At 44.6% G+C, this 122,393-nt stretch overlaps 1 protein-coding gene and 1 non-coding gene across 2 annotated transcripts; both read right to left on the bottom strand.

Moving 5' to 3' along the window:
• Positions 1 to 4,635: 4,635 nt before the first annotated feature.
• On the bottom strand, positions 4,636 to 103,755 carry col7a1 (collagen, type VII, alpha 1). Its single transcript, XM_042339701.1, has 112 exons — positions 103,722 to 103,755; positions 103,319 to 103,435; positions 102,844 to 102,996; positions 101,449 to 101,580; positions 101,024 to 101,167; positions 100,061 to 100,183; positions 99,091 to 99,234; positions 98,123 to 98,260; positions 96,703 to 96,846; positions 95,970 to 96,086; positions 95,269 to 95,412; positions 94,369 to 94,503; positions 93,171 to 93,317; positions 91,730 to 91,861; positions 90,942 to 91,088; positions 90,146 to 90,265; positions 89,153 to 89,302; positions 88,234 to 88,373; positions 87,244 to 87,367; positions 86,361 to 86,504; positions 85,412 to 85,581; positions 84,875 to 84,913; positions 83,722 to 83,766; positions 82,889 to 83,011; positions 82,171 to 82,224; positions 80,732 to 80,767; positions 80,307 to 80,360; positions 79,133 to 79,201; positions 78,408 to 78,521; positions 77,745 to 77,771; positions 76,910 to 76,963; positions 76,124 to 76,195; positions 75,975 to 76,034; positions 75,233 to 75,268; positions 74,773 to 74,817; positions 74,389 to 74,424; positions 73,220 to 73,264; positions 72,221 to 72,256; positions 71,137 to 71,172; positions 69,852 to 69,884; positions 69,573 to 69,644; positions 69,207 to 69,266; positions 68,476 to 68,511; positions 68,311 to 68,391; positions 66,981 to 67,016; positions 66,842 to 66,886; positions 65,129 to 65,200; positions 64,972 to 65,016; positions 64,228 to 64,263; positions 63,404 to 63,445; positions 63,110 to 63,190; positions 62,509 to 62,544; positions 62,011 to 62,046; positions 60,365 to 60,445; positions 59,801 to 59,836; positions 59,635 to 59,706; positions 58,338 to 58,382; positions 57,366 to 57,401; positions 56,269 to 56,304; positions 55,093 to 55,197; positions 54,645 to 54,713; positions 52,930 to 52,965; positions 52,677 to 52,712; positions 51,979 to 52,026; positions 50,701 to 50,829; positions 49,380 to 49,589; positions 49,173 to 49,208; positions 47,802 to 47,846; positions 47,560 to 47,631; positions 46,249 to 46,293; positions 45,666 to 45,737; positions 43,891 to 43,935; positions 40,359 to 40,394; positions 39,175 to 39,201; positions 38,318 to 38,362; positions 37,834 to 37,866; positions 37,059 to 37,121; positions 35,617 to 35,652; positions 35,414 to 35,494; positions 33,837 to 33,905; positions 33,065 to 33,100; positions 32,170 to 32,229; positions 31,783 to 31,827; positions 30,700 to 30,735; positions 30,298 to 30,333; positions 29,528 to 29,587; positions 28,424 to 28,549; positions 27,184 to 27,255; positions 26,936 to 26,971; positions 26,769 to 26,828; positions 25,944 to 25,988; positions 25,813 to 25,848; positions 25,145 to 25,180; positions 24,609 to 24,665; positions 24,321 to 24,392; positions 23,483 to 23,554; positions 23,218 to 23,253; positions 22,462 to 22,542; positions 21,940 to 21,993; positions 21,494 to 21,547; positions 20,855 to 20,917; positions 20,339 to 20,401; positions 19,868 to 19,984; positions 18,902 to 18,979; positions 18,385 to 18,438; positions 17,313 to 17,361; positions 15,290 to 15,298; positions 10,228 to 10,320; positions 9,055 to 9,183; positions 7,911 to 7,973; positions 7,130 to 7,299; positions 4,636 to 6,238 (listed from the first exon to the last, which is right to left on the bottom strand). The coding sequence occupies exons 1-112, from the start codon at positions 103,753 to 103,755 to the stop codon at positions 6,200 to 6,202; spliced, it is 8,172 nt and encodes a 2,723-aa protein (XP_042195635.1). The 3' UTR covers positions 4,636 to 6,199.
• On the bottom strand, positions 44,533 to 44,604 carry trnat-ugu. Its single transcript has one exon. It is a non-coding gene; the product is annotated as a tRNA-Thr (tRNA).
• Positions 103,756 to 122,393: the final 18,638 nt, after the last annotated feature.

Genomic DNA, 122,393 nt, shown 5'->3' with positions numbered 1-122,393 from the left:
AAACCCGTCTTCCTCAGATACCTAATCCAGTTCTCTCTTAAAAGCTGTTATCGAATCGGACTTCACTGCCCTTTCAGGCAGAACATTCCAAATTCGAACAACTCGCTGAGTTTCCTATTGAAAGCTGGTATGAATCCTGTTTTGACAACATTTGTGGGGCTGATGGTTGAATAATAAGAACAATCCTTGCATTTGATTTAACGGCTTATCATGTCTTTGAGACGTCTCAAAGCGCTTCACAGAATATACCGTGCAGTAAATTGACTGTATATTGACTGTATATAACAACAGCCAATTTGCACAACACAACATCCCACAAACAGCCATTAAGTGAATGACCGATATTATCTGAGGGACTGTCAGCCAGGAGAAACTCTTCTCTTTTCGAATAGAAAAGACGTCCACTTGAAAAGGCACAAACAGGGCCTGAGTTAAACATCTCACCTCTGAAAATGCAGTGCTCCCCACAGCACTGCTCAAGACCATCAGCCACGGGGCTCCATTCAATGAAGGAATGGGGCTCCATTCATGTGGTCTCCCTCCCAGCTCTCTGCCTTTCCTCCCCCCTACACCACCCCTCCCCCATGCTCTAGCTCCGACACCTGACTGTTCAGAGCTTTGGGACGTCCTCCTGACGTGAAAGGCGCTCTATAAATGTAATTTTGTTGTTGTTTTTGTTGATGTGCTGATGGAACCCCATTAGAAACAGGCAACAAGAAAATTGCTGGAGTTAACAACTATGCCTGGACCCCGTGGTGTTTAGAAAACTTGTGAGAAAATTTACAGCAAGGCAACATAGGAGCCTTGGCTGAAACCCAACAGTGGAGCAGATGGCAGTTCAGGAATCTCAATGTAAAACAAGAACAGTCCAGGTTGACACTCCAATAAAATCTAGGGGGGAGCTTTCCATCGTGGAAGGCACCATCCTGGAGATGAGATGCTAAACCGAGACTCCATCAGAGTCTGTTCAAGGTGGATGTCAAGGATAAGAAGGGAATCTCTCCCGGTGTTCTGGTCAGATACAATTGGTCATTCACTTCATGGCTGTTTGTGGGACATTGCCATGCACAAATTGGCTGCCACGTTTGCCTACAAAGTAGAGTCACTGCACTTTACAGTAAATCCTCTGCTTTGAGGCATGCTCCCAATATGAAAGGTGCTACATCAAATGTAATATTATTTTACAAGATCCTGGCCAACATTCTTCCTTCGTCCAAATACTCCAAAAAAAGATGAATGGTCATTAATCTGGTTGTTGGCAGCAATGCATTAGCTGCTGAGTTTACCCACATAACAGTCCACCATAATTCAGCTCAAGTCATTATGTGATACACTTTGTGATGGTACAGGCTGAGGTGCTTCAAAGAAAATGGAACCCATTTATTTCAGAGTTTGATTCGCGGTGAAATTGGGAGCAGAATCACCTGAAATGGAATGTATTTAACTTCCATTTGATCACTTCTACTTATCACTGTAAGCATCACAAATCCAGACCATTCAGAATAAATATAATCCAGCTATCTGGCTCTGATTCCCGTGGAAGCAGAGTCGCTGCCAGTAGAAATATGGAGCAATGGCGGACAGATGATTGGCACAATTTCACGGAGCCCAATACAAAAACAACAACTTGCATTGCCCCTCACGCAGGATAGCACTCCAGAGTGCCTGGCAGTGGCGGGGCATGATGCTGAGCCAGGAGAAAGGGTTAGTTGTCCTAAGGCAGAGTAAAAGAGCAAAGTCTTCGGGTTGCACCTGAAGATGGGGATGGTGGGGGTAAAGTGGAGGGATCGAGTCCCAGAGTTTTGGGGGTAGTGGCGAAAAGTATTCAAAATACATTTGCACTGCATCTCTCTTCACTTTGTGGTAGACTCTTTGGTTAGGCTTCTTATGATCAAAAATGTAGAAGTGGTTCTTGCTAGTTAATGTTACACTGGTTCCATTTTTGGACACCCATCATTAAACATGCCCAGAATGCCAATTGCCCAACCAGTATTCCAGGGTTCATTCATCAGTATGGTTATGCTTGAAATTCACCATTTGGAAGTGATTAAAATGTCAGAGGATTGAAGATGTGATTAGAAAGTTTTCAATTAATAGAGTGCTCATTGCAGTGTTCAAACAGCCATGAAGTGAATGACTGATTTGACTTGGAGGATTATTTTACCATCGGGCAATTCACTTCCATTCCATATATGCAACCCTTTTGCGGTTTAACTCTTCACAAGATGATTTGCAGCCTTCTCTGGAAAGCAGCTTATTTAGTTCATTAAAACAGTGCAATTGTAATGAATGGGGGATCAAACACGGTGGCATTGGCTTAATAACTGACCAGCTTCCCTACAGAGTTCTTCAACACATTTTGGAAATTAAATTTTGTCCATGTTACCTTGAATGGTTTAGGCTGTTCATTCAGTCAGGACTCAGAGGGGCAGACCAGTCAGTGGGAGCAGGGATTCAGTTGTAGGTGATATTGAAGCATTAGATAAGTTTTTAGTGGGATTTCTGGATAGGTAGAGAGGAGATGAGATGAAGAGGAGTAAGAGGGAGGGAATTCCAGAGGCTAGGTTATGGAACAAGTCAAAGAATGAATAATAATATTTCTGTGAAGGAAGAAAGGACAGACGTACACCTTTCTTCTGAAGGTATGCAGTCTTTATTGATCATGGTTGTGATTGGCTTATTTATACAACTAGCTGTACCCGTTGCAGCTACGCTTGAAACCAAAGGATCCAATATGGAATGTAGATTGACACACAGACAGACACCAGAGAGACATTTCATCTTTATCTATACTCGGCTGGGAGGGCTCCTGTGGGAGGACTCCTTTCGCGAGGACTCATTGGGAGGATTCAGCGATTTAAAACTATAATTTTCTTGTTGTTGCCATGACTTAGCTTTGTCTGTGTTCTTCATTTTGTTCCTGTCGCTTGGCTACGCGCGTGATCTGTGACGCACGATGCCACAGCGCCACGGTCAGCCGGCGCAGGTACCAGGTGTAACTGCAGTGTGCGCGTACATACGTAGGTGCTCTGTGACACATGATGTCACAGCGCCACTTTAACTCTGCAGCGAAAAACACAAAACTGAAAATAACTCATGAACAATAAGAGATACCAGAAAACAAATATGCCCATGTCACTCTCAGATGCAATACCTTTCCGATGGAGTGTAAACCATATCTCTAAGTCAATCAGTTAATATCCTTCTTGAAGTGTAGACAGACATTGTTGTTTTATTAGTATACAAAAACATAGAAGATGAGCAGAGAGCAGTCAGGGCAGGAATGTAGAAACTGGAAGCCAGCAATACTAATGAAAAACATCTGTTTTTACCCTTAGACACGAGGACAAGGCGTCTCTTACTGGGGAGAAGCTCTCAATCCTAATTCAACAATTCACTACCCAAATCAGCCCTTCATTTTTCTTGGCTACAATATTTTATTGGAATTAAGGAAAGTCATGTTTCAACTTCCAAAATGGACACTGGGAGCTGGAAGAAAGAAGAAAAGGTAAACGAAAGCTTTCAAAAGTAGAGATGATAATATTTTGGTAAACTGTTGAGTATATAGTTTAGGACAGGACATGTGCATGCAACTGACAGGATGTTGGAAGGCAAACTGGATGGACCTTGATCTTCGTTCGTCTAGCAATTTTTATGTTTTTAGCATTTCAGAGCATCCAGTGTTTGGCAAACCGTTGAATTCAGCCTCAACTTTTCTGTCATTCTTGAATAAATGTTATGGCCTCAAAATTCAACAACAACAAAGTTACATTTGTATAGCGCCTTTCACTTCGGGAGGACGTCCCAAGGCGCTGGATCCGGGCTGCGTTTAAGAATTTATCAAATCCTGGACACTCTGAAATGTTAAGAAAACACAGCAAATCTAGACCCGCATTAAATTTCTATCGGCTAGGTCAAGGCAGCTGCTTTGCAAAACTTTCCAGTTTTACCTCAACCCTTAACTTTTACAATCCAGTCAGAATCTCAAATTAGTCGAATTTATCCAGTTCATTTTTCCTCCGATTTTATTTTATTCTTCTCCCGAAGCCACTGACCTTTGCTGGGGTAAGGTTTATAGGTGTCAGGTACCTTGTGTTATCCTACCCAAGTGGTCGTTAGTCATTTGACAACCCTAACAGTGAATCTATCAGGGTAGGTCGCATTTCTTATTAAGTTATTGCAGAATGTAAGGGGAGAACTGAGACCATCGTGTGGGAGACTGTCAAGGCTGAAAAGAATAAGAGAGGATGAGGTAAATCACAAGTACTCGCTAGTGTTCAAAAATACCTGCCGATTGCAGGAAAAAGGGAAGAGTGAACATGAGAAGCAATTCTGGAGTGACTTTCTTGGTCTTAAGGGAAGAATGAATTTAGAGTAGAACAGGGTTAGACTTGTTCAAATTAAATAGTTACACAGAGGCATAAACCATCCTGGAAACACTGCACCAAATCCTGTAGTCTCATGATAAACACGCTTTAAGACATGCAAAGTAAGGTTGTTTGCACTTTGCAAAGAAATTATCATTTTGAGCCACCCTCCTTTTAAGTTAATTATTCAAAGGGTTCCTCTACAGGGTGTTCACAAAGTCCTGTTACCCCTTTTCTTTCTTACAATGAATTTTTATTTTCTGTTGAAGATGAGTCAAGTGTAACAATGTCTGATCCCAGTAATTTCCTCCTCACTCCATCCATCTTTCGGAAGATGTAGCACCGAACATGGCCACAGATCATTATCTGCCATGAAAATGATCGCGCTCACACACACACACACCGATCCACTGGACAGTTAAGCACTTGCACTGAATACAATTAAGTACTTCTAAACACAATTATCATAATTCTTCCATATTTCAGTTGTTGGTCAATGCACTATGTAAAAAACACACGGGTAACAGGACTTTGTGAACACCCTGTACATTGTTTTAATATACATTTTCAATAACTAATGCAGACAGTCAATTCTTTGACAATGCCCGGATGCTGGATGTGAGGGTGGGGCGTGGAAGAGGGATTAAAATAGACGTCCCGAGGGTTTGGAGAACGTTGACTCCAACGTTGACTCCAACGTTCTCCTTAACCAGCACTTTCCTTCATATTCTGCAAGCGTTCTCATGCACAATAAATAACTTTGGCAACTTTGCATCATTCACTATGTGAAATGATTAGCAAAACTACATTCAGAAAATAGCACCACCTAATATCCCTGATAACAGCAACAGAGTGGTAAAGGTTATTGCATGTAATAAATTGACTAGAATATTACACAATATTCTCCCACCCACCGCCAAGCTTTTCTTTTCTTCTATGTCTCCCTGGTGGATACTTTTGAATCGCGCTACAGAAGAACACTATTGTAGGGTCCCTCCCCCCTTTATAAGGTTCTCTGTGCACCATATGGTTGGCTTTGGCAAGTAGACACTGGGGGATCACCACCAATGTCACTTCCTGTGGCAATCTGAATGGTGGGTGGGGAGGTGGGGAGAGAGAGGGAGAGAAGGAGATTGGAGATTGCACCCAAACCTGACCCACACCTCATCCAACACTCACAAACATGCACTTTCCATCAGGGACCAGATCAACCAACCAATGATTTCATCCCCCACTCCTGCCTTCCCCTCCATAGTACCATCTGCTGAGTCCACCAACATCAGGGATTAAGTTTAGGACCTTCTTGATCTGTATGATTTAGCTGCGGGCAACCTCCCAAGCTCTCTATAGCACCGATCTGTCAGGCAGTGTGTAAATAACAGGCACACATAAATACAGATAGATTCAAGGCAACATACAAACTTTTAACATACTTAAAATATACACAAGCATTTGAAACCCTGGACATTTCCTCGTGACCCCCTGATTAGACTAGCAGGAACATCAGTGTGAGTGGGGTGGAGGGTGGGATCAAATTATTATTCTGACTGCCAGCTGTCAATAATTCCTCATCTGAAATAGGCGGAGGAGAATGTGAAAGCTGACAATATGTTACAAACAGCGCCGATACTTATTTTAATAAAAGTTTTGTCTTAATAGAAATATCGGGTTAAAAATAGCACCATATTTATAGCACCGTACTATCATGCAGTGCTCAGAAAATAATTATATGAAAGAAACTTTTCTCTTTCTATCTCTCCCCTCGCCCTGTCCTTCAAATTAAAATTTACATCTTTCTCTCTCTCTCTCTCTCTCTCTCTCTCTCTCTCTCGTTATCCTTTCTTTTCAGCTTCCTCCTTCCTGGGTCCGTTCTGTCGAGACAAAAAATGAGGAGAAAAGGGGTTTCATTCAACTCTTTAATATAATAATCCTTGCAGTTGATATAGAACCTTAACCCGTTGATGAGAAGTCTCAAAGCGCTTTACAGTATATACTGTAAAGTGAATTGACTGTATATTTTGTGGGCAAAACGCGACAGCCAATTGTGCACAGCAGTGTCTCACAAACAGTTGTGGATTGAATGACCAAATTATTATTATTTATTTGGAGCCATTATTACTTCCACATTAAAATCTTTTTAATCTTGTTCAGGCTTTGCCAATAAATAATGTAAATTATTCCACATTCCTTGTTTTTCTGGTCAACCAGATATCTAACATACATAGAAATCCATTGCATAATAATAAAAATAAGAAGGTGGAACACCATGCTTGATCGTCTCCAAATCAGACTACTGGAAGTTCCAAGTCTGTACAGAAATGTTCCTGTCTCTGGAGTGCAATGTACACTCTCTCTCTGAAGGGACTTTAGGTCCAGGCGTTCATCTACAAAACACACAGTAACTCCACTCTACAGTAAATCCTGTGAGGAGCTTTGAGACGGCCTCTTGTCGGGCACAGAACCAAATGCAAAGATTATTTATTATTATTAATATAAGCGAGCTCCAGCCTATCGGCCATTTACCCCAAAATCAAACAAACACAAAGAAGTCATACAGCGAATAATGCTTCGCTATTTTGTTGATCAGTTACAGTCATTGCTAACTCACTACTCATCAGAGACCGAACTTAGGACCTTGTTGATCTATATGATTTAGCTACAGGCTCCGAGAGACATGCCACCCATGTGTCCAGTCTATACTTGCCCAACCCAGATAATGTTCACACCCACCAGCTCAGTATAACAAGAGACCTGCTCATTACCTCTGGTGGACTTGCAAGCCTGTTCACAGTCTTCCTTGGCTGGGAATTGGTTTGCGTTCCCATTGCAGCCACTGTAGATGAAGGGACGGCATTCACGGGCTTTCTGTGGTAGTACCAACGCAGAGTAAACTTGGAGCAATTGCCTTCGTCCAGGGGCAAAATGCAGGGATCTGGTTTAAACAATAGAAAGAAATGGTTAGAAAAGAATGAATACCAAATCAACTCTGTCGGTAGAGTGAGGGAGATAAGGATCCAATCGGACATAGTCAGGCATCCTGACAATAGAGTAGATGTCCCTCTGCCTGCCAAAGTATTTGAGAAATGTGATCTCCGGAAGATGCTTAAAAGGAAGAACATCAGGGAAGAGCGGAACAGAGAGCAAGTAACCTCTAATCCATAAGGGATGATCCCTTAATCTTTTTCGCCAAGGCATTTCGTGGTGGGCTATTGAACCATCCAAACCAGGAAGGACCCTAGATACAATACTGACACAGATCATCTCAGTCAGAGTGAGGATGTTGTAATTGGTCTTGTGTCCCTAGACTATGGGAAAAGGCAGGAAAGAGAGGGAAATCAGCCAGTATTCCCATTTTCATTACTATCCAGTAAGGACTCTGGGAAGCACGTTTGTGTGAGAGTTAGGTGCGAAGATGACTAGTTTGGCTGTGATGTTTCCCACAAGAGAAAAAATCTCTTGAGAACACGTCACAGCCTCCAGAGGAACAGAAGACAACTACAAATTGAAGAAGTTCCGTTAGACAGTGTAGGTACAAGCCCCTACCTTGTTGAGAAGCTTCTCTTTTGTATCCAGCCAGTTGTGAATTTGGTCTATGAGCTTTCTCACCTGTTAACAAGAAGGACGTTATTTAAGAGATTCCCTAACACCAATATAAAATCACAGCAGGTCTGCTGCACGAGAGGAAGCCTTTCAGTCTATTTTAACTTGCACTTGTAAAGCACCTTCCATGTAGGAAAATGCCTCAAAACAATTTTAAAAGCAACAGCGTGGACATCAAGCAAAGTGGGAAGATGGAGTCAGGTATTAGAGGTGACCAAAAACACAGTCAAAGGGGTTAGTTTCAAGACAGGCGGAGGGCGTTCCGTGGCTGAAAGCTCCAGTGTGCTGATGCTCACTCCCCCACTGGAGCACTCTACTCTAACCCCATTCCCCTGCTCTTTTCCCCTGGGGTTTTTTTGGTACTTGCTCCCCACTGGAGCTCTCCACTCTAACCTCTTACATATTATTTTTCTTCAAGTCTACATGGGACGAAGTTGGAAACACTGACGATTCCACATGTTGCTTTGAATGTAACTTTCTCCTTGTAGTAACTCTAACCTGCTGCACATCCCTCACCCCTCCTCCCCACCATCAGCAGCCAAGCTTTCAGTCACTAGAACTGCCTCTGTCTTGAAACCAATCTCTGACTGTGCCTTTGATCATCTCTAGTACCCTACCCCTTCTTCCCACTTTGCTCCATGTCCACACTATTCCTTGTAAAGGATATTGAGGCATTTTCCTTCATGAAAGGTACAAGTTGTTGTTACTGTCACTAAATTCCCTCGGGGCCTATAAACACAGTCACTAAACGTTACTGTAAATCCCGTGAAACACTTTGAGAAGTCCTCCCGATATGAAAGACACTAAATTAAATGCAGGTGTTATTAAATCTATTATTATTATTATGCATTGCTTGTCCTGTTATGGCGCTGGCTAAGATTAGTGCCAGTCAACAACAACAACAACAATTTGCATTTATATAGCGCCCTTCACATGGGGTAGGGTCGCGGAGCTCAGTCAGAGAATCTTGCAGTGTCAGGCAATAAGCGGGATGTGGGGCTCGAACTCATCACCCTTCTGATCCAGGAAGAGCTTCCAATGGAGCCAGACTGACCCACAAGGAGGGAGCCCAGCTGTAATTGCTCACCATCACGCAGTAATTCAGGGCTCTGGTATTCCATCTCATATTGCTCCATCGACTCGTCATAATTCTCCACTGTGTAAAAGTGCTCGTAGTCTGGATCGTTTGCGTTCACCACCAACCTCAGCTCTCTCCCTTCAGAAACACAAAAGACTTTATTCGCTCCGCAAAGAATTGATTGCACAAGGTTATTGTCCATTACAAAACTGTTCGCAGCAATAGGGCTTTGCAATGTAGCCACCCAGAGACCGGAAATGAGGAGAAAGGGCAGCGTGTTTGAGCCTCATCAGCCATCAAACTGACCCCGGCCATCAGCAGCCTGTCTCTGGAGTGGAGGCTTGTCCAATCTGACTCCAAGGTAGGTCTTCTCGGTTACAGAGTCAACAAAGCCACAGCTGTGCATTCCTCGCTGGTGCCAGAGGTAGGAGTAAACCAAGAGACAGGTGTAAACCAGAGGCAGGAGCAAACCAAGAGGCAGGAGCAAACCAAAGACAAAATGGTAATATAAAATGGTGTCAGACAACAATCCAGATACTGATGCAATATCACGAGCCCCAAAAGTGCCATATAAGGAGCCATTATCTGAAACTACCAGATATTGACCCAGAAAATTGCCAGAACTCGGGTTTACTATACATCCCCATCTCATCCTCACCATCAGTGGCTGAATTTTCTAATTCTACACCCCTAACCTCTGGAACTCCCTCCGTCTCATCCCTTGCTATCTGTCTCCAACTCTTGCCTTAAACCTACCCTTTTGACCTGACTGTGGTCACCTCCCCCTACCTCTTTAATCCGCCTATGCTCATCTCCCCTTTCCCCGCTCAGCTTCGGTCCTCACCATCCGAGACATTATATTATGTGAAGGGCGCTCTATCAGTGCAAGATGTTGGTGTACATAATGATACAAAGTTGCCAAATAATGAGCCAATGTCTGAAACCATGATATAATGAGCCAGTTCCTGCAATTGGTAGGTCACTTGTGAATCAAACAATATGCTTAAGCATTGCATAGCCAGTCGGGTACCACCATATTAAAGATGTGCTAAATTGCGGAAGAATCATTTGTTGGTTAAAAAAAAGTGTGCACTGTACGTCTTTCTAATAAAAATCCCTTCTAAAAAAAAAATCAATGTTACTTTGGAAGGTGAAACATGTCGGACAAGAGAAAAGACCTACCATCGGTACCTGCTTTATCACCATAGTCCTCCTCATGTGAGATCTTTAAGACAGGTACTTGACGGGAAAAAGATGGTATGTTTGACGCGAAGCCTAGATGGAAGTAGACAAGCCCACAGACAATACAACAATAATTAACACACAGTGTTCAACCACAGAGACGTATTTGATGGAAAATAAGATTCAGCCTCAGTGTGCGTCAATTTCAAATGAGCTCGGAGAGAAAGATGAATGCAAAATGGAGGCTTTGTCAGTTAGTCTGATGGTAATATTTGAGTTTCCAATCTATGTTCTTGCAAGATAACTATATTGGTTTGGGTGAAGAAGGCCCTTCAGCCCATCTGATCTCATCCTTCCCGAACATCCACCCTAATGTCCCACTATCACAGTATCAAAATGTTTTTTAAATGAGCCCATTGTCCTAGTCTCAACCACCCTTCCTGACAACCTGTTTCAGCCATTAATTACCCTCTAAGTAAAGAAATACTTTCTTGTGTGTGTCTTGAAATTGCGCTTCACAACTCTAAACCTGTGTCTTCCTGTTCTTATTTTATTGTACCCTAATGTATTGTTCTGGATTTACTCTCTCATTCCCATTTAACATTTTACACACCTCTGTAAAGATCATCTTTTGAAACTGAAGAGCCTTAGCTTGTCTAGTCGTTGCTTGTAGCTCATTCTAACCCTGGGGATCATCCAGCACTGTAGTTCCCACAACTTTCAAATAAAACAAGATTGTGAGGATCTCACATTAAAAAGCAAGTGAAGAGTTTCACTCAAACCCTCATGACCCAGCTGCAGACCATTTGACTACAAAGAATGAGGTATTGGAGTCAAGTTCCTCAGATTGCCCCACCCTCCCTGTGGGATCCTGTACTCATCCCTACATTAGGTCCAGTTTCATTCTCTGACTCTCTGGAACTCCATTTCCTCATCTACGCTCTCCCCACCTTTAAACCTCGCTTAAAAACCTCTTTTCAACCATGTCAGATCTTCCCCCACGTTCCTCATCATCCCCCCAGCCCCCACCCATACGCAGCTCAGTCAGCAGTGTGAGACGCCTTGAGACAGCTTGCTGATGTGAATGACTCTTTATAATTGGAAATTGATGTTTACCAGAGAAATATCTTTAACTAAAGTACTTATGGTCCATCAAATATTGTCAATAAGAGACAAAACAAACAGTATATTAGGAGTTTCAAGACACCCTGTAATATCTGGAGCACAAATCACTTTCTTCAGAGTCAGTTATTAAGTGTGACTGGCTTCACGTGCCTTTAGATCAGAATTTGTGACAGGAGTTGGGATTTCACAGATCCCGTTTGTAAACATTCACGGTTTAGTTTGGCAAAATAAACATTTTAAACCTTTTTACCTGATAGTTTGACTTTTGGATTCTGTGAGCACCAGGGCTTGTTTGTTTGATTATAGAGACAAAGCACAGACCACAAGCTGAACTCGTGATTGTGATAGATGTTTGAATGGGTTAGAAGATGGGATCATCCCTTTGTCTTTATTCTTCTCTGTTCTTCCTCCCAACGTCTCTTAATACTCTTAACAGTTGCTGGTGTACTGGTGCCAATTCAACAGCCAACAGAAAGCGCTGCCCATCTGTGAGTATGGATAATGAGCCCTGACAGGTTACTCAAACAAGGGGGAGTATCAGAGCTGAGCCAGATCCAGTCTTCATCGACCGTGCCTTCGGTCACCCTCCTACCCCCACCCTCCCTGCGCTCCACCCCTCCTGACCCTCAGCTCGAGTGCACATCCTTGACTGTCCAGCACTTTGGGACGTCCTCCCGACGTTATACAAATGTAATGTGTTGTTATCTAACATCTGCACATTCACACTTTCCAGCAGAGGTCTGCAGCCAGACAATATGGACAATCCTGACAAGTCGTATGACCTCCATCACTACCCAATTGCAGCACAGGCCAAGGAAATGTTTTTCTTGATCTGTATTTATTAATTCTACACTCACAATATGTGGGCATCCGCTGATTGATTAGGATGTTGGCCTCTGATGGCTTCTAGGCACTGTATAATGACAATGGGTCACTTTCCACTCTAAGGTATCCACAGTCTATTCAACGTCGAACTCCTCTCCACGTTTTATATACACTTTACAGTATATTCCGTGAAGCGCTTTGAGACATCTTGAAGACGTGATAAGGCTCTATATCAAATGTAAAGATTATTATTCTATCAAATTTCTACATTTTATTGGTATCTCCTCCATTAATCTCACTTGGTTTAAGTTCTCCAATTGTGGAGACATTGGCATTAGCTAAGATTTGGGCTGTAACCTGATATCAGGAGGTGAATGGGAGGGAACAGGTCAATTGACCCCTGATTCTGAGTAAACCTCTTCAATTAAAGACTACGGGATCATGAGCTGTAAAACCCATTGGGTAAAACCAGATTGCCAGCACTCTCGGCCAGAATACAATAATTAGCTGTTTACACAATAAATTACTATTTTGTTTAACTCTGTGATTTATACACCAGATATTCAGGTCATCCCACATCATCTGAAAATTCACAGTCAAATCAGATTTTGAGTAAACACAAGCACAGGGGAGAGGGGGGTCAACAAAGGGGTTAAACAAACACAATGAGCAAAAGGGTTAACTTCATGCCAGACGCCTTGTGAAAAAAATGTTCGAGAGGGTGCAGTCAATCTCTCAGCTGGAGGGTTTGAGGCTGAACAGATAAATGGTGGCAATAAAGAGACATGCTTCCGATTCTGAATTTCCCCCTAGGGGCTTGGAATCTAAACATGGAACCACTTCCATTAATCTCCAGCAAGAATGGTTAGATTAGACTAAACGAGCTGTCACAGCTAACATTTGCCTCTGGATATTATTTTTAGTGTCACATGTTACCCAGGATCAGCACCACTAGAAATAATTTGTGTTAGGGAACCACTATTTCTTTGTGCGTGTGCGTGTTTTTAAGAAGTAGAATTGGGGGGAGGGGGGGTGAAATTATGTCAATTGTATTGGAGAGGGGCGAGGGTTTTACAAGCAATAAAGAGAATTTTCACCACCCTTATGTACATTCTTGATGTACTTAGTATGGGAAAAAAATGTTGTAGTATTTGAGATGATAGAGAAACAGTGGATTTGATTGTTAGAGAGAATGAACGGACTCTGTTATTTCACTGTGCATTTGAATTAATACAGTTCACACAAGTGAAGCCTGAAACATTCATTAACTCACAAAATTATAGCATAACTCTCTGCTTTGAGTTATTACACATCATATATTATTGGGTGCAATACAAGACTAGCTGGCCTTAGATATCACTGACAGTGGAGGACAGAACAGGAAAACTAAATATTCCAAATGAATCAGTTTTGAGGGTATTTCGCGTCTATTACCCTCACTTTGATCTCCTCAGTGCATAATCACACAAATTACATAGAGTGATAGGATATGGGATATAGGGAGGGAGGGCATCAGTAGTTATGACATCTTTGAGCTCTGAAGATGATCTTCCTGCACTCCAATGGTGAACAGAGGGTCCTACAACTAAAGCCTTTCCGTTAGTTCCCACCCAATCTATTCTGCACACAGTGATGTACGATTTCATTGTACATGCAAATCCAAAGTTGATCAAACGCAAAGCCATACAAACATTTCCAGGGTTACAACACTCATTATTGAAATCAGAAACAAAACACATTCATAAAGTTAGTTCAAAAAGAAGTTAAAAAGATTACATTGCCACTAACACATAAACCACAAACAAATAGGACACAGAAACCCCTTTGTTCATAAAGGGCCCACCCACACAGTTATACAGGCAATAAATGTCTACTGATTCACGGCTAGTCACCCAACATCCAATGGAGGCTGTGTTTTTTTTATATAATAGCAAACTTTGTATTTTAGTTGGTAATTGATGGACACAGTGGAAAGTGAAGCCATCATCGTCCCCCATTTCCCCTAGAATCAGCTCCTTCTTTATACAGACAGGACCCTTACACATCTTGGCATCTCTTTAAGGCTAGCATTATTCCTAAAACTTAAAACATATTGTCTTTGTGAACCAAAATCTTTGCCAACACATGACAAGCTAATGGACAAATGAACCCGGAGAGGTATCCATTCAAAGGGAGTGTTTTACATTCAAAACCAAGTCAAAGGCCTAGTAACACAAGGCACTTTTCGATATCTTAAACATATCACCAGTTCAATCTGTAAAATAAAAATGTTACATTTCCAAGAAAAAAAATTGGAGTGAGCAGAAAAGAAGGGTAGAGAAACTGATTGCTATGTACAATGCACACTGTAAACCCTGAAACACGAGTGTACGTCATACGTCACCATTGCATCCAAATGAATGCACGTTGTGAGCCACTTTAAGTGACCACCACTGTACTGGGCAAACAATTGGTCTTGTCCTGCTCTTAAATGGTAGCTCAGCTCCTCCGATTGGCACATGGTAAGCAAGGCACAAACACAAGCACTGCAGTGTTAGAGACAAGAGAGTCAATGTGCTCATCTCTGGTGCTTCAATCACACCAACAGACATTCCCTCTCTCCCCACACCCCCCCGCCACACTTTGTACGATTTCAACTGTGCAGCGCCTTGGGACGTCCTCCTGACGTGAAAGGCGCTCTATAAATGGAATCTTGTTGTTGTTGTTGTTTGCTCGGTCTCCGACCCCCACCGTCCCTGTGAAGTGCACTGAGACATTGACCTGCGTAATGGGCTTGATGTAAATGCAAGTGATTGCAAGCCCAAACATCTGTATTGGGCTATAAAGCTACGGGTTTCAGACGCCACCAGGGACACCCAAATTCTCAAACAAAAAGGATTCCTTTCCTCTTTACTCCCTCTTTTGAACGTTTTCGTCTCTGGGTGCGAGCTTGACAAGTGTTTGGTTTGGCAGCACAAGTTTCAGAGCATCCCATTGTGGGAGTCCCACGAATCCTTTAAAACGTCACCCTCGTCACTGGGGACAGGACCCCAACAAACCAGTCACCTTTATAATGTGGACACAAATTAAATACAAACAGCAATAAGGAAATTAATATTTTGGTATAACTCACCTCCGCAAGCTAGAAGGGTGAGGAGGGAAGGAAAGAGAAATATATTAGTTAGCAGTTAAAACGGTGTTCATTGAGGACTTTCTAGGTCCATGCCTCTGTCACCTCTCGGCTGGACTACTCTAACACCTTCCTCGCCGGTCTCCCATCCACTACCATCCATAAAATCCAAAACTCTGCTGCCCTCATTCTCACCCGCACAAAACTCCCCTCCCCAATCACCCCAGTCCTGGCCAGACTACAGTGGCTGCCTATCCCAGAGAGGATCGATTTCAAGATCCTCACCCTTGTATTCAAGTCCCTGCACTCCTCTGTACCCCCCGACCTCTCTGATCTCCTCTCTCCTCAAATCAGTACCCGTTGCCTTCGTTCCTCCGGGTCTGGCCTCCTCCTCGTCCCCCAATTCCTCCACTCCACCCTCGGTGGCCGTGCCTTCAGCCACTATACCCCGAGGTTCTGGAACTGCCTTCCTCACTCCCTTCGCCTCGCTCCCTCCCTTCCCATTTTCAGATCTCTGCTTTTTGACCGCTCCTTTGGTCACCTTCCCCCCCCACCCCGGCTCGGACCCGGGATCCATTACTGTAAAGCGCTCTGAGATGCCGTCCGGCGTGGAGGGCACTATATAAATCCAAGTTGTTGTTGTTGTAGTAAACGGCTGGGTTACTGCACACAACACGGAATGGGGGGTGGTTTGAAGTTTTGTACAGTCGGGTTGTTCAAAATCAAGAAGCCAGGTGCTTCTCTCCCTCCACCAACATCTGGAATCCTCTCCATTTCTTTATCACACATATATCAATCATCTGCTCAGAAACGTGAGCCACGGGAACTCATAGAACAAAATGTTCCTCTCATTTTTCACTCATTCCATCTGCACATCCTTGGCACCCTGATCTCTCCGTGTAATGAAAGACCTGTTCTGAGAGGGAGCTGCTGGTTTGAAATGAAACCCACATCTTTTTTGATATTTTTATTCCACGAAAATAAAACGTTGTTTGTGCCAGTTTTTTTTGTTGTGGTATGTGGGGGTACCGAGGGGAGGGAGGGTAGAGAGATCTGATCTGGCCCATTAGTAACGACACAAATGGAACTGAAATTCCAGTTGTTTGAAAGCTTGGCCTTATAAGCGTGTACAGTTGTTCATCTGAGCCCAACTTCTGTGGGGTCTGGCCTCAGTCAGGGCAGTCTCCACTCCAGGGACCTAAAATTCCACCTGGTCTTAGCCCTTCAGACCATTTCTGTCTTGAAATTGTGGAAAATTCTCGATTTGGGTTTTAATTCGCACCTCAGTTTTCTGCAGCTCTTAAAAAAAGAAAATAGCTTTCAAATGCTGACCAATCTAAGGATGTTTCTGCACATCTTAAATTTGAAGACAAAATGACATTATACTACTCCAAGACCAGATGGAATTTCGGGCTTCAGATCTGCCTTAACATTCAAAAAATATGGCAAAAGCGCGGAGCATTGGGATTAAAAGGTTTTCCGCGATCTAGTGAACTGGTAGAACAGGCACGGTGGGCTGAATGACTTCAACTGGGTAACCAAATTGTTGTGTTTGGCAAAGAATAAAATATTTTTTTTACTAAATTTCCCTTCAAAGCTTCATAGGAGAGTACTTTGCTCTGTTGTTGTGTGTGTGTGTGAGCATGCACTGTATTCGTAGTGTGTGTGGGCATAGATTCATACAAATTTACAGCACAGAAAAAGCCCATTCAGCCCATTGAGTCTGAGCATTATGTGTCTAAGCATGTACTGTATTTGTGTGTACTGTATTTGTGTGTGTGAACGTGTACTCCATGTCTATGTTTGTATGTGCGAGTAAACAGGAGCATGTTAACCCCAATAGTCCAATATAAAAACAGGAGTCCCTAATTCCTCACTCTAGTGTCTACGTTAATTTATAGCTGATACATCTGTAATAAAAAGAGATTTGACGAGTCAGAATAACCACCAATTTGGATTTGGACCATTTCCAGTGTCCTCGCGAGTGCACCTAGCGTTTTAAGTGAAAAGTCGGATGAATACTCACCACAATGCTCACTCATCTCCTGCTGCACAAAGGTACGTATCTGATCCTCCTGTTGAGAGGAAGAGGACCACATTAATAAGCCCTGTGCCAGACAGTCACGGACAGACTGGTGCAGAGAGAGATATTCAGGTGGATTTGTTGTCAATGCGCTGATTAAAAAAAAAAGACATAAAATAAAACTCGGATTGAATTTGACTCGAACTGGAAAAATCCTAAACCATTGTAGAGATCAAGCTTGAAGTTAACTCAGTACAAAATGATCCATTTCTTAGTCGTGTGACTCATTTTCAAATGCTCTTTTCTTTAAAAAAAGTGTCTGTTTCACCAGAGTTGTAAGCAAGTCATTCATTTGCTTTTAAACAATACAATGACTTTCAAATAAATATCTAATGCAAAGGATTATTCTTTATTATAATCTCTAAATCCAACATCACACATGTATGTAGTTGAGGATTGAGCTGCTTGGTGTAGAACCCCCGATTCCAGATTTTTTTTTCAATTAAAAATCAGGAGCTGAAAGCCTGGGAGATAAAGTATAGCTGTTCCTGGTATCTTTTCTTTTAGATGCTCTACTTCGGGCTCTTGAAAGAAGATGCCTCAGAGAGTGTAATTCTACTTCAATCCCTCCATCTTGCCCCTTCCTTCCCCATCTTGAGGTCGCGCCAGAAGACCTTCCTCTTCGTCTGTGCTTACGGTCACCTCCCCATTCCCCCTGGCTCACCGTCGTGCGCCGCCACTGTATAAATGCAAGTTGTTGTTGTTGGACTTTATAGAGGTTCATAAAATTTTAAACGGGATTGAAAAAGTAACTTAAGAACAATACTTGGATGCACCAAGGCAGTAGATCAAGAGGCCATGGATTTGAAGTTGCAAGGGGCAATTTCAGGTCAAACACCGACAAGTCCTTCTTTATCCAGAAGGTAAGTAACAACTGGGACAAGTTGCCATTTAGTTTGTCAGTGAGGGCTGAATGGATTCATTGGGATTTGAACCTCGAATCTCTGGTGGAAAGTCTAATGCTTAACCCATATTTACTCAAATGTTACACTATGTCTTTGTGGTTATAACTTACCGTCATCCCCGGAACTCCTCGATCGCCCTTTATACCATCTTTCCCCACCTCACCCTTAAACACAGTGAGCACAATAAATAGTTACACACACCACCAGCAGTGAACAAAAACAATGTCTGTGAAAGAGTGAGACAGACTCCTTATAATGCTGTGTTTTGTGCCCTTAAAGTTAAGATCGTTGGGTCATGTCTATGATGAAAGGCTCCAAGTCAATCTTCCGAGTCATTGCTAACATCACTTCCTGTGCTAGAAATCTCCTTTTACATATATCACAAATTAGATCCCACATCTGTGGTGCATTGTTCTTTGAAAAGTTCTTTGAAACGTCTCAACGACATTATAAGGCATTATATCAAATGCAAGGATTATTATTATTATCTGATGCTGAAACATCAGGAAAACGCTGACAGTAAAGCTCTATGCTGAATATGTAACATGACGGTAATGTTCAGTGGTCCCCGTCACAGGTTTCCATCCATTTATAATTGGGATAATACATCTCTGTTATGATACTTACTGGATCTCCCCGCTCTCCTTGGATACCAGAGGTGCCCCTGGGCCCTGGCAAACCCTCTCCTGGTGGGCCTCTCTCTCCCTAGAGTTGAAAGAAAGTATTGCAGTCAGATACACTTCGCATTCACTCTTCTCCCTTCTGCAGGGAATCGTGTATCTACATGGGTAAGGAATTTGGCCATTCTCATTATCTGGAATCTGTTTAGGGACAATTTAGAAAACCCCTAGCTAGCTCAGGGCACCTTCACAGGATAGCAAACTGCAAAGCAGTGGTTTGTAAAGTGTTCTATTTCCCCATCTCTGCCAGGCTCCACCAGTTCCCAGCACCAGTGCATCCAGGTCAAGATGGGAGGAGTAGGATTTACGTGTCAGGTGTGAGCCTGGCTCAGTTGGTACCCCTCTCACTGCTGAATCAGAAGGTTGAAAGTTCATGTCCCACGTCAGGACTCTGAGCTTACTGTATTTATGCCGACACTCCAGTGAGGAGTGCTGCATTGTTGCAAGTGCCATCCTTTGGATGAGACGTTAAACCATGTTCCCATTTGCTTGTTTATGTGGACCTTAAAGATCCTGTGGTACTTCTAGAGTGCAGCCATACACCATGCAGCTTGCTAATGCAAATGCCAGCAAGCTTCCAATTGTTTGTCCAGCTCGGACAACTGTACCCATTAGTGCTTTGTCTTGCAGGTTTAAAAGGAGGCAAATGGGAGGAATCCCAGTCTGCAAAGCACTTCAACAGAGATTGGAAGATTGCAAACCCAGTGAAGTACTTAACCTGCGATCTGCTCCTTCAATCGATGTACATATCCTCAATTACCCAGTACATGCGAGATAGGCTCTTATTAGCTTTTGTACATCTCACACAGTTGTCTGTTTCCAATAAGACAGGATCAGGAAATGAAATGGGGACAGGACGCAGACCGAAGAACGGTCGCAAGATCTCGCACGTAAAAAAAAGATGGCCGTTTACCTTTTGACCCTGAAGTCCTTCAGGTCCATTTGGACCAATTGGGCCGACGGGACCGGGGGGGCCCAAGTTACCGTCCGCTCCTCTGATGCCTGGGACTCCAATGATGCCGGGAACTCCCTGCAAACAGAACGATGGCGTCAGCCTTGCTCAGTCTTTGGGTTAGAGACAATTATTTGCCGAGATTATGTTAGTGCACAATTAGAATGCATATCAAAGCAGTGTTTAAAGAACACTCAATCGTTGGGGTTAATTTCATTACAGGTGAATCAGCAATTATATAAAAAGTGGATAAGAGGGTCTAATATCTTTACAAATGGTTTCTAAGGGCCAAGAAGCGTATGTGGGTGTGATCAGTTTCATGCGTGTGAATCACGGTGATTAATGTGATTAATTCACTTCACAGCAAATCCTGTGAAGCTTTGAGACATCCTCATGGAAAATACAATGATATTATTACGTCATACAGCTCACCCTTTCTCCCTTGTCTCCTCGTTCTCCTTTACGTCCCTGCTGACCGGCAAAGCCTCGGTCACCCTGTTTGTGGACAACAAAAGCAGGATATCAGCACTGTCCAACCGTGCACACTGCAGTACAAAGGTCGCCTAAAAATACAGTCACTACACTTTATAGTAGCTCCTGTGAAGAGCTTTCAGATGTCCTCCTGACATGAAAGGCGCTTCATCAAATACGAGGATTTTTATTATAAAAGAGGGAAGACAACAGATGTTGCCACAAAAGAGTGAGAACATGAGATTAAGAGCTCTTTGCTATGCCAATGGTGATTTGGGATGAAACACCAAAACTCATTTCATTTGAGAACTTTTGTAGCCAACAGATGAAGAGACTTCCATCCACTCAGACCAGGTGGAAGAGATGAATCCGGGTCCAAGAGATGAAAGTCTTCATTCAATGCACCACTCTATTCCCACTCCCCCTGCTCCCTTATCCCATCCCCACACGTGCCTATGTCTGTCAGTTATGTCATACCTTGGGACCCATCAGACCTTCTTTACCCTGGAAGCCTGGGACACCAGCGGTGCCATGTTCACCCTGAAATACAAAACGTACAGATCAATACAGACTCCACGTTTATTCTGTAGGGTCTATTTGTAATGCAATTCTGAATGTTTCCCCGTCATTTCTGAGGTGCAACTGACAACATGGGGCCAATCCCCTGCAATCCAAGCCACCCTTCGTGCCAGCCACCCAGCCTGGCTCGCCTTGGAGGGCAGACCTTCACAGGTGGCAGGGTGTTATCTCACTCAGCTTTCTTCTCCCATTAACTCTACAAGTTAAAGCTCCAACAATTTGGGTAGTCAATCTGAACAAGCAGTTGGAGATGAAACTTGCCATTTTCAGCGGGCACTGTGCGTACGAGCAGAATGACAAAATACCAGCCGTCGTGGGGAAGCCCAAGTGGCTGACCTCTGGGTCATTACATGCCATTTTCCTTCATTTGGTCGTTATTGAATAGAGTAAAGGAGTTGCTACACAATATCAGGTATATTCTAGTTCTCACTGCAATGTTCCTCTCACTCCACATATTATTAAGATGCCCTAAGGTTCCTCTACTCAATATTTTGCCATCACCTCACTAAAATGGATCAATGGCAAGTTTTTGCTTACCTGGTCTCCTTTCCGTCCAGGGAATCCAAGCCTCCCAGGAATACCAGATTCACCCTACACCGATACAAAAACAGACACCATGGAGTGAGAAGTGAGTTCAATCCTGCTTCTCCTGTAGGCCACTCACAAGGCGGTCTATCATGGACATTCACCCACACATATTGTGAAACGAATCCCGTCTTAAAGAGAAAAACAAGTCAAGCGGCAGCAAGGAAACCACTTTCTAATTTCCCTCTAGGGTTCCTATTCAGAGAAATGAGACATTTGGATGGCAATGGCTTGTCTCACTGACCAACCTCACCATCTACACCCTTCTCAGGATTTTTTCCCCCAAGAGTGAACCGGTTAGTTATCTGCTCTGGGAAATCCATTTGTGAAGTTGACCTCATTGAATTTATTCATGGGATTAAAAAATATTAACAATAATGAAAGAATCCATTTCTCACCTTACTTCCTTTAATTCCATCTGTGCCACAGGCTCCTTTTCCTCCTCGGTCTCCCTAAACGACAAAGCCCTGGTGTTAGATTTCACGCAACAACCTTCCGATACTAACGGACTACTTCGGGTTCCTCCCCACTCAAAAAATATGACACATCTTTCTCCTTCAAACTAAATCAGTAAATCTGAATAGGCAGAGGACCCATCTGCTAATCAGGTCAATGTTAAAGATCCCATGGCACTATTCGAAAAGAGAAGGGAGTTTCTCTCTCTCGGTGTCCTGACCAACAATCCCCAAATAAAATTGGTCACTCACTGCATGGCTGTTTGTAGGACATTGCTGTGTGCAACTGGTTACCGCAATTCGCCCACAAAATACACAGTCAATTTTCTTTATAGTACATACTGTGAAGGGCTTTGATACGTCTTTACAGCGTGATAAGGCGCTATATCAAATGCGAGGACTATAGGATTATAATTCATTGATAAATTACTAGCGAAGATCTGATTCCACATCGTCTGTACTTACTTTGGGGCCTTGAAACCCCCGGTCTCCCTTCTCGCCTGAGTCCCCTTTCACTCCATTAGTACCGACCTTTCCTGCTATGCCCTGTAAAGATTCAATTTTTAGGAAGCAAAAACAGCCAAAGAAAAAGGAATGAAAAGTACAACAGACAACGGGGCCCAATTTGCAATGTATTTTTGTTTAAAAAACAGAAATCCTTAATAGAGATTTTTTTTTACACACAGAGAATTCTTACGATCTGGAATGCACTGCCTGAAAGGGTCGGTGGAAACAAATTCAATAACAACATTTAAATGGGAATTAGATATGTACTTGAAAAAGAAAAATTTGCAGGGTTATGGGGAAAGATCGGGGGAGTGGAAACTGATTGGGTAGCTCTTCCAAAGAGCTGGTAGAGGCACGATGGGCTGAATGGCCTCCTTATGTGCTGTAATATTCTATGATTCTATGAGAGAACGTTGAAACGTCTGGACTGACATTCCAATATAGCATTGGTCGAACTGGACTGTGCGTTCAAAATCCCAACATGGGCCGTGAACCCCACACCCTTCTGACTCAGAGACGAGTGCATTGCTGACTGAGCCAGGCTGACACCTTGCACAGCAATGAACAAGGTGAGGCTGGAGTCTGATTCCAAGCTTTGTGTAAGGATTTGTGAATTAGCAAATCCTGGATGTGTCCGGGAATTCAGCTTTGATGCCTATCTCCAATTTTGCCTGGCGGGTGGAATTCCAGAGGGAAAAACGGAAAGGATCTTACCGATTCTCCAGATCTTCCAGGTTCGCCTGCTTCACCCTGGAGGCCAGAAATAAACAGGAGCAAGTTTAATGAGCTTCTAAAAGGAGATCGAAGGTTAGAATTATTTTTTTATGTGAATTGCCGTGTTCTATTGAGATATGGGCAGATCTGCAAGCACTGGTCACTGTCTGATAACTCATCCAGACTCACATGAGTAGTATGGTTGAGTGAGAATGATCAAAGCATCTAAAACAATTATATTGAACTGGACTTTTGAAGTCAGTACCTTCTGGCCACCAGGCCCTCTTGCTCCAGGGAATCCCATTGAGCCAGTGTCTCCTTGCTCTCCTCTTGGCCCCTTGGTAGGAAAGAACACATGAAGCACTTCAATAAGAACCCACAAATCAACATGATAGCAGTTTGTGTTTACATATCCCCCAACATGCAGGTTAATGTCTTGCAGTTCTTCAGCACTGCGAGATATTATCCTCATGAAGGGCCTGCGCTACATAAATGCCAGCTGTTGTCACTGTTAACAATGATATGATCGGACGCTGAACAAGAGAGGATGGGGGGGAGGTGACCACAGGTGCAGTAATAGGTTCTAAGGTGAGATTTAAAGAGAGAGGTGAGATGAAGGGAGGGAATTCCAGAGGTTAGGACTTGTAGCTTGACCACTGATGGCAGCACAGAGAGGGCAGGAGATGTGCAGGAAGCCCAAGTTAATCAAGTGGAGAGGAGAAGCATAAGAGTTTGGCAGGAGAAGATGAGGGATGAGGAGATACTAGGGGCTTGGAAGGATTTATAGGGAAGAACCTTGAAGTCAATCCTTTGAAGTCTGTCCAGAAACAGACCCAGTGGAAGCTGGCGAAGATTGGATGATAGGAATGTGGAGTTTGGTGTAGGTGAAGATGTGGACAAAGGGATAATAGACTCATTACAAAGGTGGACGTCGAGGTGAGATAAGTCACACAAGAAATAACAGCATAAATACATGAGCTATAGGCCATTAGCTTCAACAACAGCTATTGTTTTCCCAGATTAAACAATATAAGAAATAGCCTAGTGCACACCAGTGTGAGCATTACCTCAGTGAAATGATGGTGTCAGATAGGATTACTGACCTTCTCTCCACGAGGCCCCTCTTCTCCTTTCGTTCCTTTTGCTCCCTCGTTTCCTTTCTGTCCACGGTCCCCCTTTTGCCCACAAAACATAGAATCACTTCACTTTACAGTACATTCTGTGAAGCGCTTCGAGATATCTCGAAGACACGATAAGGCGTCATATCAAATTTGAGGATTATTATTAAAAAGCAACGTCAGATTAAACTTATCTGCAAACCAGCAACTCCCCCCTCCCACAAAATCACCCTGTAAACAAAATTCCCAATAAATATAGGGTATATAACTTACAGACTCTCCTTTGATTCCAGTAATTCCTGGAGTTCCTGGGATAGCAACTGCGTCACCCTATAACATGAACACAAAATGCCAGACACAGTGAGCCTCAGACATCTGCCAACCTCACATATCCTCGTGTCAGCCTGTCTCACTCAGAAGATTCTGGGTTCAAGCCCCACATCAGGGCTTTGAGCTCCCAGTTCAGGCTGATGCTCCAAATAAAATCCTGAGGCAACATTGTACTGTCAGAGGCCATATCTTTCGGATGACGTGTTAAACTGAGGTCCCATCTGCCTGCTCAGGTGGATATTAAAGATCCAGTGATGCTATTGAAATACAGAAGGGAATTTCTCTCTGTGTCCTGGCCAACAAACCCCAAGATAAAAATATGTTCATTCTTTACAGCTGTGCGCAAATTGGCTGTTGTGTTCCCCTACAAAATGCAGTCACTACACTTCACCATGCACATGCTTTAAGTTCTCCTCCTGATTGAAAGGCACTGAATCAATTGGAATAATTATTATTATACATTATAGGTTTTCACGCACCTTGTCTCCTTTCTTTCCAGATGTTCCGGGGTCACCCTAAAGACAAACACAAACATCTCTTAATGTTGAGTTATGTCTCAACATTACTTTCCTTATGCAGTAGTGCTGGACTCTCATACCTGCTGAAGTGTGGTATTGAGCTAGCGATACTGTAATGGGTGTAGAACAAGAATGGAATTAATTAAGTCAGCTCAGTAAAGTGGGGGCTTTCATTTCAGAATTACAAGAGTCATGGACACAGACAGACAGGCAGGCAGGCAGGCGTCAGAGAGGTACGTACAAATACATACACGCTCTCAGAAAGACACAGGGATAGAGTGAAATATAGACAGACTGATGATAGACAGATAGGGAGACTCGCATACACACAGGGAATGAACGACACTGGCAGCCATTCACAAGTAATGAGAGTGAAGGTCACGGCGTTCGAAGGAAGAATTCCACCCCACCTCTGCTGGAATCAAACATAGTCCTTGAGAAAAAGACAAGTAATGTTCCACTGTTCAGCCCCTACCGCCCCAGTCTGTTACAGAACTCTTTGTTCATCTACAAAATACAGTCACTCCACTTTACAGTAAATCCTGTGAAGCACTTTGAGACGTGCTCCTGACGTGAAAGGCACACCATCAAGTAAAAGGCTTATTCTTATTACTAATAATGATGCTTACTTTGTCTCCCTTCTCTCCTACGTTTCCACGAAGTCCCTGAAAAAGGAAATGGACCGAGTTACAAAACAAAAGGCTGGTGTGAAAAAATGAAAAGCTGCTTCACGGGTGAATTTCAACAGATGGTGACTTACCGGTGATCCTCTCTCGCCCGGCAAACCTGGCCGACCGTCTGTCCCCTGGAGGAACAACAATGAGAGGTTCAGCAAACGACAGTCAGATTTATAACAAATACACACTTCATCTCGTCATCCTATATCACCATTATTAAATGACCAGGTTCCTTTAATAATTGGAATTGCTCTTTGCATAAAACTGCTGGACTCTTAACCAGCAATGTCAAGGCTCCGGGTTCCCATCACTCAGCTCTACGTTTCGTCTATCCTGTCCCAGATTTGTTGCCCTGTTTGCTGCATAACGTCGCTACACTTCAACTTCAACTTAACTCACTGTGTAAAACACTTTTGAAAGGTGCGATGAGGAGAGCGGGCGTCAGCCTGGCTCAGTCGGTACCACTCTTGTCTCAAGAGTATAAAGTTGTGGGTTCGAGTCTCACATCGGGAATTTGAGCTCACAGTCCAAGTTGTCACTCTGGTGCAGATCTGACGGGAGCCCTGCATTGCCAGAGATGTAGTCCCTTGAATGAAATCGAGGTCCTGTCTACTTGATCAGGTGGATGGACGTTATAGATCCCATTGAAATACCAAATCAGTTTCCCCCGATGTCCTGGCTGATGTCCTCCCGACGTGAGGGACGCGATACAAATGGAATCGGTTGTTGACAATCTCTCAGATAAAATTAGTCGTTCACTTGATGGCTTTTTGGGGGATATGGCTGTGTGCAAATTGGCTGCAAAATGTACAGTCACCGCATTGTAAAGGGCTTTGAGATGATGCGATAAGGTGTGATATGAAGTGCAAGGATTATTATTACACTTACACATCAAGCAATGCACTTACCCTGAACCCTGGCTCGCCTCTTTCTCCTCTCTGTCCAGCAACTCCAACCCCATTTTCACCCTGTGTCGTAATTAAGAGAGACACAAAGACTCAGTAATAGCTACCTACTTAGTAACTGTCATGTAATAATCAAATACACCAATAAACGACTAAAGAATAGATCCTACCTTATCACCTTTCACTCCAATTGATCCTTGCGAACCCTGAATAAAGCATAAAAATTTTAAATTACCTAAAATATTGTATCACTGTCAAGCCGAAGAGCCTTATTTATACTGTATACAAATTAGCAAAGACCCCTCTCCTCCCACTCCACACCCATGCATTGATTACCTGGTGCAATACTGGGGTATTTCCAGGATGTCACACACGTTACCCAGTAATATGTAATAAGATCAAGATATAGGTCACTAACCAGGGGTCCCGGGGGTCCGGGAAGTCCTCGCAACCCAGTTATTCCATCTCTTCCTGGAAAGCCTGGAGCTCCCTTAAACAACAACAACAGCTTGATTTACATAGCGCCCCTTACCACAAGATAGCGTCTTGAAGGGCTGCACAGTGATGGGGTTGGATGCCCAGCAAGAGAAAGGGGATGTAGCCAAAGGCGCGGACGAAGAGATAGGTCCTAAAGTGGGATTTAAAGGTAAATAAAGAGGTGGCGAGGTGGAGGGATTGAGGCATCGAGTTCCAGAGGTTAGAGTCATATTGGCTGAAGGCATAGTCACTGATGGTGTTTTAGAGTAGTCGGGGGATTATTATTATTAGTTGAACGATGGGTGAAAGCAACATGGAAGCACCTTAAACGCTTTGTGTGTATTATTCAACAGGATACCAAATATTTTACTGCTAAATGAAAGGTTTTCGATCTTAGTCCTTTGCTGAATGAAAGGGCCATTGCTCCTTCATTGAAGTGTACCAACCCAGCAAGCAAAATCTAGAGGTTATTGGAGAAATCTCGATCTCACAATTACAAAGGGATTTTGCTATTATCGTAAAATCTTTCTTGTTTGAACTCTATGTTTCCCCAGTAGGCACATTCCATTGTAGTCTGATGAGTTTTATTTGAAGTTACAGTATGTTCCAGGAAATCGTTAAAAAAGATCCTATTGTGATCGCTCCTGTGTATCGGACAACAAGAGTTTACCCAAGAAATAGCAGTCAAGAACCACACGCTCTGTCACGTCGACCACATTACAGATATACAACAGGTGCTATTACCTTCAATCGGGCAATATACCCCATGTGTTAGTCACAGTTCGGACAATGTCCCTTGTGTTGGATGGTGTATCCAGTGTATCAGTCACAGTCCAGGTGCTTTCTTTCAATTTTGTACTGTATCCCACCCAAAGTATCAAAAACAAATCCTTCCCAACCAGTCAATTTCCATATATTCTTGGCAATTACACTGAGGCTTGACATCCCATTTCACTTAGAGGATTTTAGGGAATTGTCGCACGATTCGCATTATTCAGCAGAGATATATCTCCTCCAACCAGAGTCAATTTCAGCCATTTAAGCAGATCAAACTCTCAGACATTCATCAGACCCCTGGAATAGGAGTGTGGGGATGTGTCACAATCCCTATCAACAAATTGTTAGGCTAGCTGATAAAAACAAGATCAGAAAAGTCATTGTCCAACGTGAGTCCACTTTACCCTTTCTCCTCCGGGACCTTGGGGACCAGGAAGTCCAACTTCGCCTCTCAGGCCAGGCAGTCCCGAGATGCCCATCAGGCCTTGGGGCCCTGGGGGACCCGGAGGTCCTGGGGACCCAGTATCGCCCTGAAAAGATCAAACCTCAGACTTCAGTTTGCAATACATAACATTACAACCATAGCTTAGTCAGCCAGGTGTCCAGAACCCATCTCCTTCTCTTAAGTGTCTCCAAACCAGACTATACATTCGTACATGTTTGGAAAATTTCCTTAGGTGGTAGGCAATGTGCACTCTCTCCCCGGAGGGAGGCATCCTGCTCACCTAATCCCAGAGCGTTCAAGTGCGGACTGGAAAAAGCAAAGGTTTGGACTCCAAACTGTGCGTTGGGGGTATTCCTGGCCTTTAGCCAACGAAAACTACATAGCATGACATTGCGAACAATGGCAAGCTTCTTCCTGCTTGTCCAGCCAGGACCAGCTGACTCATTAGGGCTTTGGCTTACAGGGGTATTATAATAATAATAATAATCCTTGCATTTGATATAGTGCTTTTCACGTCGGGAGGACGTCCCAAAGCGCTTCACAGAACACACTGTAAAGTGAATTGACTGTATATTTGTGGGCGAACGCGGCAGTCAATTGCGCACAGCAATGTCTCACAAACAGTCGTAGATTGAAAATGACCAATTTATTATTGGTTTTTTTTTGGTTTTGGAGGGATTATTATTAGGCTCTGTGTGGAGTAAGGAAACTTGCCCAAGGTTTCGCCCTCTGCCTGGAATTGAACTCAGGTCTCTCGCTTGCAAAGCGAGTGCTCTAACCACTGAGCTACAGGACTCCTATTAGGAGTCAAATGTGAAGAATCCCAGCTCCCAGTGATTCTTCTGTTCCTCCGAGTCCTGCCAATGTGCCAGGCTGGCTAGTCCATCTTAGAGTTCGGTAGATTCAGTCTCGGGAAGCAGGGATTGGAATTATCTGCTACTGCTGCTTCTGAGAACTACTCTTAAGTAATTCTACAAAAAAACAAGACCAAATAAACTGGAGAATGGACCTTATCTCTACTGTGAAAACATCAGGAATCATAAATAGTCGCAATTATAATCACCTTAAGCCCCATGGGCCCGACCTGCCCAGCTGGCCCCGTCACACCAATGCCAGGTTCACCCTGAAGAGTGAAACGTTTCAAAATTCAGCTTTCCAGCAACTTGGAGGACACAGATGGCAGTCAGATCTTCTCACAGCCCAGAGAATGTCCCTCGAACACTGCCGTCAGCACAGACATCACATCCCCACCCAAACTTACTCCTCCTTTCTTTCGCTCAGAAATAATGGAATTAAGTGTTTTTTTAATAAACTGAGTACCATTTCCTCAAAAATGTACATTTGGCTTTGAGATTGTATTGTTTTAGATTTATATACAGTAAACCTCATATAAGTCATCAGTTGGGAATGTACATTTAATATGATTTATGCAGAGTACGAGTTATGTCAAACTTGCATAAGTCATATCATACACGACTTGTGTAAAGGTGTGAATAGATTGATTTTATACGACTTACACCTAATAAATACACAAGTACAATAGTGCCTTTCACACAAGGAGCATGTCTCAATGTGTTTCGCACAGAACTCAGGGGTAGGGGAGAAGGTGGACAAAAGCGCGGTCGAAAAAATAGATCTTGAAGAGGAGGAGGGAGAGGAAAAGCTGGTGGGATTCTGGGATGGAGTTACACATATTGGGGGGCAGAATGGCTGAGATGTCACCGACCAGCAGACGGTGGGCAGGGGATCTGAAGCAGGCTGATGTTTGCAACCATCTCAATTACTGTTTTACCGTTCAAGGGCTGAGATAGCACCATTTTTTTGGTCTCTTACCTTAACTCCTTTCATGCCAAAGGCTCCTCTTAAACCCTGGATGACAAATGGGAAAACACCAAACAGTAAGTAGTGCCATCAAAGTCCGTGTGGCGATATATTAAATTGGGAATTTTAAAGGAAGCGGTTTAAAGGACAGATAGCATCCAGAAAATCATAATACAACTTAAAACCACAACTCAAATGGTACATGCACTAACTAGTGGAGACCTGCAGACCAGAAAAGTCCCAGGTTAGATCTTTGGCCTGTACTCAGCTGACTGTTACCCGGGTGGTAACAATTGTGTTATCATTGGTCTGTCAGGCCCTGGAGCTCAATGCGTATTCTTCGCCTCAAAGAACTCGTGAATCACATTTCATTTGCAGCAGAGCAGGTAAACCACACCACGGTTAGACACTCACATCCTCTCCCGGGTTTCCAGGAACACCAGGTTCACCCTATAGCAGAACAAAAGGAGGCGTGAATTCACCTTGATAGCATCAATACAATACAAATGTATTATACAATACACTACAGTGCAAAATTGTATAGCGCCTTTCAGGTCGGGAGGATGGAGGGCAAGGAGGGTGGCCAAAAGAAGTCGAAGAGGAGAGTCTTGAGACGTGCCTTGAAGGAGGCAAGGGATGGCGTTCCAATCATCAATAAAATAACACAAGCAATTTCATACTCCATTCCATTTCCTCCCACTAAAGAAATATATTCATGAAAGCGCAGGACACAGAGACTGACATCACCTTCTGTACAATGTCATTTCCTGCTTAGAAATCTTACAGAGTAAGACATCACCAAGGCGGAGAGGAGTAAGAGAGAAGAAGAGAAGGCCAGATAAATTAAGAAGCAGGTAAGGTCACAACAAGGTTGAGGTTTATGTTTGTGGGAAAGGAAGACTGAGGAAGATCCACTCTTGAGTTCTGGGAAAGAATGAGTAAGACATAGTGCAATGAGTCTCAGCTTTGATCAGGAGAATGCAGGAAGGAGGAAGAGCATTGGAAAGAGGTGGTATATTTGGAGCTTGGGAGCCGCATAAAGATATAGGCTAGGGAAGGTTATGACCAGATCAAGATCAACATCATTGATACGCAAGCAACTGCAATAGAGAGTGATTGCAGGGAAGACTACTTGCTCCAAAGCCCATCACAATATCACTAAACACTCACTATGAGCAAGTGAGACAGGTGTTGAGTTCTGGGTCAGATTATTATTCCAAATGCATTAATTTGTTGCTTATTTGATGGGTGCAGTCTACATATCTCAGCAGAGTCCAACTTATAACAATAACAACTTGCATTTATTTAACTCCCTTCACGCGGGGCAGCGGAGTGCTTAACAGTGACAGAGCCTTACTGGAACTGGGGGGAGGGAGGAAGGGTGGGTGGGGGGAGACCGTAAGCACGGTCAAAGAGCAAGGTTTTCAGTCGGAATGCAGGGTGGGGGAGAGGGTAGTTGATGCTAAATGCCCAATATTTAAGTCTTAAACCTCGCACCTTGTCTCCTCTCGTACCAGCCTCACCTCGATCACCTTTCGCACCCTGAGAAACACAGAAAAAAATGTCAAATGCACGTCCCAGAGGGACTCTTCCCCAATCTTACTCTCACTTCTTCTTCCCATTCCTTCGTCTCTTCCCCAACTTCGAGGCCCATTTCTATGCCACCATTCACCCCCATCCCCCACCCCTCATCCCACCCTCCACCACATGTAACAGTGCGAGTGCCTAAACTCAGTGCTGATGCCTTGCTGTGGAAACACAAGTCAAATAATTAAAATGGATGCAAAATTTTTGTGTGCGGATTGGATGAGTGAGTCTGCAATGGGGTTTCAAGTTCAGACCAGCCCAGAGGTGTGAACATAGCAAATGAAGGTGGTTTCTCACCGGTTCTCCCACTGTTCCTCTCGCTCCAGTGATTCCAGGCACGAACACCCCAGGAGTTCCCTAAACACAGTAATCACACACTGAGGACAATCATGGAGTGCATCTCACTGCTTCTATTTTGACAATAGGCCAATTCTCCATTGCAGTGCTGGGGGAGGGGTGGGTGGGTGGGGGGGGGGGGTTGGAGTGGAGTGGGGGGTGAGGGTGGAGGGGGTAGTGCTAGGGGGTAGTGCCGTACTTCAGATGAGACGCTAATCCAAAGTGCCATCTGCTCAGGTGGACCTTAAAATCCCTCATCACTATTCGAAAAGAGAAAGGAGTTTCTCCTGGTGTCCAGGCTGACAATACACCCAAACTAAAAAAAATTAAATCGACCCTGGCTATTTCTAGGACATTACTGTGTGCAAATTGGTTGCCGGAAAGCCCTACAAATAGACAGTCTAATAACTACTTAGCAATAATTACTGTGAAGCACTTGAGACATTGATTTGATAAGGGGCTATATCAAATACAAGGGTTATTCTGATTTATTTATTTTTCTGTTAATAATGAAATATACAAGCTGCAACATTCACAGGTTTTATTTCCTTGGACTTTTTATCCTGGCTCCTCAGTTTGATGTCAGCCTGGCTCATCTTGTAGCCTTGGAGTTAGAAAGTTTTGACTTCAAGCCCCACATTGGGACTTTGATCTCACTCTATGCTGATATTCTATTCAGTGATGGGGGGAGCTGCATTGTCAGAGACGCTATCCTTTGGATGAGATATCAAACCAAGGTTCTGTTGGTGTTACAGATCCCATGGTACTAGTCAAAAAGAGAAGTGGAGAGAAAGGTCCTGGCTGTTCCTCAATTCCTCAAGATACAAGGCATGATATGAAATCCAAGAATAATTACCTTTTCTCCTTTGATTCCTGGAGGGCCAATGACAGTCTGAAAATAAAACACATTTTTAGAAGAACTTTCACAAGATCAAAATGAAAGACAGAAAATCCCTGTTAAACTCCATAGAGTCTTGCAACTGAATCCCCAAACAATCAGACGTACCTATATCTCCTGGTCTTTACCATTGTCTCATGGCAAGCAACAAGATGCACGTACACAATGGACTTCCCATCAGGTAATCTCTCAGAGCGCTTCACAAGAATGGTTCGGATGCCGAGCAAAGAAGAGGAGGAGCGACCGTAGATGCAGTTAAAGACATATATTTTAAGGAAGCATTTGGCAGGATAAACAAGGATAGGGCAGGGCAGTGGGATTGAATGAGGACTTTGCTCTGAGAATTGGTGCAGACTTGATGGGCTGAATGGCATCCCTCTGTGTTGCAAATTTCTACGATTCTACGATTGAAAGACAGGTAGAGAGGTGGACAGATGGAGGGGTAGAGAGAGGGAGTTGCAGAGATTAAGGGCAGGGATTCTGAAGGCTTGGCCTCTGATGGTGGTGGGTAGGAGGAAGGGGATATGCAACAAACCCAGATTAGCCAAGAGGAGAGGAACGAACCTGTGGAGAATATGGATTGCAAAGCATCTTCCCAAATCAAGCATGTTAGACGCTGGTTATATTTGAAACTAAGTATCATAATACAAATCTGTTGACATCGTTCATTACCTAACAAATTAGTTTTCTCAGTTTCCTGTGTTCTAACCAGTATTTAATATGAACTTACATTACCAGGGGGTCCAAAAGGTCCTGGTTCACCCTTGGGTCCAACAGCGCCTGCAGGTCCTTGAATTCCCTGTCAAATGAAAAGCCCAAATGAACTGGCAGCATTACCTGAAGAGGCCAGACCAGTACAGCCACCTATCTTTGTTAGGCTATGGATTTCCAAGCTAATGGACGCTCTCAAGACTTTTCTCTTTGACCCGTGCTATCGGCCACACTCCCACCCCCATTCCTCCTTTCCTCTTGATTCCAATCTCCAACTAAAGGTGCAACCCTTTAACCTTACAGCGTCTGGGACATCCTTCCGACGTGAAAGGTGCTATATGAATGTAATTTGTTGTTCTCAGTATTGCTTGGGCTCCCTCAGTCTGCGATATCCAAGTGGGAGAGTGGTTTTAGGGTGCACATACACTGTTACAGCAAGGAAACATTCCACATTAGCCTCCACCCTTCTGAATCCCCTCTCCTATACCCCTCTCCCTCATGTTTACATTGATTTTCCTTTTACATATGTTGATGATCTTGGCTGAATGCAAATGTTGATTGGATGACAAATAGTGACCACTTGGGAATGAGCACCAGACAGTGATAACATCCAGGACAAGAGTCAGACCCAAGAGAACTTTGGATGAAGAACTCCCTTTGGCTCATTTATTTTCAATCTCCCCAAATTCCCACCTTAGTGTCCTCCCATCACAGCAATAAAACTGTTTTGTGAATGACTCCCAGGGTGCTGGCCTGGTAAGCCATTCCAGTTGTCAATTATCCTCTGAGGAAAAAAAATACTTCCTGGTGTCTGTTCTGAAATTGGCCATTTCGCAACCCTGAACCATTCCCTCTCACCCTACTGTCTCGGCATATGTGAAAATGTTCTTCTGGATTCACTTTTTCATTCCAAGTTGGAATCTTATATATTTCAAGGCTTTGGAACCTCAGTTTGTCTAATTGTTGCTCTGAGCTCATTTGTTTTTCATCTTCATTGCTAACTGCCTCTAAGGCCTGGGCTGCTCCTTTACATCACTGTTCTCAGAACTATACGCAGGACTTCAGGTGTGGCGAGACCCGATCACAATAACAAAGATCAGAACGTAAATGATGACGTTCAGGCCAATTATAGCAACTCCACTATCCCAGCTGCCATCTGCTAACTAAGCACAGACCAGGGATACACTAAGAAATTCTCTGATTGGTTCACTATCACACTGAGCAATGGCATTACCAACAACAGCCATCAGGAAAACTGTTCCAGGCCATTAATAAAGATACAGTATTTAGTTTTTAAACCAAGACAGCAACGCGAACTCAGCTTCGCAATAAGCCTCTGTCTTTCTAAGAGCGAAGTGCGAGAGTCCCATTGCTGGTACAGTGCTCAGAGTGCTCAACAACAACAACAAATTAAGTTTCTATAGGGCCTTTCACGTCAGGAGGGCATCCCAAGGCACTCAGAATCTCAGTTTCTTTACTACCTTTACTGACAGACAGTAGCTGGATCAGTGGAGCTGTGATTGTACCCTGGCATTTATCTCCAGAATGACCCCAACTACCCAGGAGTCAGATGGGGAAACAAAAATGAACACTGACCATTTTCCCAGGAAGTCCATTTTGTCCATCCTTTCCAGGAACTCCGTCTCTCCCCGTCACTCCTGGCTTCCCAGGTTCTCCCTGAAAAATAAAATCAAATGAGAAACCTCTCGCTAGGCCCAGCGTTCAATGAGCCAAGAAGAAGCCCAGGCAAAGCAAATTCTCCGTTCAACACACAAGAGTTCAAACGTCCTTTGACTCACCACTTGGCCAGGCAGTCCATGGAGGCCTTGTGGACCCTGGAAAGAAGCGAAGAAACATTAGTCAATGACTGAGCACTTGTCCTCGCCGAAGAGAGTGGAGCAGCAGCGAGACTGGGTGCAGATAAATAACAAGAATTGTTATGAAACGTAAGGATTGTATATGATAAAATGTACATGAGGTGTCAAGTGGCTTCTGCATTAACCTACAAGATACACAGTCAGCACAACCGACAGAAATCCCCTGTGGAGGCGCTGAGAGAAGTTTTGACATTAGAGGCGCTGTATCAAGTGCACTCAACTATGCTGCCACGAATGGGTTGTTCCATGCAGGGCAGAGAGAGAGATATACTGTAAAGAATAGTTTCATAGGTACAATAGGGAGGAATGGGGAGATTAAGTGAAGTCAGGGACATCATTGGTCCTAAAACCAGGTGATAATTCTTCACAAAATTGCAGTACAGGATTGCTTGCGGCCCTAGAAAAGATTGTACAGTACTTAACACATCAATTTGATATTATTTTACACATCCTCTGACTTTTAGTAGGGGGGATAAATTAGTTTTATAAGGTAATCTGTTACTTCACTCCATCACACTACAACTTAAGTGCTGCTAGTAAGTGACCTGTGGCCTGAATGCAATTACAGCAGATCACAGCCATCCTTCAAAGACTGACAATTAACTCAAAACGGAGCCTGCTGCCACCTCTCACTTGCACTCTTAAACCAAGTTAGCTAACAAATGACTCAGTTCATTATTTGGAGATCAACAGCTTGCTTTGAAGGAGATGGCGTGTCCTGATATTTGGTTTGGATGCAGTTTACGGACTTAATTCAAGTGTCAGCTTGGCTCAGTTAATAGAATTCTCTCCTCTGAGTCAGAAGGTTGTAGATTCAAGCCCCAAGTTGGGACTTCGAGCTCAGTCGAGCTCAGTCTGTACTGACGCTCCACTGCATTGTCGGAGGTGCCGTCCTTCGGTTGAGATGTTAAACAAAGGGCCCCATCTGCGCTTGTACAGTTTACAGATCCCATGGCACCCATCGAAAAGAGAAGGGAGTTTCTTCCAGTGCCCTGGCAACAATCCCCCAGATAAAAATTGATCATTCACTTCACAGCTGTTTGTGGGACATTTTTGTGTGCAAATTAGTGGCTGCGTTCGTTTATAAAATACACAGTCACTACACCTTACAGTAAATCCTCTGAAGTGCTTTGAGACATCCTCCTTACATGAAAGGTGCTGCATCAAATGCAAGGATAATTATTGATAATTCATCAGTCAGTATAGCATAATAATAATAATCCTTACAATAGGAAAAGAGCCTTTTACATTGGAGAACGCCTCAAAGCGCTTCACAGGATGCACTGTAAATTGGAGTGACTGTGCACTTTGTGGATCAATGATAAATAAAGTGAAATTGTAGACATAATTAAAATAATACACACCACAGCTCCAGCTGGACCAGTGTTTCCAGATAATCCCATTTTGCCCGGTGGTCCTGGTGAGCCCTAGAGTGGAAAAAAAGACAGAATTACAGATGAGCTTGGCACATAACACAGCACGGTTTATGATCTCCACATTAAACCAAGCCTTTGCTCGTGGTTGATCAAACTGTCTACCTGATCAATAAGACTCAGAAGTGCAGACATATCCACAAAAGAGAGAGCCTGAAACTCCATCCAGTCTTAGGCTGGGAGACCATTTGGTGTGGAATTGTGGAAAAATTCATCAGTTCGTTCTTAATTTGGAAACCAAAATCCTTTTTTGAAGGACTGCAGAAAAACATTTTCCAATTTGACTCAATCGAAGAATTTTCCACAATTCTCCGCCACCTTAAATATGATAATGAAATGGCGTGCAGGCTAGGACCAGGTGGAATTTCTGGTCTTGGGTGTCAACAGTTGGGTCGGTCCCATTTAGAAAAAAGTTCCCAATGTTTGATATTGGTCATCAGGGTAGTCAACCATGGGCAACAACACAGCAAAGTCCAGTTCTGACGTCTACGGGGATGCTTTCAGTTTGAAGTCACCAGGCACTCAACCTGTGGGGAACTTGAGGCCAACAGGAGACCCAAACTAAGATTAGTTCACTCAGTAGACATCCAGCCAACTCTGATACCTTCCATGTTCCACTCTAGGCAATGACTTTACCAACTGAGGGGTAACTGTGTACATCGAAGTGCTGATATGCTAGGATTTTGCTATCTGGAAAGATACTCACTGGTATGCTCAAACCTGCATCACCTTGGATCCCCTGTGAAAGTAAAGCCAGAGGCGTCTTTTACACAAAGTATTCAACATGCAGGTAGAAAAGTGACATGCCCCTTTGGGTTGGTTTCAGACAGTGAACATTCCAATTATACTAAGACGATATTATAAAATAAATAATCCTTACATTTAATAGACTGTAAAGTGCAGGGACTGCATACGTTGTAGGCTAACATTTTCGCCTTACAAAAATGCACAGTCAATTCACTTTACAGTATATTCTGTGAGACGCTTTGAGACGTCTCGACGACATGCATGATAAGACGTTATATCAAATGTAATGATTATTAAATTATTATATTCAAATAGCATAGTGGTTGCAGATGAGTAAGGCTGCTGTCCTAGCGAAATATGTGCTAGCATTGCACAGAGCGGGAATTTGTGCAGATACAGTTAATAGTGCTTAAGAACGCAGTGGGAATTGACGTCCAACTGACCTTCAGCCCAGGAACACCAGGGGAACCTGGAAGGCCTGATGGACCCTGAGAGAAAAAAGAGAGATGGTCAGAGGTCCAGCATAGAGAAAACCTCCCAAGCACAACACATTAAACTCTGCCTCCCACTTTCCCCTTTTGTTCTGAGAGACCTCCAGGCTCCTTCATCCCTTGTATTTAGTATTGCTGTATTTCCCATCCTTTTACCTTCAGCCCCCACCCCCCAGGGCACCATCATCTCATAAAATAGGAATCAGCAAGAAACCACAATGGCAGGAGGCTTATGGTTCATTCTTTTCCCTCTTCCTCTTTATCTTTCATGGTCTGATCTGGACTCTTCTGAATTATTTTGGAAGTGAATTTTCTGTTCATAAAACAACTGAATTCTGGAGTTGGGGGCGGGGGGGCAGATAGCTTGCTAAGGGAGCCACAAGATGTCCACAAGATCAACCCGGCCTCATAATTCAAAATGGATTGAAATATTCTAGGAGTGCGTAACAAAAGAAATCAGCACCTGCATTTCAGAAGATCACAAGATCGGTTTGGATGAAGAAAGAAGGCCCTTTGGCTCATTTGATCTCATCTTTTCAGAACATCCACCCCACCATTCTTCAACCACAACATCACAAGATCAGACTGTTCTTTTAAATGGATCCTAGCACCTGGCTTCAATCAACCTCTCTGGAAAACTGTTCCAGTCATTAATTACCCTCAGCATAAAGAAAAACTTCCTGGTGTCTGTCTTGAAATTGCCCCTTTGAAATGATAAACTTCCTTGTTTAAACTCCTCGTTTATTGAGCTGTTTAAAAACCTCAGGATGCGGAGAAAATACAGAGCGCTGGGTTAAAGGCACACTTACCTGGAGCCCTGGTTCACCTTGGTTTCCCTGCATAGGAAAGACAAGTTAACCATCGGCAGGAGTTCTGTGCCATATAACACAGGTTTCAGTAACAAATTAAAATAACTTGTTTAATGGAACATCCCAGTCATTCCCTACAGTGAAATACACCTGGATTTGTTTAGCTGAAATGCTTGGAAAATACTGGTTCAATTTCACAAGATTTGTTTGGATGAAGAATGCCCTTTGGCCCAATTGATCTCATCCTTCCAGAATACCCACCCAACTGTCCTCCCATTACAGCTGATATTTAATGAGTCCAATGTCCTGTGTGCAATGTGTTCCAGGCTTTAATCATTCTTGAGTAAGGATATACTTACTGGGGTCTGTCCTGAACTTGCCTTTTGCAACTCTAAATGCCTTTTGCAACTCTTATTCCACTGTCTCGGTGTAACCTAAAGTATTGTTCTGTGTTCTAATAAGGAATCAAAGGAGTGGCGCAAATGGGAGAACTCCTTCCGTTGTGAACAGTGCACAACAGTTTCCCCAGGACACAAACTAAACATTAACCTTCAAAGGCTGACAATTTAATGTGGATAAATCTTCCCTGTAAAAAACTGTGATATTAACTTCATGTTCAAAAAGCCAAAATATTGGGAAAGATTTGGTGGCCCCTTCAAAGCTTCCTTCCTACATAAAAGGAGCTGGATACCAATCTGGGATGAAACCCTGGATCAGCCTGGCTAGACTGGCAGTACTCGATCGTTCTGAAGGTAGTCGGGTGGGGGGGTCAGACTCATACAGAACCAAGCTGACAAACAGCGCAGCTTGTCACTTGCTAGCGGTGATCTGGAAGATTGAGACCATGTGAAGTAGAAGGGATCACGAACACGAAAGGTTTGTGCACGACACATTAGGGTCTCTGTTCTTCACCCCTTCCCTTCCCTTCCTCCACCCTTCCCATTTCTAACTGCAATTTGGGGTAGGAGGCCACAAGCTATTCTTCAATAAAAAAACTACTGGCAAATAACCTTTCGTAGCAAAACGCAAATCAGATCAAATCAAAACTGCAGCGTATTTATTTAAACAAAAGCGCATGCGATATTTCTTTTTTTTAAAAAAAACCTTAGAACAGCAAAGATCTGTTATATCAGTTGCGTCGCATGCAAATGCGCGGGTATAAAATGCATCATTCGCAAACCTACCGGACGGCCCAGTACTCCCGGAAAGCCTGGCATTCCCTGCAAACATTCGAGTCATGCCAGAAGTTAAGGGAAGAATCTCTAGCAAAGCACGTCTCGTCACTGCATTCTGCATTTTAATTTTGAGGCCGCGGTGTGTTGATGTGTAAAATAAAAAGACTGGTGACAAGAGACAGGAACAAGACTGGTGGCTACTGACGAGACGAAGACAGACAGACGGAGACCACTGGAACCACTAGATAACGTCACAGCCGTTGTCAGCTATATAATTATCAATAATTACTGTTAGCTTTACGTCATTCGGCTCCTCGTTAACCCTGCAAGTCAAAGCCTTGGCTGGTAGCGTGGTCCTCGCAGAGCAAGAAATGGGAATCTTGACGGACAGCGCTTTCAATGCCAAGCTAAACTCCTGTATACAGCCCATTGCACACTCTGAGGTTCTTCCTTCTGGCCCAGGGCTTTGAGACACCCTCCTGACATGAAAGGCGCAATATAAATGTAAATTCTATTATACTGTAATCTGCGTCGAACACACTTCGGAATTAAGTTGCTGCTCAGACTGGCAGAGGGTGGGAAATGGTGTTCTACAAGGATCGGTATTGGGGCCACTGTTGTTCACAATTTACGATCGAAAGTACAATTTCAAAATTTACGGACGACCCCAAACTGGGGGGATGTAGTTAATACTGAGGAGGACTGCAACAAATTACAAGACATTAATAAACTTGCTGATTCGGCGTATAATTGGCTAATAAATTTCTATGTAGATAAGTGTGAGGTGGTGCATTTTGGCAGGAGGAATAAGGAGGTCACATACTGCCTGGAAAATAAGAATCTAAATGGGGTAAAGGAGCAAAGGGATCTAGGGGTACAGGTACACAAATCGCTTAAAGTAGCGACACAGGTTCATAAGCCCGTTAAAAAAAAGCAAATCAAGCATTGGGGTTCATTTCTAGACGGATAGAAATGAAAAGCAGGGAAGTTGCTATCACGAGGCATAGTTGAGGTGAATAGATTAGATGCATTTAAGGGGAAGCTAGATCAGTACGTGAGGGAGAAAGGAATACAACAACAACAAGATTACATTTGTATAGCACCTTTCACGTCGGGAGGCCGTCCCAAGGCACTGAGAAGATTATGCTGATAGGCTTAGGTGAGGAAGGGCAAGAGAAGGCTCATGTGGAGCATAAACACCAGCATAGACCATTTGGGCCGAATGGCCTGTTTCTTTGCTGTATATTCTATGTAAGTTAGCTATTTTTGGATATCATGTTTATCGCCTCTTGTTGGCCCATGAATAGACTGACTGTGGCGTCAACTCTAGTAAGAATATAGCAGAAGCCTCTTTGCTATCCAGTGATTCCAGTAATCGGTCTCTCCTGTTAGTAACACAAAAGGCCGAGCAGTGGCAAGAGAGAGGCGCAGTCCTGAAACTATCCTGTAGCCAAATGCCAGCACCAAGCTCAGCACATTTGATGCTTCGAGGCTACTCAAGTTTACTTACTGGACGGCCAGGCAGCCCCCTGTACCCCTGTCGACCCTGAATTTAAATAGAAACAAGCAACACAATGACAGGAGGTGACAGACAGTAACAACATCCAAGGGAACATTGGATCCAACTGATTAGATACCAAGAGACACTTCACCGATATAACCCATTGTAAGAACATTGCTCTCCGTACATGTTTCTGCTGTTGCCACGCATGGATCTGTTCTTTTTTAACTGGGAATCCAAGGTGTGGGGCTGAAGTAAAACAAGATGAGGAGTGGAGGGACGCAGTGAGGGGCCAAGAGCTTTGGGAAAAGGCCGAGAATTGAGGTGAGGGGCCAACGTCCGAGGGGGAGAGCAGAGGGGGCGAGTTGAGGGCTGATAGTTGAGGTGAGATGCAGGAAGTGAAGCCGATGGGCCAAATGGGTAGAGGTTAGTGCTGGCCCACGTGACTTTCAGAGATTAACACAAGTCGTGGTGGGGACAACATTGAACACAAACTCCACAGAAACCCCGGTTAGGACAGAACATTGTCAAGAGGCTCGCACTTAAAGGGGCATCGTCTTCATTAAGGGCCGCTTCGCGGCTGTGGGGGAAAAGGAACGTCAGCGATCAATTGAGTCTAGACAGAAAGACGCTCAGAAAGCGAAGGCAGAGGAGAGGTACTGTGGAGGCTGACTCACAACCCCTCCACCCGGTTGTGACGTGCTCCAGCACCACACTCTCTCCTCCGGTCATCTTAGCATTCCAGGAATGGGTATCAATCGACAGAAATCCTCACTGGGTGACGATGCCCCTTCAAGAGACCAAACTGAACAGGTTTCACTGTCTCCAATGATTCCATTTTTCCTACATTAATTTTGTGAGAGAATTCAGCCAGATCTGGAGAAACCGTCCCCAGCACAGCAAAGGAACGGCACGGGTTAAACATGGCTTCGATAATAACCATGAGAGTCTGGCTGACAGTAAAACCCTTCAGAACCCAAACCTCCCATACTCACCCTTATGAGAAACAGTAACCAGTTACAGACCAGCATACACATACACAATTATAACTGGGCTACATATTACTGGCACCAAAAACAGAAGTTATTACAAAGGAACAGGTTATTTACAGGTTAGGGAACAGAGAACAGACTTATTTACTGATGAACCTTTGAAGCTTTACAACACAAATCGTGAATCATTAATTCATGGCGAACATTTAAAACATTTTTTCTGAAAGATAACAGTGCTTGATTCCTATTTACGTGGAGTTACAAAGACTGTAACAGTAAAGAAACAGACATTCGGCCTAACTAGTCCACGCCAGTGTCTATACTTCACATTAGACTCAACCCCTCCTATTCCCCTCTCCTCTATTCCCTTCTCCCTCATATATACAGCAAGTTTCCTCATAAACATATTGATTTTTTTTGCTTCCGTCACAGGTTTTGGCATTAAGTTCCACATTCTCACCACCCGCTGTGCGAAGATGTTCCTCCTAAACTCACTATTAGATCTGCAACTGGCTAACTTATACTTATGCCCCTTCATCATGGATTCACCAACAAAAGGAAATAATCTGTCAACAGCCACTTTATCGAATCCTTTCATAATCTTGATTTACAGATATGATTATCCTTCCAAAGAGGGAGCTTTCCTTTGAAAAGACTCCTCCCCCTCCCCCTCTCTCAATCCATCAACACCCAAGACTGGATGGGCATAGCTCATGGCTTGCTCTGATGCTTCCTGTCCCTGCTACTTGCCTTCTCTGTCTGTATCGGTTTTGCTCAGTATCTCTCTAGCGCTGAATTAAGGAGCTCAACTCATAGGTATTATGGGGCTGTAAGTAAGATGAGACGAATGACAAGGACCTGATGTGAAGTACTCTAGCGACACATTCCCACATAAAGATGCAATCTCATTTCTAGGGCGTAGCAGTCTAGAAAATTGTCCAACAGAATCAGATCGCTACCCATCGTTCTAAACTTCCCTTTATTGTTTTAAAATGAAGCACGCTTTCCAGCTCTCTCCTCACGTCCCTCAATCTTTGTGAATACTCACCGGTTTTCCGTCTTCGCCTGCTGAGCCTGGTTCACCTGGAGACCCCTGGAAGGTGACATAAAGCGTCAAAGCATTCCCACAAGTAATCAGCATAATTCATAATAATAATAATAATCCTTGCATTTGATATAGCGCTTTTCACGTCAGGAGGACGCCCCAAAGCGCTTCACAGAACACACTGTAAAGTGAATTGACTGTATATTTGTGGGCGAACGCGGCAGCCAATTGCGCACAGCAATGTCCCACAAACAGTCGTAGATTGAAAATGACCAATTAATTATTGTTTTTAGTTTTGGAGGGATTATTATTAGGCTCTGTGTGGAGTAAGGAAACTTGCCCAAGGTTTCGCCCTCTGCCTGGAATTGAACTCAGGTCTCTCGCTTATAATAATAATAATAATAATAATCCTTGCATTTGATATAGCGCTTTTCACGTCGGGGGGACGTCCCAAAGCGCTTCACAGAACACACTGTAAAGTGAATTGATTGTATATTTGTGGGCGTACGCGGCAGCCAATTGCGCACAGCAATGTCCCACAAACAGTCCTAGATTGAAAATGAAAATGACCAATTTATTTTTGTTTTGGGTTTTTGAGGGATTATTATTAGGCTCTGTGTGGAGTAGGGAAACTTGCCCAAGGTTTCGCCCTGCCTGGAATTGAACTCAGGTCTCTCGCTTACAAAGCGAGTGCTCTAACCACTGAGCTACAGGACTCCACAAGCCCGTGATTGTATAATAATAATCCTTGCATTTGATAAAGCGTCTCATCATGTCGTTGAGACATCTCAAAGTGCTTCACAGAATTCATTGTAAAGTGGATTGACTGTGTAATTTGTGGGCGTAAACCCCCAAATTAGTCCCCCATCGAAACCCCCAACCTGGTCCCTACGTACTGCTAGTTAAACAGAGGTGTGTGGAGTAAGGAAACTTGCCAAAGGTTTCGCTCTGCCCGGGAATCAAACTCGGGTCCTCTCGCTTGCGAGGGGAGCGCTCTAATCAATAAGCTTCGGGTACTCGCCCAGTTCCTTTACATTATATTCTGTTAAACAATTTTAAACAGCTTTTGGTTTTGGTCAGCCGAGTGACTGACACAGGTTGACAACCTTCAGCATGCTTGAGAACATCTAAAGCAGACTGAGAATTCCACACAAGTATTCTGCTTACACACAGACATTTCCCCGAGTCTGGAATGGAATGCTCATTCTCTCCCCTGGGGGGGAAAAGGACCCTGTCTACCAAATTCCAGATAGTATTAGGCGCAGGTTGCACAGTGCCAAGTCCTGGCCAACAATCTCCATGGACAAAATTGGTCACTCACTTCATGGCTGTTTCTGGGACATTGCTCTCTGCAAATTTCCTGTGGTGTTTGCCTACAAAATTGAGTCACTCCACTTTACAGTGTATGTTGCAAAGCGCTTTGAGACGTCTTGTCAACGTGATAAGGCGCTATATCAAATGCAAGGATGATTATTGTTAGAAAAACTCTGCATCAATCCATCACAGCAGGAACACACCAAGCAAATGACTTGTGACTGCAGAATACTGAACAATGCAGAATACGGAGAACATGATAGGACACAGACTCTGTTTGTTCAGAGTTAGCCAGTGGCACACAGTTCTAACCCTTTGGTAGCCAGCTCCTAGGGATAGTTAGTTGCTTGTCCAAATTATTATGTGTCCAAAAGGTCAGGAGATGCCACAGTCTAGGGAAATGTATAAAGGGAGAGGGAGCAGTAACCACAGTACAGACAGTATGAAGTTCGGCTGATACTCACAGCAAATCCAACCTTGCCTTTCTCTCCGACCTCACCTCTTTCACCCCGGGATCCCTGTGCTCCTGGTTCACCCTGCAATCAACAGCACACCTCAGCTTCCACAAGAGTCTGTTCAAGCCACCGGGAAAGGCCACTTACCCAGAGAGGCCACTTTCAGAGAAGAACGCCTCGGCTGACAGACAGCAACATCCCAACAGCCTCAACATTCTTACTTGGGTCGCTATCTCACTTTCGCTTGTGGTGTTTAGATGTATTGCTGGTGTCAATATTTCTGTAATGTGCGTGAGTAGCTGTGGGTATGTATCTGTGGGCTGGCGGTATTGTGTAGCTCCCCCTGACATTGCAGGCCCGACTGTGTTTGTCTGTGTGTCTGGGATAGAACCCTCATATTGCAATTGACGCCTGAATTTCCCATTTTCCTTGGCGGAGGCGGGGAAGGGACTTAAACCCCCTCCCTCAGGTCAGCCAATAGCCAAAGAGTTGAGTTGATCCTATGTGAACTTTGCTGGATTTACCCACCTCGCTGTGCTAATGCCTCTATGTGACTGTAGGAGGCTATAAAAAAAACTTACTATACTCAGACCTTATCTCCTCTTGGTCCTGTTTGTCCTGTTGCTCCAGTATCCCCCTGTGGCAAGAGAAACAGAGAGGATGGAATGAGTTACGTTACAGCACATTGCCTGCTCAGTTGCCATAATGGGTTAAAGAGACTCTCCAACTGATCAAATCAATTGATCACATCACTGATCAGAGCAACGCTTGATGCATTTTTACAGATCAGATCTCAGGAAGGCACCAGCAGTCCCCTTCCGCACAGACCAGTTACTCCGCCCCAGCACAGGTTAATGGTTAACTGAAAGATGTCCTTATAATAGAGAGAACACTGAGCGGTGTTCGTGCATTCTCTAGCAATGTGCAACACACCTTCTCGCACACACGTACACACACATGCACAGACACCAATCACTATCGGTGCTTTTGTCACCTCCCGCTTGGATTACTCCAACGCACTCCTCGCCGGTCTCCCCAGCAAAACCATTCACAAGATCCAGCTCATTCAAAACTCTGCTGCCTGCATACGGATCAACTGCAAGATCCACACACTCGTGTTCAAATCCTTTCACTCCCTGGTACCTTCTTAACTCTCCAACCTCCTCACTCCCTAATCCACTACCGTCCCCACCATCGGAGGTCGTCCTTTCAGCCGTTACGCCCAAAACTCTGGAACATTCTCCTCCAATCCCTCCGCCTTGCCCCCCCTCTCCCCTTTTTCAAGTCCCACCTGAAGACTTCCTGTTCGACCGTGCTAACGGCCACCTCCCACCTCCCCCCGGCTTGGGAGTCAGGCTCCGCCACTGTTAAGCGCTCTGAGACGCTGCCCTGTGTGGAGGGCGCTATGTAAATGCAAGTTGTTGTTGTTGTTGTTATCCTGTCTGATCAACAACAACACAATTCCATTTATAGAGCACCTTTCACGTCGGGAGGACGTCCCAAGGCACTGTACAGTTGGGTCAGGACCCGAGCATTGGGGGGAAATGGTCAGGGTGAGGGGAGGGAAGGGAGGGAGCGAGGAGGGGGTAGAGAGTCAAGAGGGGAGCTGAAGGCACGGTCAAAGAGAAAGGTCTTGAGACCGGCCTTGAAGGAGGAAAGGGAGGAAGCGGCGAAAGCACTGGGGGATAGAGTTCCAGAGCCTCGGGGCTGAGAGGCTGAAGGCCCGGCCACCGGTGGTAGGGTGGTTGGGGCGGGAGATGTGGAGCAGACCGGAGCCAGAGGAACGGAGGGTACGGGCAGGTAAGTAGGGGGATAGTAGGTCAGAGAGGTAGGAGGGAGCGAGGCCGTGAATGGCCTTGTAGGTGAGGATGTGGATCTTGAATTCGAATAATCAAGCACTGACCTTTGGCCCCTGCGGTCCTGGGGGGCCTCGCTGACCAGGGTAACCAGGCGTTGTTAACTGTCCACTTTCACCCTAAAATAAAGGTAACAGAGAGGATTACGATCTGAATCCTCAACCAAATCAGCTTCAGCCATTGTAAGGATCTCATTTCCCGGTAGGGAGCGGAGAGAACACACTGGTTAGACTATAAAATATAACCTGTCTTCAGTTTAGTGAGCAAGAACAGGAAATAAGATGGTTACCTTGGATCCTGGGAGGCCAATAAGACCTGGTGCACCATCTTTACCCTGTAATTGAAAAGTTGAGGCTTGTTAGCACTTTTGAAACAAACTAGACTGAGAGCATTGGAAATCATTTCATGTCTAATGCAGAACAGGGTCAGGGAAAGACCTGCAGCTCATGTACCCTGAGATGCACAAAAACCTACCTGCTACGGTACAATAGTCCATCTTTATGGGATAGAGAGAGATGTATGTTTTGCCAGGGGTATTTAGAAAACCTGGACACACGGCGATGAAGGAGATTAGAGAGGACAAGGAAACAGCAAGGAATTGGGATTAGGATGCATGACTTCTAGGTAGACCCGGCGACAACACGAAAATAAATGGGCTAAACAGCCTCCTCCCATATCACCCATGTCCGTGGTTCTACGGGAGGTTCGGTGATTTAAAGCTAGCACAGTATCTAGGACTATAACCCAAGTGCTGTCCATCTCAAACTCAGTTAACCCAGAAGTAAGGTGACATGAGCAACACATCACAAATACTATTGAGATGTGTGTGTGTGTGTGGGGAGAGGAGAGACGTCCATAGACACGGGAACTCCAGAAGGCTGAGGCCATCTAACACACCCAATTATGTCAAGATTGCAGTAATGTGGAACTAAAGAGCTGAATTTCTGCATCCATTTCACTGACAATCTGTGTTTCAACTTTTGTCGTGGTCTGTTTCTGTCTGTGTGGAGCTGGATGGAAACTTCTGAAATCTCACCCACTAACCACCAGTCTTGTAACACACAGGACCATCCAATTCTTCATGTGGTTTCTGACCTACTGACAAGGGTTGATCCATGTGAACTGGTTAATAAGCTCTCAAACGTCTCACACGACGTTCTTGCAAGTTAGTTGAAACGGACAAAGCTGAAATGTAGCTGTAATAATAATAATAATAATCCTTGCATTTGATATAGCGCTTTTCACGTCAGGAGGACGTCCCAAAGCGCTTCACAGAACACACTGTAAAGCGAATTGACTGTATATTTGTGGGCGAACGCGGCAGCCAATTGCGCACAGCAATGTCCCACAAACAGTCGTAGATTGAAAATGACCAATTTATTATTGTTTTGTTTTTTTGGAGGGATTATTATTAGGCTCTGTGTGGAGTAAGGAAACTTGCCCAAGGTTTCGCCCTGCCTGGAATTGAACTCAGGTCTCTCGCTTGCAAAGCGAGTGCTCTAACCACTGAGCTACAGGACTCCGCTCTCAAACATCTCACACGACGTTCTTGCAAGTTAGTTGAAACGGACAAAGCTGAAATGTAGCTGTAAGTGAGTCTGTGCAACAAACTGTGGACAGTTCACTGTCACTATTGGGAAGAGAATCTTCAAACACTTACGTCTTTTCCTCGGTCGCCTTTCTCACCTCTGTCACCCTGTGGAAACAAAAGACAGCTAACTTTCTGGAGGAAAGAGAAAAGGAAGTCTTTTCAAACCCTCAAGTATCTCACCTGCTTTGTGAGTTATGAAACAGTTTGAGCACCAGGGTAGCCGAAGGCAAGGTCGCAGAGAAAGGTCTTTAGACGAGGCTTGAAGAGACTACTAACCTGCGTTCCTGGGCGTCCGGTCTCTCCGGTTTCTCCCGCTCGGCCTGGCACTCCTGGGATTCCTGGCTTTCCTGGTTCCCCAGACACTCCAGGGGGACCTTCGGCACCTCGTTCTACCACAGCCCGACCCGGTGGCCCCTCAGCACCTGGGACTCCTATACCTCCTTTGTCCCCTTTAAATCCTCTTTCTCCGGGAAAACCGATCATTCCCTGAAAAGACAGAATAGGATAATAATAATAATAATCCTTGCATTTATAATAGCGCCTTATGCCATCTTCAAGACGTCTCAAAGCGCTTCACAGAATATACTGGAAAATGAATTGACTCTATATTCTGTATACATTGCGCACAGCAGTGTCCCAAAAAACAGACGTGGATTGAGTGACCAATTTATTATTTTTTTTAAAAAAAGTTAAGGAATTATTACTCCCAGAAAAGCGATCCGCCAAATGACTAACAACCGGGTTCCTACTTACTAAGTAAACAGAGGCGTGCGGAGTAAGGAAACTTGCCCAACCTTTCTCCATGTCGGGAATCGAACCAGGTCTCTCGCTTGCAAGGTGAGTGCTCTAACCACTTACCAAAGGAAAGATTTAGACCGTCCATGCTATAGTTTGGACACTTCAAGCCTGCTATTGTGAGGTCCTATGAGAAGAAGGTCCTACTTCCTCCCAAAGCATTAAGTCTTAAGATTTTTATATTAACCTTAACTTTTTTACCATAAACATTCTGGTCCGAGGTATTAAAGCAAGGTCTATTCAGGTGGACATGAAAGATTTTGTTTAGAAGAAGGCCAGCAAGCTCTTTCAGAGAGTCCTAAACAATATTCTCCCCTCATCCAAATTCATCCAAGTAATAGAATAAATTCTGTGATTCATTTCATTGTTGTTTGAAGGATGTCACTGGTGTGGATTAGATGCTAATTGCTAAATAAGTAATAAATAGCATTTGAATTTGTTACAGCGCCTTTCATGTTCAGAGGACAATTCAAACAGAACAATAGTCACTTAAAAAAAGGGAACCCCAACAAAATAATCTGCTTGTTCCTCCATAAACTGGTCACTCAATTCACGACTGTTTGTGAGACACTGCTGTGAGCAATTGGCTGCCATGTTTCACCCACAAGCATATACAGTCAACTCACTTTACAGTATATTCTGTGAAGCGCTTTGAGAAGTCTCGAAGACGTGATAAGGCGCTATATCAAATGCAAGGATTATTATTACTATTTAAAGCAATGCCGTGATAAATGCTGTAACAAATTCAAGGACTGATATTGTTATTCTCTGGAAACACAAATGCAGAGAAGCCTTGGCTTACCTCTTTCCCTTGTGGGCCTCTCTCTCCCTGATCTCCTCTCTCCCCTTTGGTTCCTCTCTCACCAGGCAATCCCCGAATTTCCTGATTCATCAAATTGTACTTGTCGATCGCTCCCTGAAGCACTGAAAGCTAAAGAGAAATTTAAACGTACAATCACAATCTTGTTGGTTTCTTAATGCGCCAGAAAAGCCGCAAAGTGTAAGATGCAACTCACGACTGCTCCACGCAAGTTTGACACCAGAGGCTGAATGTATCACATAATCCTCAGACTAAGGGCCGACCCAAAAAAAAGAAAAAGCATTCTCCACAGATGTGATGATTGAAAGCGGACCTGATTGAGGGGTTTAAGATTTGATAAGGTGCAAGTTAGTAGACTGTTTCCACTTGTTGGTGAGTCCAAAACTAGAGGGTAAAGATGTAAGATGGCTCCTACGCAGTTTAAAAAAGAATTTAGGAGGAACTGGTCCAAACGGGGAAGAATGGACGAAACAACAATAGAAAGAAAAATCTTAAGCACGATCGAAAAGGAAGGTTTTCAGGCGGGACTTGAAAGAGAGGAGAGAGGGGGCAAGGCGGAGGGATTGAGGGAGAGTGTTCCAGAGTTTCAGGGGGTAGTGGCTGTAAGCACGACCTCCAATGGTAGAGCGAAGGGTGCCAGGGAAGAGCAGGCGGCCGGTGCCAGTCGAGCGGAGGCACTGGGTGGTGAATTGGGGAGTGAGGAGGTCGGGGAGGTAGGGAGGTGCCAGGGGGTGAATGGATTTGAACATGAGAGTGAGGATCTTGAAGTAGAAAAGGAAAAAAAGAAGAAAAGGAAGGAAGGAAGGAAGGGAGGGAGGGAGGGAGGGAGGGAGGGAGGAAGGAAGGAAGGAAGGAAGGAAGGAAGGAAGGAAGGAAGGAAGGAAGGAAGGAAGGAAGGAAGGAAATGGCAGAAGCTGATAGAACGAGGTCTGAGCAATCCATTCCTCGAGCTTACTTAATACCATAGGTTTTCAGAGCTTGTTCAATGTTCTGCTAAGAGAGATCAGACAAAGAGAGGTCATTGCTTTGAGAAGACTACTTCATATCATCTTAAGTTTATCCAAACCAGGCAGCAGTAAAGCTGCTCAAACAATTAGTTTTGAATTCCTGTGAGCTAACGACAGCTTATCCTCATATTAATCTAAATAATGGCTTAGTATCCTGATATTGACATGCAAATCTGGGCCATCCCAACCCCTAGGCCATCCTGATTCCAAGCCAACTCTCCCTCATGCTTGGAACCATTGCTTCTGTACTTACAGGTATTGTCCCTGGCGTTCCAGGCTTCCCATCATCACCAGATTCTCCCTGCCAGGAACCAACAAAAAACAATCAGCCTTTGTGGTAGAGAAACCTTTGAGTTCACCAGCCGAGCGCTTGACAGTAAAAATAACAATGTCCAGCTTTGGTGACCTCACGTCAGACCCAGCTATAATGCTCCCCAGTATAGCTGTGCCTTGGACCCACTGCCTGGCTTGCTGCTCGTAAACACACGCTTCTACCTTTGGGCTTAGGACGCGATGGAAACAATCCTTCCATTTGAGGAAGCGCCTTTAATGTCAGACGGACTTCACAAAGTACTTCACACGATTTATTGTAAATTGCGGTGGCTGTATTGCGTAGGCAAATGCAGCCGCCCTTCTTTTGTCAAATCGTGCCATGGGATTTTTAATGTCAACCTGAATGGGCAGACTGTACTACCTGAGTTCACAGACATAGAACTTGAACCACAAACATCTCGCTCAGAGGCAAGCGTGCTGCCAACTGAGGCAGGTTCAGCTGACATGAAGTCAACAGCGGCTGTAAATGCTGATTGGTGACTGTTTACAACACAATGTTTTCGGGACCTAAAGCCTGACGTGGTGAAACAGACGGTGATCACGGGTGTGGTCTGATGTCGTTTCTTGTTCCTAAAATGTTGTAGATATGAAACCAACCATGAAACCCGACTTACTCACCTTCTGACCTATGAACCCAGTCTCTCCTTTTTCTCCCTGAAAAATTGCAACAAAACAGAGTGAATACGGTTGCTTTTCCACACCTCCCTGAGGCCATCAGAAAAACATGAGCACAGACGCAAGAGCAGGTCACTCTTTTACCAAGGGATCTGCGTTGTCATCTGCGGAGAGCCAATGTGACAAAGTGAACACATCGAAGCAGGATGTTGAGGCTAGTCGCATCCACTAAAGAAGGAAAGAGTTTATCACCTACCCGAGAGCCTGTTGCCCCTGGGATCCCTGGAATTCCCTGTTGGAGAAGCACGTGTAGAAATCAAAACTGGAACAAGGTAATTAGGTTTCTTATCGACATATAAAAACTCCCTTAATATAGTCAGATTGCCAGGTCTTACATTGGCAAATTTGCAATGATCTGGGAGACTTGTTGGGTTTGGAGCTTTGAGTAACAACTGATCGTTGCTGGAGGATCTTACATTTCAAGCTCCCGGCAGTTTCAAAAATGAATTCCACATCGATATCTTTCAATGCAAATTAATGGGGAACAAAAGCACTCTTTCCCCTCGGGCCCAAAGGTCATCTCTTTGAGCTACAGTAATGATGCTGAGAAAGCTAACTTAGTCAATGTTAATTTCTAAAAGAAACTCACTTTCTAACCTGGGAACACTCAGCAGGTCAGGCAGCATCTATGGAGAAAGGAAAGTGAGTCAACATTTCGACTCCACGACCCTTCGTTCTGACGTAGGGTCGTGACCTGAAACGTTGACTCACTTTCTTTTCTCCATAGATGCTGCCTGACCTGCTGAGTGTTTCCAGCGACTTCTGTTTCTGTCTCAGATTTCCAGCATCTGCAGTATTTTGTGTTTTGTCACTTCCTAACCTAATGACACTCAAGATGCACAGATGAGCTAGGGCAGCACCCTGGGAAAGATGCTAGTTTCTCTGCTTTCATTTGCATCCTGGATGGAGCTGGATGGCTAAGCCCCCAGCCTCACCTATTTCTCTTTTGGGGTTGGGGGGGATTCGGCCAGATGTCTGCGGAATCCCATCACCACGCTAAGAGAAGCTAAACCAAACTGAGGGTTCCGTGCATCCCACATATGCGTGGAAATTTCGGAGATAAAGATGATCCATCTTTGAGGTCAAAGAGGTTTTGGCCTCAAAACAGTTTTTATTGTTTTAGGGTGTAGCTATGTTAGATAGTATTGGTTAAAGGTAATGGGATTAATGACATTACGAGTCAGGGACACAGAGCTCTGGTACTCTACTTACATTCTTTAAAAGTCACTGGGTCCAACAGATAGTTTATTAGGGACTCAACTGATTGCGATCAGGTCTCGTTTCTCAGCCACAATGGCCTGTGAAGCCATTTGTCTGTAGCAACAAACCAATGTGCCAGTAACCAGCAGCATGATGTTGAAACGAGTTCAAGGAAATTTCTCGATGCAAGTTACCTGGAATCAGTTCAGTTAAGATGTGTTCAAACACCTCAAGTGTATGGTCTGCACTCATATTCCCGGTTCAACCAATAACTACACCAATTCATTGTGACCAACCAGTGGCAGGATTTAACAAGCAATTCTTTTTATGGGTTGTTATATATTTACTCATTCCTTTCCTCTCTACGCATGGTTTCACACATGGCTCATAATCCACATGATTTACGTATCCACATAACAGAGACACACACACATGCCGCATAATATATAAGATTTGCACATGGTTATTATTATCATTATGGTGTATAATAAGAGCCCAAATGTACTCATGAAATAAGCCTGAGATGATGAATTACGTAATACATAATAATAATCCTTGTATTTGCAAGGATTTGGCACCTTCTCATGTCTTCGAGACGTCTCAAGGCGCTTCACAGAATATACTGTAAAGTGAATTGACTGCGGGCAAACTCCTTACTGTAGATTGCAGATAAGTAATATGAGGCAGAACCTTACAGCTGTATTAACCTACCGGTGTTCCTGCAGGTCCCTGGGGTCCTGGAATCGAGGTTGTGCTTTGAAGTCCTTTGACGACTACAACCTGTACGTGTGAAAAAATGGAGGAGGTTATAAGCCGGGTTCTTTCTGAATATCCAAGCAATTATACTCACTCACTGAGCCTCGTCCACTGGCTAAGCTCATACTGAAACATACAGCGCCTAGAACACCTCAAAGCACTTCACAATAATGATTATGAAGTGCAATCACTGTATTTGTCGGTGTACACGGCAACAATATCCCACAAACAGCCATAAAGCGAATGACCAATTATTAGCTGGGGGATTATTGGCCAAGGATAGAGAAACTCCCTTTGCTTTGCAAATACTGCCATGGGATCAATAACATCCCCCTGGAACACGGTACAGACAGGAGCTCAGTTTAAGGCCTCATTCAAATGATTCATACAAAATATTCCATACCTGACCAGGAGGCCCTGGGGGCCCGGTTGGCCCTGAAACACCCTGTGGTCCAGGAAGTCCTGGAAGCCCAAGTTCTCCACGTTCTCCTTTAACACCATCTCGTCCCTGGGTGGATTTGCAACAGATAAGACAGTAAGACATGGAGTGGTTCACCTGCCCTCTGCCGCACTACCAAACCAGGCAGGGCACAAGTGCACAAAGAAACTGGCCAAGTGCACTTCATATAGGGCTCCCACAACTGGCAGAGAGTGAGAAATAATAATCCTTGCATTTGATATAGCGCCTTATCACGACTTTGAGGCATCTCAAAGAGCTTCACTGTAGGGTGAATTGACTGTACGTTATGTGGGCGAAACGAGGCAGCCAATTGCGCACAGCAGTGTCCCACAAACAGACATGGATTGAGTGACCAATTTATTTATTAATCAACTGATTTGCTTGTTTATTTAAAGAGATTATTACCCCGGAAAAGGGATCTGCCAATCGACTAACAACTGAGTTACTACTTACTGCTAGATAATGGAAGTAATGCTAGTATGTGGAGTAAGGAAACTTGACCAACATTTCGCCCTGCCCGGGAATCAAGCCCAGGTCCTCTCGCTTGCGAGGGGAGTACTCTACCACTGAGCTACAGGACTCTACAAGAAAGGAGGGAGAGAGAGAAGCCTCATGTCTCTAACTGGTGTGGACTGGAATCAAATCCAGGCCCACAAGGGTCTGATTTTTGGAGATCGGTTGAGGAGGGGCAAAGGAAGTGTTGTGAATTATCAAATTCTTCCTCTTTCTCTTTTTTTTTTGGTCAGCGGATTTTTGACGTATGCGGAAACCCATCAGCGTGCTTAAGAGCATCCAAACCAGACTGAGAGTTCCACATGTATTTGCCACCTACCTGTGGAAAATTTCCTACGTGCGGAATGGAATTTTCTTGGTTACCGTAATCCCAGGCACAACACTAAACTGCACAGTGATTCAATGCCGAAGGATGACAAGGCAGTATCCTTATCTACTACCATGGTGTGCTATGTTGGAGTTATGTCACCCTGCCTCTCCTGACCACAAGGCATTTTACAATGAAAGCTCTAAGTGTTTTGACCCTTTCTTTTGGTAATTCTACCCAGAACACGTAAACCCCACGGCAACTCCTCTTGAGTTCTGCCGATCCACCATTTTACGCACATCTCTTCCATTGCTCCCGGGATCACCCTTTTCACCCTGTAAATGAAGAGAACACGTGTACTTCAGCAAATAAATAATAAGTGATTTTTTACAATATTTACAGGTTATTTGCAGTGTTCTAAACCCTTCTGAAAAGTGTCACTGATGCCGGGGAAAGTATCAAGTGTGTTGGGCAAAGGCATTTGCTGTCAAAGCAAGGCAATGAGTACTGCTGAGACCCTTTACCATATAAGAGAATGAGGCAGCCAATTTGTGCATTACAGGGAGGTAAAAGATGTCATATAGTCCACCCCACATTAATCATCATAGCATTTCTAGAAACAGAACTTTACATTGTAAATTTTCATGGCTTTACAGCATACAAGAAGGTCGTTTGGTTCACCAAGACTGTGTTAGCTCTTTGAAAGAAAAAATCCATTCATTCCCATTGACCTGCCTTTACCCCTATCCCTGTAAATGACTCCTTTTCAGATTTCTATCAAGTTCCCCCTTGAAAACTAATATAATTCCTGCATGAACACTGCACAAGGCAGAGCAATCCACATCTTAACAACTCTCTGTGTAAAAACTCCTCCTATTTTGCTCGTTTGGTACCTATCTTAATTAGATGCCCTCTGGTCACTGACTCACTGACCAGTGGAAGTTAACAAATGACAACTTTTAGCTGATCTTAACAAGAAAAAACTTACATTTGTAAAGCGCCTTTCGCATTGTGGGGGGGGGGGAAACGTCCTAAGGCGCTGAACAGTCGGGGATCAGGACCCGAGTGTGGGAGGGGGGTAGGGTTGGGATGAGGGAGGGCAGAGGGGGTAGGTGGGCGGCTGAAGTTATGGTCAAAACGGAGGGTCTTAAGTCACGCTTTAAAGGAGGCAAGGGAGGGAGCAAGGTGAAGGGATTGTGGGATGGAGTTCCAAAGGGTGGGGGCAGAGAGGCTGAAAGCCCGGCCGCCGATGGTAAGGTGGGTCAAGTGGGAGACGTGGAGCAGGCCAGAGCCTGCTGAGTGGAGGGAACGAACAGGAAAGCTCAAGGCACTATATGGCAGCGTCAAACACATCTTAAAGTGGATTTGGGTCACACACGCTCTGTGCTTCTCTTACCTTCCTTCCATCTTCTCCCGGAGTCCCATCTTCTCCCTGAGAAAAACAGAAATCCTCACACTTAATAAAATCCCACCGCCGTCATGTCTGAAAATGAGTAAATCATACTATCTAGATGTTTATACTATACATACATGTATATGTCATAAGAATATCAAACATGTTTCTATACGTATTATAAGTATATTCAACGTGAGTGTATAAAGCACAATACAATGTATTTTACAATGTATTAAATATCTGTGTGTTTATAATTGTGTGTTGTGACTATTTTCAATATGGTAAGGATATCTAAAAGAGAAATAATAATGATAATCCTTGCATTTGATACAGCGCCTTATCACGTCTTTGAGACGTCTAAAAGAGCTTCACAGAGTATACTGTGAAGTGAATTGACGTATATTGCGTGGGTGAAAAGCGGCAGCCAATTGGGCACAGCAGTGTCCCACAAACAGTTGTGGATTGAGTGACTAAATTATTTCTTCTTTCGGAAAGGATTATTACCCCTGGAAAAGTGATCCGCCAATCGACTAACTTGCTGCTAGGTAAACAGAGGCACGTGGAGTAAGGAAACTTGCCCAGCGTTTTGTCCTGCCCGGGAATCGAACCCAGGTCCTCTCGCTTGCAAGGCGAGTGCTCTAACCACTACGCAACAGGACTCCACTATTCTGTTACTTAGAGGTATTAAGGGGCTTGTCAAAAGGGCAGCATTGGATTTATTTATATATTTCACAGCATTGGATCACTTTCCCTTCAAATCTAGAATCAAGAGCCATTTTATTTTCCTTTATGACCGAATTAAATACAACATTACAAAATGGAGACAGGCCATTCAGCCCAATCACGCCAATATATATATTCCACATTAGCCTCCCAACCCTTCTCGTTTTATTTGGAAGTGTTTTTCCATGCAGAGGTAGCATATGGTTGTCAGCAGTCGGCTTCTAATGATGCTCTCTCCCATATACTTACATTCTTTCCAGGTAGGCCAGGCTTCCCATCAACCGCTGGTTTCCCCTGAGGTGGATCAAAAAACAAGCATTAATCCTTCAACACACACATCAAGCACGGAGCTCAAGTCAAATGGCAAAATACTGCAGATGCTGGAAATCTGATATAAAAGCAGAAGTCACTGGGAACAGGCAGCAGAACAAAACTCTGATGAAAGGTCATCGACCTGAAATATCAACTCATTTTCCTCTCTCCATCGATGCTGCCTGATCTGCTGCATGTTCCCAGCGACTTTTGTTCTTATTACTGAACTCAAGTCTGATGTAGAGGGTTGAGGTAGAAGGCCAGAGCAAAGATCCAGCCTGAAAGCCTCTATGTTCGATACCCAGAGGTAGTTTTGATGATTTGAAGAACCTTTCCCATTTGGGGACCAAATGCCTCCAAAGCAGTACAGTCCTGGCCTTCCTTCTCCCACAACTTTTACCAACACATTTCAGATCGTCCAATAGCTGGTGTGATTATTATAGGTTCATCCATACTCTTCACAAGATCACAACATCACAAGATTAGGTTGGATGAATAAGGCCCTTTGGCCATCTGATCTCATCCCTCCAGAACAACTGACCCTGTAATCTTCACACCACAGTGTCGAGCTGTTTTATTAAATGAACCCCCAGTATCCTGGCTTCAACCACCCTTCCTGGCAACCTGTTCCAGCCATTAACCACCCTCTGGGTAAATAAATACTTCCTGGTGTCTCTCCTAAAATTGCCCTTTGCAACTCTAACCCTGTGTCCTGTTGTTCTACAGTCTTATTGCATCCTAAAGCTTTGTTCTGGGTTTCCTCTTTCAATCCCATTTCAAATTTTATACACCTCTATTAGGTCCCCTCTGAGATGGCCCCTTTCAAGCTGAAGAGCCCCAGCTTGTCTAATGGCTGCTCATAACTCATTCTTCTCACACAGTGGATCATTCTCAAGGGACAACAGAACTGTATTCAATTGCGATCCATTTAGGAGTAGCTGAGATGCACTCTCCAGGTATCAAACAGGACAACATGCCTGTCCTGATGTCAGAGTGTGCGGAATACAAGGCTACATTTTCAGGGCTTCAATATCCTGTAGTGGGACTGGTTCTCTAGCTCTTCCGAAGAGCTGGCACAGGCACGATGGGCCGAATGGCCTCTTTCTGTGCTGTAATATTCCATGATTCTATGATGTGTGTATCTAATACAATGATTGAGTAATAAGCCCATCCATTTGGGGTTTCATTTCCTATTTACGTAATGGTTTCTTCGTAAAAGAAAGGTCTAACTTGCCGGGTGTCCCAGGGGCCCCTGAGGTCCGGACGCTCCTTGGGGACCTTGTTGTCCTCTCAATCCCGGTAAGCCCTGCGATCGAAGACAAAGGAAGAGACGGTTTGCTTTCAAGCCACAATGGCATTGTTATTCAAGCCTGTTTGGAATCAGGGTACGGGGCACTTACATCTCTGCCCGGCTCCCCTTGTTTGCCTTGGTCACCCTGCAACAGACAGGAAAGGGAGACATGAAAAGCAATGCAGCCACTGGAGAGAATGGCATATCAGTGGTGAGAATGGCGTCTCACTACTGCTCACACAGGGCTCAATACCAGATACCCAGCAATTTCTAATAGTGACCCCTGTTGGTAAGTGGGTGTATCTCACTCCTCCCCATGTGAACTACACTCTGACGGGCCTGGAAGGAAACCTCACCAAGGCTGAGTTCCACTGGGCCAACCATCTGATCATCAGCAGGAACCGCTATTTGCAATATTACAAATAAGACATTATGCCCACAACACACACCCCCCCATCTCCACCCACCACCCTCCCATCAAACTGGCTCAAAATCAACCCAAACAGTAGGAATACTCAGACTGTCAGCTCCAGATTTCCCTTCTATATACGTGAGAGTCCAGAACCCTAATAAAACACGTTTCATTGTAAAATGAGTGTGCTCCGGGATGTGATAGCACAGAGCCAGGGAAGGACCCACTTTGACTTGTACCTGGGCTGCACCTGACACTCACCCTCAGCCCTAGAGGGCCAGCTGCCCCATTCTTTCCGTCTATCCCATTTCTACCGTCAATTCCGGGAGGTCCCCTGGAACCCTGTGTTCAACAAAGAAAAGAAACCGCTTCATGTTGTGCTCTTTTGTGCAGTGAAAGATTCTCTCGATTCGGCAAACAAGATGAGTTAAGGCTCCAAGAAGCCATGTCAGTCAGTCAGTCAGATCGCAACAGAGGTTTAGGATGACTTCCGAATCTGCCACAATCTCCACCCTCTCGTCCTCCCATCACAGAATCCAGCTGCTTCTTAAATGACACCCAGGGTCCACCCTTCCTGGGAACATTTCTAGTCGTTATTTACCCTCTGGGTGAAGAAATACTTCCTGAAATGTACATTTCTGAACCTGAACACTGCCGTTCCAAAGCTTTTATCAAAAGATTGTTTTGCGCCACTTGCTCACAAACTTACCATTGTTTCGCGATGGGGTGGTGGGGTGGGGAGAGAGAGGGCATGATTTTCGTTGATCATTGACACCTCCCATGTGCTTCATCTCACTGGGAATCTGGATCAGAATCGGACACAGGACCCGGTGGAATGAAGGACACCAGAGTGTGCCATTGCACTTCAAGCCACACGTCTATTGCTGTTTCAATGGGATCTTTATCGTTTGTTTCCCATGTATTGGATACCCTCTTTCCTCTTGTGTAGTCTCTCATCTCTCCCAGTCCTCGGGTGAACAGATATCATGACCTACACGTACAACAGTGAGTCCAGTGCTGTCCTGTGTGCACCTACACAGAGACGCCCCAACACAGGTGCTGCTGCTCATCTCTCAGTAACTGTATCAATCCATAAACCTCTTCTCCTACCTGTCTAATCCTCTCCTGAGCTCCTTTGTACACAATAGTTTGCTATAAGGGGAGGATTTCCCTCCCCCCACCCCTCAATGGCTCAGTAAATGAATACATCATCAGGAATGATTGCTGCAACTCTCGGAGTTAATCTTTGGTCTGCATTGTTACCTGATCTTAGCCAATGGATTAGCAATGGGATGACCTAAGAAAAACTGGGCTAAGGAGGAATCCAAATCTATGGTGGTACACCAGGGCATTGTTAATGATAGAGCAGCCATCCTGGCTCATCAGCAGTGCTTGGAGGGATATACAGGTCACTGGGACTAGGGATTCTTCCCACCCTTCTGTTAACCCTACAAGTCAAAGCCCTAAAGAAACCACATGAACATAGTTGGACAAGCAATGGGAAGCTTGCCAGACAGTGCTTCCAATGGGAGGCTATGTGGTTTTATCTGGTTAAACTCCAGCAGTACCACACTGTCTAGGGTCCCCAAGCCTTGACTCTCACCAACCTGTGCCTAATACTCTCCAGAACTATGTAAGCTTGGCACGGTCATTCGGGGAGTGCGTATCGCTTTCTGGATGCGGAAAGTTCTACATGTAAGTGGCAAACATACGTGGAACTCTCAATCTAGTTTGGATACTTTTAAGCATGGAGAGGAGGTCCAGGAGTGTGTCAGGCACTCGGCCGGCTGTAGTGTTCCTTAAAAAATACAGTCACTGCACATTACAGTAAAATCCTGTGCAGCATTCTGAAATGATACGACAATGTAATAATAAGGCGCTGTGTCAAATGCAGGGCTTATTGTTACCTTTTCTCCCGGAAATCCTCGTTGACCTTGATCTCCCTGCAAAATGAATCAAAACAACACCTTTCACACAAACTCTAACCAGCTTCACAAGTACAAATGACATTTGCATCCTCCCGCTGAAGCAAGAGGCTTGGATTTGTCTACAAGTGCAAGCCACTACATGCTGTGAGGCGTCATCCCGACATGAAAGGCGCTACACAAATGTAATTTATTGCTGTTTGACATCATAAAAATATCGGATGAGATGTTAAACCAGGGCCTATCTGCCTGTTCAGGCTGACGTTAAAAGAGAAGGGAGATTCTCCCTATGTTTTGACTATCAATCTCCCAGATAAAACTGATCCTTCTGTTTCTGGGCAAGTTGGACTATTTCGAGAAGGACAATGTTGTGTTCTGTTTTCAACCTTAATGGTGTTTTGCTCTGTTAGATAAAATCAAGCAGAGGCTACTTGACGCTAAGCTTGGATTTTAAAAAGTGAAGGATAGTGAAGAACTTACCTGTGGTCCTGTCAGACCTCTCTCGCCCTGCAAACCCTGCCAAGCAAACAGAAAAGGGGCCAATTAACAAGGTAACATATATCCCATAGCAACACTTTACGGTAATACCAAATGCATTTCGTACCACAAAGAAAACACCATTCCGAAGTCGATGTAAATAAATAATATGATGATTTGGTCACTCAATTCACGACTGTGTATGGGGGAAACTCTGCTGTGCGCAATTGGCTGCCGCGATTCGCCCACAAAGTGTACAGTCACTCTTTACAGTGTATCCTGTGAAGCGCTTCAAGACGTCTCAACGACGTTACGGCAAATGATCAGCGTGCAGTGCAACCTCAACAGATATTTATGCCCCCCCTAGAAATGGAGCCAATTTTAGGGGAAAGGTCATAGAACGTTCCTCTTTGTCTGTCCGCTTCCTTGACACTCGTCACAGAAATGATGTGCCTCACGTTTGCAGCCAAACCCGCGGGACCTGTGGAGTGCACTGAAATGATTGAGTGGGAGCAGCGCTACGTACGCAGCTAACTGAGGGCCTGTCATGGCAGGAGTTCAATAGCGAGAATACCGTAATTTGAAATATTAATAATATGCTTACTCGCTGGCCTGGCACACCAGGGGTTCCATCCTCTCCCTTTACCCCTCGCAACCCAGAGTCACCAGACTTCCCGGGCTCACCCTAGAAATCAAGCCAAAGTAGACAATCATCATCTTTACAGTAGTAACGCAAGGCATCCCTCTACCTCCCAAGCAGATTCTTAATTCTTGTTTCGCCGACAAAATGCACAGTCATTCCACTTCACAGTACATATATTCCATGATGTGCTTTGAGGCATCTCAAAAACAAGGATTATTATTATTATTCACTGAATACTCCCAATGTATGTAATACCTTTTCTCCCCTCAGGCCTTGCATTCCTTTGTCCATGCCAATCTGTAAAATCAGAACAAAACATTAATATTCAGTGAGGGAACATGACCTATTTCCTCATTCACTGGTCAGTACATTAACCCAGGTAGCACTGTCCAGTCTGGACCTCCCTTATCACAGAGAGAGCGTCACCCCATGAGGAGGACCTGCCCGCTGTATCCTGTACTGTGTCACACAGTACACTGGAACTTCAGAAGATCTCCATCTAACATCCACTTCACAGCTATTGTGGAAAACATAAAAATTTGCTAGTGGCAAGAAGACCAAGGTCCATCCAGTTCTCCTTCCTGGCAGTCGCTTGGCATGTCATGTTCCAAATTATATACTGTATCCCGAGATATTATTTTCCAGTAGAAATCTATCTAAATTTGTTCTTGAAACGAATGACATTTTTCGCTTCCACCGTCTCCCTAGGGAGCCTGTTCCATAAGCTTATCGCTCACTCACTGAAGTAGTGTTTCCGCAGATTTGTTCCGAATTTACCCGCAGGCCATGCCCTCTGGTTCAGCCGTTCAGTACGAGGTGAAACAGCTTATCATGATGCACGTTATCTAATGCCTTCAGACTAACCTTTTATACTCAAATGGTTGTGGTTCGGGCAAACACCTCGTTTGGAAAATCTTTTGCAACCATACGTTGAGCGTTGTGGTATATAGATATATATATAGATATATATATATGAGGAGCAAGTCAGACACTCGGAGCTGAGAATTAGAAATGTTCTTTGCCAATACTTTGTTGGCCACTTTGGCAAATGTTTTGCCGCCACAAAATCTACTACTTACCACTCTTCCTGGGAGCCCTGGGGATCCTTGTGGTCCCTGGATCGAAAGAAAGAAAAAATTATTAGCGTTCTCCTTTGCGTCATGCTCGCTGTTTGACGACCCGCTTCAATGGGAAGGAGCAGTCAGATCGAGCCATAGGCTTTCAGGCAGCTAACTGCATTAGAGACCAGGTATGACCTCTGTGACTGACGTGAATTGCTGTGCACAAGGCTGACTGTGGCGTTCATCTCCAAACCAGGGCAACAGGACTAGGCTGGACTATATTGTCAAATCAGTTGAGGCCAGATCCCATGATGTCACCTCAGGTTGCACAGAGATCTTGTCAGGCTGCACCTACAGTAAGTACAATGTACAGTTGTGGTCTCTATGACCTGAAGGGACTGCCTGGACTGTTTGATGGACCTCAGAGTGTGCATTGAGGGTAACTGCTTGGATTTGAACCAGCTGAAACCACATAGCAAGCTTCCCACCTCATGTCCAGCAAGGTCCATTCTACCCACAAGGGTTTTGCTAACAGTCAACAGGAGCTGAGTGGGAAGTGTCCCAACCCCTTGATGTACCCTCAATCAGATCCATAGCTCAATGTGTCTAACAATCTTAGCAGCCACTGTTAGACTGGTTGGAGGACAACTGTCTAGTGTTGCCTGGGTCTCGGCACATTCTGAACAATCTGTAGGTTAGCAGCACACTGTGGTGCTCGCTCTTGAGCATCTAACGTTTTAACGCTCTTCTGCTTTAACTCACTTGATCGCCTTTTACGCCCGTTAAACCTGATGGACCTCGGCTGCCCTGAAAGGAAGTGACGTTGACAGGTTTATTATACACATAGATTTCTTTAAGATGGTAGTAATGAAATGAAAGTGACAAGAAGCCAATCAATAATGATTGTGTTGAGACTCACATCTCTCCCCGATTCGCCTGGGTCTCCACGATCGCCTTTTTCTCCCAGTTTGCCATTAATTCCAGGTGGACCCTAGAAACGTCAAAACAGCATTAACCCCTGGTTTCCTGATCTCCAAACTAGCGTTGGGAGTGTGTGCTTGGCCAAAATGGCAAAGCTTTTGGAAAACTAACTCTCATCATGCTGGGAAGGTGCCAGTATAAATACTGGGTCACTAACCAGTATGGGCATGAGTGGCCTCAGTACAACAACAACAACAAGATTCCATTTATAAAGCGCCTTTCACGTCAGGAGGACGTCCCAAGGCGCTGCACAGTTGGGTCATGACCCGAGCAGGGGGAAAATGGTCAGGGTGAGGGGAGGGAAGGGAGGGAGCGAGGAGGGGGGAAATGGTCAGGGTGAGGGGAGGGAAGGGAGGGAGCGAGGAGGGGGAAGAGAGTCGAGAGGGGAGCTGAAGGCTCGGTCAAAGAGAAAGGTTTTGAGACCGGCCTTGAAGGAGGAAAGGGAGGAGGCGGCGAAGGCACTGGGGGATGGAGTTCCAGAGCCTAGGGGCTGAGAGGCTGAAAGCCCGACCACCGATGGTAGGGCGATTGGGGCGGGGGACGTGGAGCAGACCAGAGCCAGAGGAACGGAGGGTACGGGCAGGTAGGTAGGGGGATAGTAGGTTGGAGAGGTAGGAGGGAGCAAGGCCGTGAATGGCCTTGTAGGTGAGGATGAGGATCTTGAAATCAAGTACCCTTGAGCTAGGGATGGAACCAGGATTCCCTGTATCTGATTGCAACTGAATAGAAAGAATGTATGAGTGGATCGCAGGCGAGAGCAGTATTGGGGTTGATTGTCACTGCCAAGCAGCTAGCTTGATCTTTCCTACCAACTATCGTCGGCTTTAGGGCATCTCTGAGTCTCAGACTGGCTTCTCAACCATCAACAAAGCTTGGAATAACTTTGTCAGATGCTCACAGGGATTTGAACTAGATACGACTGATCTCCAATCCAGTGCTCACTCCAGCTGTGCTCCCTTACTATCACCAACAGCCATGAAACCTGGTGACACTCGCTGTCAGTCAGACTGGCTCCCAATTTTATTCATCGGGTTTTCCATTTTTTTCGAAACGAGGGTATAATGAATGAATCCCAATCGTTAGAGATTTTGTTTTACTTATTTCGGATCATTCCAGCTGGTTCTCAGTCTGGCAGGTAAAGATTTCCCTTTGTAGCTCACTACTTAGTTGAAGAATACATTTGTGGGTCTTCATAACTCGAATGTGGCATCTTGCAACTGCTTCTTGGCTTCTCTGTTACTCTGTTATTCTGCACAAATCGAACCCTGTCTCTGCACTCAATAAACAACATCAGAAACAAATTTGTATTGTGCAGCGCCTTTCACATCAGGAGGATGTCCCAAGGTGCTGGACAATCAAGGATTTGTACCCGAGCTGGTGGTTGGGATCAGGAAGGGCGGAGGGCAGGTAAGCTGGGGATAGAAACGGGATAGAAGGCAGTCAAAAAGGAAGGTCTTGAGCCGGGCCTTGAAGGAGGCAAGGGAGGGGGTGGGTCAAAGGGACTGTGGGATGGAGTTCCAGAGATTGGGGGCAGAAATGATGGTGGGGCGGGGCAGGGAGGTGGAACCAAACCAGAGTCCGCTGAGCAGAGGAAGCAGACAGGAGATAGCGGGTCACAGGGATAGGGAGGAGCAAATACAGAGTTCCTTACCCGCAGTCCTCTCTCCCCAATCCGTCCGGGCAGTCCACTCTCACCCTAAGGACAAACACAATGCTGTTAGCCTGGCTGACATTACAAGATGGACACGATGGTTGAAACACAAACAAACAGGGTTATAAAGTGAAATTACCGGCGTTCCTTCGTCCCCTTTGATTCCTTTTTCTCCCTGAAAACGAGAAGGGTAAAACGTGAATTATCTCCTGTCCCTTCCGACACTGCCAGTGTCCTCTCTGCCACAACACATCACCTTACACGTGACTCTTCAGAAACTGATTCTCTTAAAGGGATGGTAGGACATCAGGCGATTTTATTTTAACCCTCGTTTCTGAAATAGCCAACTACAAAAAAAAAAACTTATTGGGAATGGACTCAATAGGTTTTCAAAGGGGTTTCACTTGTGGAAACCCATCATTGTGCTTAAAATTGTCCATACCAAAGGACACTTATACATCTATCTATGCCATAGATGCATACAACCTACAGCAGAAATTTTCCTACACCTGGGAACTCTCTCCCCGGAGAGACGCACACTGCTCACCTAATTCCAGAGACCATTAGGCACAGGTTGGCAAAAGCCAATAATTGCAGACTCGAGTGTGCCTTGGGATAACTGCTGGAGTCTAACCAGGTAAAACCACACAGCTTGCAGTGAAGAGCACTGTATGGTAAGCGTCCTGCTGCTTGTCCAGCTAGGACCAGCCTTTCCATTAGGACTTTGACAGATACAACCAGAGCCGAGTTGCTGCAGTGTTCACTTGTTGCCGTCAAAGGCATTTTAACCTATCAGGGACAGTTGCTGGATTACTTCTCCGGGAACAGCTGAAGGAAACAATAATAATAATAATCCTTTCATTTTGTGGGCGAAACATGGCAGTCAATTGCACGCAGCAGTGTCCCACAAACAGTCGTGGAGTTGCGTGACCCATTTTATCTGGGGGATTGTTGCCCAGGACACCAGGGTAGAGAAACTCTTTTTGCTTTTCAAATAGTGCCATGGGATCTGTAACGTCCACCTGAACTGGAAATTGCTAAAACCAGAAGGATCAACCCTAAATCCAACTTTGTCTTGGAAAGAAGCCTCTGAGGGTACACAAATAATAACAATAATAGGATTAACAACGTAAACCCAGAAACTTATTTTTAAACGTCCTGAGACAGAGAACTTGAGGGCACAGAATTAGGGTTCCAAAAGGACAATTTCAGGACAGATACCGGGAAGTTTTTCTGTACCCAGAGAGTAAATAATGAGCGGAACAGATTACCAGGCCGGGACACAGGATGTTTCTCAAATACAACCTGATGTTGTGATGGGAGGACGGGTGGGCGGGCAGGAAGGGTGAGGTACAATGAGCTGAAGGACGTTCGTTCTTCACCCAGACTGATGGAGTGAGCATTGCATCGTATGGAATTTAAGCCTTAATTGTTACAGCAGCTATCCCGAACGTGAATGGCTTTTTCACCTCCCTTCCCCGCAAACCGGCTTGTCCGTTCGCTCCTGTTTTGCCAGGCTCTCCTTTGTCGCCTCGATCTCCACTGACCCCCTGAAACACAAGCCATCAGATGACATTAGTCATTCATTCATACAAACTGTGTTAACCTTTCAAATAACACAGAGCATCTCCTACCTGTTCACCAGGTCTTCCTGAAAGCCCAATATTACCCTGGGAGAAAGAACACAGGTTTGAGCGTAATAACTACACCAATAATCAGTAATCCTAAAAGGATTGTATTCTGAATTATTTTGAACACCTCACTCGTGTAGCTATGAAGTATAGTATCCTCAGAATAATTATTGTAATATAATCTTTGCATTTGATTTAGCTCTTTATCACATTGTTAAAACATCTCAAAGCGCTTCACAGGGTTTTTACTGTGATGCGTTGTGACTGTGTATGTTGTGGGCGAATGTGGCAGCCAATACGCCCATAGCAAACTACCTTGACGTGAATGACCAATGTTATCTGGGGGACTGTTGGTCGGGACAACGGGAGAGTGAGAAAAACTCCCTTCTCTTTTCGAGAAGATCTTTAACATCCATTTGAACAGGTGGAAAGAATCCCATGTAGTCAACATTAAAAATACAACCCCTGAAAGCACTTCACATGGAATTCCTATTACGGTGTAGTGACTGTGTTTGTAGGCAGACCGGCTCCATTGATCTCCAACAGGGACTGAACCTGGCCCCATCCTGCCGGGTGATAGCCCGGTTGACCTTACACTGAGCACCTCTGGTGTGATGTGCGATTCAGTGACGTGTAACTCTGCCCGGGATTCCAGTCTGCTGGTCTGTGCAGCGCATTCGCATGGAAACGTCTGAGTTACGCACCGTAAAACATACACAGCGAAAGCGACTCACCCTGTCTCCTCGGTCGCCCTTGGGTCCTGGTTGGCCAGGAATTCCGTATCCAGGTTCTCCCTGAATATAATGAGATGAAAAATCTTCAGTGAGCAACTGAGCTAGAGACGGGACACAGACCCACGTCAGTCTCCTCTGATCTTTTTATTTGGAAGGTCCGTCCACACCTACACCACAATGACTGATGCACAAGGCTTGCCCCCTCCCCTCTCACCGCCCCCGACTATAGAGACGGTCCCTAAAACACAGACACAGTGACTGGCCGTCACAGTGACCTCCATCCCCAGGATCCACACACGGTGACCGGCAGAGAGTGTGGTCCTGACCCATCACAGCAACCAACTCCTTCTCTGATTTCGATCTCACCTTCTCTCCCTTCTCCGCTGGATCTCCCTTCACTCCTTTCTGTCCATCGGCACCTCGTGGGCCTCGCTCACCCTGACAGTAAAGTACAACAATATAATCAAACACAGACAGACATCACAGACACACACAAACACAGACAGCAAGGCAGACACACACACACACACTCACAGACAGACAGACAGACAGACAGGTACTGCACCGAGCTAATGAGACTGAACCAAAGGCTTGGTTTGCCATTGCCAACCTTGATGCCCTGGAATGTAATAGAGATTTCCTTACCTGTGACCCTTTGCTTCCTGCTGGCCCTGGGATCTGCGGCATAACGAAAGAGTTACTACAGTTACACTATACCTGTACTCAGATAACCGGGGTATCCATCATACACGTACGCCCATCATCACAGTAACGCAGCCTTGCCTCAAACCAGTTTCTCTGGCCCAGCGCAGTCTGACCCTGGATCACATCATGCACCGGCGCAGTTAGAAAACATTGAACACCTGTATAAATCCCCACACACAACAGGCAATGTCTCTTCCCAAGCTCAACAATAATAATATAATAATCCTTGCATTTGACATAGCGCTTTTCGCGTCTTCTCGACACCTTAAAGCGCTTCACAGAACAGACTGTCAAGTGAATTGACCGTATATTTGTGGGCGAAACGCTGAACGTTAAAACAAATTCATGCCTTCAAATCAAGTGGAGTCCTGTAGCTCAGTGGTTAGAGCACTCGCTTTGCAAGCGAGAGACCTGAGTTCAATTCCAGGCAGAGGGCAAAACCTTGGGCAAGTTTCCTTACTCCACACAGAGCCTAATAATAACCCTCCAAAACCAAAAACAATAATAAATTGGTCATTTTCAATCCACGACTGTTTGTGGGACATTGCTGTGCGCAATTGGCTGTTGCATTTCGCCCACAAATATACAGTCAATTCACTTTACAGTGTGTTCTGTGAAGCGCTTTGGGACGTCCTCCCAACGTGAAAAGCGCTATATCAAATGCAAGGATTATTATTATTTTATTATTAAGTACTTTGGAAAAGTTTCAGAAATGCTGCAGCTCCACCAAGAACCTGAAGGTGGTGCCATTGAGCTGAAGGAAATCAGTGCCCACCAGTGCCACCCGCTGGCAGGGATTGGCACTGCAGCCCTGACTGCACTGCACATAAAATCCTAGATTCTGTTGCGCTATAACTTTGAGGATAATTGTTGCTAAATTATGTCCTAGCTGGACAAACAATGAATGAAATTGATTCAATAATAAATGAAACAAATTAAATGCCTACTTAAACGAACACTAAATAATTAAATTAAGGTAAATACTTGAATAAATCAACGAACATGAGATTAAATAAATGAATACATTTGCAAACCATACTAATAGTTTCAAAATTACTGATGGTAAACTCCACGGAAGTCAGCCCAAGCTCTTCAAATAAATTTTATTTAGTAATGAATGACAGTTATGATTTCACAAAAACAGTGTTAAATGTTTTTTTTAACAGCCACTGATGCGAACTGTCTGAGACACTGGAATGGATTTATCTGAAGGTTCAGTACTCACAGTCTCACCAGGATCTCCAGGTCTTCCTTGTTTTCCCTAATAAACATCAGGAAACAACAGATGAAGAGGAGTGTATAACAACAACAACTTGCATTTATATAGCACCCCTCACATAGGGCAGCTTTCCAGAGAGCTTGACAGTGGCAGAGCACGATGCCAAGCCAGGAGAGGGGGAGGTCTTCAGGTGAGATGGGGAAGGAAAGGACAATGCGGAGGGATAAAGGAAGAGTGTTCCAGAGTTTGAGGTCGTAATGGCTGAAAGTGCGGCCGCCGATGGTGGAACGGAGGCCACGAGGGACATACAGGAGACCAGGGTGGAGGCAGTGGAGATCAGAGAGGTAGGGAGTTACCAGGGCATGAAGGGATTTGAAGACGAGTGTGAGGATCTTGAAATCAATCGATTCAGCGATAGCGATCCAGTAGTAACACAGTATTAAAGATTAATAATCCTGGCATTCGATACAGCGCCTTGCCACATTGTTGAAATGTCTAAGAACGTCTCACAGGATCTAATGTAGAGTGTAGTGACTGTGTATTTCATGTGTAAACACACAGTCTGTTGGAGCACGGCAAAGTCCCGCAAAGAGCCATGAAGTGAATGACCAATTTTATCTGGGGACTATTGGCCAGGACACTGGGAGAATGAGGATTGGGTCAGGAAAGTAAAGAAAAAAAATACCTCATGTTTTTACAACATCATTGTGTTAAAACATCTCAAAAAAAAGAGTAACTACTGCAAAGCGTGGTTCTTTTTCATGCAGTCAAATGCGGAACCAAGGTCCTACAAACAGCAGTGAAGTGAATAATCAATGTATCAGATGGTTGGCCAAGGCAGCGGGAGAAACTATTTCCTCTGGGATTTTAACGTCCAATGTTCTGAAGCATGAGCAGCCTGGCCTTCAGCTTAGCACATCATCTGAAGGACAATAACAACCAGCGATGCAAGGGATCGTCTAATACTGCGCTGTCGTGTCGGTCTAGGCAGGTGGGGTGGCCAGATCAGGCTGCGGAGATGGGAATAAATGGCATGGACTCAACGGTGCTTTCTCGTTCAAAGCAGCTTGTGATGAAGAGATATTCTCACCTGTTCACCTCTGGGCCCAACAGCTCCAGGCAGCCCCTGTGTAAGGAAACAGAGCGGTCGTTACTGCAGGAATCACAAGACCCGATCAGCTGGCATTTCCAAGTTCCCTGCTTTGGAGAAATTCCTAAGCTTAACCATAATAATAATCCATACATTTGATATATCCTATCATGTCGTTGAAAAGTCTCAAAGTGCTTCACAGGATTCGCTATAAAGTATAGTGACTGTGTATTTGCAGGCAAATAAAACACTGCTTTCCCCAGAGTAGACACGGAGCAAAGTGGAGAGAAATCCAGTTCATTTTTGAAGGGAAAGTATCAAAATATTCCAGGCAGTAATGCATAGCACTGACTATTCGCTTAATGCTAAATGTTAGATGTGCTGTAGCAGAAGGTCTGCTGAGGGGACTCTCCAATGGCCAGAAAAGGTCATTACAATGAGCTCAGTTTCTCTCGATTGCTTGGCTGCTGCTTTTCTGTGTTAAAAGTTTGTAAGCTTATTCTACCGGTGTTCCAGTACAATCGACCTCAATCATAACGCATGACTGAGCAGCGCTGAGGAGCACAGGGTCATGATCTGTTTTTAACACTTCATCCGAAGGACAGCACCTCCGACAACGCGGTGTTCCCCCGGTACTGCACTGGAGAGTCAGCCTGAATGATTGTCCCCTTGTCAAAATTGATTTTTGACCGGGATTAATATCTCCTGAAAGATCCCGGTAGCAACATTTTCACTTCAACTCTTTTTTAAGGAGCTTTTTTGGCAATACAAAATGCCAAGTTTACAGCTAACCCCAAACATTTTAGTTGCTCGAAAGGGAGTTACGGGATTCTATTGCAGGTGAGGATCTTCATTTGAGCACATGATTTGGGCAAAATGGCCTGTTTCCGTCCTGCACAGCCTGTGTCACTCTACGAAATAAACTGCAGAGCCCCATTTATGACCCACTGTCGCATCTCAGCATTTCAGAGGCCAGTCCACAGCGATGCTGGTACTTACAGGTGCTCCTGGAAGTCCGGCCAAACCAACCTCTCCTCGTTCACCCTGACAACAGAGATTGTACAACACTGTATCACAACTCCAGCCATTTACCACATTAGGAAATGATATCAGTTACCACACACTGTGGGACCTGTCCAGCTAGGACCATGGGTCACCATCAAGATTAGCCTTCCAAGGCTGGGGACATGTTGATGAGTCAATGGCAAGCTATGTGGTTTTAGCTGGTTAGACTCCAGCAGTGCTCCAATGCGCACTCTGGAGTACTTGGCCTCTTGCCAGCCTGCGCCTGATACCTTCCAGAATTGGGTAAGGAGGACGTGTCTCTCCAGGGAGAGAGTGCGCATTCCATTCCAACAATTTATCTCTGGGATTTCCATGTGTAGGTGTATATGGGATGTATGGAAATCTCAGTTTGGTTTAGATACTCTTGAGCAGGATGATGGCTTTCCCAAGTGCGTTAGAACAAAAAAAATGAGCCAAATGGAATTGCAATCCTCAGCAGTGCCTTAAACCATGACCTGCTCAACCTCAGCGAGTGAGTCTCCTCAGAGACAGTTCAACCTCAGGCAGATCCTCTCTCTTTGCTGCCTTTAGCCTATGTCTTTATGGGAGGATAGACAGATTTCCAGTACTCCACGGCACTGTTGATGACAGCCCAGCCAGCCAAGCTCATTGGCAGGACTTGGAGAGCCAGAACATTCAGTGGGGGGAAGGGATCTTTGTCACTCAATTCCTGTTAAGCCTGCAAGCCAAAGCCCTAACAGGTAGGGTGTTCTTCGCTGGACAAGTATCAGGAAGCTTGCCAGACCGTGCTCTCAATAGACAAGTTATGTAGTTTTAGCTGATTATACACTGAGGTCCCCAATCCTTGCCTCTTGCCAACCTGCACCTCTCAAGGATTAAGTAAGCCAGGTGCGTCACCTCGAGGGAGAGAGTGTTTCATCCCATTCCAGACCCAGATGAATTTCCTTATGTAGGTGCCACATACACATATGGAACTCTTATTCTGGTTTGAACGCTCTGAAGCACAGTGATTAGTTTCTGCGTGTGTCAGATACCCAGGGGGACTAAACTCGCTCCCAAAAGGACAAGGGGAAAAAAAAACTGAAGGAAAACATAGTTCATTTTCCTAAATTGCACAAGTTAACAGATGGAAGTCCACTTACCTTGAGACCAGGAGGTCCTTCTGATCCCCTTTCTGCCTACAAAGGAATAATGCAACACAACTTAGTTCATTATTCCATGATTCCCATTGGCACTATGCATTAATAATAATCCTTGCATTTTTGATATAGCGCCTTATATGCATATTAACATTATTATTAACATCTACCAACCCAATGCATCCAATTTCCGGGTCATTCATAGTGTTATCAGGAAGTAACTGAACTAAACTGGGGGATATCCTGCTTGGATTTTCAGAAGACGTTTCCTCACAGTCAAACCAAATTAGTCTCCCCTCAAACTCTCTGTTTCAATGAAAACAGGTTCAGTTCCTCCAGTCACTGCTCAAAGGGAATCAGACACATTTATGCAGGAGAAGCACTTACCCTTGGACCTGGGGGACCTGATTCACCAGTCTGCCCTCTGTCGCCCTGTCCAGCAAATAAAGAGAGTGTCTGTCAAGTACCTCAATCACAGATTTTCCGTTTACGGAAAAGCACTGTAGAGACAGAGAAAGACACATACACACACACATACACCCAGACAGAGAGACACCCAGACACACACACAGACAGACAGAGAGAGATACACACACACACAGACACGCAGACCGAGAGAGAGAGAGTCAGCGTCAGAGAGATAGAGAAAGACAGAGAGAGAGAAACAGACAGACCGAAAGAGACAGACAGACCACACACAAACACACACAGAGATTCAGAGATAGAGAGATAGAGACAGACAGAAAGAGACAAGAGGAAGAGGAGGGGAGGAAAATAAATTCAGTATTTAAACTCAATATTCCAACAGAAACAAAACACTATTTCTAAACAATAATCACAAACGTACCTTGTCACCAGACTCGCCCCGAGCTCCCCTGGGACCCTAAATGAGACATTAATGACCAAAGACAGGTTTGTTAATAGCCTGGAGCTAAAGCCCACAGGATATAAACACACTGGAGAAACACAAGATCGGAAGGAAAGAAACTGTGACAACAAAACAAAAAGTAGAGAGCGTGACCGATTATTAAGCATCGTGGATAATTAAGCATGATTAAGCATCTTGGAAAATGATGACATTTCAAATGAATTACATACAAAACAGGAAAAATATCCCAAAACGTTACCAAAGCAATCCGACCCTAGGCCTCCAGCAAACCCACCGCCCATCAGGCAACACTGGCTATGTCAGTTTGCTCCTTGCTTGGCTTCATGGCAAGGTCTACGCTCGGCCACAGAGGAGATACTGTCCATTGCTCAGACATTGTAAGGGATCGTGAAACTTCCAATGGAAACTCTTCGCATTTGTAGGCCTAGCAGAGGGGAGCGGTAGGAGGAGGTCAGGGAGGTGCTAGGTCCTGAAGGGATTGATATGTGAGGGACGGGACCATGAGGGTCGATCCGCTGAGAGACAGGGGAGCATGGCGAGGATTGGGGTGATGGACGTGCAGAGTTTGGTGCGGTTGAGAAACCCCTCCCCCCATTCAGCACTGTCATTCCACAGCCGCCCCCCACTATGTGTCCCGCTTTCCCTCATCCATTACACCCTAAAGGAGTGCGACAATCGCGGAATATTCTAGATGACTAACCCGGTCACCTGGTTCTCCGGCTCGTCCCGGCGCCCCTGGCAAACCTTCGCCCGCGTTGCCCTGGAAACACAGACACGTAAGGTTCCAGAATTAATTTTCACCTCCGCCAGACAAAGAGGAATCAGAAATTGAAGAGAATCAGTTCTCACCTTGTCGCCTTTCTGGCCGGTCAGCCCCGTTGATCCCCTGGACCCTGGGATGCCCGGTTCCCCTGGACGACCCTTAAAGCAGAAGAGACGTCGTCAGTACCACTTGCACTTGATATAACGCCTCATCGTGTCGTTGAGACATCTCACAGAATACTGTAAAGTGAATTGACTGGCCAGTAGGTCACACAGACTTAAGATAATTGGCCAAAGAACCAGAGCGGAGATGAGAATTTTTTTTTTACATACATAGTGAGTTGTTATGGTCTGCAATGCACTGACTGAAAGGGTGGCGGAAACGGATTCAATAACAACATTCAAAAGGGAACCATTTGCAAGGATATGAGGAAAGATCGGGGGAGTGGCACTGTTTGGGTAGCTCTTCCAAAGAGCCGGCACAGGCATGATGGGCTGAATGGCCTCTTTCTGTGCTGTAATATTCTACACCTGTATATTTTGTGGGTAGCCAATTGCGAGCAACAGTGTCCCACAACAAATCGTGGATTAAGTGACCAAATTATTATCATTATTTTATTTGACGGGATTATTACCCCCGGAAAAAATGATCCGTCAATCAACTAACAAGCAGTTTCCTACTTACTTCTAAGTAAATAGAGCTGCGTGGAGTAAGGAAACTTGCCTAGGGTTTCGCCCCGCCCGGGATTCGAACCCAGGTCCTCTCGCTTTCGAGTTGAGGGCTCTAACCAATATATTACAGACTCCACAATAAGTAAGCACTGGCAAAGTATCTCTGGGGAATCTGTAGGATTCTGATGTTGTGATACTCACTGCGTCTCCGCGCTCCCCTTTCATGGCAACTTCAGTGCCCGGTCCCACCACAACCTGCGGGAGGAGAGGCGAGTCATTGCTGAGCTTCTCTAGTCCACTGCACTTCATGCTTTGAAACTGAATTGCCAAAGCCACTACACCCGAAACTCTGCATCATTCGCCCTCAATCCCTCCGCCTGGCCCCTCCTTTCCCATTCTCAGGCCGCACCTGGAAGACCTTCCTCTTCGACCGTGCCTACGGTCACCTCCCCCCGGCTTGACGTCAGGCTCCGCTATCGTCAAGCGCTCTGGGACGCTATCCTGCGTGAGGGTAGGTTATATACATGCAAGTTGTCGTCGTTGTCATATNAGTTTTTTTTATTACTATTCAGGAACTGGGCAAACGACCAATATTCACAGGGCCAGGACCAGGGTTAAAACAGCATGTTTTGTTTATGTAGTGCCTTTAGGACAATTTTGAAGGCAGAGGGTTGGGCGCAAGGAAAATAGACTCCGAAATGGGAGTTCCAGAGAGCGGGGATACAGTGGCTGAAGGCTCAGCCACCAACAGTGGGACAAATGGTGTTTACTGAATGGAGGAAAGGTGGAATAGAATGAGAAGCAATAACTGGGGATGCCCAAGACTGGAGTGATGCCAAGTCTTTATAATGTAGGGAGAGAAGTCTTGAGGTCCTCAAAGAAAATAATGATTGAGTTAAAAGTAGGAGACTTTAGGTGCAGTGAGTTTCGGCTTTGACAGTGAAGAAAGGTGACTGTTGTACAAGAAACCAGATCTGGAGCCTGAGGGGGAACCCTCTTTGTCAAACACCAAAAGATTAAATGGAAATTCTCTTACCCTGTCGCCTGGTTCTCCTTTCTCTCCCTGCAACAGAAAGATAGCACAATAAGGGCTCAATCACAACAGATGTTTGGATCAAGAAGGCCCTGTGGCCCATCTGATCTCAGCCTTCCAAAATCCCCACCCTACCATTCTCCCATCACGGCATCAAGCTGTTTCTTAAATGAGACCCATCATCCTTGGTCTCAACTATCCTTCCTGGTTTCCCAACCCCACTGTGAATTATCCTTCTATGTAAAGAAATACTTCCAGGCTTCCGTCCTAAATCTGCTCTCCACAGCTTGAGCCTGTGTCCTCTTGTCCAGCTGCCTTGAAGTATTCTTCTGGGCTTGATACATACAAACCTCATTGTTGGTAATGGTACAAACAGTGAGACTGCAGCAACTAGCTCTCTCTGCCTCTCGGACATCCCAGTGATTTACAGCTCTTGATATCTGACACTCCAATGAGCTAGAGAATATTCCCAAAGCAGGAGGCGTTGAGCAAAACCTAGTCAAGAGATTACAGAAAGATGTCGCTCCTTCCTCTATGGTTGTTTAAAAGCACCTCGTAATCCATCTCCAAGAGTGTTTTATCCCGCTACCATCTCACCGCAATGTGCTTCGTGACCACAGCGTTCAGACCAAGATCAGCCTGTGGTTCACTTGCTGCAATACGCACCTTGACATATCTGCCAGGGGGTCCTGCAGGGCCGGTGGGACCTTGTGGTCCTTGTTGTCCATGTATTCCAGATTCTCCTCGTAAACCTGGAATACCAGGTAAGCCAGGAGCTCCCTATGGAGAAACAAAGACGGTAACAGTAAATCCAGGAAAACATCTCAGAGTGTTTCACAGGGGCAAGTGGAATTCTGAACAGAGTGGGAGATGGGGTGGGGTGGTAGTGGAGGCTGGATATGAGGACGCCCAAAAGTATTTTATCAAATGCAAGAAATTATTATTATTCCAGGGCCCTGCTGATGACATGGAGAGGCAGACCAGGCACGGGAAACAGGGATTCTTCCTACTTGGCTCCCATCAGCCCTGCAAGTCCTAACGAGTAGGGAAATCCTCGCTGGATAGCATTGGGAGGTCTGCTAGACAATGCTCTCAATGGAAAGCGATGCTGATTTAGCTGGTTAAACTCCTGCAGTTATCCCAAAGCACACTCTGGAGTCTATTACCTTCCGTAATTAGACAATTAGGATGGATCCTCCAGGGAGAGAGCATGCATTCCTTTCCAAACACAGAAAGATTTCCATGTGTAAGTGGTATAGAGATGTGGAACTCTCAAATCTTGTTTGGATACTGTTAAGCACCCTAATGGTGACCCTGCATGTGACAGGCACCCGGCTGACAAAATCTAATTCTATTATTAATATTATTATAGTACGAGAATCTTTACTTACATTTAAACCAGGTTCTCCCTTTCTCCCAGGGAATCCTGTTCCTCCACCAATCACTGAACCAGGTTCCCCCTAAAAAGGAAACAAAATTCCCAAATTTAACCCTTGTACTTCCTGACTCTTCCTGAATGATCACTTCTCAATAAGGCTTCCCAGCAAATGCACTGCACGAGCTCCAACACACTCCCTGCGCTCCCATCGCAAAGAGAAGCAACAGCGGGCACTGGTTAAGTGTGTTCACTGCAGCAAGGCACTGGGTGAATTTTAAATATTTTATATTATTTTAATAGCAATATATTCATAAATATTTTCCTTCTCTTCATGCCCTCTTTCCATCAGCGGCAAAGATTCCCCTCTATACTGCCGCCTAATAACGTGCCTTCACACCTTAACAAATTAGATTTGTAAAGTGCCTTTCATGTCAGAACGTACTAAGGAACACAGAGAAGCATTTGGCTTTCACCAGTGATCTATCTTGATATCTCTCTCCATCAGTCCTGTGTCCTAATTAAAAAAACACCCATTTAGCAGAGATTTTGTGGTGTGGGGGGTTAGCAACCCACTCAAAACTGGATTGCGTCTGCCCCAAAACTCAACCCACAAGATCACACAATCATGAGAATAGATTGGACAAAGAAGGTCCTTCAGCCCACCTGATCTCATCCTTCCACCCAACCTCCCATCCTCCCATCACAGCATCAAGCTCTTTCTTAAATGAGTCCAAGCCTTAACCACCCTTCCTAGTAACCCTGTTCCAGTTGTTAACTTCCCTCTAAGGTAAATAAATACTTCCTGGTATCTGTCCTGAAATTGTCCCTTGTAAACTCTAAACCTGTATCCTTCTTACTCTGCTCCCTTGACATATCTGAAAGCATTGTTCTGCATTTGACTTTCCCAACTCCATTTAGAATCTTAGAGCTTGTCCAGCAACAGAGAGATCCAACCTGTATCTAATCAAATGGTTCCACACATTCATATGTCAATTTGTGAGCACAGAACAAAGCGTCATAAAATTCATATAATTGGAAATAGAGTAGGACATGTACGAAATTTCAGGCAAATGGTTGAAGTATTCTTTGCTAGAACCTCTGTCTGCTTCCCCCCCTTCCCATATGCACTCTCAAAATCAGCAGCAATCCCAGTTCCCCAATCTGTTAACAGCACAGCAGGTACGTACTCTTTCGCCTCGCTCTCCCTTCAGACCTGCGGCTCCTGGAATGCCGGGTTGTCCCTGGAATAGGAAGCAAATATTTTTCATTCAACAAGTCCACCCTTACCTGGCACCACAAAGTGACACACAAACAGTAACTGAGACTCCACTCAATTTACCAACTGTGTTCCATCTCGGATCAGTCTGCTTCAAGCCAATGTCAATAAGATCCATTCATTTTTACCCCACAATCTTCACAGTTACGGTAAAGTCCCATTAATGAGCACTGTACGTACAGAGCTTTCCACTCTACGTTAGGATGAAGTATGCAGTCACCATGGAAACGATCGCATGATATTCACCCGTAGTAAGATGGCTCAGCAACGAAATAGGCTATCAAGTGACTACAAGACTCCAAAACAAAAGTAGCTCTTGTAAGTTATTGTACTTACTGGAGTGCCCCGGATTCCAGAATCTCCTTGTCTTCCCTACATTCAAAAAGTACAACGTTTAACACAGCATAAAGCAGATATCAACAGTGGCAACAGAAATCCTGCTCACCAAGCCCATCACCCATCACATACGGCTGTTGGCTAGTTATAATCTGGGGTGGTTCTAGCTGGACAAGCAGCAGGAAGCTTCCCAGATAGTGCTATCAGTGAAAAGCTATATGGCTTTAGTTAAAACTCCAGCTGTGAACTCCAGCTTTGTCTGTTACATAAGAACATAAGAATCAGGAGTAGGAGTAGGCCATTGGGCCCCTCGAGCCTGTGCCCCGCCATTTGATAAGATCATGGCTGATCTTCTGACCTACCTCTAATTACTTGCCCTATCCCTATATCCCCTAATCCCTCTATATTTTAAAAATCTGTCAGTCTTAGCCTTGAAAATGTTCAAGGACTGAGCATCTACAGCCTTCTGGGGTAGTGAATTCCATAAATTCACTACCCTTTGAGAGAAGAAATGTTTCCTCAACTCTGTTCTAAAACGCTGACCCTTAATTTTAAGACTGTGACCCCTGGTTATAGATTCTCCTACCAGGAGAAACAGTCCTTCAGTGTCTACTTTATCCAATCTCTGGAATTAGACAAGCAGGGTGCGTTAATAATAATAATAATAATCCTTGCATTTGATATAGCGCTTTTCATGTCTTCTAGACGTCCTAAAGTGCTTCACAGAATATACTGTAAAGTGAATTGACTGTATATTTGTGGGCGAATGCGGCAGCCAATTGCGCACAGCAATGCCCCACAAACAGTCATGGATTGAAGATGACCAATGTATTATTGTTTTGTTTTTTTGGAGGGATTTTTATTAGGCTCTGTGTGGAGTAAGGAAACTTGCCCAAGGTTTCGCCCTCTGCCTGGAATTGAACTCAGGTCTCTCCGCTCGCAAAGCGAGTGCTCTAACCACTGAGCTACAGGACTCCGTTCTTCCAGGGAGAGAGTTTGCATTCCATTCCAGACACAGGGGAAATCTCCATGTGGAACTCTCACACAGTTTGGTTTGGATGCTCTTAAGCATGGTGATGATGGGTTTCCACACGTGTCAGTCACCCGGCTGACCAAAGAAAATTCTAAAGCAACATATATTGTTAATGTGGGGTTAATTCACTCCCAGGCTACTAAAACTACACTGAACTCCCAATAACTCAATCCTGGTTTAACGTGTCACCACCACTTAAGTTACCATGCTGCCATATTCATTTATGTATTTATAAATATGCTTAACTCACCACTCTGGATAACTAGTCACTGAGCTCTTTTCCTTTGGAGTAACGAGTTATCAGGAGTCTACTGTATCTGAATCAATTAAGGGCAGTCAAGAACATTTGCAATTTCCTTTTCCTTTCCCCACCCAAGATCCTGCCGCTCGCTACTGTGTTACTTACCGGTATGCCAACTGAACCTGGGGATCCTGGTACCCCATCTCTCCCAGGGTATCCCTGGAAAGCAGATAAGTTTCTGTTACTTATCCCCACTCAATAAGCTTGTTAAAATGCTCACTTCACAAATTGAATTCAGAGTGCAGCTCTGTCATAACATAGGAGCTTTCGGGCGTCCATGAAATCCCAGTCAGCCTTATATTGGAGCACGAGTTCCCGGCAGGACTTCCTCATTCACTGAGTACATGCGCAGCGAGAGAGCTTCAAAACACCAGCTGGCGCGGGGAAGCCAAAATGGCCGAGTTCCAGATCATGAGGTTGCCATTGATGTCACTTCCTTCTGGCTGGATATTTTGGGGGTAAGTAAATCTCAGGGTCCACACCCCAATTGTGCTAAAGGCGAATCTCTGTTGGGAACATAGGAACAGGAGCAGGCTGTTCAGCCCCTAGAGCCAGTTCCAACATTCTATTAGATCATAGCTGATCTGTACCTTAACTCCATTTACCCACCTCTTCTCCACATCCCTTGATACCCTTCCCTAGCAAATAATTATCAATCTCAGTCTTGAAAGTTTCAATTGAACGAGGATCTACAGCTTTTTGGGGGGAGAAAATTCCAGAATTCCACAGGTGAAAATGTGCTATGAACAACACCCTTCATGCAATAACAGGGTGTAAGTAATGGAGTTCTACAGCAGGTGGTTTCACATCACAATGCACTTACCCGTTCCCCTTTTAGCCCCTTCAATCCTGGGTAGTTGGGATCGATGACCCCAGGTCTCCCTGGAGATCCCGGGGGTCCGCTTGGGCCTTGGGGTCCCTGGGGGCCTGGCAAGCCTGGCCGACCCTGGCAAAGGAAGACACCAACAGATAAACCCCCCCAAAACAATACAGCCCTGCTTTCGTCTCACAGCTACACACAAGCTCTTCTGTTCATTGTGAATTCACTGGAATTGAATGGAAGCAAGTTTATATTGGTATCAGAAATTTGCAGTTTCTTCCACAAGCCAATTATTTATGATCTCCTCCACTCCACTTTCACCCTTGGGTGTTGAGCCGTGACACCTCAAGGTGAGGGGTCCACTGGAGTAGCAGGACTAAGACAGCGAGTGCCAGAAATGAGATCACATCCCATCACAATCCCGGTTCACTTGACTAACAGCCCATGCCAATGCAGCAGCCATCCAGTGCCGTGAGCTCAAATTTCCAACGTGGGGCTTGAACCCACAGCCTCTGATTCAGGGGCGGAAGTGGTGAGGCAGGCCGACACATAGCCTTGAACTGTGAATCATCAGGGTGGGGGTGGGGGTCCTGGAGAGTGGGAAGCAAGAGTCATCCATGACGTGAAAGGCTCTATACAATTGTTATTGGAGGCCACCTTCAGCTAGATACTTATGGGGGCACCAAATGAAGAGGTGAAACTCAGGCGTTAACATGACAACCACGCAGATTCCTCTCGCCGCTGAGACGTGCGAGTGTGATTAGTTCTCCAATTTAACCGTCGCTACACTTAAAAAGTCTTTGAGAAACTGCTTGTGCGGGTAAGAGAATACTCACAGCCTCTCCATCACGTCCCGGAGGCCCAGTTCTGCCTCTTTTACCCTGAGGAGACAGCAACAAAGCATGTTATATTTTCTGTGCATTTGGTACAGGCGGGAGTAACCGGTTGTTGGAACACACAGAACCTAGGAACGTTTCTGGAATCAGAACATGCCTGGAGTGTCAGTGATCTGGTTACAGAATGAAGCGTTTTACAGATGTTCAAAACTTTACACCCCAAATCAACAAGTGAAAGAACAGTCAGGCATTGCAACAAGTTTGAGACACCACATTATGCATGCAATGTGTAGCAGAGTTACGGCAGGGGTGAGATGGAGTTGTGGTAGAATAATGTGGTAATGGAGTTATATTAGGAATAATATGGGAAGTGAGTTACGGTGGTCATGGTGTTGGGAGTGATATTGATTTAATTTGGCTTTTGTTATGTGCGCTGTTTTGGTCACAGTTAAAATAGATGCACGCTCTGAGCATCTTGGACATGTAGTTACTGAGCTCCTCCAATCCATGCAAATCCCCAGCATGTTTTACTGTGTCAAAACCGACTGGGACTCATTGTCACACTGACTGGGATACACTGTGCCACTCACCATACAATAGTGTACAGTGTGTGACTAATACATTAGTGAGTAGCACACTAATGTCCTAAGTATCAATATACTTTATATACTTTATCAATATATTCTGCGAAGCGCTTTGAGACGTCTCAACAACGTGACAAGGCGCGATATCAAATGAAAGTATTATTATTATTATGCTTCTGAACTCTTCTCTCATAAAGTATGATTGTTGAACCAATTTTCTTGCTGAAGTCTTTGGAAAAACTGAGCTGTTGAGTATTCTATGTGTTGTCGCCACCAAATGGCAGGAATCGGGTAGTAATTGGAGTAATTACCCATCACCTTTGTGTGAAGAGGGGTTTTTGCCGTTAGATGATTAGCAGTTAAACCCCTCGCCCTCAATGTCAAGCACCTTGCTCCAGTGTCCTATCCAGGTCATGATCACAGTACGGGGTGTCTCAGTGAACAGGAGGGTGTTTAGTAGATGGATCATTGGAGAGAATGTGATCTTATTAGATTGGGCATTAATGAACCTGGACAAAGGATCTCGAAATCCAGCTTTGTCCAGGGATAGAAAGCCTTCATGTACCTACCTTTCGGCACTTAGTGCCACAGGGTGCTGTAGGTTGAACCTGAAAAAAGATTCAAATGATTTTACTTGCACTGAAGTAACAATGTACTTACAGTACAATGGCAGAGATCTGTTGGTCAGTGAAACTCTGGGTGGAAATCTTCATAGACTCCCCCCAATACTGGATCCACTTTCTCACGAGGATTGGAAAGCATCTCAACCTATTCGCTCCCCACCCGCCCTCCACCCCCAATGTGTTGCACCAGAAGAAAGAGCTGGGCATGTGACCCAGGAATTGGGAAGGGTGGTAGGAGTTAGAGAGAAAACACTGGTCTTGTCTAAGAAACAGCTTGATGATGCAAAGGGGTGATGATAGAGTTGGTGTCAATGAATCCCTGACAACTATAGGTGTGTGTGAGGGGGTGGGGGCGGGGGTTGGGAGGCAGCACGTTGTGGTTCAAATCAGAAAGGAGAATGAGGGAATAACTAAGAACATTTTTTTTCCTCTTATGGGTCTCTGCTAATATGAGCCAAGTGTTGAAGTACATTTGGCACTTACATTAGGCCGGCTAGCTGATGTGCAGATCGCATCTCCGAGGGCTCCTTCAAACTGTGCCAATGAGTTAAAATTCTCTGCGTAGACAATGTTCCTGGGGTCTCCGTCAGTGACAATAGTCCGCAGCTCATTGATATCAGCCTCAGCAATTCCTACTGCGTACAGATATATGCCTGACGTCAAAGCAAAGGGAATTGAAACGTTAGCAGCCATTTGTCTCAATAAGTTCCAATCAGAAACACCGTCTGAAGAAGACAAGCCACAGTAGAACGAAGCCTATTGAAGGGGGATTGTGTGTGAGTTAAGTTATTCCATAGAGAAAGAGAAAAGGAGAAAGAGAGAGTGAATGGTGAGGGAGAAAGAGAGATGGAACTGCATACAGTTTTGTTTATTGCCACATAAGAGGGTCAAGCCCATAATGTAGAGGCAGTGCAGAGGAGAGTAACAAAGTGTTAGAGGAATGAAGCTTGGAGCAATGAATAGACAACATAGGGCTCTTCAGTCTTGAAAGTAGATGTCTAAGAGAGGACTTGATAGAAATATACAACGTTTAAATGGGATGGAAAACGTAAACCCTAGATCAACACTTTAAGATCTACCAAGGCAGTAGAACAAGAGGACACAGGTCAAGAGTGGCAAAGGGCAATTTCAGGACAGGCACCAGGAAGTAGTTCTTTACCCAGAGGGTAATTGACAATGAGAACAGGATAACCAGGAAAAGTGGATCAGGCCAGAAATAACATTTAAATAACAGCTCAAGGCTGTGATACAAAGTCGACAGGGTGGGTATTCTGGAAGGATGAGATCACATGGGTCAAAGGGACCTTTTTCCAATCAAACTGATCTTACGATCTTGTAATAAAGAATGATGAGGGGTGAAAGAGAGAGGGAGACAAACTGATAAAGAAAAGTGAAAGTTAGGGAAGAATAATAGAAATGAAAAAGACAATACCTGCTGCCTTCGCCCTTCTAACTGCATCTACAATGCTGTCTTGAGAGCCTCCGTCTGTCAATAGAACCAGCAAATCTGGGACCTGGGATCTCTGCCCAGCTGAGCGCTGGAATATGTAACTCAGTACAAAATCTATCGCTTTGCCTGGAAAAGTACACAGAAATATGATAGAGAGCAATGAAGAGAAACATGCTAGAAAGGTCAAAACAAATATGCAAAAAATACATTTTGCGCTAATAGTTTGGGAAATGTTACGCTATGACAGGGTTATTCTTGAAGACCTTCAATGGTAAGTGCTTTGGCTTTGAGGGTAAGTTGCTACAAACAAACTTGATTAAACAAGGAATCCGATTCTGTCAAAGTCCACAGGTGAGTTCAAGGAGCTGAGCCATTGGTCTGCAAAAGGAGTGAAGATCATTGCAATCTAAAGGACATTGATGGAACTAGTAGCGAAGTTAGATGACGAGAAACGGAAGAGAAAATACATCTCTGTCGACAAAGGTCATTCTGTACAATGAACCTGCTCCATCAGTTTATTAGATCAAGGCAATTCTTTCAATCCACAATATCCCATCCTTTTCCCATACCCTTTAATATCTCTCATACCAAAGTCTCTGCTTATCCCTCTCAAGTGCAAACGAGAAACGAACTTGGTACTTCATCCATGCAAAGCAATGAACCACACCCCCTCTGCCAATCTAGTGAACCATAACTGAACCGCTCCAAGGCTAGTATATCCAAGTTGATAGGATTGTCCTGCCACTACTTCATTGTACCTGAGAACAGGAACTTTATTGTAGACTTAAATTTCATTTGTACCTGAGAACAGAAATCCCTTTATCTCCTCAAGTGTCTGAAGGTTTTTTGTCATTGGTAACCCTACCTGTCATGGTGCCTCCGCCCCGATATGGAAGCCCTCTGATGGCACGGAGTAGGTCCTGCTGGGTTCTGAATTTATTGAGTGGAAATTCGATGCTAGCAGCATCACTGTACTGCACTACTGAAACCTGGTTGGAAAATAGAGATGGACATAAATAGACAAACCAATGTTGACTGAACAGAATCGGTGCAAATCGTCTAAAATATAAATTTTCAGACCGTTTTATATCTCTGAGATATGGCTTCTACAGTCAGACTGGACTGATGCAAAGAACTTTTCTCTCCTTGCTGGAGGAGAGTGAAACTGGCCTATCAACCCAATTTCCAAGTCTCTACAGTTCTCTATTTAAGAAATCCTATAGTATGAAACTGAAAGGCCGTCAAACTCAGAAAGGCTCATGTTTGAAACTTTGATGTGGAAATCCCCAATTATCCCAATGGGGTTGCATTGAATTATTACAACAATCCTCACATTATCAGGCTTTAGCACTTTGTCGAAACAACAAAGAGTTTCACATGATTTACCACAGAATGCAGTGACTGTGTATTTTGTAAGTGAACTCAGTAGCCAATTTGCACCCAGCAATGTCCCACAAACAGTCGTAAAGTGAATGACTAAGTTTAACTTGGGGGATTGTTAGCCAGGTCACTAGGAGAAACTCCCTTCTCTTTTCCAATAGTGCCAAACAACAGATCCAAAGTGACTATCACCCACTGACCACCAACTCAGAAGTCCTGTTACTTTGGGATTTCCCATTAAAAGATGTTTGCTTGTACTAGCAGCAGACTCCAAAATGTGCACCTCATTCATTACTGCTGCATGTTATTTATCACTAGTTAACCTCACCGCTAAAGAGTAACGCCACGGATCGAACGAATTGGCAAATTCAGCACAGAGTATTTTATTGGGGCCCAGATGGATGCCCTTTGGTATTCAGAAATCTACTTGTTAAAGACTGGTACAGGTAACAGTATCAGTGAGGTATATCCCTACCTGAGTACCAGTAGGCCCAATGCGAGACCACTGTGACACCAAGTTAAACAAGAACTGCTTGACCTTGTCAAAATTGGCCTGGCCCACACTCCAGGAGCCATCCACCAGAAACACAATGTCCGCCTGTGCCATGCTGCACCCTGTAACCAAGCATAAGTAGTTGACACAAAGCTCACAAGCTCAGTGTAGTAAAGGACAAGAATATTGGAAGTAATAATAAGCACAAGATACGATCAGTTGGCACTTCCAAACTGCCTATTTTATAGGATCTCATATACTTAACTATACTAATCATCCTTGCATTTGATATAGCGTCTTTTGTGTCGGGAGGACATCTCAAAGCACTTCATAGGATTTATTGTGCAGTGACTTGTGTATTTTATAGGCAAAGACCACGGTGGAATAAACCAAGTCATTTATGTGTTCATTTAAGTTTGATGCTATTATGGGAAGAAGATAGAGAATGTAATTAGGTAGAATGAGATAGAATGGGTCAATGGAACTTCTTTGTCCAAAGATCTTGGAAACCTATACCTCATCTTACACAATTTGTTCCACTAAATTTCCTTCGTATGGAATGGAAGGTGCACTCTCTCTAGAGGGACACACCTTACTCACCTACTCCCAGAAATGGATTAGGTGCAGATTATCAAGAGCTAAGATTTGGGAATGTCAGAGTTAAATTGGGGGATAGCTGTATTTTAACCAGCTCAAACCACATAGTTTCCCACTGTGAATACTGGCCGTGAGGTTTGCCTGTCCAGCTAGGACTACCCTAATCTTTAAGGCTTTGACTTGTAGGAGCCAAGTGGAAAGAATTGCTGCCCAGTTTTAAGAAGGAAAGTATTTCTAATCATTTACCAACTCTATCCTACCTGATCATCATCTCCCCAGTGTTGCTATAACCACATGTTCTTACCAGGTCTTTTTGCAATGGATGTCTCTGGTCCAATCTCTGTTCCAAACACCGGTCTGATGGTTATGATGTACTGATGTCCGAGGCTTAAATCAGGAATCTGATATGAAGCTATCGACCCTGGTATTGTGACCGATTGCTGTTCCTTTTGTGCTGCAACATTAATACATTAGCTCTGAAGGGTGTCACTGAACAAAGATCAACCAGTTAACTCTTCAGAGGAACCAATACCCTATTACAGATGATTGCTCAGTACTAGGTCTTTGCTTCTAATTGAAGAGCATAATATAATATAAAAATAATAATCCTTGTACTTGAGTATCAAAGTGTCTCAAAAAGACTATATTTGTAGTAGAATGTTCATCATTTACATGCCGACTTTTCGTACGTTCATATATCCAGATTGGGCTCCAATGCAAAGTGGATGCAAAGCAATAAGATATCTGCCAAAAACATCCAGCTCCATCATGTGAGCACAGCTTTGCATAGCCTTGCGTATATTATAGTAATAATAATCCTTACATTTAACACAGGGCCTTTTATGCAGGACAAACATCTTAAAGAGCTTCATGGGGTTCACAGTAAAATGCAGTGACTGTGTATTTTGTAGTCGAACGCAGCAATTTGCATGAGGCAAAGATTCACAAGCGACCATAAAATCAACAACCAATTTTAGGAAGGACTGTTGGCCAAGACATTGGAAGAAACATTCTCTTTTTGAATAGTACCACAGGACCTTTTAATATCCACCTGACAAGGCAAAGACAAGTTTAGCCATCTGAATATCAGATTGCTTTGGCCAGTAAAGCAAGTGACCTGGGGGCAAAATTGTTCAACCCTAATTTTGTGTAAGATCGCAGAACAGCCAAGCGATAATTGGGCCTCGCTCAATCTGCCCGAGCCGGATAGGAGTATGAATGAACCCAAAATACTGTTGTCTCAAACCCTCACTTCCTACAAACTGATGGTGAAGGTGGGCGGGAGGTTTGTCCTTACCTGTATCGAATCTCCAGGAGAGCAAATAGCTCGTAGCTCCAGAGACCAGATTCCACCCCACTGTCATTTTGCCCATGTCAGAGCCGATGACTCGGAATCCAAGCACTTGCTCAGCCTGAGCTACATGTAAAACACATGAAAAAAAAATCCTTACATCTGATACAATACCTTTCGCATCAGTCACAGTACATACTGTAAAATGTAGTGACAGTGCATTTTGTTGCCAACCTCCGCAGTCAATTCATGCACAACAATGTCCTACAATCAGAATGACCAATTTTATTTGGAGGATTGTTGACCAGGCCACTGGGGAAGAACTCTCTTTTCGAATAGTGCCATGGGATCTTTAACGTCCACCTGAACAGGTACAGATGAGACTTTGTTTTAATGTCTGATCTAAAGGACTAATACTTTAAAACATGCAGCACACCCTGAGATTTCGAGTGTCAACTTAGACTATATGAGGCTACAACCTCCTATCTCAGAGGCGAGGGTACTACTAACTGAGCCAGGCTGACACGTGCCTTTTAGTTAGTGATTCAAAACCAAGTAATTTGCAGCAATATCATCTTAGTCCGACTAACAGACTAATTTGTTCATTTCCTTCATACATTACAAAGGTTCTGTTTGAATGACTGAACTCAACAAAATGCCAAATTCTAGATGATCTGAAATCCTCTGGGCAAATCCAGCTCCAGGTTGAACATCTATCCCCACTAGGATTTTGAATTGAAATATTAACGCAATTAAGCAGAAGCTATGTTTTATTAAGAAAAAGTGACCAAATGCCCCTTACCCGTAGTGGCTGTGATTGAAGCAGGAGTTCCCTCTCGGTTACCAAACACTGAGGAGACTCTTAGGATGTATCTCTCTCCAGCTTTCAGATTGTCAATGTCAAATGAGTTAACATTTGGTGGGACCACACTATTGAACTCTGAGCCTCCTGCCAGTGGGGAAAAGGACAATTTGATTACAGAATTAATAATAATCTTTGCATTTTGATAAAGTTCATTATCATGCCATCGATGCATCTCAAAGCACTTCACAGGATTTTACCATGAAGTGTAGTGACTGTATTTGCAGCGAAACTTGACAGCCAATTTGCACATAGAAAGTTCCACACACAGCCATGGAGTTGAATGACCAATTTTATTCGGGCCATTGTTGGATAGGAAACTGAATAGCTCTTTGATCTGAATTGATCACATTGTGTGGACTCGATACACCCTGGACGTATACAACACTTTTTAAATTTGAGAGTATCTCAACGTCTTCAGAGATGGAATGGGAGACCTTGTAGGCTGGGAAGGCGGGAGGTGATTGAGGCATAGTCAAAGGGATAGGGTTTTTAAATGAGTATGGGAAGCAGAGAGGAGTGAAACAAGTTGAATGAATTTAAGGAAAGTACCAAAGAACGGGAGGTGAGGGTAAAGTAGTTGGAAGCTTGCCCGGTGATGGTAGTGTAGAGGAGGTGGAGACAGGAGCAGACCTGAGTTGGGGGGAGGAGAGGAAGTGGGCAGGAAGTAGGACCACATTGCTGAGTTGGTAATCACTAAGATTGGAATAGCAGAGTATGTTACATACCGTCAGCTAATCTCCAGTAGATCCTATATCCTGAGCTCCTGCTAACTCCAGTCCAGGCAATCCTAATCTGTCTCTTTGATGAACCAATGACCCGCAGGTTGCTAACAATTTCCACAGGACGGTCAATAGAGGCTGAAATTTCAACATTAAAACCAGCAAGTATTGCAGACAAATGGAAAGAAGTCACAAATAAAACAAACTGGACAAGCAAACTAGAAAACAATCCTTTAAAGCATCTTTACACAGAGACAGACCAAAGGCTGAAACCACCCACAAACTTCCACTGCCTCCTGAATCACAGAAATTAACAGAAGAATAGAAGAACAGTCAGATGACACAACCTCAGATACTCAGACCCCGATTCCCTGCTCTTTCCCTAAACCAAATGAGCTTTGTAAGTGAAGAATAATTAATGTGGTTCAACTTAACACTGGTTAATATTAAGTTGGTTGTCCAAAGAGTGGATTTAACTCAATATTTTAGGGTAAGTACTGAATGCTGTGATTCAAGCCAAAGGCTGAATGGGAAAGATGAGGCTAGCTGGAGAAGCAGCAGGAAACTTGCCAGACAGTGCTCACAATAGCACACGGTTTGAGCTGGTTAAATTCCAGTAGTTATCTCTACCAGTAGTTATCCTTGGCTCTCACCAACCTGTGCATATGACTCTCTGGAATTGGAAGAGTGTGTCCCTCGAGGGAGAGATTGCATCCATCCCAAACACAGAGAGCTTTCTATGTGTGGGTCGCATGCATACATGGAAGTTTCAGTTTGGTTTGGATATTTTTAAGGACGGTGATGTGTCTCCGCAAGTGTCAAGACACCCGACACACAGCAGGCTTCACATTATGATATCTCAGTGCTACTTCACATACATGTGTTGTTTTAATGAATCCCACGTTCCAGTTTTCTCTCCCCATAATCCCTTAGTGTTTTAGCTGTTGAGGGTCTTGACCAATTCTACTTTGAACAATTCTATTTATCTGGCCTCATTATCCACTATGTATCAATAGGTCTGTAAGAATAACACTTTAAACTCATTTCTTAAACAATCGGGACTTTTCCCACTTATCTGCGGAGAGAGAAATTCCACATGGGTCTGGATTTATTTTATCTACGAGACATTTTAGAGATCCAGAATTTTGGCAATTCTTAAGTACAGATGTAGTTCTGAAGCCATTTTTCTGTAAAGTTTATTTTAATGAATGAGGTTAAAAGTGAAATGAAAGAATTTACCAAATTGCTGCATAAATAAGAGTAAATGTGGACCAGGCTGGAATTTCTCCCCACAAGCCTTTAGTGACAACACCAGATAACCCAAAGCTCACGGGGTTATAAGAGGTGGGCCTCTCAGCTGGAAGTTTACCATCTTTTAAGAGTTTAAAAAAAAGATTTTATTATTGATAAAAGAAGCGAGACACTGACACTGCGGTGTGTCACTTACGAGTGGTTGCTGTGATGGTGACAGGAGCTCCTTCGCGATTCTCAATCAAAGCAACAACCTTCACAGTATAACTGACTCCTCCTTCCAGCCCCGGAATGTCGATCGTGTAGATATCTCCAGGCACCACTCTGCTGGTCTCAGCGCCACCTGCGGACAAGGCAAAGACGATTCGCAAAGTTAAACTCACCAATTGGCTAAGATCAGAGATCGGCTCAACTGCAGTGTGTTTTTGAAAGCTTAAATTTGATTCAAATGTACTTTTTATTGAAACAAAAATAGTAGTTGAAAGTGCTAAGCAACTGGTCGACCAATAACAGAACAAGTACTTTTGAAAGTTAGAACTCTTTGTAAGTTCAACCCAAGCTGAAGCTCTTTACATAAAATGACACAGCAATGGAAACAGGCCATTTGACTCAACTGGTCCACGCAGGAGTTTATACTCCACAGAAGCCTCCATCCCTCCTATTCTCTTGGCCTATTCTCCTCTATTCCTTACTCGCTTATGTATGCAGCAAGCTTTCGCTTAAATACATTGATGTTTTTTGATTCAAACTCAGATTTTGACAGAAAGATCCACTTTTTCACTTTCTATATTTTTGTAGGTGAACGTGGTTACCAATTTGCACACAACCATGTCCCACACACAGTCATGAGGTTAGTGATCAATTTTATCTGAGGGATTGTTGGCCAGGACTCCAGGAGAAACTCCCTTCTCTTTTCAAATAGTATTGCGGGATCTTTAAGGGCTTATTAAGGTCTCATCTGAATGTCAGTGCCTCCGACAACGAGGCACACTCCCAGCACTGCCCTGGAGCATCAGTGTAGACTGATATAGCGCCTTATCACATCACAGTGCTTCACAGAATACATTGTATGTGAATAGACGGTCTACTTTGTGGGCAAAACGCAGCAGCCAATTGTGCACAACAATGTGTCACAAACAGTCGTGGATTGAGTAACCAATTTTTTTTTTAAAAAAATTTAAATTAAGGAAACTTGCCCAATGTTTCGCTCTGCCCAGGAATCAAACCCAGGTCCTCTCACCTACAAGGAGAATGCTCTAACCAGAGCAAGTCTCTAACCACTAAGCTTCAGGACTCCATCTTACTCTGTATGTAAACAGCAAAACTCATCAAAAGGTAAAATTATGAAACTGGTTGCTGAAGCCAAAGTACGTGATTCAATGAGAGGAACCTACCATCACTGCGTCTCCAGCTCACTCTATAGTTTGTAGCTCCTCGTACACCGACCCAGGACACACGGAGGACATCGCTGCGAGCTTCAAGAACTCGGACACTGCTGACGCCTTGTATATTGAACCTATTGGCTGTTGCTATAATAGACAAAACAACATTGTGAACCGTAGATGTCACGGACCTGAAATCCCTCACAGTCTTTAGCCTGTGACTGGTCATGGTCTTACAATTTCAGACCTACATTTAAAAAGAGCTGTGGAAAAAAACTCTTAAAGAAAATTTTAGATTGAATTTTGGACCAGCGCTGATGGTGTAACGTGATGGATGGAGTTGCCGCTTAGAGATCAGTGCACCCCGGTTCGAATCCTGCAGTTTGCTGTTCTCAGTCGGACTGTATGGAGAAGGTAAATTGACCCCGACCTTCTCTGGGTTAGGGATGGGGGGTACCAACTGGGGGGGGTACCAGCCTGGTCTCTTTAGAGCACCCTCTACTGGTTATGCATGTGTACGCGCTTGTATGTGGCAGCTGAGTGGGGAGAGGTTAGGCTTGGGTGTGATGCCCTGCATATTTGAGTGGCCGGACGACACTCACTACCAAGGCTCCCGTGAACAACATTCACTTGGGGGCAAGGGGCAAAACACTGCCCACCCATCGTACCCCAGCAATGAGGAGGCTGAGGACAAGGAGCAGAGAGGCATTCACCGATGGAGAGAAAAATCCCCCCAAATGATTGAACACAGCAATTTTTTTCTTTAAAATTTGGGACATGTTCCACAATGCGGCAAAATTGTCCCCAGGTGAAAATGTTTATCATACAATTAAAGGAACAATTTTACGATCAACCAAATAAACTATTTACTCGGCCATTTCTAAACATCAATGCCTCAGAGTCAACACTTACCAGTCTCCACAGTAAGGGTGCCAGGGGTACCTTCTTGGTTCCCAAACAGCGGAATGACTTTGATGGCATAAACTGTCTGAGGCTCCAACCTTTCAATGCTGAAGGTGTTGATATTTCTGTCTACTGTTCTGCTGTCCTTGACCCCTGCACAACCAAAGAAACCAGAATAAAAACTAAATAATAAGAAGAATAATCCTTGCATTTGATATAGTGCCTTATCAGGTCATGGAGACTTCTCAAAGCGCTTCACAGGATATACTGTAAAGTGGAGTGACTGCGTGTTGGGCGGGCGAAACGTGCAGCACAGCAAGGTCCCACAAGCAGCCAAGGAGTGAGTAACAAATTTTATTTGGGGGATTGTTTGTGCCATGGTACCTTCAATGTCCACCTGGACAGGCAGATGGGATCTCAGTTTAACATCTCGTCCGAAGGACGGATAGAAATTAAGAAAATGGACACTTTTCCATCCAAAGAACCAAAGGTCTCAATCTGGCTCAAATAGTAGCAATTCTCATCTCTGGGTCATAAGGTTGACCTAGGGCTTGAGCCCACAACTTTCTGTCTCAGAGATGAAAGTGCGATCGACTGAGCCAGGCTGACGCCTAAATACATTGATGGTTTCTGCTTCAACTGCAGCAATAAGTCCACTTAAATTGTGACTTGATCAGCTAGACACATAGTCAACAAGATATTCCACCCACCATCAGGACGTCTCCATGTGATTCTATACCCAGACACTCGGCCCACTCCGGTCCACGATATCCGAACGTGGCTTCCTCGAACTTCAACCATTTGGAGATTGGTCACCCCTCCCACAGCTGGATGTTCAAGAAGAAGTTCAAGATATTACAGTAATACGTGCTCAGCCGAGTCAGAAGTGAGGAGTTACAACTGACTTCAGCAATAACAGGCTTAAGGAAGAAAGTGGGCAAAAAAATGTCACCCACCTCCCTTGATCACTATCCCTGCAAAGTGTGCATATATGTTGGGCGAGGCCAGGGTTGGGCTCAATTCCTCCACCCTTCCCCCTCCACCCCACCCACCCATAGTCGGATGGGCTGGCCTGAGCCACTGTCCGGACTCACACGGCCATTGGACAAAGTACCAAACACAACCACCCCATCGTTCACAATCGGTCACTCAATGCTGTGATGGGAGGACGATAGAGTATAAATGCTGGAAGGATGATATCAAATGGGCCCAAGGGCCTTCTTCATCTGAACTAATCTTGTAATTGTGTGAGGGTGGGGGATTGCAAGTGGAAAAGAAACAAAATAACAAAAAAATATTGTAACTACTTCCAGAGGAAGCTGCCTTGCTTCCAAAGCAAACATAATGAATGCAAATTGAATGAAGGCACCAAGGGTTATTACATTACTTAACAAATGTCTCCCCACCCAATGTTGAGAGCAACCTGGTTGGCAACCTACTTACCAGTTCTGATAGTTGTGCGAGTGGGATTCCCTTCATTATTGTCTACCATTGCTGAAATTTCGACGGTATATACAGTATCAGGCTGTAACCCGTCAATATCAGACAGTGCAATGTTGCTGCTCACAGCTTTATTCCCCACAGATCCTGTAAAGCAGAGGAGAAATCCACTGGAGAGATTCTGACGTCAGTACATTCACATTTTGTGTCCTGCGTTGATCCGAACCTTTTGTCTTACTTAAAATAACCTTTTATTTGGTCCGATGGGTGTCCAACACACACAGAAATCTATCACCGTGTTTTTAAGAGAATCCACGTAAGCACAAAAAATTTGCATGTCTGGAACGGAGTGCTCACTGACTCCAGTGAAATGACTTGCTCACCCAATGTCTAGAAAGTATTAGGCACAGATTGGTGAGAGCCGAGGCTGTGGATTTCCCAGAGTGTGCATTGAGGGCAACTACTGTAACTTAACCAGCTTGTCATTGCGAACAGCGAGGTCCAAGTCTCCCAGTGCAGGATACCATCAGTTTGAAAAGAACAACAACAACAAATTACATTTGTATAGCGTCTTTCACATCAGGAGGACAGTCATGGTTTTTTGGACCCAAGCTGGGAGTTGGGGTCAGGAGGGGTGGAGGGCAGAGGGGGTGGGATTGGGAGGGTGGCCGGTCAAAGAGGAAGGTCTTTAGATGGGACTTGAAGGAGGCAAGAGAGGTGAGGTGGAGGGATTGCGGGATAGTCCCAGAATGTGAGGGCAGAAATGCTGAATGCCCAACCGCCAATAGTGGGGGGGAAGAGCAGGCGACCTGAAGCAGGCCGGTGCCTGCCGAGCAGAGGGAGCAGACAGGCTGATACGGGGTTAGGAGGTCGGAGAGGTAGAGGGGTGCAAAACCATGGAGGGCTTTGAAGGTGAGGACGAGGGCTCTGTACTCAATTTTCTGCGGGATGGGGAGCCAGTGAAGATGGGCAAGAACAGGGGTGATTGGTTCACGGAGCCTGGTATGGGAGAGGACAACGAGCTACAGAATTTTGAATAATCTGCAGCTTGTGGAGGGAAAAGTTGGGAAGCCCAGCGAGCAGCAAGTTGACGCAGTCAAGCCGAGGAGATTGAGCTTCTTAGGGGTAGCTAGAATCAATGGAGAATAGGTAAGGCCAAGCTTGGAAATAGATGAAAAAACCTAGAACGGAGCGAATAATAGTACAAGTGGATTGAGGTGGACTGAAAGCTAAAAATGTAGAATAAGACCACATGAAAAAAGCCTCATTCCTCACTTGAACCTATTTGATCGAGAAGCTCACACAACTAGATATATTTTACAGTACGACATACATTTGGGGGAGATAATCTTTCCAACAGTGTGCAACCTTGTAGGAAAAGGACACCACAAACTCCAAGCTGAGGGCAAAGCAGCCAACTTACCATCAGAGCCCCGCCACTTGAGTCTGTATCCAGTTGCCCTGGGAATTCTGTCCCACTCTATCCGGATACGTGTAAATCCGGTTTCAGTCACTCGTAGGTTAGTCACCCTTAAATTGTTCACTCCTTCCGGTGGAAGACCTTAGTGAAAGAGAACAAAGGTTTTGGTTATAAAAGTCAACGCATCCTCAGAGATGGAAATGGCCCTGTGGCTCCATCTGCAGTGAGGACCAGGCTTGTGCTCTTTTGTAATTGAAGCACCAGCTCAACAAAGGTCCTGCCCTATGGTTTTTTTTGGTCTTAATTTTCACAAAGCTGGCGAGAAGCAGCAAAGTGCCCGAACTCATCAGATACAGGACAACCCCATTATGACTAGCCTCACCATAGCCCGTGTTTGTATATAACACAGGTGGTCCGTGAACTCCTTCAGGAGGATAATAATAATAATCCTTGCATTTGATAAGCGCCTTATCACGTCATTGACATGTCTCAAAGTGCTTCACAGAATATATTGCGAAGTGGATTGACTGTAACTTGTGTGCGAAATGCGGCAGCCAATTGCGCACAGCAGTGTCCCACAAACAATCGTGGATTGAGTGACCACTTTTTTTGGGGGGGGGGGGGTGGGGAGGGATTATTACCCTGGAAAGAGATCCGCCAATCAACTAACAACCGGGTTCCTACTTACTGCGAGGTAAACAGTCGCAAGAGGGTTAAGGAGACTTGCCTAAGGTGTCGCCCAGCCTGGGAATTGAACCTGGGCCTCTCACTTGCGAGGCAAGCACGCTAACCACTACGCTATGGGATTTCAGTGCAAATCAACCACCATCTTCAGTAGAGCAGTGACTATCAGTCATTTCAATTGAGAGGCCAGCGGAGAAATAGTGAGGTGTCCTTCCAGTCATTTATCACAAGCAGTGGTTAATAGTCTTCTACATTAGACACAATGTCAAAGGATGTCAAATTCTCACCAGTTCTCACGGGGACGGTGATGAGACGTCCCTCTTGGTTTCCCACCATTGCTGCCACCCCGATCAAGTACATGGTGTCGGATTGTAAGGGTTTGATATCGAACGTGTTGATGCTGCTGCTCACTACTCTGCTCTCCTCTCTCCCTAAAGAAACAAGAATCCTCGCATTTTTTAAAATTTTCAATGAGCCCTTAATAAGATTTACTGTAAAGTGTAGTGACTGAATTTTGCACCAATTTGCACACAGCAATGTCCCACAAACAGCCTTGAAGTGAGTGACCACTTTTATCTTGGGGATTGTTGGCTAGGACACAGGGAGAAACTACTTCCTCTTTTTGAGTAGCACCATGGGATGTTTACCTTGCACCTGAACAGGCAGAAAGGACCTTTATTTAACGTCTCATCTGAAAGATACAACAATTCAGCGACCAACCCTCCATCCCCAACCGGCATTACACTGGAGTGTTACCTTAATAACAATGTGCTGAAATGATCAATAACTTTGCAAATTATCAATAATCTTAATCAGTGCAAATCAATCACCAGTCCCAGTACCTCAATGGCTATCATTTCAACTGAGAACCCCCTCCCTTCAACACACACACCTCCGTAGGTAGGGTCTGTTACCGGATACCTGAAATAGGAAAGGATTCAGTTTTCTGGTGTAACATTCCAAAGCAAAAAAAGAGGAACCGAGCATAAATGCAGATAAATTTGGGGAGCAGTGAACGAGAGGTAGTTTGGTGTTTTGTACAATAGCCCACAGCAATAATGGACTTCCTCATTAAAGACCTGAAAGTTCCCTGAAAGTTAAAAGGATGTGGGAGTTTTGTGACGAAAGGGAGCTGTGTCTGAGGGGTCTTTTGGGGAATTGACACGCAGGCTGGAACACTCAATGCTCTACCTCTGGCTAAAGCAATGTAAAATGTTACCTCCAAGCCTTAAACGGTTTGAACAGCAATAGACCTACCGTCCGCAAGCTTCCAGGTGATCCTGTAACCCGTTGCCTCAGGCGCTCTGATCCAGGTTATCCGAATCCAGTTGCTTCTCGTTTCCAGAATCCGCAGGTCACTCACCTGTCCCACCGAAATGTCTTCCATTGGGCCAAATGGGAAAAAGAAGGAAATATTGTTTCGAAAAATTAGCCTTAAATTGCAATCGCAAGTGGAACCTTGGAATATTTTTAGATTCGTGAACATTGTGCAATAAACAGGACGTGATGTTGTTGTTGACCGGATGACCCGGAGGTCAGACCCTTTTATTTTAGTCACATATCGAGCGAGTTAGCTGGTCATGTGGATGGGTCGAAACCGCCTATGTATGCTTTGCTACAGCGCGAGTTAGTTTTTTGGGGGATCCCAAATACTGTGTGATAATGGGGCTCCACTGGACCTGTAAAGGGGCTGATCCAGAGAACATAATAATATAATATACAGTAATAACATGAGAGAATAGTATGACATTAGAAATGAACTTTAAAAAAGATATCAGAAGCTTTATTTTATAACAGGAACCTGAAACGTAAGAACAGCAACAACAGCAACAAATTGCATTTATGTGGCACCTTTCACATCGGAAGGATATCCCAAAGTGGTGGGAATGACGTGATAAAGCTCTACATCAAATGCAAGGATTATTATTATTATTATTAATTATTATTATAATGAGTTTCCACTTTCTAAAACGATAAATATAATAATAATCCTTACATTTGATGTAGCGCCTTTATTACATTGCTGAGACGTCTCAAAGCGCTCCACAGAATATACTGTAAAGTGGACTGACTGCGTATTTCATGGGCAAGATGAGGCAGCCAATTGCGCACAGCAGTGTCCTGCAAACAGTCGTGCCGAAAAAAAACTAAACAAAACAAAAAGAAAAGGCTGGCTTAACCAATAAAGGTCCTGCTGGCTCAGTCAGTGTACATGCTCACCTGTTCGTACGCTAATACTCGTAGAGCTGCCCTCTCTGCTTCCAAACAGCGGCAACACTTTGATGAGGTAGGGGCCACCTTGTTGCAAACGATCAATGACAAAGGTGGTCACGTCCTTAGATACAAGTCGGGTAATTTCATAACCTGAGGAGAAAACAAACTGTTTAGTTTTGGGATTCCCTCCCCGTGCCCCACCTCCACCCATTCCCCGCCCCACTAAACAACACACAGAACTTTGTGCCTTTTGTCAATGCCTTGACCCTGAGCGTCAGCCTGACTCAGTTGGTAGCACTATCGCCTCCGAGTAAGAGGGTTGTAGGTTCCAAGCTCCAGGTCGGGACTTTAAAGTCACAAAATCGTGCCCGAATCTTCAGAGATGGGATGGGTGTGCAGAGCTGCGCCGCTGGTATTCTTATCTCACGTACCTTCAGCATTCCGCCATATGATCTTGTACTCTGTGGCCCTTGACACTCCTGTCCATTCCAGCCGGATTTGATTGCCCCCGATTTGAATTGCCCTGAGGTTTGTAACTCTGCCCAGAACGATTTCTTTATCCACTAGAATAGGAAGAATAACAGGAGGCAGGAAAATATAACAAAACCGGGACTGAGAAGGGAACAGTTTTGCACACGAAATACACAGTCAACGTGAATCATTTTGAGACATCTCAAAGATGTGATACAGCGCTATATCAAATGCAAGAATTATTATAGAGTGGTGTGGGAGAGAAGATTGAGAGGCTCCTGTCTCAAGTTGGACAAGTTGGACTGATTTGCTGTACGGTCTATGCAATTCTATCTCATATTTAAAATATTTGAAGAACTAACTTGGACCTGTTGCTTGTTCCCCGGCCACTCTGTGTTACCATCGGTGGCCGAGCCTTCCAACACGAAGGTCTAGCCTCTTGCCACAGTGCCAGCTCCAGCAGCAAGATGTTCCCCTATAGACTTTGAATCTGTACTTGTCGCTCGAAGGATCTGAGATTATCACCAAGGAACTACGCAATTAGATTTATTTTGGTCAGCCAGATGTCTGATACACAAAGAAACCCATTCCCACGCTTAAGAAACCAATTAGAATTCCACACATGTATGCCGCCTACACGTGCAGACTGTCGTAAGTGATGTTTCTCAACGCGGAGATCAATAACTGTGCCTTTGCTTTGTTTTTTTAATTTCCAATATCGTTACGTTTTGTCCAACGTTTTGAGCTATCCTTCAAGGTGAAAGGCACCGAACAAATGCAAATCTTAAGATTCTTTCCAACAGTAGAAGTGCGTCAGCCCGTCTCAGCCGGTAGCACTCTCGTCTTTGAGTCAGATGGTCGTGGGTTCAAGTCCCACGTCGGGGGAACTTTGAATTCACAATCACAGCTGGCTGCGCTGTTGGAAATGCCATCCTAAACTGAGGTCCCATCTGGTGACATTAAATAATAATAATACTCGCATTTCATACAGCGCCTTTTCACGTCTTCAAGACGTCTCAGAGCGCTTCATAGATTGCACTGTAAAGTGAATTGATTGAATATTTTGTGGCGATTCACGGAAGCCAATTGCGCACAGCAGTGTCCCACAAACAGTCGTGGATTGAAGGGACCAATTTATTATTTTTTAAATAATAAGTTAAAGATCTCTAGAGGCTGTTCGAAAAGAGAAGGGAGTGTCCTGACCAACAACACCCCCCGCCCTCCCACCCAAATGAAATTTGTCATTCACTTCATGACTGTTTGTGGGACACTGCTGCAAGTCCTTTGACGTGCTTTAAGATGTCTCAACAGCGTGAAAAAAGCTCTGTGATAATAACTGTCATTTCTGTACGTACCAGTCTCTGATGTGATCGCAGGCGTAGCCACCTCCCTGCCAGTGTACAGGGTGTAGAGAGTGATGGTGTACTGAGTGCCGGGAACAAGGCTTGTTAAATCGTACGTGTTTGTGGCTGCAGACAACAGCACTCGTTGGCCCTGGGCACGCTCCTCTATCAAAGACAGGAAAGAAGAGTTAGAAGCAAAGATTTACAAGGTACGTCCTTGTACATTGGGTCACAGCCCATGTTAAGGCACTGACCCTTTAGGGAAACTCTTCTCCCGATGGTAAGGCATTGCCTAATGTGTAAACCAGTCCTACAGATTGAGAAGGTCTGAGGTTGAATCCAGCTATCTCAGCCAGCGCAGGGCACCACACCACACAACACATAGACCACACAACACAACACACCACACACACACCAGTAGCCACAGCCACACAGAGGGGCAGCTCTCACTAAAACAGTTTCAGTGAATACTATTGCCTTGGATTACCTGATGTTTTCCTCCACTCGATTCTGTATCCGATGACGTCACGCTGAATGAACCAGGACAACCGGATAACGGTGGGACTAATGGCCAGGATCCGTAAATTCAAATCTTCTGCCACGTCTCGGAGAGAAGAGGAAAGGGGAATGCTGTTAGCAGCGAGTGATTAACTATGTTCAGCAAGGATCGAGCAAATCGTCTGATCCTCAGCATGCTCCCGATGATAGATCTTTGCCCACTTTACGATTCGCCCACAAATATACAGTCAATGCACTTTACAGTGTACTCTGTGAAGCGCTTTGATACGTCTCGAAGACGTGTTTAGGCGGTATATCAAATAAAAGGATTATTATTATTATAAATCTGACTGGACTTGGACCCACTCCCCTCTCACCACTCTAGATCTTACCCTGGATGGGAGGAAATGGCCTTTGCTCGTTCATTCGTTCGGTCTTCCCAGCCACAGCTACACGTAAATGATATGGTAGCTATTCCAGCTCAGAGACTTGGAGCAGGGATTGCACGAAGGAGAATATGAAGTCCCAAAATCAGGAGCCTCCTGTTCCGACTAGCACTCATAGGAACAGAGTGAGACATTCAGCTCCACAATTTATTTGATCATAGCAGCTCTTTTTAACAGGAAACTCCCATTTTTTCTCCTTATTACTCTGACTTCCCAAGCATGGAAGCAGAACCCCCTTATAACGCAGGTTCTACTTTGGAGTGTAGACGCCAACGTAAATTCAAACACAGATACAGGAAGTGAAATCACCAGCGACACGATGACCTGAAAGTCAGTCATTTTTTAGCACAGGAAGTGAGCCAGGTTGTGTGAGCTGCTCACTATATAGAAACACTGACTGGCCCCATTATAATTTTATTTGGATTTAATCCGGTTGGATGTAATGCATTATAACATCAGCATTTTTAAGATACAAAATTATTTATATAGCGCCTTTCACATCGGGAGGACATCCTGAGGTGATGAACAGTGAGGGAGTTGGACCCAAGCTGGGTCGTGTTTGGGGAGGGTGGAGGGCAGGGAGGGTAGGAGGGTGGCCGAAGGCGCAGTTGAAGAGCAGGATTTTGAGACGTGCCTTGACGGAGGCAAGGGAGGGAGCAAGCAAAGGGAATGTGGGATGGAGTTCCAAATGGTGGGGGCAGAAAGGCTGAATGCATCAAGAGGTCCCAGGTTTAGAATTGCAAAGGGTAATTTCAGGACAGACACACAAAGTATTTTCTTACCCAGAGTGTAATTAACGACTGAAGGGGGTTATCAGGAAGGGTGGTTGAGGCCAGGATACTGAGATTCATTTAAAAAAAAACAGCTCTATGCTGTGATGGCAAGATGGCAGGGCGAGTGTTCTGGAAGGCTGAGATCAATAGGCTGAAGGGCTTCCTCATTCGAACCAGTCGTGTCATTTGGGGAACCCGAGTGGAGACTGCCTAGAATTCCGAAAGTTCAAACCATTTCCCGTTCTCTCCCCACGGTGCAAATCACTCAAGGGAACAAACTCTTTCCCATTGAATAATAATAATAATAATAATAATCCTTGCATGTGATACAGCGCCTAATCACGTCATTGGGACGTCCCAATGCTCTACACAGAATATACTGTAAAACGAATTGACTGTTTATTTCTTGGTGGGCGAAACACGGCAGCCAATTACGCACAATAGTGTCCCACAAACAATCATGGAGTGACCAAATTATTAATTTTTTTTTTAAAAAGGTTTATTTACTCCTGGAAAGCGATCCACCAATCGACCTAATAGCCAGGTTCCTACTTACTGCTGGGTAAACAGAGGGGTGTGGAGTAAGGAAAATTTACTCTTTATTCGAACGCAATATTTTCCCCATGAATTGGCACTCACTCCTGGGTGTATATGTGTATACTGCAGTCAATGTACTGTCAAACTCCAGAAGGTCATAATAGAAATTAGATTGCTTCATGGCTGTGAATCCTGGAGAGTTTCAAGCTGTTTAGATTTGAATGGCTTGTGGGCTGAGGATCTGTAAACCCAACTGCTTTGGCAGAGCAGGTAAACTGCTGCTCAGGATTCTACTGAAGCAATGCCATAAATCAAGATTTTGATGAGTTATTCTGAACGCTGTGTGACTCGGCATTAATTTAATCCGTACAATAAAATCCAGGATGTCACACTCTGACTGTACTGAGCACTGAGAATGATTTAATACTCTAATTAAAGGGGCCAAAATAAAGACAGAAACTTTAGAGGGAAATTTAGAGGCTCCATGTGAGAACTGGCATTAGAAACAGCTCAAAGCATAACCTTTGTGGAAATTACAAAAGATTTGGAGGGGAACTGGTTTTATTATTGTGTAAAATATTCCTTCCTTAAAGGTTTAAGATTCCGTCTCTGTCAGTTCAGGTTGATGTTAAGGGTCCTAACTGTACGGGCATAGATAAGACATTAAACCAAGTCCCACTCCTTGTTTTAATGTCTGATCTAAAGGACGGCACCTCTGACAAAGTAGTGCTCCCCCTAGAACTACACCAGAGCATCAGCTTAGATTGTGAGTCTCAAAGTCCCAACGTGAGGCTTGATCCCACAACCTTCTGACTCAGAGGCAAGAGCGCTACCAACTGAGCCAGGCTGACAGCAAGTCCTGAGTAATAAAAACGAGATTCGGAAGGCACGTTAACTACAACAACAACAACAAATTACACTTGTATAGAGGCCTTCACGTCGAAAAGACATCCCAGGGCGCTGGAAGATCAGGAGTTTTGGATTACTGTCAAACACGGGAAAAGCAGATTTTGAACTAACCAAGAGCTGGTTCTCTCTTTCTCTCTCGGACAGCGTGCAAACCACCCACTGAAAACAGAGGATAACAAAGACACAATCTAAATGTTCGGGCACAGCATAAGTTCTATTAGAGATCAGAGATCACATGCATTCAACCATTCCCGCAAACCATTTCAAAGGACAGTTTAAAGATTCGTTGTCTTTCTGCACTTAGAATTTATCATGAACCAAAAGTGCATCAACAAGTATTTCTGTATCAGATTTGCAAAAAAAAAACTGCAATAAGGGTCTCTCCAGGAACAAAAATTACATCTGCATTTTGCAACACTTTATAATAACCTGCTGATTCTATTTTTCAGTTTGCAAACATGAAGCTCTGGGACCCCGTGAGCTCTGACAATGAGCCAAAAGACATTCAGAACTTGGCAGTAGCTCTTTCAGAATCCCATTCAATGTTATTTCCAACTGCTTTATAAGACGTTGATCAAGTTTGGACACGGTGTTTAGAAATCTACAATCATGGACGGAGGAATCAAAGGAACTCAAGAGACTTTGGCTTACTATCTCCTGCTATGGAAAAGCCTTTGACAATGTTCTCTGGCAAACTTTGAAATTTTAAGGATCAGAACTTGTCAATGCCCTGTAAGCTGGAATTTAGCAGGACCTGGCAGGTCTTGAGAAGCTGAGTTTGGCATCTTATTGTTTGGGCCTGTAATTAGCCTACAACTTATCACACAGCATCTATTGTGCCGAGGAACCTGTACTGTTGCCATACGTGCCTATCAAGCCAATAGTTTCCGTTGTTTAACAACACTAATAATCTTTGCATTCGATGTAATACCTATAACACTAAATGACACGAAACCCCATCCCCTAAAATGATTATTGTTTATTAAATGTGTGGGGGATGGCAGACTTGGTGCCGTGAGCTGATCTAAACCATGCTCAGGAATATTTTCATGCTTATGTTAAGGTGTGAGGAGTGAGGCTACATTTCATTTCCTCGGGATGGCAGTAAACCACGGAATTTTACAGAGCAGAAGAAGGCGTCTTGGCCCATTGTGTCCATGTTTGTTCTTTGAAAGAGCAATCCATTTATTCCACTGACCAGCCTTTTCCCCCAAAATGCCTGCGAATGACTTCCTTTAGATATCTGTCTAGTACCCTCTTGAAAGTTGATATGAGCGCAGTCTCAACCATCGCGCCTGGCAGGGCATTCCACACCCCAACAACTCTCTGTGTTAAAAAAAATCTCCTCCTAATATCCCACCTTTGTTAACTCTCTTAAATTGCTGCCCTCTAGTCACTGAAGTGGTTTGGTCACAACTGAGGTTCCCTCCTCAACCCTGTTCAGCTTCTGTTATGTCCACAACATCCAGTCAGAAAATCTACTGATCATGAGGAACCTCAACTGTTGTCAGAGGAGCCTTTGCCAAATGCCCAATGCCGTTATTTACAACAGTCTCTAACTTGAGTGAGTTTAATTACAATCCATCCCGATACCTGTTTTCATCCTGGCTGTTGCTGAGGGTCCCTCTACAGCTCTGTATAACGCAGTCACAGTTATTCCATAATCTGTGTTGGGCTGAAGGCCTTGAATTCCATAGGATTTGGTATTTTGGTCAACATCGACTTTCAGTGTATTTTGCCCTGTTGAGAGAAGAGAAGGTCAGAAAGCCACAAATACTGTATCATCATGCTATGATGCGAAGGAAAAATGTGCAAGAAACAGAAATTATTATCACATCGGAAACCATCACTCCCACAATCCCACCTCTCCCATCAAATGACACCAGTGGGCCTTACAGACTGGAATGTTTCAGGATTAAATCCTGATCTGCACTGTTAGCTGACCTCTGCCGGGGCTACAGTTGGCCTCAGCCAAGCTACCCCCACTGGATCAGATGAAGAAAGGCCTTTGGTCCATTTGATCTCATCTTTCCAGAATCCCGCGTCCCAATTTCCTCCTATTGCAGCATTGGACTGTTTCTCGGTGATCTTTACTGGCAAGGGCTTGTGCCTGTGACCATCAGGTTCAGGTCAGTAATTTTGCCTCTGCCCACCTACAGTCCTTCCCTGACCAGTCAAATGGCTTGACCCCTAATGGCTTGACCTCAAAAGGCTTACGCATGAGGAACGGCCACTTAAGGGGAGGTGGCAGAGGACACCTGGGGGACACTGCGCAAACATAAGTCAGCATCAAAAGAGGAGATGAGAAGGAAGCTGCAGCAAACTGGACCTTGAGTGGTTGTACGTATAAACTCCATGGTAAGCTCCATCCCACAGAGAGGCATGTAAGGGGGAGGAGAACACAATGCTCAGTATTTTGAGGGATTGGGAGTTGTTTTCTCACATGCGAAACATCTGAAGTAAAGCGCATTCCGGCTTCATAACTTGGCGGTGGTCTCGAGTGACCTGATTTACGTTCGAGGCAGACTCCAACCCCCACACAGCATTAATCGGCCTTAATCAAACAACACAAGGGCAGATTTCGGAGAGGCCAGATCCTCTATTTTGAAAACTGAGAAAATACTGGCAGAGTGAAACACCCCGGAAAATGCAGAGTTGTCCATCTGCATTTCTGCAACAACAATTTTGGATCTCCCAATGGATTGATTTCAAGCTGCTCATCATCGCCTACAAATCACTGCACAACCTCACACTTCCCTGTCTCAGCGAGTTTCTCCAACCCCACTCCTCTGCTCACCGTTTCGCCCCCCCCTTACCACCTCTGTTCCTGTTACTCTGGATAACCCAGGCCTGCTGCATGTCCCCTGTCTACTCCTTGCACCATCGATGGCCGTGGCTTGAGCTAATACACCCCTAACCTCTGGAACTCCGTCCCTCTACCCCGCCTCTCGATCTATCGCTAAATCCTGCCTTAAAACCGATCACTTTGACCCCACCTACAGTCACCTTCCCGTCCTTCTTCTCCCTTGCTCGACCTCCTGTAGCTTAGTGGTTAGAGCACTCGTAAGTGAGAGGACCTGGGTTCGATACTGTGTTTGAATAAGGAGTAAATTTTCCTTACTCCACACGCCTCTGTGTACCTAGCAGTAAGTAGGAACCTATTTGTTAGTCGATTGGTGGATTGCTTTTCCGGGTGTATTAAACCCTTCAATTTTTTTTAACATTGTTTTATTAATGATTTGGTCACTTCAATCAACGACGGTTTGTGGGACGCTGCTGTGCGCAATTGCCTGCCGCGTTTCGCCCACAAAATATACAGTCAATTCAGTTCACAGTATATTTTGTGAAGCGTTTTGAGACGTCTCGAAGATGTGATAAGGCGCTGTATCAAATGGAAAGATTATTATTATCCGATCCCATCCTTGTAAAGTGCTCTGAGACATCAGCCCATGTGAAGGGCGCTGTATAAAGCCCAACTGCTACTGTTTCCTAAACTCTGTAAAGTGCTACTCTTCACGAAGGGTCTGTGTAACTTTAAAAAGAATAAAGTCAGGACGGAGTCAGCAAAGGATTTGCTAACACAGAGTTCTCTTTACTGACTACCCAGCAGGTCAGTCTACGTGCGTAAAGCAGGGGATTTAACACGGCCACTTTGTGAGCTTGACACATAAATCAATGAATCAGTTGAATTATTGGCCACTCTACAGTACGCCACAACTTTTGAGAGTTGGAATGACTGCACACGGCCCACCTTACGGCTTGCGGTCGTTTGCGATTTTGTTTGTCCAGTGCCTTTGTTTCTGTGCATTTGAACGGTTCAACAATTTTAGTCACAAGTTTTAATCCGACAGAAGCCAACTGGAAAAATCAAAGGTAATGCTAATAATAATTTAAAAAATCCTCGCGTTTAATAAAGTGCTTTAGCACGGCATCGAAAAGTCTCAAAGCGCTTCACAGGATTTACTGTAAAGTGTAGTGCCTGTGGATTGGTAGCAAATTTCTGTGCTGTCTGTTTGCAAGTAATGGCTGTGCCAGGTTGAATTGGCCGGCGATTAGCGGATTTAAAACAAATCAAATTTATTCGTGGGAGAACGTCTCAAACCGCTTCACGGTGACGGAGTGGGAGCCCGAGGAGACTATGGAAATGGAGACTCGGTTTGTGTCCCGTTCTCTCATTGCTTTATCGCAGTTAGTTACCTGTTAGAGGACTCCAAACCAGTCTGTATCCTGTTGCACCGCGCACTCCTCGCCAAGCAACATGCACGCTCTGCGCACTCACGCTTTGAACCGTCAGCTGCTGCACCGACTCCAGAGACACTGAAATCACAAAGACAATTCATTTCTTACTTTGCAAAGCCTGGCTGCGCTCAGCACCTTCTAACAGTGACACAACTAAAACCAGCACCTTCGCTGGACAGAAATTCCACCCAGTCTAGGTAATAATCCTTGCATTTGATATAGCACCTTATCACGTCGTTGAAACGCCTTCCGAGCAGTGGGAGTGTAAAGGCATTCTGTACAGACCCCTTCTGGCTGCGCTAGGCTCGAGACGTCAGGAAGGTATCCCCCATAATCTCTTAGCTGGCTTCCCACTTGACTTTCAGCCTCCCTGCCAGCTCCCTCTGGAACTCCATCCCACAGTCCCTCCCGCCTCACTCCCTCCCTCACCTCCTTCAAGACCCATCTCAAAACTTCCACCGTGCCTTCGGTCACCCTCCTCCCCCTACCCTCCCCGCTCTCCACCCCTCCTGATCCCAACCTCCAGCTCAAGTGCAGATCCCTGACTGACCACCAGCACCTGGGGACGTCCTCCTCACATGAAAGGCGCTGTACAAATGCAATTTGTTGTCATCGTTGTTGTTGTTGACCAGTCAACATGCAGAATAACATTCCAAACCGCTGCAATCTTTATCTCTGCCACCAGAGGGGGCCAGAGTGTCGCAGATTTGATTTCCATCCACCCATTGGGTATCTGACACACATGGACGCCCATCGCCATACTTGAAGAGTCTCGAAGCTAAACCGAGGGTTCTTCCGTGTGCGTCCGGGAAATTTCCAGTTTGCGCGGAAATGGAGATCTTAGAAGACACTCACGGAAAACCGCCGACCGAAAAAGGACGTCCTGATTTGAGAATTTGTCAATTTCCGAAATGCTACAGAAAACAAGAGTCGACCTAGATCTGAGTGGATTTTCTCTCTTTCTCTCGGCTCTGGTATTAACACAGAAGTGTAATATAAAGAGCTGGCAAATACACTCGTAGGCCAAATTATTTATTTCCTCTGAACTGTGCGCGTGTGTGTGTGTGTGTGGTGTGTGTGTATGTGTGTGTGTGCTGTGTGTGTATGTGCGTGGTGCGTGTGTGTGGAGGGGTTGGTCAGACCATACACTTCCCCCGCTCCTACTCTTTGCGCCCCCCCCCAACCCCGATTACCCCCCCTTCCCCCCACCCCAACCCACCACCCCACCCCCATCCCCGCTGCGTTGCAGGTACTCACAGGTTTTCCCGGAGACGGAGACAGGTACTGCGACATTCCTCAGATAAACGGGACGAATGGTCGCGATGTACTCGGTGTCCGGCCGGAGCTGTTCGAGGGTGATCGAGTTGGCACTGGCGCTCACCATCCTCTCCTCCAGCTGAGTGTCCGAGTCTCCTGCAAGCATCAAAGGATTCAGTGACGGCGCTCAATAAAACAATCTGACTCTCTGTGACAACGGCTCAAGATTCGTTGTCATAAGCAGCCCGTTGCGTGCAGGTTTGTCAGGCTGGCTCAGCTTCTGAGTCAGAAGGTTGTTAATTCAAGCCCCAAATCAGGACTTTATGCTCACAGTCTCGGCTGAGACCCCAGTGCTGTGCTGGGAAGAGCTCTGCCTTGTCCGACTACCTATGCATTGCATCCCATAATGTTATTCAGCTGGAGGAGAGGACTTTGGCTCATAAGAACATAAGAAATGCTAGACAAAAAAAGACCAAGGTCCATCTAGTTCACCTTCCACCTTCCTGACGGTCACATGCACACATGTCCCGAGCTACCTATGTACTATATCCCACAATGTTATTCCCTAAAAGAAAACTATCTAATCTGTGTTTGAAATAATCAACATTTCCTGCTTCAACTGTCTCCCCAGGGAGCCTGTTCCATAGGTTCACTATTCGCTCATAAAATAGTGTTTGCGTCAATTCGTTCTGAATTTAGCCCCTTCAATCGCAGGCCGTGTCCTCTAGTTTTACTATTCTTGACAAGCTGAAACAGCCTGTCATGATCTATATTGTTTTGCCCCTTTAGAATCTTAAAGACAGCAATCTTGTCGCCTCCCAATCTTCTCTTCTCCAGGGTGAACATGGATGAGAACATTAGGCCGAGGTCCTATCCTGATGTCTGTTCAGGTGATGTTAAAAAATCCCTTCCTCTGTCCGTCCACCTTCCTTCCCCATCTTCAGGTCGTGCCTGAAGACTTTCCTCTTTGACCGCGCCTACGGTCACCTCCCCGCTCCCCCCGGCTCGGTGTCGTGCTCCGCCATTGACAAGCGCTCTGGGACGATACCCTGCGTGAGTGGCGCTGTACAAATGCAAGTTGTTGTTGTTGTTGTTAGACATTGTTGCTCAAATTAAGTGCCACATTGGCCAACAAATATCTCAGACACCACACTTCACAGCAAATCCTGTGAAGCGTTTATTTAAATAAAGAATTATTTAACCTCGCTAAGAACCATTCCCCGATCCCACAGGTTTGCGACAGTGAAGTCCACCAAAGGAATAAATCAAAGATATTTACCTCGTTAAATGGTTACTTTCCATCCATTTCATTACATGCTTTGAATGAAAATGGATTGCCTCCACTGACAAGCATTACTAATTCTGAATTGTACTTTAATTCAGGGATTGGCTGGTAACAGTGTAAAGATTGCGGTGAGTAATTCTGCGGAAGGTAAGGCAAGTTGAATGGAATGTTTTCAATACAAGTTTCACATAAATCAATGCTACTGCCCCACATACTTGCTCTTGCCTCGTCTTGTAATAATAATAATTAGAAATAATAATAGTTGATAATGAGCCTCATCCAGTCAAACCATCTCAAAGCACTTCACGGATTTTTTTTCTGCAAAGCATAGTGTCTGCAAATTTGTAGGCAAATTTAGCAGCTATTTTGTGCGCAGCAATGTCCCACAAACAGCGGTGAAGTGAAACAACTGTGTTTTATATCTGGGGATAGGGAGGGGGGCATTGTCGGCCAAGACACCATGATAAAATCCCTTCCCTTTCCCAATCGTCCCGCGGGATCTTTGCCAATCACTTCAACGGATAAATGGGGCCTCGGTTTAATGTCTCATCTGAAGGACGGGGTTTCCAACATTGCAGCCTACGTGCCAACATTGACTGAAAGGTCACCCAAGACCGAGTGCTCAATCCTCCACTGCGGGGTTTGAAACCACAACCTTGTTGTGCCACTGACTAAGCTGGGCTGACACCCGTATAATAACTGCAAACTATAACCCACAGCGTGTGGTCACTGAACAGAAATGCTCAATGATCCCATTTCCCACATCAACTGTGCTGGTTTACCTCAGTAAATCTGCTTTAACCTCGGTTCTGTTGAGTCATGCTTAGCAAATATGTGTATTGTTAACCAATAATTATTCTGACAAATGCTCTCTGACAGTGCTTCAAGATGCTATCCTACGCGAAAGGTGCTATAGACCCCCAAGTTGTTGTTTGAGACAATCCTAGTTTCACTCGCTGGAGCGAGCTGAAAGGTGAGGCAATCAGCTGAAGTGTCGTAGCTTGTCTAACGGTTGCTCACAGCTCTAACACTGGGTGATGTCTTCTGCACTGCCTCTCCTGCTCGGACAACCGAAAACAATAATAAAAATTGGTCGTTTTCAATCCACGTCTGTTTGTGGGACATTGCTGTGCGCAATTGGCTGCCGCGTTCGCCCACAAATATACAGTCAATTCACTTTGCAGTGTGTTCTGCGAAGCGCTTTGGGACGTCTTCTCGACGTGAAAAGCGCTATATCAAATTCAAGGATTATTATTCTTATGATATTAGTATTTATGTCACGGCACCCAGAACTGCACACAGATAAGAGGCTTCAATTACTGAGTGTACAGAGATGAATTCTGATCTAAGTCGGGCAAAACAGACCCTCGACATGGCAATTGATTTCCAAACCTTGTTATAAGTAATAACATTAATAATAATCCTTGCTTTGGATATAGCCCCCCCATCACTTCATTCAGACGTCTCAAAGCGCTTCACATTATATACTGTAAAGTGACTGTATATTTCGTGGGCGAAAATCATTAAATGTCTGCTCCCAATTTTGAAATTGCCACAGTAATCCAACTGCCACGGTAACAGACTATTGCTACGATCATAACGCCACTCTTCTTCCTCCCAGGATGGCATAAGGTACCTTTATCCACCATTAGATCCAAGTTAATCTTCTTTTAAACCCCACAACCACAAAGAAAGTTGGGTCTAACCTTACTCAAAGGAGTTATTAATAGTTACAATGTCTCTCCTTCTTTGACTTAGGAAAAAAAACAAATGCACCTCCTGCTAAATTACAGCTGTCGGGAAATGCGGGAACCTCATGTGAAGCCTGTGATGTGGTTTCGCAGACAGATAAACGCGTTGCTGCAGAATTAACCCTGAGCTTCGCTCGGGAAGCGGGAAGTTGGGTGGCAAATTGCCAAAATAAGAAGAAACAAAGGACAATGATCAACAGTGGACAGGTCGGTACAGGGGTTTATCCCTGGGGGACTGGTCCTAACTTCCAGAGTTTGAAAGGGTCCTTGTCAAAGAATTAACACTGCAGTGGTTCAATGTCCAGAGATCTAAAGTTGTGTGGGAAAATAAGAAATTAACAAGCTGACGCAAACCATAGAAATGTACAGCTTAGAAGTAAGTCATTCGGCCCACTATGTCCTTGTTGGCACTTTAAAAGAGGTATCCCTTTTAAAAGCGGTATCCTCCCAGATTGCTGGGAAGCCGATTTGATAACAACTTTTAAGAGAGAAGTAGATAATTATTCGGGGAGGACAAGTTTGCAGGGCTATGGGGAGAGAGCGGGGGGGAGTGGGATTGAATTGGATAGCTCTTTTCAAAGAGCCGCACAGACACGATGGGCCGAATGGCCTCCTTCTGTGCTGTATAATTCTATGATTGCTATCTCTCCTATCCTCTCATTAGAGCACCAGTTTAAAAATAATCATTGCATTTGATGCAGCCCCTATAGCATTAAAACACCTCACAGGATGTATAGTAAAGTATAGTGTTTGTGTATTTATAAGCAAAAGCAGCAGCCAATTTATCTGGGGGATTGTTGGCCAGGACAAGGGTGAGAAACTCTCATTTCTCTTCCAATAGTATTGTTAAAGTCCATCAGAACATACAGGCAAAACATCTCATCCGACGAACATACAGGCAAAACATCTCATCCGACGTGGAGTCCTGTAGCTCAGTGGTTAGAGCACTCGCTTTGCAAGTGAGAGACCTGAGTTCAATTCCAGGCAGAGGGCGAAACCTTGGGCAAGTTTCCTTACTCCACACAGAGCCTAATAATAATCCCTCCAAAAAAACAAAAACAATAATAAATTGGTCATTTTCAATCTACGACTGTTTGTGGGACATTGCTGTGCGCAATTGGCTGCCGCGTTCGCCCACAAATATACAGTCAATTCACTTTACAGTCTATTCTGTGAAGCGCTTTGGGACGTCCTCCCGACGTGAAAAGCGCTATATCAAATGCAAGGATTATTATTATTATTATTATTATTAACATCACTCCAATAATGCAGCGTCTTTCTCACGTGTAAATTCCTTTACGCTCTAACACCTTCCTATCTCTCTTATCTGCTCGTGCCCCAATCCTCCACTTGCTCTCTCTGCTCACCTAATGTCGGCTTGGTGTCCCTTGCCCCATCCATGCCACCATCGGTTCCGGACTAGCTTAGGTGGAGTGTGCATCCATGGATGGTGATGCTGTCAGCGCCTGAGGTGTGGAGGCGCTGACAAGAGCCAATCAGGAGAGCCTCGGTCTTGTTGACATTCAACTGAAGAAAGTTAGCTCACGTTCTGTCAGGACAGCCATAGTCCTGGAGTCAAAGGTGGAGGCAGAGAGATAGAGTTGGGTGTCATCTGCATACATGTGGAAGTTGATCCCAAGTCTGCGGATGATGTAACCAAGTGGGAGCATATAGATATTGAAGAGGAGAGGACCAAGGACAGAGACCTGAGGAACACCGCACAAGACGCTTGTGGAGATGAATTGACCATATATTTTGTGGGCGAAACGCAGCAGCCAATTGCGCACAGTGTCCCACTAACAGTCGTGGATTGAGCGACCTAATTATTCTTTTTTGTTCATTTTTTTGAATTATGACCCCCAGAAAAGCGATCCGCCAATCGATTAACAACCGGGTTCCTACTTATTACTTATCCAACTAGTCCCACTTCCCCCGTTCTCTCCCCATAGCCCTGCCCTAGCTTACCAAATCATTGCTTATTTCGCCCAGCCCGGTAATCAAACCTGGGTCCTCTCACTTGCGAAGCAAGTGCTCTAACCAATACGCTACAAGACTCTACAACATCAGGCTCTGAAACATCCCCAGACTGCACGCACTGACAGCAAAACCACTCCTCATATTATAGTAGTGAATTCCTGCTGTATATGTTCTCCGCATGCTCTCTTTGGTGTGGTTTGTTTCACTCTGAAGCGCACACCTGCCACAGATGCAGACAGAATCAAAGCCAATTCCTGCCTTTCTAGTGAGGAATTTTCCTTCTCCCATGGTAAACTCTCGCCCAGTGCTTGCACACAACTTTATCGCTGCCCCATTGGAAAACAGCAGTCACTACACTTTAGAGTGCGTCCTTTGAAGCGCTTTGAAGACGTCCACCCGACAAGTAAGGTGCTCATCAAATGCAAGGATTATTATTAGTAGTAGTAGTAGTATTAGATGTTAGCTTGGCTCAGTTGGTAGCAATCTCATCTCTGATTTATGCCCCACGTCAGGACTTTGAGTTCCCGGTCAAGGCTGAAGTTCCAGTGCTGTACTGGGGGAATGCTGCACTGTTGGTGACACTGTGCTTTGGATGAGATATGACATGAGGTCCCATCTGTGCCTGTTCAGGTCAGACTCTCCCTCAAGCTCCTCTGACCTCACAAACTATCATCTAACCCAGTTTGCTGCACCTAGCTTTAACCTCACCGGGGTTCCCACTGTCTGAGGTGGACCCGATGCCGAACTTTTTAATATCATTTTCTTATTAAAATATCCATCTTAAATGTCACCTTTCCCGTAAGTACAAATACACGCGAGTCCTGACCTGAACTGACCTCTGCACATAGATAGTACATAGGAAACAGTCATTCAACAGTAATAATCTTTCCCTTCCCCTTCCCCCCACCCCAACCCCCCTCCCTTCCCTCCCGTGAGTTAAAAGCTCAACACAAGGTATAAGCAGTGATCTGCATTAACATTGCTTCAGCTTCATGTTGTTACAAGTTTGGTGAAACGTGCAGAAACCTGTTTGATGATAGAGCTGCCTGGTAGCACTCTTCCCCTTGCCTCCCCAAACCCAAGAGAGAATGGGAATGGTGTTAATAACAATAATAATCCTCACGTTTGCTATACTGCCTTTCACCCCACAAAGACAACTCAAAGGATTTACTGTGACGTGCAGTGACTGTATTTTGTAGCCCAAATGTGTTCCCAGTGACAACTGCTGAATATAAAACCGAGCTGGGTACCAAGCAATACAGGGAGTAATGACAGCAGCACTCTCTCAGAATATCACACAATCACAACATCAGTTTGGATGAAGAAAACCCTTCGGCTAATTTGATCTCATCCTCCCAGAACCCCCAAGCCACTGTTCTCCCATCACAACATCAAGCTGTTGTTTAAGACATCTCCTGGAGAGCCCTAGCTTACCAAATCATTACTAATCATGGCATCTTAAACTTAAGACGAAATGGTCTTGCAGGCTAAGAGCAGATGAAATTTCAGGTGTCGGGATTGAGAATAGACCTGAGAGATAGGCTGAGGAGCAATGGATGGAGAGCATTCAGGTGGAGATGGTGTCTTGCATCTCGTGATAAGGACTGAATGGCTCGGCTGCTGGAAAACTTGAACCCGGAACTGTATCCATGCAGCCATAATCCTTAATTGGATTCCACTCGCTCTGGGTTGACTTCAGGAGCCTTTACTCACCTCTAACACCAAAGGTTACACGGTAACTTTGAAATGAGCCTGTAGGAGCTTTCCATGCCAGCTTCAAATGGAAGTGCCCAACTGAGACAACTCGGAAGTTCGACACTCCAGTCAAGGCCCCTGAAAAATACACACAACGCACTTATACATGTTCAGATCTGGCAAATGTTCCTCCTGCTTCTCAAACGCACCAAGAGCCAGACTACACAGTAGGCCCTCATTTGTCCCTTAATTTTGTGTTGTTGTCTCCTCCCAGAAGTCATCCATCCTTATCCCAATTCCATGCTCCTTTCCCATACCTTTTACTTCCTTTTGTGTGTGTGCCTTTCCTATTCTTTTTTACGTACCGCAAACTGACGTTGCTCAAAATAACACCCCTGTAAAATCATCCCACTCCCTGACAACCCACTGGTAGAGGTTCTCCTCCTTTTTACTCCTCTAGTCCCAATCTTGAATTCCCTATGGCTTATCCTCAAGTCGGGAAAAGTATTTTGTGAGTAATTCTCTCAAATCCTCTAACTATCCTAAATACTTGGATCATATCACCCGCAACTTTCCCTGCTCCAACAGGAAGAGTCCTGACCTCTCCTCATTTCTATATCCTTTCATCTTTAAAGTCACCCTCTCCATATGTCTAACATCCAGAGAACACAGATTTAAGATAACTGGCACAAGAATCAGAAGGGAGATGAGGAGAATTTTTTTTTACTCAGAGAGTTGTTACGATCTGGAATGCACTGCCTGAAAGGGCAGTGGAAGCAGATTCGATAGTAAAAGAATTACATAGGGAAGTACAAGTTTGCAGGGCTATGGGGAGAGAACAGGGGAGTGGGACTAGTTGGAGAGCTCTTTCAAAGAGCTGGCACAGGCACAAACAACCGAATGGCCTCATTCTGTGCTGTAGGATTCTATGATTCTATAATATCCTTCCTATAATGTGGTGCCCAAAACTGTACACAATATTCCAGCTGGTGCTTAATCAGTCTTGTTTAGATTCACCATCATCCCCTTAAGATAAGCAGAAATAAGAGGCCATTCACCTCACATTGGATCAACTTGGTGTTGATATTCCATTGGGAGGCTCGTCACCTTGGTGCCAGCTCAGCCCCAAAGAGATTCTCTTGCCCTCTCCCCCCCGCTTACCTCTCTACTCCCCCAAGGAGAATGGGGATGATTGCAAAACACTGCGTTGGACTGGAACACTGCAATTGGGTTGGGAAACCCAACGTAAGGGCCAAGAATGCCAGACACCAACCTGATCCAAATACCCATTGAAGAACTCGCTGAAACAAATTCCTGATACCTACTTGTGCGACGCTTTTCAGAGGTAGATTCTCCAATACTATTGGCGTATTGAGCAATGACGGTGACCAAATATTCCGTTGCAGGCTTCAACCCTTGTAAATAAGCTGTGTTTTCATTTGCTCGAATGGAAATCTGCGTCAAAAAAAAAAATCGAAGTACAGCATTACTGTAAGGCCCATTAAGCAAGGTCTCAGCCTGGCTCAGTCTCGCCTCCAATTCAGAAGGTTGTGGGCTCAACCCCTACATGAGAGTTGTTAAACTCCCAGTCTCGACTGTGGGACATTGTTGTGTGAGAATTGAGTAACAAAATACACAATCACTACACTTTACGGTAAAGTGCTGTGAAGCGCTTTGAGACGTCCTCTCATTCTACATCAAATGAAAGGATTAATTATTAATATTTACCCTGATAGAGTGCTGTGGCCTGAACTATTTTCTGTGCAGCTGTAAACCAACAAATTAACCTTCTCTTGCCTGTGTGCGGACCCACCTCTCGGAGCTCAGCAGTGATGGTGTTGCCCAGAGCAGTGAGGGGAGAGAATTGCACTTTGTATCCAGTAACAGGCCCCACTGCTGCAGTCCACCGGATTCTCATCGACTCAAACCTCTCGTCGGTGAACGTCAGATCGGAGGGTCCTCCAAACACCTCAGCAGCTAAAAGCCAGGAAATAGGTACATTATTGGCTATCAATGACTTAAGGGCATCAATTTCTCTTATTAATAATATGGGATATAGTACACAGTCAGTTCAGGACATATGTGCATGCGACCGACAGGATGGTGAAAGTCGAACTGGATGGATCTTGTTCTTTTTTTTTCGTCCAGCATTTCTTATGTTAATTTCAAGCAAATGGGGAGATAAGCTGGAATTTTTGCATGCACAGAGTAATCAGAATATGGAATCTCCTGCAGGAAGCAGTGGTCGAGGCAGAATCCATATTAATTTTCAAACAAGAGCCATTCAGTGATCTCAGAAGAGGAAAGCGAGCACAGCACAGAACAGAACAGAACGACTTGACACAGAGAGTAGTAAACGCATGGAGTAAACCGAGCAGGGGTTAACCAGACACGCACTGTGCCAGCAAATCCAGAAGGCTATCGGATAGCTGTTTGGGTACCGGATTGAGGAGTCCGAGAAAGAAGAGGTTTCGCTCTTTCTTTGGCTCTTTCCAGTCTCTTACATTCCTATCAGCAATGCCTTGGCATCCTTACAAGTCATGCAGAGGTACTGTGTGTATTAAAACTGGAGGTTTCACTGGAAAATGTCTTTGTGATGGGTAACTACAGTGTTGGGGTGGGGGTAGCAACAGAAAGAAAGGGAGAAAACTGAAGGCTAGAGAACATCCAGTAAAACTGAACACCTTTTGTAACAGGCTGTCATTTTTGGGGGGAGTTCAGCCAGTTGTCTGACGCATGTGGAAACCCATCACCGTGCTTAAGAGTATCCAAACCAAACTGAGAATTCCATGCATCCCACCTAGACATGGAAATTCCACAGCGATAGGGAGCACCTGGTAAAAAAAACTGAACAAACACCCTTTGTATCAGACGTTTCTTTGGTCCACAGGACCATGGATATTTACTGCACAGAAGGAGGCCATTCGGCCCATCGTGCCTGTGCTGGCTCTCTGGAAGAGTTCTCCATCAGGTCATATTCTCTTGCCTCCTCTCCCCCACCCATTATATCTGCATCCCCTGCACATTTGATCTTGGAAGCCACCGGGTAACAGATTTCATAGCTTGATATGGACACTGCACAGTAACTCTGCTAGACCCATCCAATTTAGCCTCAACCACGGGCTCTCCCAATTCTCTTACCTCCCGCCACTTCCAGGACACCCCCGGTGGTGGCACAAACCCTCCGTGAGACAAGCCGGGAAAGGGTCCGTAGGATCTTAAAATCGTTCACAAAGAATGAGTATTCCTCGGTGGGCTTGGAAGTGAGATCATCCAGTTCCTTCTTATCCGCATTTTTTACACCTGTGTGTGAAGCAGAATAATAATAATTATAATCCTTGCATTTGATGTAGCGCCTTATCGCGTCGTTGAGACGCCTCAAGGTACTTCACAGAAAATATTGGAAAAGTCAATTTTGTGGGCGAATTGCGCAGACGTAGATGGAGTGACCACATTTTGTTTTTGGATCGATTCTTACATCCGGAAAGCAATCCACCAATCGACTAACAACTGGGTTCCTATGTATTGCTAGGTAAACAAAGGTATGTGGATTAAGGAAACTTGCCTAAGGTTTCCCCCTCCCCCCCCCCAGCTCGGGAGTCGCCATATTTAGCGCTCTATCCGGGACTCTACCCCTTTGTGATCGGTAACTGCAGCATGGTGGGAGGGTGGGAGGGGTGAATCCATTTATATAGTGTGAAGGGTGCTACGGAAGTGCAAGTTGTTGTTGTTATTTACATTGATGTCCCAGGCCAAAAACCAACAATGCCTCCCAAACAAAGGTTTGGTACAAATGTATTGAAACGTGGCTGGCACATACCGACTGCAAATAACTTAACGTCTTGGCTCTTCAACTTTGCGGCCGATTCACCAACATTATCCTGTGACTTGCCATCTGTAATTAAGATCGTAATCTGGTACAAACAACAAAAAGGTGAGACCAGCTGGTTTGTTAAACTATCCCATTTGCACTTTCACATTATTGGTAATAATAAAACAATCGTTGCATTTGATGTGGAGCCTTTCACGTCTCAAAGCGCTCCTCAGGGTTACATCATGAAGTGCAGTGAGTGTATTTTGTAAACGAATGTTGTAGTCATCACAGTAACCTACAAATAGCCATGAGGTGAACGATCAATTTTATCTTGCGATGGTTGGCTAGGACACAAGGAGAAATTCCCTCATCGTTTTTGAG

Source organism: Callorhinchus milii, unplaced genomic scaffold (assembly GCF_018977255.1).
Source record: "Callorhinchus milii isolate IMCB2004 unplaced genomic scaffold, IMCB_Cmil_1.0 Scaffold12, whole genome shotgun sequence".
Lineage (NCBI taxonomy): Eukaryota > Metazoa > Chordata > Chondrichthyes > Chimaeriformes > Callorhinchidae > Callorhinchus > Callorhinchus milii.
The sequence above is the reverse complement of the archived record's forward strand: the minus strand, read 5'-3'. Positions and strand labels throughout refer to the sequence as shown.

What these genes read in the sequence shown, in the direction of transcription:
- col7a1 (XM_042339701.1), bottom strand. Translation starts at nt 103,755, where the DNA reads ATGAACGAGCAAAGGCCATTTCCTCCCATCCAGG. An exon ending in CACATGGAGACGTCCTGATG is followed by an intron (nt 95,413 to 95,969) that starts GTGGGTGGAATA and finishes TTGGTTGTGCAG; the next exon opens with GGGTCAAGGACAGCAGAACA. An exon ending in TTGGGCCTACTGGTACTCAG is followed by an intron (nt 87,368 to 88,233) that starts GTAGGGATATAC and finishes TTTTCCAACCAG; the next exon opens with GTTTCAGTAGTGCAGTACAG.